The following is a 144179-nucleotide window of genomic DNA, read 5'->3' as shown; positions in this document are numbered from 1 at the left end:
ATCTTGCACACTAGTACTGTCTGAGCAAAAGAATCTGCATTAAAATGAACTTAATGTCCCAACAAAACCTCTTCCCGACCATAGAGGAACTGTGTGTTAGGAATTTCCATTTCCTTCTTCCAATCTATATTTGTTGATTGCTTTCTTAGACTCAAGCTTTCTTAGGATAGACAACTCCAATATTGGGATTACTTTTACCAGAATATATATGTAGATATTGTAATGCCAATGGCTTGTGCAGTATGTGCTGCGAGCAATGTTATAATTTATTGTAAGTATTAAAAATAAACTCTAAATTCACTACAATGACACAAAGATAATAATAATAGTCAATATAAAGATTTCACAATATAAAGCAAATTTGCATATATTAGGGCAGATAGAAATTTTTTAAATTGCATAAAATTTATATGATCAATATACATATTAAAAGTATGAAAACCATCTGAAGCAATGATGACAACAAGAGCCGATACTCGCTAAAAATATTGCAGAATCTGAACTGTAAAGGTAGTTTTCCTGCGTGCATAAAGAGCTTTAACATGTCAAAAACCTCTTGCAATTTAAGTACCAAAAGCTCACAAAAATGGAAATGCTCTGACCATGACATTGTGCGATTGATACTGGCCAACAAAACAACATGTTCTGACTTGTCAGATAAAGGTGACATACAAGCAAGCAATATGCTTATAAATACTGACACAAACATTTGAGCAGAACTGGACAACCAGAAAAATAAGTCCTGGCTAAAATCAGGAGCAAACCCATGATGCAATAACTGGAACTGAGAGCAGGCATGTTGCACTTCATCGCGTAAATTAGAAAAAACATAACTCTGAAAAATAAATATGGAATTAGCCAAGACATAAAGCCTGCAACTGATTGTGAAAGTGTATTCACTTGGTGCACTCCAAATCTATCCAATTGTTGATGTCCTCCATAAGGGCGAGATTCTCCATGTTGAAAAAGAGTTGAGCGAAAAGATTTTCAATCGTGTAGCCCCTGTTCGTGGAGAGCTCTAGAAGAAGTTGAGTTGACGGGCTGTCAGCGTGCTTCAACTTGTCAATGTCCCTTGGTGACAAGTTCGCCAACCCTGCGAAAGAGTTCGGAGCCACTAACTAAAACTTCTTGTTAATTGATGTGAATTGAAAAGATGAATGCCTTACAATTGCATGTACATGAAATGCAGCTGCAGTTGGAATATGATTAGGTAATTGGTGAAAATGTTTCCAAGTGCTACAATAAAAAAGGCTGATCTAATTCGGTTTGGAGTGCAACGCATTTAGACTTGCATCTTCTAGAAGCTAATAACGTGTTTGATCAAGGCTGCCAAATGGAAATTGTCTGATGCTAGAGACGGCATAAGCTAAAAGGCAAAGCTAAACTGTTTTTATTGAATTTTCTCCACCCACTTGAATTTTTATGCCAAGAAAACAATTTTTATGCTGAACGAATAGCAGACGTAAAATACATGAAATGTAATAATTGCAGCTAAAGATTCTAAATAACTAAATTAAATTGATATTTCTATAGTTCAAAAATAGAAATTAAAACATGAAATTGTTTAAACCATTTCAACTATGAGTGATAATTATTCAAACAGTTAATTTATTCATTCAAATAAAAGCAAACAGAATTTTAATACACTTTGGTTTGACTAAGAATAGCAGATAGCAGAATTTTTAACACGGGAGAATGTGTATAGCATTACTAAATATCCCACTAAAAGTCAAGGAATGTTGAACCAAAGCCAATTAAAGAGTTATTGAACACCAATACTGTGTCAATAGCCCAAAATTATATTAGCTCAGTGTTCAAAGCGTACTCAAAGTTGTCACATATCATTAAATACTGATACTTTTATGAAATATTTAACAGCATGTAATAGATAGCTCGAAAGGATTGCAGAAAGTTTTTCAACGCAACAGATGCACCAGAGCCTCTTCTATCAACACAGTAAATCAACACAAAAGGCCAACAATGTATCAGTAAAGATAAAACTTGGATTTTAGGCTTGGATATTAATAGTATCTATTTATATAAAATCTCAGTTTTTGTCATTTTTCCAGTTATAGCACAAAAGTTTTAGCAACAAAAAATGCGCTCCGCACTGGATTTGAACTCACCACCCCCAGTTGTGAGGGCGGGTGAGCTAAACCAGTAGACCATGCAGTCACATTGGTATAAAGTAGAATAGCGTAGTATAAATAGTAGAGTAGTATAAATAGAATATTACATCTGCCAATCTTTAATGCCGAGTTGTTAAAATACTCGCGCTTCATCTAGAAAGATTCTCTTAAAGATCATGATGCAATCCTTTTTCTAACGCTGGTCAAGTTTAATAACAGCTCTTATTATTAACTAACTTATGTTACTCGAACTCATTAGGCAAAAATTCTTAGCCAACTAAAATAAATTTTCAAGCCAAAACCTTTATATTACCCATGCTACGCCAAGCATCCAGCTACCCATTAATAAATCGAAAGTTGCAAACAATTCAGAGAAGATAACTAGAAGATTTAATATTATAAATAAAAGTGCATTGTTGTAGGTTTTCATAAACAAAGCCTAGTAATACAGATAATTGACTATAGGTATATCGGCATGTTAATATATGTTTAATAGACATAGGAGACTGCAATATAACAATATAAAACATGGAAATTCCTTAGGTTATTTTTATGAATTAACTTACTGCCTAATAGTGTGGCAACCCTCCCTTAGACCTTGAGTCGTACACCCTCCCATCATATTTATTTCTATAGTTCAAGCTTTTTTCTTATGTGTGATATAAAGTGATTGACAAACGTTTGGGGACACACGAAGTTTTTGGTACAATTGACAGTCATTTTTGCATGGCGTGTAAGTCATCTAATCTCATTCTGATATTATCGTAATTAATATTAATATAAATTGAAGCCCAAGGTGTCTAGATTAATATCATCACATTGCATGATGATCAGATAATATGATGGGATTAGTGACAGGGATTAGTGACAGGCATTGTTATCTAGTAATTACTATATAGTACTAACCAGATTAGGTTACAATTAAAATGGCCATAGTATAAGTTTAAAGACATATACGGAGATTCTGTAAAGTACATGGGAAGGTTTATAGTGTCAACAATCACTGACTGGATTTTGAAAGTTGTCAAACACTGCCGTGAACTTTAAAAGAGAGAGCGCAAACTTGGGGTTTACCATGAGCGTTTTTACAAGCAATGTGAGCAAGTATGTAGACATAATGAAGAAGAAGTTGAGAAGGGCCCAGGACCTTTTTGCAGATGGAGGCCGGCGGTTCTTTCAAGATGACAATGCGCCCTGCTACCGTGCAAACTTGGTGAAAGATTGATACCGTGTAAAGGGAGTGGAGTGCCTCGACCGGCCAGCCCAAAGTCCTAACCTCAACCCAATCGAAAACTTATGACAGCTTATCAATGAGCAACTAGTGAGTGATAAACCAAACAAGAAAACATCTCTAATTGATGGTATCATTAAGGCGTGGAACCACACAGTCACCAATCACTAATTACAGCCCAATAGCTCTTCTCAGACCCACCAATCTATATAAAAGGGTTATTTGTTCAAGTATTCAAATAAAACTCCAACAAAACCGTGCTATATCGTATGTTGGGGTAGACCTCACACAAACCTTGCTATATCGTATGTTGGGGTAGACCTCACGCAAACCTTGCTATCTCGTATGTTGGGGTATACCTCACACAAACCTTGCTACCTCGTATGTTGGGGTAGACCTCACACAAACCTTGCTATATCGTATGTTGGGGTAGACCTCACACAAACCTTGCTATCTCGTATGTTGGGGTATACCTCACACAAACCTTGCTATCTCGTATGTTGGGGTCGAACCTCACACCAATTTGGGTGTAACTTTTGTGAGGATTACCTTATGACAAAAACGATGGTGCTGTTTAGAATCTGCAGAAAATCCTGCATTCAGTAATATATAGTTCGTCTTGCCTTAAATTAAAATCAGACATGAAACTTGCATGACAACTTTGAAATACCAGTTTATTCTAGAGCGTCTTCAGACCTTGTCCATCACTGAATACTAAAATTTTTGGGTGCTGAATTAGAGTATTGATGTTTGTATATTAACAATTGAATATTAGCTGTCATTGACACTAACCTTCAAGTGATAGCGGCTTGCTATAAACCATAAACTTGCTATAAACTATAATTTAGTCAATAGCAAAGTAGTGTATACAAAACATTTAGGTATTTTAACCTTTCTTTGACGAAATGCTTGCATTTTCTCAGAGTATGGTGAGTTAAAAATATTGAGATTGTTCTTGATGTTTGTACCGTATGTATTTTTTACATCGTAATCAAATTATCATAATTTTATACGTATATGTAACTTTCTACCTGTCAGCATACTCTTCACAAACAGCCAATCTATTAATTTTGAGCTGACATACATTTATATATTCAGTATTTAGCACCTTTGTAGCTATGTACATTCCTTTACCTGACGGTAATTTCTAAAGAACTTACCTTCAATTACATCTAATCGCAGTCCGAATACTCGACATACAAAGTTACTGTAACCTGTTATCTTATTCATTTTATGAGTCGAAACTATCGAACCGGAGCAGATATATTATAAAAACACATTGCATTTTGTTTAATTCATTTCACAGTACCAAAATAATGTTAAATCTTTTAATTAATTAAATATAGCATTAACTTGTGGACTAACTACACCATGGAAACATAAGACCATAATGCAATCAACTCTTACCACACCAAACCAGTAGATCATAAAGGTGTTAGCCTGTAATCCTACTAGGAAACCTCATTGTTACATAATACTAACAACTTGTACCGCTACTAATACAATAATATTAATACTAATAATAACAAATAATACTAATACAATAGAAACACAGCTACCACTACTGACCACTATGAATGCATGACGACACAAGCGTGCTGCCACTGCTGCCGCATCACACTAGTAGTTGCAGAAGACACTTACGAGCAAGGCCGATCCAGTTGCGCTCGAGAGGACTATATTCGTCCAACTGTTCTATTATTCTGCTAGGGAGGCTGCTAGCAGGCTGATCGAGCAACGCAGACCTTCTATCGTCTCTACCAGGTAAGACGTCGTATCTACCATCTGATACATAGTTGGTAACAGCAGCAATTCTCTCGAGGCTGCCAAAAGATCACACAATTATTTGTGTTCAAACTGCAAGCATGAGGAAACCTTAGCGTTGTACCCCGGGAAGCCATGGTGTCAATCTTAATACTGTCAATAGAATTGAACACATACAAATTCAAATATTTAAACAAATAATGAAGCAGTATGTCTCACTTGCATGTACAGTAAAACCTTGACAAAATGTTATCCATTTTGCGAGTTTCTTGGAATGTCAAAACTAACAATTGTTGAAGTAAATAGTTAGTTAAAGTATGTTTAGCCAGTGATGTCTGTCAGCGATGTCTGTAGAGGTTAAGATCGTAAGCTCGAGTACAAGCGAGTCCGAATTTTGGGTCGGACCAGAATGTCCATTATTTACTATGAGCAGGGTCGGGTTGAGCTTCTCCCTAATTAATTTTTTGAAATACATAATTGTTCATTATGTATTGTATAATGAAATAATGCATAGATATAAAACAAAAGGAATACTTGTCATAAAATAAATAATTCAATGAAAACAAGGGAGACGCTGCTATAAGTTAATTGTCCTACGACCAAACAAGAGCGAAGCGATTGGTTGGGAGATTTATGATAAATGCACATGTGCACACAAATCCCGAAAATTATTCATCAACAATGAGACGAACCCTTGTATCAAAATTTCATCAACAAATTTAACCATCGTTTTGTAGAGTCGTTAAAGTATAATAACGATACAAATCACATACAAAACGATTTAAACATGTTACCAAGTCTTTGTAAACCGTCGGCATTATCTTAAAACTTGCCCATCTGATCGGATTATACACAAATAGACAGATTTATTTGGACGAAAATCGTTATTAAAACTTGCAAAGACTCACTTTTATCAAAGTTAAGACCCGAAATTGAAACGGCGAGCGACAGGGAATAGAACGATTAAGTCAAACGCATTTTACGAAAAAAAACGTGCACATTTCACCAGTCTATAGAATTGTCGAACTGCCGAAGGTTTCTGTAATTAACGTAGGAGTACGGAAATCGTTTCATTTTTGCCGATTTCAAAGTATCTGACATTTTAGACACATTTGAGTACTTTGGTATTCTAACTGATGTCCAACGCAGCGTAAGTAAAGGAAATGACAATGATATTTTTTTCTAACGATTCTTATGAGATTACGATATTTAATTATAAGTTTGGATATTCTTCTTGATACTTCTTGATATTGTTAGCTATGATGTTTTGAAATGTAAACAAAATTGTGCATTGGTTTTCTATTATTACTGTATTACTAAGTTTGGATATTCCTTTTGATACTTCTTGATATTGTTAGCTATGACGTTTTGAAATGTAAACAGAATAGTGCATTGGTTTTATATTATTACTATATTAATAATATTGGTTATTCTAATAATATCAGTGCATTTTACTTCTAATATTGGCCAATATTGCATTTCTCCTATTGCAGGGGGAGAGATATAAACGTATAATCTTTTCCTTTCATTATTGCTGTTTGTTGTATATAATCGCTATGTTTCCATGATGCGCAGTGCTTCGGAGTGGCGCCCTCTCCGAATCATGGAAACGGCGGCTTCGCACTGAAATCACTGCGCACTGATCAGTGCGAAGCCAGTGCAAAATCGCAGCGAGGAAACAGCTGCTGCGCAGTGGCTGCGCATAGCTCTCATGCCGTGGAGACGGATTCTTCGAGGGCCGTGAACTAGTACAAATGTTATTCCGCTAATCTTGTTTTTTTTTATTCTTCCGATCTTCTTTCACCTATATTTAATTATGGTCTGCACCCACGAGGATGATGAGGTGATTACTTTCCTAGACTTTGTTATCGATGCCAACACTTTTCGAAAAATAGGTGGCAAGTTCTAAATTAACGTTTAAATAATATATTACTTAAAAAATACTTATTAAAAATATATTATTTTATAAAAAATTGTGTTAAGGTTTGTAAAACCTTGTGAATGTGTATTGTAAATAAAAGTATAATGATGACAGAAGCATAAAAAGACCATTTCTGACGTTCGGTATCCATGATCGATTCAATTTCTCCATCAGGCGATTTGATTAATACAATTTCTCTTCTCTGCTAATTTGCTGAAAACCACTACGCAGCATGGAAACATACAATCCCCTCGACTTCGGAGGGGACTGCTTCGCAGTACTGCGCACCATGGAAACATAGTGAATAACACCCATACCCAGTACATTACAGCTACCATTGCAGTTATCCTATTGCGCTGCAGTGCCATTTGACTGCTAATATTGCATTTCTCAACCATCAGTACCCTTTCTTTTTTCCAATATCACTTTGGTCGTGGGCTGTATGACAGTGGAATTTCTAGTTAATTACCTGTTTCATCAAAAGAAATTCTTTGCTGGTTCTAATGGAATTAATTTTTGCCAAGAAAATTTGGCTGACATACACTCGGTATTTTTGCTGTAAAAGCTAGATTGTTTGTCTTAAGAGCTTCAACTAATAATTCTTTGAAACTAAAAGAAAATTTTGCACAAGAATCAATGTATTGTATGTAAGAATCAATGTAAGAATCAATGTACAGAAGCCTTGTCTAATACTTTTTAGTTTTGTAAAATCGACTAACAAACGCTGTTGTTTTTTCAGATTTACTAAAATGCAGATCCCATCCTCTAATATGGAAATACCATTACCAAAAATATCCAAGGTTCAATGTTGAAAGATTTTACTAGCGTGAGCTACAAAACTACATTTAGGTCGCTGTTTTCGACGAATTTTCCCTTTTATTTGTCCTAAACCAGAAATTAAAAAATTTGTAGACCGCTATATTGTGTTGCGAATTTAGAGTAAAAAGGAATTAAAATGTAAGGAAAAAAAATTTCATTGTATAAATGCATCTATTAATGATTGATGCTCGGGCTTTTATACCTGCAGATCAGGGTAGGGATGGAATTTTAGACTTGATATTACTTTTACTCTAAAGGTGCACTGAAAAAACATTTGACAAATTTACAAATTGATTCAGAATTAAATTTAAAAATAATTCAAAAGACAGATGGTGTTTAGCAATATTAACAACAAAAATGTAAACTTTAAAAATCATAACTCATTTATATATAGTGTTTTAATGTTTGATATTCTTCACATTTTAAGCTTTAATTATCACATCGAAACTCTCCACTTAAATCATTATTTCTTTATATATTTTTGTTTTTATATTTAATTTTTCTTATATTTTAACTTTCTTTATTACCATGCTCAATCTCTCTGCTCTCCGCTGTCACTTGTTTCAGGCTCTCTCTTTTTCACATCACTGAACTCCTTCAGAGAACTTTTAAAAAATTGACCCAAAAGATATTTGTTCATGCATTTCTCGAAAGAAATTTCATTTACTTGAAAGAAAAGCATTCTCTTCGCACTGGTGATTATTGGAATCTATGATTTCAAAACAAAAAACTGGAAAATATGAAGCGTTGAATAATATTAAGCAAAGAAAACAGAACCAAATTAAGGGAATGCATGGATATGTGCTGATTTACAAAACTGGAGTGAAACTTGAGACACCATTCTTTCAAAATTACATCAGATGTTGAGTTAAATCTTCTATATATAAATTTCGGTGTTGATTTGTTTGTTAGTTTGTCTGTGTGTCCAGTTATAGCAACAATGTTTTAGGAATCAAAAGTCCACTGAGCACTAGATTCGAACTACTGTAGATTAGGTTATCCACTGCGCTGAAGATTTGTCTCCAGTTTTGCAGACAGGCATTTATCCAATACACTGTCCGACTGGCTATACTATGGAATAAATTGTGCCCATACTCATCACACATGCCAATATTTTACAGTTTTACGCTACAGTTTCAGCTAGCATTATGCTAGAATTGCTTGCTAAAAGAAAAACTCTTTAACTCTTTAGCTACCATAAGCCGATGTATCGGCTTTCGCGGAAATAAAATAGAAGTACGGACCGTAAGCCGATGTATTGACTTATAAATAGGGTTTCACTTTTCTTTTAATTACAAAGCCTATGCATTATCTAAACCAATCAAATTTTGTCTCCAACGAAATAACCTTGTTGCCAATCACATGCAACTAATCGAAAATTTTTTTGCTAAGCAATTCCATTTCGAATTATTTTTCAAAACGGGAAAACCAGATTGCTATCGTCATGGCAATAATAAACTCACCGTGTTCTTTCAATGCAAAGGAAGCGTCAGATATTTTGCGAGAGTGGGATTCACTAAACAATTTTATAATTATCTTGTAGAGAATTTTGTTCTGAATAAGATGCACTTTACAGTAAAACAATATCTGCATTAATTCCTGAGAAATTGCATAAATACTAGTGGTATATAAATTTTTCGAAAATCTGTTTGAATTAATTAGATCAGAATAAAAAATTTAGCGCCGTAGTGAAAGAGTTAAACTCACGCGGGCAGCAAGACTATTGTAATCAGTATAGAGCTGTAGAAGGCACTGCAGCTGGTACAGTATGAATTACACAGAAATAAACGCAGTACACAGAAATAAACAGAGTACACAAAATAAACACAGTGCATTTATTTAAAAGTTAGAATGGTAGAAGTTGTATATGTTGATTAAAAGTAAATTTTCTTTGCAAAAACTTCTTTTATTACTCATGCAACGCCGGGCATTCAGCTAGTCGTTACTAAAATTACACTTTTCACGTTAAGGCGATCATCAGTTGAGGTTTGACTGTACATAATTAAGGCACCAGCACAAAAATAATGTATGCACCAGCAAAACCCACTACACTGCTAGCCATTCATCTTCTAACTGTTTTGGACTAATTAGAAAGATTAAATAGCTGCTTCTACTGTATGACAAACAAAAAAACCTTCAACAAAATTATTATACACAACTGGCACAAATATGAGTACTCACAGCAAGCTAAACTATCTTAGCGCAAGCTATTTTTCCACACTTGAGTACAGCTACAACAGAATGGGTGACACAATAGGTCTTCTAAGAAGAAATGGACGCCAAGCTGAGCATAGACAAAATGCATGGTGGACTCACCTTTGGCCAGAGCAAGAGCGAATACAATTGCCTAACATGTCAATGATATGGAACGATCCGTGGTTACAACGTTCCTCCAGAGGACAGGGAGGTCCGAATAGCGGTCGACTACTAGACATGCTTGGCGCACTGTGGAACTTTGTAACTAGATCTTTCAACTTGGCTGCAAATCCTCTATGGCTTGTTCCAGTAGGTCTAATGCTAAGAAATACATGAAACTGAAAGTCCATAAGTTACATGGCATTTTGCAGCTATGAAAAAGGAATTCTTGTTGCCTGTTCATAGAAGTGATACCAATAAAAACTAGCTTGCCATTTACAAGCCAGATATTGTGCATAAATGCTGCAACTGCAACAAATTACAAATGCAGAGTTCAGATGAAATACATTTGTAGAATCTTAAAATAGAATTGTCATTTAGTGGTAACATGCAATTTCATGTTCCATTTTACAATTTGGTGCGGATATAACTAGTTATAGGCTTTCATTAACTTTTACAAACAAATAAATGAATCCGATTCTTAAAAATACATTATAAGCTGAAACGGCCACACTATGCTTTAAAAGGAAAATGTTTTAGGTGAGGAATGAGTTACAAGTAAAAGAGAATGTTGTTATAGGAGAAACACACAGCTAGAGGAAGAACATGTCGTTAGGAAAGAAACACCCTATTAGGGAAAGAACGGGTCGATAGGAGAGAAACACAAAGTTACGGGGGTAGCATGCTGTTAGGAAAGAAACACATTGTTAAGTTAGTAAGGGGGGTCCTACCAGACAAAGTTGTCGTCAGAAAAGTCACTTTTAAAATCACTGTCGTCACTTTTAGAATCACTGTCGTCATTTTTAAAATCACTGTCGTCACTTTTAAAATCACTGTCACCTTTATAAGTTGGTAACCAAAACAACCTCTTTCTTCACATTCGTTATTTTAATACAAATATCCATTCTGGTGGCACTGGGTTGCGTTAAAAACCTGAAACTTGCTCAGTTTGAACTTCTGCTAACCAAAAGCATGGCTAAACCAGCGATCTTCACAAACTTATTAGTGATGTTTGGGAGTGTTGCTGATTACTCCGCGAAGAGTGACAGCCGTCTTGGGTTTTTAGGGCTACATTTCTTGTACTGAAAATAGACCGAGATTGTCTTTCATAATCACTGTCAGTCACAGACTTGGAAATGGATTTGCTGTCAATGTCGTGGCATTTCATTGCTGGTTACTTTAATTATATGGCAGTCTATAAATGCTGGGCCAGATGCTTCAAACACAAACTAGTAAAGTTTCGGTTGAACGTGTTGAATTATGGACAAATAATAAGTTAGTAAATTTTTTGTTGGTTCTAACAAAAATCACGAAATGATTGAAACACACAGAATTATTCTGCGCTGCTAGAATCGTGCTAGCGAGCACGATTACAGGAGCTTTTGCAATTAGTATAGTCCAAGAGACGTATAATGACACACAATAAAAGTATAAGTGCAATTCAACATAGTACACACGATGCAACTGCTTAGATTGCGTTATTGTATGTATTTATTGTTTGGACGCTATAGCTACAAATTGTTTATTTTTTAATTGTATTTCCTTTTTAGCAGCAAAAGTTTTGTGGTAGAAAATGTTGCCATCTTTAGCGCAATCAAGTCATGTGCATCGTATTTACTATGGTGAATTTTCGTAATATTTTTCTTGCGTGTGGCATTATGTTCTCGGACTACATATATCTTAAAATTTGCTAAAGTCATGCTCGCTAACCAACAATAGCGCAATTTAAACAGTTAGATCGTGTGTTCTATGTTGAATTGCTTTCGTACTTTTATTGTGTCGCGATACATGTCTTGGACTATACAAATTGCTAAAGCTGCTAGAGTCATGCTCGCTAATAATTTGTTTAATCTGTAAAAGCATTAAAAGCGTTTCGCCGACGAACTCGGTGGGCATGCACAGCTCAAATAATTCTGTGAATTTCGACCGGTTAATTCTGCGTTTTTCGTGATTTCGGCCAGAACTCAGAACCAACGAAAAATTCGTTATGTGTAGCCGTACCTTCAGTAATCCTACTTACACAATCATCGTCACCTACATTGATAAATGGTCGTCTCGTCTGTCACTTTTTAAATATCCCTGTCGTCGGGTCGTCAGAATCGTCACAAAACATGGGAGGACCCCCAGTAAGGCACGGATGAGAGAGGAACATGTTGTTAGGGGAGAGAAATGCTGATCAAGAAGAAACTCGAAGTCAGAGGTAGACGTAAAGGCATTAGGATAAGACCACATTGTAGTGAAGGAACACATTAGGAAATGCAAACACTGTTAATAGAAGAACCCGCTAGGAGAAGAACACATTGGTTACGCGAGGAGCATGATATTATTTGAGAAACAACCGATTACACGAGGAACACTTTGTTAGAGAAGGAACACACTGTCAAATGACAAACACATTGTTAGGAGAAAAAAACACTGATGAAGAAGAGCCCACCGTTAAGGGAAGAAAGCATCATTAAAGGTTGACTTACAACAAAATTTACATTACAGTTAGTTGGTATTAAAAGATTCACCATGTCTTACTCTGTTGTGTTGTAAGTGCCAAATATGTGGAAATGTGATTACAAGCTCTTAAAAGCTCAAAAACGAAAAGCCGCCGTAGATTGGAATCTCTTCATTTCGATGACGTAACCACGAAATTTGGTTATCGTCTTGTCACGTATGTTCTCACGTGAATTGAAAGGCCAATACAAAGCTCAATATAAAACTTATCATAGTACTAGTTTATGACAAACACTTCGGATTTTACCGAAGACCCCGTATCAAATACAGATGCTTGCTACTTTACAGTTTTGTTTCAGCCTGGTCTAATCGGCAAGTCGTAATCTGATCATGTGACCCAATACTTCGCAAATAATTTCTGCAGCACTTTTCGATTATCACAAGTGACCAACATGCTCGTCATGATTATCAGACAATGATATGTACTTCTTCCAGCTAAGGCTAAAAAATTAAATGAATTTTTAGGGTAAGTTATAAGATATCACAGCTAAAAGTGACAGCATTACGATGACGATAAAATAGACGCGTAAGAACAATAGACAGTTTTATTGAATGCCTGAAGTATATTTGTGAAAATCTTTCGACGAATAAGGTTGCAAGAAAGTGTAAACAGAAACCATCTCTCAAAACTACATCACATTTGAGCCGTTTCGGAAGGGGAATCCAAAGTACGGCGGTCTCGTGTGGCTGCAATTTTCTGTTCGTCTTTGAGCTTTTAAAAGCTTGTAATCACCTTTCCACATATTTTGCACCTACAACACAACAGAGTAAGACATGGTGAATCTTTTCATATCAAATAACTGTAATGTGAATTTTGTTGCAAGTCAACCTTTAAGGAAAGAACATATTGTTAGAGGAGGGACACGCTGCTAAATGAAGAACATGTTAGGGGCCAGATTAGGAAGGAACAGATTGTTAGATGAGGCGCATGATGTTAGGGGGAAAACACATAACCAGAATGAGAGCAGACATAACATATAACGCAGTCTAACTCATGTACCTGTAAACGAAGAAACACAAGCTTTTATCTTTAACAGCAGCTGGTTGCTGAGAACGCCAGCCAAAGCGAGTGTTGCTCGTGCGATATACTTGGACATTGTGATCGAATATGTCATATATTCCGCAGCCGGAGTGATAGTCAACATTGGAAGAGACGGCATAAGATGAAAGATAATTGAGGAATGCCGTGAGAAGGAGAAAGTTCAACCCGGTGTTGTACCAAAGCATGAGCTGTGGGTTGCTGTCCGGACAGCGATTAGAAATGGGATTGTAGGCAGCAAGAGGAAGCACCCAGGCATGGTCTCCGACATGATTGGACGCCTCGTTACCTGTAACAATATTGCTAGATAGACTTCTACACGTTTTTAATCCATGTCTTCAAGAAACTGTAGAAGCAAGCTTCAAACACTTGAACTAAATGTACAGATTACCAAGTCAAAATGTCTTGATGAATAGCGATACACAGTTCATCTTTTAAAAATTTACCAGCATAATGGGCAAGATTGCTGTTCACTGTGCTATCCATTATTGCCACAAAAGCTTGGCTTGACTTTGTAAAAGCCAAGCTAATCTGTCAAAAGCAAAAACTAGTTCTAAGGACATCGCTAAGGATTATTGTTACAACATGGTAAAAAATGATGAATTTCTATATGTGAATTTTATATGGTCAGCAGATTACTTTCTTGCAACTGCACAATACAATGTATGCTGTATCCTCCAATAAAACTATCAGTAGTTGAAAAATATTGAAACAAATTAAATTTTCTATATATAACAAGCAAGCGAAAGATATTCCAAATCTTTCAAAAAAACTTCATAATCCTACAAAAGGATAATCAAGCCATTTTTTATACAAAATTATCAAACTACACCAATTTATTGCTTTAAGAATGTTTGGAGGACGACTAAAACAATATTTACACATTATGAGCACTAAAAATGGTAAATATAATATAGAGAAAACTTTAATGTATATATATAGTAACTTGAAATTATTATGTGAAGCTGAAATAAACAAGTAAACTGGTTGAGTAAAAACTGCTGAGAGAACCTGGCTATATCTCAGTAGTAAGTTTTGATTCAATAACGTGTATTTGTACCGATATATGTCGGAAGAATAATGTGGAGCTCCCTTAGTATGTCAAAGATTTTATCGGCATTCCCACCAGACATGATACTTGTCCAGACTGCCCGAGATGCCCTGCCTCTATCACCAGGATTTTGTCGATGCTCAACTAGTCTGCTGATGCAGTCGACAAGCCTGTGTGGGTGAATTATGGAAGTGTAAAGGACAGTTGGACAGCCGCGGCCAATTGCGGTGCTATAGGATAGCCCTGTTGAAAAGAAAACATGCTGATATTAGTCAAAATAGATATTGTTAGGAGAGGAAGAACGAAATACAGTACGAAAAAATAGACTCCAGCAAAGATTATAGAAAAACAAATATGTTAAGCTTTCCCAGAATTCATGACAAATTTAATGTGCCATCAAACAGGAACCAATCACAAAAGCCTGCCTCTGTGGATTAAAAAGGCTCAGTTCTTTAATGTCTAATTTGGAAGGTTAGTTATGACCAAAGATTTTGCAGTTGCCAAATTAGCGATGCAGATGATGAACCAAAGAATGATCTTAGGCATGCCAAACTACTAACCAGGAATATAGGCAAGGCCAGTGTTTTTTAGATAGCGTAAAGCACCGTCTTCTAACATTTGAAATGGTGATGGTGTCGTGACACTCTCAAATTCCACTGATTGTTGCAACATTTTTCGAAAATCGTCTATTCCTACGACATCCAAATTTCTTAGCTTTTGAGAGAGCATAACGCCAGCATGAGGATTATTGTCCTGAGCAGCATTTTCGGAGATCAGATGAAGTTCTCTGAAAAGTGCATCACTTATTTCTCTAATGTCTGAACAAATGACAAATGGAAAACCATTCTCGCCGTGAATCAACATGGCACTGTAGGTGTCTAGCTTATGATTGACGAGTTGGGCGACTTCTTGTGGTTTACAAGCAGGTGTATTGATGAGAACTAGCAGAACCCTTCCACCAAAAGATGAAGACTGGTCAGTTGTCAAGTTGTAGTCCCAGCCAGAATGAGCTTTTATATCACAGAGTGTTCGAGACAGGCATTCTTCAAGAAGTGTGGTCTGCAAAGCTTTAATATCAGTGATGACAATGTTTATCGAGTACCTGCAAAAAATGATAGGAGAGCACCAAGTAACAGAATTGTTAGCGGAAGGACCAGTGAGAGAAAGAACCTCCAAATGCATTTTGTTTGCATTAAGAGCTTCAGGAGTTGAAGACATACGTTTTAGGCTCTGTATACTAACAGGGCCATCGTACAAGTCATTGGGCAACCGTTCAATGCTCCTGCGGCTACTCGAATCTCTAACTGTTTTTTCCCAAATTCGCTCTAGGGTTTCATGCATTTCAAAGCTGCAAACATCACGGCAGTCTTCAGAAGTCGGTTCCATGAAGTTTCCGCCGCTCTCTGAAATGGTTGCATGCAGATGATATTCTTTGATGGAATTTCCAAATGTCCTCGTTTGTGGGAGACGAGAAATACCAAATATCTGACTTTGTATATGTTCCGTGAGTTCATTGCTAAAGTCATTTACATGGTGAAAAATAAGTCGGCATCGACCCAGTTTATCTATGGACTTTGACTGAATACTACATCGACATTTTTTGATAATGTCAATTCCAGCCTTGACATCATTTTCATTGACTTTTGGAGGCTCTGGATTAGATAAATGCCCAGGAGAAAGAATATTTAAAACTGGGCCAGACTTAGGCAGATCAGATAGGAGAAGACTAGGTTGTATAGTGACTCCTGAATCGAGAGGATCTCTGTATTCCAGGATATCTTGCTTGCTTGTATAGGGTCTCTTCACAGTAATGGTGATAGACTGGTTGCCAGCCTCAATGAGCTTTCTTTTAAACCATGTTGTTGTCTGCCAAAAAACCAAAAGCGGATAAAAATGCTTTGCGAGTGACAAGAACTGACTGTGTAATACAGTTAAACAGTTAGTCTAGCTAAACGAACCAAATGCTGCCCCGTAATTAATCTGTGAAATTGTAACTAGCTCGCTGACTAATTATGAGCAGACAATGCAGTATCTGCTCAGAGATTTTCCTCACACGTCAAAAATTCAATGTAGAAGCAAAAATTCTTATGAGCCCACATACAATTTCGTTTGTTCACTTTACAGTGCAGCAACTTAGCTAAACAGCTTCGGGTAGTTATATGTAGCACTACAACATAAATTGTCTAAAACTATGTAAAAAAATGACTAAACTATATGTAACAAATTAAATAGAGAAATAATCAATAAATAGAGGTCTTTATCGGTACCTTTCCTTCACCTTAAAAACAGGCAAGTTGACGATTAGCCATGACAGACAGAAAATAGGTGAGTAGAGGTGCCGAATACATGCATATATATACAAGGTCTGATCCAAAAGTTCCCGGAATGGAGTTGTATACACTTGCATATTTGCACGATAGGAAAACCCATTGCAGCGTTTGCAGGGAAACACCTCCGGAGTGTTGTCACAAAATTTCGAGTTGCTATCACAACGCGTTCTGCCGTGAGCCGACGATATGTCAAGGTCTGTCAAATGCTTTTGTTGTTTTTTTTAACAAATTTATCGTCATGTCTAATCAATCGGAACAGCAAATTTGCATTTTTGTGTGAAATTAGAGAAAACAAGTACTCAGACAGTTGAAATGTTAAATATTGCTTTTGGAGATGCTGCTCTAAAGAAAAACACAAGCTTTTGAGTGGTACAAACGTTTTCGTGAAGGTAGAGACAGCACTGAAAATGATGAACTTGTTCGTCGATCAACAGTGTGAGGTCACTAGTCATGACAGATCGTCGTTTAATCATTAGAGATTTCTGGAGAGACAGGACTTGGTTTTGGAACTGTTCAAAGAGTTTTAACTGATGATTTAAACATGAGAAGAGTAGCAGCAAAGTTCGTGCCACGTTTGCTAACTGATGACCAAAAGGAGCTCAGGATGCACGCTTGCAACGATTTTAAGGAAGCTTCAAAACATGATAAAAATTCTTTTTCGACGATAATAACTGGAGATGAGTCTTGGGTGTATGGTTATGACCCAGAGACTAAATTCCAAAGTAGCCAGTGGAAGTCTCCGGGCTCCCCAACACCAAAAAAGGCGAAGATGTCTCGGTCAGGTGTAAAGACCATGCTGATTGCGTTTTTTGATATTCATGGATTAGAACACCATGAGTACTTACCACAGGGTACTATTGTGAATCAGCATGTTTATATTGATATTTTGAGACGTCTTAGGCAAAGAGTTAGACGAATAAGACCTGAACTGTGGCGAACAGGTTCATGGATGCTGCACCATGATAACGCATCCGCCCACACTGCGTTCTCTGTGAAGCAGTATTGCGCTAAAAACAACATGGCCGTTCTACCACATCCTCCATATTCACCAGATCTAGCTCCCTGTGACTTCTGGCTATTTCCTAAGTTAAAACTTACTATGAAAGGAACCAGATTTGACAGTATAGAGTCGATTCAATGTGCAACTACGAGAGAGCTAAACAGCATCGATGCCGAGGGCTTTCAGCTCTGCATGGCATCATGGCAGAAGAGGTGGGACAAGTGTATCGGTAGCCAAGGGGAGTACTTTGAAGGGAACTAACTATATAGGTAAATTGAAGCAACGCGTTTTGAGTTATAGCTCCATTCCTGGAACTTTTGGATCAGACCTCGTATAAATATGAAACGAGTCTTGCTTAGACTCTAAATAACTTCAAATTAAGTTAATTCGAAGTTATTTAGATTTTTCGCTTTTATATCGAATAATTTTACATTTTATCTTTACTTATCATGGCCAAGTCTTTTTAATCAACCAAGGCTTCTTTTAATTCCTTTTACTTTTTCTCATGATAAGTACTAGACAGCTTTGGAGGTTTTTAATGAATTGATCTAAAGACGCTTGTTCATTATTTTTCTCTTCCTTGTTTTCTAGTTCTACAAAAAGCAATGCCTTGTCTTTGTTTACCAATACTATCACACTCAAACACCAGTCTTCTTGAGATCTCTGATTTTAAAACTAGCATAGAAAAGTATGAAATTATTGTTTAATATTATCTTAAGGCAGAAGAAGAACTGATTAGATAAGAATTGATTTAAAGTATTCCGAAAAACTTTACATAGAGTATGTTGTTTATGTTTTTGCATATCGAGAAAAATATTTGCTCAAATCTTTTAAAAAAATTGGTAGGCTGCTCTGATCATAAAAAGCAGTTTGATTACAGTCCCAATCTTTGTGAACAATATAGCATAATCATAAAATGAGAAGCTCCGTCTCAGGTTGCACTACGAGTAATTCACACAATAATCAATAAATGCCATGTACAACCCATAATACTTAACCTTGACATCTTTTCTCACTTACCCCTTCCTTGCAGAAGAACGGCAAGGCAGTATTATTGACCCTGAGCACCCAGTCACCGACCTGAAGTGTGTTAGTTTGGGGAGCATACGCATATGGGTAGTCACGAGTGTGCATTATCTGTATTAGTAATATCCATTCCTTCTAAAAAGTTAGAGATGAAAAGTTAATCAATAAAATGCTAGATAGCTTTATCTATACTTACAGCACATCAACTTTGTCATTATCTTACCGTTTCTAGGAGTGAAATACAATGCATTTATAGCCAAAATAATTGGAGTATTTGTTTCGCATGCCAGAAGTAAGCAGCTCCCAACTACAGTGCACATATTTGTTAAAAGAATCTGGTCTTTTATGTGAATTGAAGAAAATAAAGCAAAGCTTCCTGTGAGATCAACATCAACCAACGCATATCCTTTTTCTCACCTTAGGGTTCTGGAGTGTCTCCTTCTTTTTAAACTTGACCTGTGTGATGTCGATATGAGAGGCATTGTGGTAGGTTATCTTTAGTTCGTTTGACCAAATGATCTGATTGGGTTTCTCAACTGCTAGCTCAGGCAAGGTGGTGCCAGATCCTAACAAAGACATGTGTATATATACATATGAGCTCATGTGATACCTCCAGCATATATGCATATGAGCTCATGTGATACCTCCAGTATATATACATATGAGCTCATGTGATCCCTCCAGTATATATACATATGAGCTCATGTGATACCTCCAGCATATATACATATGAACTCATGTGATACCTCCAGCATATATACATATGATAAATATGTATTAAATAAATTATTATTTAATACAGTGTGCCCAGAAATTACGATGCCTCAGTTATAAGATTTTTTTGCTTCACTTTATGAAACTCGATACTAGGACAAATTTATTTTCCGCCATACAATATTAACAAACAATTCCTCTCGAGATAAAAATTTGGCAGTCGTACTGATTACGACAAAATTGCCGATAAGCTATTCGCTGAAACCCCTCCCACAATGCCTTAAAGTGATATATGATGCTCGCTATCTCGGTTCAGCGTTATTCATTGTAAGTTATAGGGAAAACGAATTAAAAAAAGGCAAATGATAAAATTTTAGCCTAGGAAAAAGTTGAATTTTAGTTGTAGTACATACCAAAAATTAGCTTTAAGTATGCGTTTAGTAAGCTTAGTTCATTTAAAGGTTGACTTGCAAGAAAATTCACATTACAGTTATTTGGTATCAAAAGATTCACCCTGTCTTACTCTGCTGTGTTGTAGGTGCAAAATATGTGGGAATGTGATTACAAGCTCTTAAAAGCGAACAGTTAATCGCAGCCATCACGAGAACGCCGTAGATTGGACTCACAAAATTTCGACTTACGACATTTTCTACTTCATAAAACAACTTCTGGAACGAACTAATTTCATAGGTAAAGGCTTTACTATACATGTATACATATACATGCTGTTAAACCTCTGATTGACCGCTACTATAAGAGAAGGGTTTAAAAATAGAGCACCTCCCTCTATTTGTACGCCACCTCTATTTGACCGCCACTTTGACTAACTTTGATCTTTATGAACTCATAATATCAGGTGATCAGTAAAAAATTGTCCACAAGATCGTATTAATAATGAATTGTTTACATTAATAACGATAAATTATCTCGTTGTCCAACTCCAAAGCTTTTCGTCTTGCTTTCATTAAAACTTTGAAAGCAACACCATAGAAATAATCAATAACGGTCTCAGGCTAACAATAGTTCCTTGTTTAACACGGTCTTGATACTTCGAAGTAGCCTACATATATAAAAAAAATGGTTTAACTTTAAGATGGTAGATGAACATTGAAAGCAATGCCTTAGAAATAATTACCAACTGTCTCAGGCTAATAGTAGTTCCTTGTTTAACGCCATCTTAATACTTTGAAGAACATGCATATAAAAACGGCTTTCAAGTTTTGTGCCAAAGGTTACATTTAGCATGCAAACTTTCACGCGTTTCATTTGTGCTAAATGCAGCGCGTAAAAGTTTTGTTCTGAAAAAAAATTGTTGGGATCTAATATCCGTTAGTTCAGCAGTGCAGAAGAAAAGTTGAGGCTAGAAGGCATTATAAAGGTAATGAACAACCAGAAGATGTTCGTTCCATCGAAAGCAACAATCAGAACGCAGCTATCCGAGCAAACAATGGAAATACTTTGGTTTAACACGTTATTTTTTGTTTCTGCATGTAATACATGTATGGTTAGTTCATGTCACTTGCTCATGAATATATATCTGTAGCATTTAGTAAATTATCATTGTATAACTTATAAATTTGCAAACTTATAGCATATTATTTGATAGCATCATTGCAGTAATCCGATCATACAATATTGATTGATGCTTGTAACTCCTCTTCTATTGCACGTAAAAAACTAGTTTTGGATGCAAACTGTAGCAAACATATCAATGAGTGCAATAAGCTTTTATGCAACATTGCTAAATATAAAATAAAAATATGTCTTCAAATTTACAATGAAATAAAAATTGAAAGTGTCAGCAAATTGCAAAAAAGGACACAGGCTATAATATCATCGCATGTCAATTGCAAACAATAGATATCAACTGGCAGAGATATTTCTCGGTTTCTCAATGCATATTCATTAAGAGATCTTTGACAAGTTGGAGGTAAGTTAGCAGATTTTTTGCATCCAAAAAATTTGATATCGCTCCACCAAAAAAAAGAGAGCAAAGATATGTGACATTCGCTTCACCCTTATTAGGGCTACGTTTATCTTCCGAAAATTCTGACGAGCCATTTGAAAAATACACCGCCAGCTTCTATTTGAATGCTACCTCCAATTGACTGCAACTATAGAGGAAGGGTTTAAATGGTGTTCAATTAAAAGTTTTACGGTATATATAGATATATACATATTTTACTATGTACATACATGTATATAGTGAAACCTCTACTTATGAAATTTGTTTGTTCCAGAAATTGTTTTGTCTTGTAAAAAACTTTTGAGCCAAAACGTTTATATATGTATACCAAAAAAAGTGATATGGGCCCTTTCTAGGATAATGGCCAAAGCTTTCCTAAAAACTAAGCGATACTACATGGTAAGTGCAAACATAAATAACATTTTTTTACCAGAGAAGAAGCTCAAATCGAGACTAGAACCGCTATCGGATATTAGCCGAGGTCCAAGGGTGGTAGGAGACGACTGAGATGGCATCTGTAGGTCGGCGCCACCTCGTTCAACGACCAATAGCCACTGTTGTAACAAGGATGCTTCTTGACTTGAGCAGTATGTCTTCAGGTCCTTTGTCACTCCATTTATTGACTTTAATTCGTCACCACGTTTTAGGTCGCTAATCCCATTGAACACATCTGATATCTCATACTATAACATTATTTGCAAAAGATAAGCAATGATGAAAAGTTACACAATAGACAGTAGTGCTCAGAATGGCATGAGGTATAAAAATGTAGCCACTCACCGTGCCATCAGGCAAAATGTCAAATGAAAATCCAAATCTTCCTTGGTCATTCCTCGTGAGTGTCACTTCATATCTATACCAAGCCATCTTTGACCAACTTCATCTATTATTAAAAAAGTTTCATTAATAACTTGCAATAATCCAATTACCATACCCATGAGAAAGACTATTTTTCCCACAGCTCATCTGTGTGTCACACAAATAGTTGTCTCACAAAACAACAAAAAACTTTTGCTTTGATTTTTGTGTTGTGACTATATGTCTAAAATGAAGAAAAACAAGATATATATCTACTTTAGTAAAAGCGATGTCTGTATGTCCATCCCCTAAACAGCCAAGATACTAGTATTTATAATAGAGGTACCTCTATACGGCGTTTTCTCTCCCAAGTGCAGCAAGAGAAAAAACGATATTTTACGGCTAGCAATGAGACTGTTATTCAAATAGAATTTGAGGACTTGCACCGACTTGACGCTTTGTGGTCTGTAGAAATTCTTACAAAATTTCTTGATGCTTTGACCGACCTGACAAAGCAAAAGCTCTACATGAAATCTTTTTGTTAAGTGGATTCTATGTAAAAAGAGGTTTACAGTATAGGAGCATCTACTGTATTTGCTTAGGTAACTCAAGATACTTGCACACATCATCTAATGGTGAAAAACTGATGACGTAATCAATTAATGCCATTGCACTAGTCTCATCATTTATGCAGGTGAAACTGAATGTACCATTTTATTTTGCGATTCCAGAGCAGAAATTGTTTATTTCAAATGTAAAATAACGTCTCCTAATAATATAACACTGTTCATTTGGACATCGCACATAAATTGAAGAACAATGTAATAAACGTGGCAAATGTTGAGATAAAGTAGTCAGTAATATATGCTATATTACTTTTTATGGCGTTCTGAGAATTACAAAAAATATTATATTCTTATAAATTTTCGAAAATTTCAAAACTTAATTAGCATACTAAATTTGACACCTTTAGTATATGCCTGAATGTCATGAATACGACCATGACATCTGAGTAGGCAGCACAAATCACATGCTAAATACAAATATTTAGGAGAGAAACTATAAGACATACAAACTATATTTTACAATCAAATAAAAACTACCTAATCTCACGGCTTAAATCTTTTGCATCAGATGACTGCGTCCAAGATTTAACGCTATTTTTTTCACATACAGTATAGGCATACCTGCCAACTCTCACGCATTGGGCGTGAGACTCACGCAATCACCCCAAAGAAAAAATGAAAATGCGTTAGAAATGCATGAGATTTTTGCCCCAATTTCCACAATTTTATATATACTATCATTGATACATCAATTGCCCCTAAACCAAATCTCACGCATTGCCCCACTCTTGGGTTGGCAGGCCTGAGTATAGGCATTCGAAGATACTAGGAGTGATATATTGTATTTAGTTCAAAATGGTGTAAAATATTGAAACTTTGTGTATGATTAGTACCACTTAGTTTTTATCGTTCATTTTATACGCCGAATGTGACAAAACATAGCATTTTATAGAGCACTAGAGCCGTGATGTCTTAGATACAAGATGAGATTATTTAAAACTTCAACGGAAAATGTAGCATTTCAATAGGTGTTGTAGCTTATATAAATAAACATAGTTTCATAGTTACCCGCTATACTGATGTTTTAACATTACAATACTTTTCTAAACTTAGCAAATGTCAGTATAGGAGTAACCTAAAGTTTGTTTATCTAAATCTAAAAATCTAAATAGTTCCTGTGCGCATTTTGTGACCTTGAGCCAAATGTACAACGATATAGTCTACTCGTATCCAGAGCACTGTTACTTCAGTGATTTCGAAACGTAAATCAGGGACATCTTTGACTAGCACTCAACGTAGCTTTTAGAGCCGTTTTCTAGAGCTTTCGCATAAGATTTTTGATAGAGTTACCCCGATACCGTATGTATATCAACTAACGCGCCTTGTTAGATTTGTATGTTATGATCTTTGACATAAGAAAATCGGTTGTACAATATATATTTGTTTGTTTGAACTCAAATTGAGCTTTCATACAATTTATACGACTGGATCCAACTTTTCTGATCATATATGATGCAATAATAGGTAATGGCGCGATAATCGGCACGGAAGTACAGGTTTGTTGGATACAGTACATGTATGTACTTCTTTTATGGACCGTATCGCGAGGTGCGTATCGCAATTTTTTAGAATACCTCGTTAAAGCTCATAGACGTAGAAATATTTTTTAACCTGAATATCATATTTTAGTGATATCATTTGCGTAGTCTATGATAAATACACAGTATGGCAACAACACATTCACGTGGAAGGGTTGTATTCTTAGTAGATGTACATTTGCTTCCGGTATTTCTCGTTTGCTAGAACTCCTATGGAGTTCTTGTAGTAGGCCTAATCAAAATGAATTTTTGCTATTTATCGTCTGAGATGAAATGTATTGTTTTCTCTCGAAAATGCTGTAACAATGTATCTATAGTTCTATTAAAAAGTATCGACTGGCTAGTTGGCAGTCACTTGAAACTTAAATACGAGCTACGCTAGGTTTTTGTTTATGACTGTCAAAATTTGTACTACTTTTTCATTGTTTTATCGAAGAATGAATGTTAGCGGTTAAAGAGTGTGTGTGCAGAATCTCAAAAACCTGCCGACGATCTCAAAAAGAGGCCTGCGATTAACCTTGACCTGAGAGGACGTGATTTTAAGAGCTCTTCTCAGATTTTGAAAATTTTCGGCTTTTTGTATTATTATTCCATTTTATTACATATCTTTTACCCCTTTTATCCTTATTTATAATCACTAACACAACATATTGTTTATTGGTTTACGATTGGGCAGTTTGGCCACTTCAGGCTCTGCTTTGAGCCTTTGGCTAATACATAGTTGGAAGACACTGAGTGGGACAATTTTTGTTTCATTTTTAAAGTCCTGATTTTTTTTTTTTTTTTAATTTTGATCTTAAACTCAGTGATAATGGCTGGTGGTAGCAATAGTAGAAGAGCAGGTTCTGAAAGCAGTAACAGAAAGACCAGTAAAAGTCTGACATCAAATGCTATGAAATGTGAGAGCTGTGTTAAGCCAGTATCAGATGAGGATAGTTGCATTGAGTGTGAAGATTGCCTCAAATGGTTTCATGGTAGCTGTGTTGGTATCATAGATCCTAAGCTGTTTGACTTGTTTTCGGCTCTGCCGGGTGCTCATTGGTCATGCTCAGTATGTGACAAGGCAGGCTCGAGATTGCTGAAGTTGGAAAGAAAAGTGGATGAAATTCCAAATGAAATAAAAAAACTGAACTCTAGTTTAGAGGAAATTCAAACCATGTTCACGAATACAGTGACACGTAAACTTGATTCAATGGAAGTTTCGTATGCTAATGTAGTTAAAGGACTTGAGTCGAACTCAACAGCAATCAATGTGACAGCTCAAAAAGTCACTAAACTAAGTGAAATTGAAGCTCAAGACATGAGAGATAAAAATCTCATAATTTTTGGTATCAGAGAATTTAAGACCAAGGAGGAAACAGTTGAGGAATTGCAAAATCTTCTCAAAGACTGTCATCTATCAAAATGCATAGATCAGAAAAACATGTACCGACTCGGTAGACCTAAGGTAACTTCGGGCGCTGATCAGAGTCAACACGAAAATAGTAAGCCTAGGCCTATTAAAATAAGCACTACCTCCAAGGAGGAAAAATGGGAGATAGTCAGGAGGATAAATGGTCTTAAAAAGGGGGGTGTTTTTGCTAAGCTTGACATGACCAAGGAGGAAAGGGCCGAGGATTTTCAATTATACAAGACATTGATGAAGACTCGAGAAGAAAATCCCGAAAACACATACAAGATAGTAAAAAAGAAAATTGTGCAAACCAACATCTAAATTTGGTGCTGGCAAATGCTAGATCCATTAAGGGCAAGTTAAACGAACTGCATATCCTTTCTTATCAATTTAATATACTTTGTCTCACGGAGACGCACATTGATAGTACATTTACAAATGATGAAATTATATTCTCATCAAACAAAACAATTTATAGAAAGGATAGAAGTATACATGGGGGTGGAGTTTTGATTGCGGTTGAGCCCTCATTGCCTCACCAATATTTCAGTATTGATTTCGAGATTTTCCCAGTGGAAGCCGTTTGTGTCCAAGTAGAACTGGACTCACATAATAATTCTAGATTAATTATACTTTGCGTATATATTCCACCTATCATGGTAAAAGACTCGATCGTTCCTTTGAGTGATTTGTTAGATTTTATATTCAGGAAGTTTGCTGGTGACTTTGTGATGATAGTTGGAGATTTTAATTTTCCAGATGTAGATTGGGAGCATATGGCCGTTAGGCCCGGTTCAAATCAAAGAGAGGTACACAAATGTTTTTTAAACTTAGTTTTGTTTTATGGGCTCCACCAATTGGTGACACAGCCGACTCACGTTAGAGGGAATATCTTGGACCTTGTTCTTACTAATAATGAGAAGCTGGTTGACAATCTGAATATTGTTGAGCCTGGCCTGAGTGACCATTTCATGGTGGAGTTACAGCTCCAGTCAGTCCAAAGCCATCTTGCTAACTCAAAAAAGTTTTTAAATTTGTACAAAAAGGCTAATACCCCAGCTGTCATGAAACATCTGGATAATACACTGGTGAAAGTAAAAGATCTAATTAGGGATAATGCAAATATAAATGTGATTTGGAACTGTTTTCAGAGTGATTTACAGATGGCAATTGAAAGGTTTGTTCCCAAATACCAGATCAAAAATTCGAAACCAAATGAGCCTATGTGGTTTAATAAAGAGGCCAAAACAGCTGTTACGCAACAAAAAAAGATGTATAATAAAGCTAAAAGATCGGGCTTGCCAAAGGACCTTGAAGAGTACAAGATACTCAGACGAACAAACAAAAAGGTTTTCAGAAAAATGGAACATGAGCATTATATTAGAACTCTTTTTGAACCGCTAAGCAAGGGGGACAGTAAGCCTTTTTATTCTTTTTACCGAAGAAAGTGTGGCCGGAGTGGTGGTAGCGGTACGTCAGCTTTTAAGGACAAGTCTTGCTCAGAGACAGCTGAGATTTTTAACACATTTTTCCAAAGCGTATTTTCAAAAACAGACCACAGGCCTACTTTTTATAGTGATGGGGTAGCAAAAAGTCAGATAGTCGTTTCTAAAGATGGTGTCATAGTAATGTTGAATGGTCTTAAAGATGGCAAAGCTCCGGGGCCAGATGGCTTGACAAAAAACGATCTTAGTATTGATATAAATAATACCGCTGAAATTTTAACACTAATTTTTCAATACTCTTTGGATACTGGAGTTTTGCCAGACATCTGGAAAACTGCAAATATTGTACCAATTTTTAAAAAAGGGAACAAAGAGCTCCCTGGAAATTTTAGACCGGTGTCTTTGACATGTATATCATGCAAACTTTTAGAGCATATTATTCTTAGCAATATAAGCCCAATACTTGAAGAGTTTTTAAGCCCTGACCAACATGGGTTCAGGAGAGGACTCTCCTGTGCTACTCAGCTTGTTTCTACAACAAATGAAATAATGGCGGCTGTTGATAATGAAACATCAGTACATGCAGCAGTCTTGGATTTTTCCAAGGCTTTTGATAAAGTCTCCCATGGTCTGTTAATTGACAAATTGCTTCGTACTACAATTGACAAGTCAATAATCAAATGGATAGAAAATTTTTTGTTTGATCGATTTCAGAGAGTGGTTATCCAAGGAAGTAACTCAAGCTTTTTGGCAGTTACATCCGGAGTCCCCCAGGGTTCTGTTTTGGGCCCCTCACTGTTTTTAGTTTATGTTAATGATATTGGAAGTTCTCTTCAACATTCTTCTATAAGCCTTTTTGCTGATGATGCTCTCTTATACTGTCCAATTACAACGCCTAGTGATACGCTTTTATTTCAGCAAGATCTTTTATCTCTTGAGCGATGGGCTAACACATGGAAAATGGAGTTTAATGTTAAAAAATGCCAGGTAGTTTTGTTTGGCTGGAAGCCACCAATCAACCAAGTTAATTTATCGTATACCCTTTATGGCGTACACTTGGAGATTGTGGAATCTTTTAAATACTTGGGAGTGAATGTCTCTAATGACTTTAAATGGGACATACACATAGATGACATTACCTCTAGAGCATATCAAAGGTTAGGGATGTTGAGGAGAGTATTACACGGAGCACCCAGAAACGTCAAAAAAATTGCATATCTTAGTCTGTGCAGGCCCGTTTTGGAATTCGCTTGTGAGGTATGGGATCCATACCTCATAAAACATGAAACACAACTGGAAAATGTCCAGAGGCGCGCTGTGCGTTTTATTGCGGATCTTAAAGGGGTGGAAAGCGTAACTATGGCCAGAGACAAATTAGGGTTGGAATTGCTTAAGAACAGACGGAAGTCGGCTCGAATGGTTTTACTTATAAAAATTCTCTCCAGCGGTGTGCATGAGTCTTTAGTCAATAATTTTAACAATATACACAATGACACACACTCACATCATACCAGATCGGTATCCAATGACGTACCTAGGGCTGTTCCAGCCAGCAAAACATTTTATCATAACAGTTTTTTACCGAGAACTTCTCGCGACCTACGAGGAAATTTTTAACGCACTTTTTATAGTCACGTTTTTACTTCGAATATTACTTGACTTTTATTGAAAACATTTGAACTAAATCTAGATATGTACATGATGGCCCTTTTTTCCTCGGGGATCGAGGTCTTAGGGTTCGATTGACCAAGACCAAGACCAAAAATTGCCGTTTTCGTTATGGTTACGTATTCAGATTTTTATAAATAAATCTGTAATTACCATCTCGGGAACACCCCTTTAATCACATGTGACACTGTAAAATACCTTGGTGTGTACCTTTCAAAAGACAACAAGTGGAATACACATATTGAATATATTTGTATGAAAGCATCACGCATCCTTGGATTGTTAAAAAATACTATTAGTGATGCCCCAGTCGCAGTGAAATTGATTGCTTATAAGCAGCTGTGTCGACCTGTTCTTGAATACGCAGCCGAGGTCTGGGACCCTCATACAGCCACGCATTCCGACATGCTGGAACGCATACAAAATAAAGCTGTGAGGTTCATTAAAAATATTAAAGGCAGAGAGGTGTCCGTCTCAGAAGAAAAATTCATGTGTGGCTTAAAGTCCTTAAAACACAAAAGACAGCAACAGAGATTGTCTTTGTACATTAATATCCTATCAAACAAAGATACGTTTCCATCCATCCATGACACACTGACCGAAATGAACGCATCTACTCACTACATGACCACACGTTCTAACAATCTTAACGCCCTCTCCTGTGACTCTGGTCAGTTTTTGCAGGGATTCATCCTCAGGACATCTCGGGAGATCCGCACTGGGGAGATTGTAGCGGACTAACAAAAAAAAAGACCTAGCGATCGGAGGGTCCCTTTCTTGCTTCTCATGAGGCTCTAGGGACTAAACATAATCCAGATCCAAAAACTGTTCCAAACAGTTTGTAGTGGCGCATATTTTTAATTAATTGCCAGCTCCGTGGAACTCCCTTCTCTGAAAACGGATATGTGTTCTTTTTGACTAGGCACTTGCAAATGGGCTCTGAATACGGTTTATCATGAATGAGTCACAGCTTTGGTGCGTGACTGTAAATCCTGCCAAGAAATGGGCTGGTTGACTGCTATCGCCGTTTGGTCAGGTTTTACTGTAAGCGGAGAACAAGAAGATCTAATACATAAATTCAAATACCATCACATGTAATCCAAAAATTGAGTGAACAACTAGCACATAAACAGTCACACTTACAAATGTAGGAAAATATAAATAATAAATATGTATGTAGGCTACACAGTCATGCAAAGGTTGAGAAGTGATACCACAATTATGGAGTTTTTCTAAATTTGTGGATAATTTAAATGTAGTTACATATCTGTTCTTGTCTCTTTGCTTATTCTCTCTCCACAACACTAGAATGTGGATATTCTTATTGGTGAGTATTAAATATGTTCACTCACCATATAATCCACAAGGGAAAAGCCGCGTCTGCAGCTCGTCACATGCTTATATAGTTCCGTAGTCATCCATATGGTTGACTCCTATAGGTCCACGTACTTGCGGTGCGACCTCTCAATACCGGACTGGCATACGTAACCTAAGTTCCTGCAATACGAGCGGGCACAAGGCAGACACACGCATATACAACATGCCCTTTCTTTTCAAATTGGTTAAACAGTCGTCACGCCAAACACAACCAACAAGCACAAACCCTGAACACGTTTCAGGAAGATATGTTGCCAATAAAAGGAACGTACCTTTTATTTACGAATTTTCTTTTTGGATGTATTAGAACTCTTCCTTACACATGAACCGGTTTTCCTGGTTTAAGAAGTTTCACCGAGGCTATCGGCGTCCATCAGGTCTTCATTGGTGACCTCACAAAAACTCATTACCTAAAATCCGGTACTCATGGTTCAGGAGTTAGCCTTGTCCAGTCTCAGCGACATCCATGGACACCGCCTCTTCTCTACCGCTGCCTTCATCAGCCTCTTCCTCATCAGAGCCTCTCTCATCTACAAACTCAGCCTCGCCAGAGCTCGGCTCCTTAGGCAGTACCTCCGTAGGCAAAGCCTCCTTACTCCTTACTCTGAACTCATGTTCAGTTCACACTCACTGGCAGTCTCAGGCTGGGCCTGCTCCTACTGCGTCTGAATCTCACGAGTCTCAACCTCATCGACCCAGGATCTTTGCGAACTGGTGTTCGATTCATTGGTCTTGTTGACCCCACTGACATTGCCACCAATGCCACTCTCCTCAACCACTGTGCTACCTGGCGCGTCACGGTTTTTGCCCGTGTTGCCACTTGCAAATACCTTATTGCCCTTGGTGCATCCACCACTCTTACCAACCTTAGAGTTAGTAGCGGCGCCTGACACCTTCCAGGTGAGCTTTTTCAAGCTATCCAGAGCCTCAGACATTTGGGGATCAGCATCAAGCTGGCAAACCAGATCATCCTCCTTGAAGCTTGGCAAGAGTCCTGTGGTAGGCAGCCAGGGCCTCCTTTCTCCCTTTGGTGTTGTCAGATTTCCTGGCATCAACCTCCTCCTTTGAAAGAAAGTCGAACTAGATATTAGCCAAGAATGACTGGACCTTGTCGACCACAAGTCGCCTAGCTACCTTTCCCCCTGCTGCGGCCGCGTAGCTAATGCTACGGGTGGGCTTAGGAGCCATCTCCTCAGAGCTAGTACTGGCTCTACTCTCCTCCAATAACTTCCTTCTTTTCCTGGTGAAAGAGGCTCCTCCTGCCGTGTACTTGGACATCAGGTGCTTTACTTCCCCACAGTAGCTGCGCACGGATTCCTGGCATTCCTTCGCCTAATGACCCTTTTTACTACACTTCCTGCAATAGTTGCTAGGGCAATCTATTGCATAGTGGTCCTTCTTACATCCACAGAACCAGCAGAACAGCTTGCCCTCCTTTCCACAGACCTGTCTGGTCTTCCCTCTAGGCTTCTGCGCAGCCTCCTTGCCGGCTTGGCCGGTAGTCTTAACAGGGTGTCCATCCGCTCCTTTCCTATCGCCAGGCTGCTTCTTGTCGGCAGACCGATCCCCGTCTCCGGGTCCTCTTCCACCAGAGGCAACAGACATTAGTACTTATAGATCAGTAAAGTATCTGAAACCATAGTAATAAACAGACGTGAGTGTTAGTAAACATAGTCGGGATTATGACTGCATCTTACTCGTCTACCACTCCTCGTAACCACAACACCATCACCAACATTCTGACTGGTTGAGCCAGCTATAGTGTTATCCTCCCTCATTTCTGGGGGAGGCGTCACATTTCTGCTTTGTCCTACCAACTCTTTAACTAAAGTTGGTAGGTCTTCCATATCATCACTCTCTAGACTCTCCCCTTCACGGTGAGATACAAAGAGGTGTTTCTTATTTCTACGGATCTCACTTTGTCTGACCCGCACCCAATAACTATCTGAAGAGTTATCCTCTTTCAGTACAACACCTTTCGCCCCTGGGTCTGTAGGTGCCCTAACAAAGACCGTCTGACCTGGGCTAAGTTTACTTATCAAATTAACTCTATATTTCTTATCCCATCTACGTTTTAAATTTTTCATACGAGAATTCTCTGATTCATCAAACTGGCCATAATCGATGTCACTGTCATATGGTATACCTAATTTAGACCTTACTGCCCTACCAAACATAAGCTCACTAGGAGTGAAACCAGATGGCAATGGGGTAGTACGATAAGCCATTAATGCTGCATATTTGTCAGCAGTTTTTCCCATAGACTAACCATTTTTACAGCGCTTTCTGCCATACCATTAAAACAAGGGTATCTAGGACTGCTAGTGACTAAAGTAAACCCTTGATTCTCAGCAAACTTACTAAATTCTTTGCTATCAAAGCATCTTCCATTATCTGACCTATGTTAGGTATGCCAAACGGAAAAAATAATTATCTCATAACAGTAATTATTGCTCCAGGTGTTTGTGAGGGCACGGGTAACGCCTCTATCCACTTAGAGTAATAGTCAACTGCCACTATGAACATACTGTTGTCTAGAACAAACAGGTCTGAACCGATAACCTTCCATGGTCTGGAAGGTAACGTTGACTCATGCATAGGCTGATGTTTTATTTGCGAATGCATAATACAAACATTACATTTACTAGTAAAGTCTTCAATATCAAAAATCAAAATATCAAAAATCAAATATCAAAAATTAAACGCCATAATTGACGCACAACCCGAACACTACACAAGTGTTAAAAGCACCACTAAATTTCACTGAGCACTACTACACCGTAAACACTAAATTTCACGGAGCACCACTACACCGTAAACACCAAATTTCACTGAGCACCACAACACTATAAACACTGAATCACTGAAAGCACAAAAACCACTCACAAAACACCCCGAGGTATAGCACCTACAAAACACTGAACACTACAAAGTACCACAGCACAAACACAAATCACTTTTAACAAGCACGCAGCAGCAATCTTGCCGACTGCGCCATGTTAAATATGTTGACTCACCGAATAATCCACAAGGGAAAAGCCGCATCTGCAGTTCGTCACATGCTTATATAGTTCCGTAGTCATCTACATGGTTGACTCTTATTATAATAGGTCCACGTACTTGCGGTGCGACCTCTCAATACCGGACTGGCATACGTAACCTAAGTTCCTGCAATACGAGCGGGCAAGAGGCAGACACACGCATATACAACAGTGAGCACTGTGCCCTAATTCTATATTATTCCTTTATCCTTCTACTTTTCTTGAAACTACCTTGCAAAGTGTGTCAGTCATATTAGCTGGCCAGTTACAGGAAAGCTGAATTAGGTTAATTCATCACATAAGTATGAGAATGTTAGATATATAGATTGAAATGAATGTTGGCAAGAGCAAATTATAGCAGACTTGTGTTAACAAAAAATGATGAAAGCCAAGATCAACCTCACATTGCTTCTCATTAAAGCTGACATGATTGGGATAAATCTTTACTTATGTAGTATCTTGTCATTTGCTTGAATACTACCAGCATTAGGTCTAGGTTCATTGTTCACATGTTCATTTCAGCAAAATTCTAGGTTGGTCTGCAGTAACAAAAACAGTCAATAAGCTTTTACCTTTAAAAGTATGGAGTTGGTCACATTGTTTTGACATGGGAGTTGCTTGTAAAGCCAAAACGCTTTTGTCAGGGCATGTAAATTCTGTTTACATTGGCAAGTGGTAGTACATGTAAATTGTTAGTAACATTTTTGATATTGGTTTAATCTGTAGTTGCAATAACATATAACACATTAATGACACGGTATTATCATGGGAAACAGAGACATTCTTTGGTCGCAACTTCTATCCAAAAGAAACAAAATGCCCAATATTCAAAGAATGCATGCTTTCGAAATTCAAAAGTTTAATGAATGAACGAATTAATGCAAGAACAGCCAGTTGTTTAAAAGAAGTAAATAACTTGAATAACATGTGCTTTTATTTGTAGCATTGCATGTCCATTGTAGACTAGTGTCAGGTGAATGTCAAAAACTGCTTGAATAAATGTCTATATGCTTTGTGTAATTGCATGGATAGACATGTCGGTTACTACTGTAGACTAGTCATGTAAATTTCCAGTTTTAGAGGTGTCACTAGCTGCTTCTAATAAGTTTGTTTTTCACTTTCTCCTGTTGATGAATTGCTAATTATTCCGGCATTTAATGTACTCCGTTTTCTTCTTTAGCTACTAAATACTTGGCATCTGATAAAGTAGCTAATTAACTTTTCAAAAATCTGCATTCAACCATTAAATTTCATTTGAGTAAGTTTTGTTACTGATGATTTTCCTGCAGTATTCCTAATTAAGTGAAAGGTGTAAAGAAGGAAGAATAGAAGTTCATAATTTAGACTAGTTAAAAGGCTTTTAAACATCTAAATCAAGAACATTATAGTAGTAGGGAGATCAGACTCGGCCCACAGCTGAGTCAAAAATCAGTATTCATCAAGTTGGAATGTCAACTATCTCACACATGTTTACATAGGTACACGCATAAAGAGAAAGTTTAAAAATTCTGTAGGTGAGGCAGAACCGCTTGTGCGATAAGCATATGCACCACTTTTCATGCTCAGCCTTGCTTCATCCACAGCATTGGGTACAATTTCTTTTTGTGTGTTATAATCTTATAAGCGAAGGTGGTTGGTAGTTAGTTTTAACAGGTTATTGTTAAACTTGGCCTAAAATATGCCAATGAATTTTGGTAAGTTGGTTTATATAATATTTAACAATTTGTAAGGCAAAATCATCACAGTGGTTTTCTTCATTACTCTAAAGCTTCTTCAGTACTTTGTTTAAACGCAAACAATATCAAAAGGTTCTCTCAAAGCAGGTTCTCTCAAAGCAGATTCTCTCAAATCTTGTAGTCGATCAGAATGATAAGGTTTTGCACAGACCATGCAGCTTGTAAAGATAAGATAAGGCCATCATCATGAGGTTTGTCTGATGGAATGTTTACATAGATCATATGATGTTATCAGCACCTGGTTCCTATTCTTAGATTTGATTTATGTCTTACCATAAGTAAAATCTAAGAATGCTGGCAAATGTAATCTTAGAAGTAAATAGAAATTTAACTTGCTATGACGTTGTGTCATAAACTAATTAAAAGAACCTTAAAGCACATAAATTACATAATTTTTTTATTATATATTTCAATAGGCCCTACATCAGAGTCTTGGCTTTCGAACGATTTTATATTCAATACACAAAGAATAATAGAACTATGAAAAATGGTGTCAAAGGTGTCGTGCAAAAAAAAACACTTGGCTCAGGTCTCAAAAGGTGATGTCACAATTATTATTTAACCTTAGGTAGTTGATCCCTTTCGCTGCCATTGAGGCTGCGCTTTTCTGTGACAATTGATGCTGTTAAACCCAGAGAGCGCTAATAATAAACTAGGATTCTAGATAATCAACAATGCCCGGGATCGTGCTAACGCCCGACCAATACAAACACATGTTCTGGGTTAATTAATTATGCTTCAATAAATGTACTGTCGTTGATAAAGGTAATGAAATCACATCGATTAAATTGTCACCTGCGGTTGCGTGGCCCTAGGACTATATGTCAATCGTACTTTTGCAAGATGCAATTTGCAATGCTTGAAACTAATTAGCCTCAGTCGCGACCCTCAACATCACAATAAAATGAGAGGGCTAGTGCATAATATCATCGGGAAAACATAGTATGGTGTTTGGAATCTGAGTTATTTATCATAGAAATATTCTGTACATGGAGAACTAATAACACTGATTCCTTTGTCATCTTCATTGGTTCTCTGGAGTTGTCCTATCTTCCCCTGACACTAGTGTCATTATTGTAGTTGATAAATATAAGCGGTAGGCAATAAAATAGGCAGTAAGAGCACACAACACCGCATATAAAAATTGTGACATCACAATTTCCGAGCCTATGCCAGTAAACATTGCTGCGGTAGAGCTCTGGGGAAATCCTATAAACACCAATCAATGTCTGTTTCATCATGGCAAACAATAGCTCATTCAAAGTCAAGACTCTGATGTATTGAAATATACAATAAAAAAATTATGTAATTTATGTGCTTTAACCCTTTGAACCCTGGCCTTTTTGTCAATGCGTGTCAGTAACCCTGGGCAATCTGTCCAACGATCCGAAGTTTTTAAACTTCTATTAAATATATCTAAACAGGCTCACAATACAATGATATTTGGTAAAACACGAATAAAAAAGTTGGGCAACCCAAAGCAAATTTCATCAAACAGAAAAAAACAGTACTTCACCATTATTCGGGCTAAAACTATAAAAGTTCGTACGATTTTACAAAACTCGTAAAAACATTTACGGTAGCATCATATCCATTAAGCACTTGTTCATCATCATTTAATGACTCGAAATATACTGGAAAATTATAGTTAGTACCATAAAATTCTTTATTTGCATCACAATCATTTATGACCTACCGGCAAACGAGTCGTATCAATTTTTTCGCAATACCGTTCTAATAAAATTTATTATTAAAACAAAGGAAGTGGGTAAAGATATTTAAAAACTGTTACAAATGGAAGTGAAATTTCTGGTCTAACATCTTGTGCAAGAATTAATTTGATTGGTTTACGCTGTTACTTGGAAACAGCTTTTGTAAACAAAGCTATGTGAATACCGGAAAACCAGCCATCAGGGATTCTGACGCACCCTACGCAAGGCCGGACAACCGGCTGTCAGGGTTCAAAGGGTTAATCTAAAGAGGAAAAAATTCTCTCATGTAGCTGAATACAGCCCATGTTTTCCTTTCAGCTCAGTCACAAGAATACTTCAAAGCAGAAACATCGTGCACGGACTCGTCTCTCTAAAAGGCATTTCTTCGGCTATCATGTCTGACCCACTCTCTTTGGGCAGTGATGATGAAACAGATGTGCTTGCAGTCGGTGAAGCAGGAGCTGTCCAGGGAAGGGTTAGCTCCCCTACTAGCGATGAGTTTGATGACCTAGAAAAAGAGTTGCAAGCTGAAATGAATTCCTCTTCAACTGATCTTGATGAAAACGAGGTTATCTCCTTTTGCTATATTCTGTTATGCTTATTTTCTTACACCTCGAAATGCTCATTGTTGCCTACTTATCTGCGTATGCAGGTTAAGATGTTAAATACTGTAGTGCGCTAATCGGGTTGCCGCTGTCACAACCTCTGTGAAAGATTTACTTTTAGATTTTATTCCATCGATTGATATTGTGCTATTTATCTTTCTTTTGTTTTTTTAAAGCAGAATGTGCATTTAAAGACAAATTGTTGAAATTTGCGGCATCAAAATCGAAAATTGGACTTTTTCAAGATTCTACTGCATACTTGATCGGTAATACAGCTTCAGCTAATTCCTTTCTCTTCTGTTGTTAGCTAGAAACAATATCTTGTCTAGTTTCTAATTTAAAGCCAAATAATTAGTTCATGCTTGTGTATTATCTCCCTAATCATTACTCTGATAGCTCTATGTAACTTCTTAGCCCACTTAAAAGAGTGCAAGCTTACTTTGTTGTAAGTATGAGAACAGTGAGTTAAGATGGAAGGATGTTTTGAATACCAGGTTTCTGAGGAATTTAAGCAAGCTACAGAGGAAGATGGCGATAAAGCGAATGTCTCTCGTCAAGGGAGCAACATATCGGACTATGCAGAGATTTTAGCTAAGATAGAAGAAGAGATGGGATCGGAGCCGAAAGATCTGGATATTGTGGTTGATAATCCTGAAAAGGTGGTGAAAGCTATGGAGTCATATATAGCATTTTCTGTCAGAACCAAGGTAAGCACCCAACATGTCTCGCTTCACCAGCATCCTATTCATCCATCGATGTAGTTAGATTTCTACTGCATTTTACTGAAGCTTGTCGATGGTAAGTAAACTAGTTGCGGTCAAGCCACGATACAGAAAGTTAACACGTTCCGATTATTGCTTCATATGTCGAAACAGTCGTATATTGAAGCAATTATATTTACAAGAGTAAATATAATTGTTTCAACAGTGTTTATAAAAGTTCTCAAACACTGAGAAATGCTACAACTAATTATATATACCAAGAATTTTACTTGATAATACAGACATGTGAACGGAGTGTAGGTTTAACATTGCATAGGATTGTTGGTAGAGTGAGTGATAGAGATGGTCGGTGTAACTTACTTTAATTCACCTGACTTGATTATATGTTATTTTTGCATTTTACTTGTATTTGCTACCAGCTTTTTTAATTTTACTTACAAGACTCTATGTTTAAGGAATTTTGGATACTTGGAAAATTTTGGTGTTGAAAACTTCCTCAGTTTTACATTTTGTCAAATTTACATGCAGAGATGATTTTAAGTCGACGTTTAACTGCACTAGTATACATTCATACATGATTTTCACTTATAAATTGCTTATATGTTCATTAGCAGTGTCTATTGATATTCAAGTCAATATACTCCTACCTATAATCTAGAAACTTGTTTGACTCCACTGAGAACAAATGTTAATTGATTTATCAATATTCATGTCATGAGTAGATGCTAGCCTTGCATCAGCTTTTTCGGTCTCTAAGAATACTTGCCATCGTGACAAATTGGTGAATATAAACTTTACATCAGCATTACATGAAATCTGAAAAGCACATCATGTAGTTAGTAGTATACTGGACATGTAATTGGTCTATTTCTGGTCAGGTCGGTGCTATTTGGATAATAAAGTTTAGCCTAGGTTTCTAACCAGGTTTGGTCTAATTTCTTACTCAGGTGTAGGCCTTACATATATATTCATAATTAGTTCTGGTTTACATTTCTAATGAAGTTTACAAGACTGTTGATTTAGCTCTATATTACACATTTCTTTACCTGTTGTCTGCAGACGACTTGTAGCGACTTTGAAAATCCAGAGTACAGTGTGAAAAGGAGATACAACGACTTTCTGTGGCTGCGACAGCAGCTTGAGGAGAAAAATCCAGCTCTCATCATTCCTGTAAGCGTTGTCATATAATCTGTCAGTTGGTAGTCTTTTACCAGTAGGAGTTATGTACTCTTCCATCTGTCAGTTGATAGTCTCTTACCAGTAAGAGCTATGTACTCCTGTCAGTTGGTAGTCTCTTAACAGTCGGCCATATGTTGCTGATATGTTAGTCCAAGTGCATCTGAAGGCTGATAGGTTTGCTGCTCATCATGGCTGTTCGCTACTTCACATCACATCTTGTGTGGTCCCCTCACATTGCTGTTTTTTCTTATTATGCCTGGCATAGCCAGAGGAAAGGAAATCAATATGAATTCGACAGTAGTTTGAGCTAATAATAGTGAGCTGGTAGCCTACGAACATCTTAGATTAATACATAGAATCCCCAAATCTAAGCTTTGCTAAACCTTCCGGCTCCAAGGGCTACCGAAGATCATTCGTAACAATCATCTTAGCTGCAAGAACTTGTAGCATGTTCCTTACCATTGGAAATATAAATAAGCTAACCAGTTTAGACAGTTGTTTCCAGGTATAGACTTGATGAACCAACTATTTTAATTATAGGCTGTACTTGTTATGACATACAGCGTGTAAACTAAGCCTAGTCTAAAATATGTGCAAAGTGAAGTGCTGCCACTAGTTTATGGTTTCTTATTATCCCTGCCAGTACTGGCCTCCATTAACCATGGTAAGGGAACAATAACTGTACATCTTTAAAATTTTACGTCGTTAATTATATGAGGATGTAGAGGCTAGGTATAGTTGTTGTATGTTCTAAAATGGCAAAGAAATATTTTAAACACCTCGGTTAAAAGAGGTAGAAGCATCCGTACTACAAACTGAAACCAAACACTCAGAAGTCTCAACTACCGAGATGTCGATCTGTACCCAATGCTATGTATACATATAGGTCATCGGGACCCAGTTGATTACAGGAAGCACTGTGTCCGTGTCTATGCTTCTTACTGTAGAGCGTAGAGGTATATCTGTTTAGTTGAGAAAGCTTGATAATGGTGATGTAATCGATTGCTAAAACAGCAGGTAGTTCAGCAACAGAAACAGTAGGTGTTTGTTAGCTGTGTCATCCTCAGCTTGCTGTAATGCGACATAGACTATAATAGTACCTTGGTGAAGGGCTACCAACAGTCCAAGGTGATGGCGCACGTGTCGAAATTATATTCACGTGAGGGAAGTCGCTCTTTTTATTAAAATAATGAACCTGTTGCGTTAGTGAATCTATATCAAAGAATTCTTTCCTCCTCGTAATTCATCTGAGTGGGAGGAGTTTGTTTGTTACAGCCACTTCCTGAAAAGCACAATCTGACCATAGACAGGTTTGACAAGGAGTTCATTAAATTCAGGCAGGTCTCCCTACACAGGTTTATGGGACGGTTGGCAAACCACCCCATCGTCTCCGCCGACAGAATACTACGGTCATTCCTTACCTTAGAGACTGAGGTGAGATATTCAATGCAATGCTTTTTTTCCTGACTGCATGTTTTTATAGCAGATATATATATATCTTATTTTTGTCATATCTGTGGGTCAGCTCTAGTATCCGTTATTGCGCTCACAGGCTATTCAAGATGAAAGATATACATTCCAAATAGCCTTATACGCCGTTATAGGCATGAACAATATATGCTATGAGAAATTACCACTAACATTCGAGTAAATCCGGGCTTTTGATTGGTTAACTAAGCCGAAATGGTTGAGCGCTTGACCATCGACTCGTCAGTTAGAAATTTAATTATTGATTATTTTACAGGAATTCCAGGCTTTTAAGAAAAAAGGTTCGGGTTTGCTCTCACGAGTAACAAGGTCACTGAGTGCGATGGGAGGGAGCTACATGCTCAAGAACCGCGGGGAGGAGTACACAAGCCTCCTAGAGTATGCTCAGAAATTTGGAGATAAAATTGGAGCCTTTGAGAGAATATCAACTAGACTGGTAGCTGAGCAGAACGGTATGTATTACTAGCCAGCTTTTACCTGTTTGATCATGTGGTTTGACATTGTTAGCCAGGTGTCAGCTTAAAGGTTGACTTGCAACAAAATTCACATTACAGTTATTTGGTATCAAAATATTCACCATGTCTTTCTCTGTTGTGTTGTAGGTGCAAAATATGTGGAAATGTGATTACAAGCTCTTAAAAGCTAAAAAACGAACAATTAATCGCAGCCACGCGAGACCGCCGTAGTTTGGATTCTTTTTCCAAAACGGCTCAAATGTGACGTAGTTGTAGGAGATGGCTTCTGTTTACACTTTCATGCAACCTTATTCGTGAAAATATTTTCACGAATATACTTCACGCATTCAATAAAACCATGTCTATTGTTCTTACGCGTCAATTTTATCGTCATTGTAATGCTGTCACTTTCAGCACTGATATCCTATAACCTACCATAAAAATTTGTTCAATTTTTTGAACTTAGCTCAAAGGATTACATATCATTGTCTGATAAACATAACGAGCCTGTTGGTCACCTGTGATAATCGAAAAATGCTGCAGAAATTAATCACGAAGTATGGGTCACATGATCAGATTACGACTAGACGATTAGACCAAACCGAAACAAAACTGTAAAGTAACAAGTATCTATATTTGATACGGGGTCTTCAGTAAAACCCGAAATGTTTGTCATAAACTAGTGTTACGAAACGTTTTACATCGAGCCTTTTATTGGCCTTTCAATTCAAGTGAGAACATCACGTGTCAAGACAATAACCAACTGTAATGACTACGTTAGAGAAATAAACTGATTCCAATCTACGGTGGCTTTTCGTTTTTTAGCTTTTAAGAGCTTGTAATCACATTTCCACATATTTGGCACCTACAACACAACAGAGTAAGACATGATGAATCTTTTGATACCAAATAACTGTAATGTGAATTTGTTGCAAGTCAACCTTTAAGACTTTTCTTTATTTCTAAGAGAGTGTTACATGAAAGATTATAACTGGTGCTATGTATAATCTATTAACTAATTTTGATGGGAAAGCAAAGCCTTTCCATGAAAAGCTATCGTTGGTTAGAGATCTTAGAGTATGTGCGTGCTTGTGTTTCATGGGACTCGGAATTGAATAACTCGCTTGCAAGTTCGCTTTGATGGGCTACCAGGCTGTGATCAGTTACCCAAGTCACTAGTTTTCTTCTGATGAGCTAGAACAGTTAGGTTATTTATTCCACGTTTTGCTCATGGAGGGTTTTTTAATACGGTAGACGCTCCTATAACGTAGATAAATTATGCAAAGTTTTTGCTTCGTACTACGTAAAAAAACTCCATATAGCGTAAAGTGTGAAGTAGGGGCAACTTCTCAAATTTGAATTGAATGGTAACATATATCGTCACATTTTTGAGAAAAAATGATGTACGTATAGCGTTATATCTATTATATGTACAACTTTCACGACATTCTAGTTTGCCGTGATGGATCGTCAGATGTGTCGACATAACAGAGAATAGGTAGCTGTGCAATTGTACTTGAAAGCGATAGATTGGTGCAGGTTTACAGTGTCAATCTACTAATCTGAATGTCAAAAGTTGGGAAAATTGGCGCAAGTTATCTTTTATCCTAACCTTGTCCCCCCAGGATACAGTTAGACGACGACGAACAGGTCGGACGCCTCTCTTTTTTATAGTAAAATATATTTCATTTTGCTTTATTGTAGGCATATAAATTATTAATTGTTAGTTTTACTTTCCAGAATAGACTTTGCTGTCTAGAACAAATGAACAATTTATTGTAAATGGGCGTCGAATATGTGCATTCCCCATCAACTTGTTGTGAAATTATCGCAATCATTGTCAAAAGTTAAGTCTAGTTTTTCTCTTTTTGCATGGCCAAAGGGATGAGTTTGGAAAGATCTTGGAACGGATTAGATAGTTTACATGTATTTTACTGTTCTTATAAAGTAAAATCCCTGTAATGTAAATGTTCCTGGAATGGATTATTTACGTTGTAGGAGCGTCTACTGTAGTGAGAAATTAGCTTGCATAAGCGTGTCTAGAATGACTTTAAAAATCTGATATCAGATCTGATGATTAGACCTGACGATTAAACCTGACGATTAGACCTGACGATTAGACTTGACGATTAGACCTGACGATTAGACCTGACGATTAGAGCTGACGATTAGAGCTGACGATTAGACCTGACGATTAGACCTGACGATTAGATTTGGCGATTAGATTTGGCGATTAGATTTGACGATTAGATTTGACGATTGAAGGATGAAAGCTTTACTCAAGCTAAAAACTTATGTTGGCAAACAATTTTGAATGAGTACAATGATTTGATTAAAGTAAACTATTTCTATTTTAATCAAAGTTTAAAAATTAAACAATTAGAATTTATTTGTATTTCACCGGGGCGCTCTCACGGACGCCCTCGGACTCTGTGCTCTTATGGCCTATTTTACTTTATTTTTTGTCTCTCTGCCATTTTTCTTTTCTTGCCCTACTTCTAGCAGAATTTGCTGTATTGTTTTGAATATGGCACAGTTCATGCTTTAAACATCTCAATGTTACCTTATATGTGTATTTGTCAGAGATCTTGGCATGCAGTGACCGCTGTCCTATCATGTTTATTTCAATTATTGGGAAGCAACACTATTGAATTCTCTCATGAACTTTACACAGATTAGATTATTTGAAAACTGTATAGCAAATTACTCCAAGTATAGCAAGTATTCCAAATTATGACTAAATGGTGAGCTGCAACATACAGAATGTGCACTCACCATTTAGTCGTAGCACTAGTTTATGACAAACACTTCGGGTTTTACCGAAGACCCCCGTATCAAATATAGATGCTCGCTACTTTACAGTTTTGTTTCGGTTTGGTCTAATTGGCAAGTCGTAATCTGATCATGTGACCCAATACTTCACAAATAATTTGTGCAGCACTTTTTGATTATCACAAATGACCAACAGGCTCGTCATGATTATCAGACAATGATATGTACTCCTTCAAGCTAAGGCTAAAAAATTAAACGAATTTTTACGGCAAGTTATAAGATATCACAGCTAAAAGTGACAGCATTAAGATGACGATAAAACAGACGCGTAAGAACATTTGAGCCCTTTTGGAAAGAGACTCCAAACTACGGCAGTCTTTGTGGCTGCGATTAACTGTTCGTTTTTGAGCTTTTAAGAGCTTGTAATCACATTTTCACATATTTGGCACCTACAACACAACAGAGTAAGACATGGTGAATCTTTTCATATCAAATAACTGTAATGTGAATTTTGTTGCAAGTAAACCTTTAAACATAACAGCTGATCACAGGGGACAAGGAATGTTGATTATGTATTACTGAGGTAGTTTTGCGAGACAATGCATATACCGTAAAACCTATATTTGAATGCCACTATATTCCTGCCATCTCTGTTTTCTCGCCGCTATAGAAAAATGGCTGACAAATAGAGCGTCATGGCGTTCAAAGAGGTTTTATAGTAGTTTTATATAAATGAGAGAGAAAAAACTATTTGGCATCTCTTATTTAGTAGTTTTTTATGAAATTGCCGAAGTCTTTATGGCTTTTAATTTGGTAGTAAGTCAAATGTGTATACGTCATAGTCTTTTGATGTCTTTATGGCAGACTATCTATCTGCTCTCTCGGGCTATGCACCAGCCTTTGAGAGCTGGGCAGGTGTAGAGACGGACTTGGCAGCTAACCTGCAAATCATGTCGAAGTTGATGAAGTCTATGCATGATGACAGCAAAGAAATGGTAGGTTATAGTTATTACTAGATGAATGCCCTGGCAATAAAAGTCTTTGCTCATAAAATTTATTTTTATTTAACATATAACATCAGTTACCATTATAACTTTCAAATTTCATGTCACGAGAAAAGTGTTTTGTGCAGTTCAAATAAATTGAGAGGAAAAATAAAACAATTGTAAAGGTTTTCAAACTTTGTCAAACATTTGTAATTTTCAAAATTATATCATGAGAAAAATGTTTTGTGCAAGTCAAATAAATTAAACAAAATAAAACAACTATATAAGTGTTTAAATATAAATGTGAAATAGCTAAATAGGTAATAATAGCTAACTTTAGCTAATAAGTAATAGCTAAAGTAAGTCTATTTTGCTATGAAAACAATAAAATATGATTTGGTAATGATAAACTTAATATGAACTGAGAAAAACAAAATAAAAGTCCCGAATATGTTGAATTAATAGTAACAATTCGTGCATGGAAGTGTGTGTGTGCGTATTTGTGTGTGTAAAAAAGGTTACTGTTCCAGCAGAAGCTATCCATCAAAACTTTGAATACGACGATACTGGTACCTTTGTATACTGGTAAAAATGGGATATCTGACCGTCTTTGTCTGGTACATTCTCTGACCGAACGGAGAGAGAATATAGAGGTTATTCCTACATGAGATAATACATAATTATGTCCATGTGAAAAGTATTAGCCTTTACCGATTTAGCAAAAGAACTTTGGGAAAACCGGAAATAGAAGTGTAACGGCACATTTAAAAATTACAAATTAAAAAAATAGGTAATCGTAGCAAAAAAAATTTTTTTAAACAATTTCAAAAAATAATAAATGCAAAAGGTAATATTAGTTGATAATCAAAAATGCACATTTAGCGTGTGCATTTGGTATATGATAAACGCAATAAAATGCTGAAGACTGTATAGCTCAGTGGTTAAATGCGTGGATTGAAACTTATGGTTGCAATCTCCATGAGTTCAAATCCAGCATGAAACACATATTTCATTCATAAATTTTAATATCTATTAATAGCTGAACAAATGGAAGTACGAACACAGACACAAACTGAGATTTATATACCTATATATCGATTCACAGCAGGTTTAGATTGTCTCAATTGTGGTTATAAGAAGTGATGCTTATCACTTTTCCGACCATTTTTAGCTAACACAATGATTCAACCTTCAACCTTACATCACACTGGCAATCATTGCACAAGTCTTGTTGGAAATATTTGATGGTTGATGTTGGATGTTTGTGGTCAAGCTATTACTTTTAGTTTCAATTTGTTTAAATTTTGTTTGTCATTCTCATCAAGAAGGAAAGTTGGTATGTGAACATGTTTTCAAGGGGGACAATTCCGTATCTGCTTTAAATATATTAACATAGCAGCATGTGGTTTGTCCTACACTACACTCATTTTGCCCACAAGTACCTGACATTTCATCCAACTAGTCAATATTGCAGGTAGACGAAATGACCCTGAAAACTATTCTTCCTGCCAAAGAGTATGTGCTATTTGCTGAATCGATGAAGGTAGGTGAGATCAACCTTAGAGTTTGGCATATAATCAGTCTGTATGCAGCAAACATGATTTCAAAACATGCGAGACACTATTTGACTGCCTCTGCTTTTCAAACATTCATACAATGATCATTGAAAATGATTGTGTAAAGATTATCTCAGCTGATCGTAATGTCAAATTGTTTTTTGGAATATGAAAAAATATCAAATCTTATTCTGCCTTGACGTTGTGTTAATATTAAAATATCTCTAAGGGACTAGAAGATAGTTCTATTTAATTGTGATAAAATCACTGCCCCCATGCAGTGCTTTAAAATAACCTACCCGCGTGTATTTAGGAGCAGTGACTTTGTGTGCGTATCATCAAGGAGTGGGGTAACCCTATACTGTTGCAGGCAGCATTGGTGAGAAGAGATGCTCTGCAACATGAGTTAGAGCTTATCAATGAAGAGCTTGTCAAATCCTCTGAGGATAAGCAGCAGGTGAGCCAGTTTGAAATGTGCTATAGATTACCTTTCTATGGCCCAGTTGCATTAGAAATCCTAGAGTTGTCAGACTAAGAGTCACGGTAGGTCATAAAGTTGTTAGAGTAAGGGTCATGGGAAGTCATGGAGTTGTCAGACTAAAGATCACGGGGGGGGGGGTCATAGAGTTGTCAGACTAAAGATCACGGGAGGTCATAGAGTTGTCAGGCTAAAGATCACGGGAGGTCATAGAAGTGTCAGGCTAAAGATCACGGGAGGTCATGGAGTTGTCAGGCTAAGGGTCATGGTAAGTCATGGAGTTGTCAGGCTAAGGGTCACTGTAGGTCATGGAGTTGTCAGACTAAGGTTCACTGTAGGTCATGGAGTTGTCAGACTAAGGTTCACGGTAGGTCATAGAGTTGTCAGAATGTTTAAACAGTTAACAGAGCTGCCGACTACAACATGAATTGTGTGAAAAAGTTCTAAGCATCTAGTATTATGTGCAGTGTATTAAATATTGATCCCCGAGGTTAAATCCAAGTGATACCTGTGATTGTCTGACTCGTCACAGATGGAGAATGCTGTGCCTGGTGCTGGTGGTTTCCTCAGTAGGAGCAGCACGGAGGAGTCTCTGAAAGGAAAGTTGGAGAAGTTATCTGGCAGAGTTGATGAAGTAGGTGTGCACCTTGGTGTGCACTTTTAAATACCTCTCACTCGTCTTTTCAACACCGGATTAATAAACTGTCTTTTCGCATCAATTATCTTTCATTCACCTTGCTTTATGACAGTTGGTTGATGTTAGTTTTAGCATGATTCTAGTTCTTTGACATGCACTGTCTATTAGAATTTCATTTTCCTCTATTTCATTTGACAGAATTTTTTACAATATAGTTTTCTTCTCCTGCACTGATATACTTCTCTCTCAGCACTAAAGGTCACGGTTAGGTGGGTCAGCGGTGTAGTCACTGATACTCACCAGGAGTCAGCAAGGTGATTGATGTGTTTGTAGCTAGACAAGCTGAGCATGTATGGCCATGTTTCTTTCACATTGCTTCATATGAAATTTATATTTTTAAATCATTCTCCATCTCCAAGGGTTTCTTTCAAATTTTAAACAGTAGTTGTCCTCATCATTGCAAAATTAGCCAATAAGATGCTAATGATGCAACATGCTCGACCTATCAATGGTGTCACTGGTTCCATGTTGATGCGAAATAACCTCTGTAACCTCTTCTCCTCTCCCATAACGATCTGTCGTCGAATGTTTAATCTATATCATTGGAAAATCATTTCACTTCATGTAGCTCTGCTAATTTATGTCGTCTGCTGTGTTTAGCTGGAGGCGGCCAGGAATTCTTGTAAGACTCGACTAGAAGAGAGAAATCTGGAGTTGAAGACTGACTTGGAGAGATGGCACATTAATAAGAAGGCGGACATGAAAGAGTTGATTGGTGGAATGGCTGATCGTAACATAGAGGTCTATGACAAGGTGGGAGCATCGTTATATTACTTATTGTGGTGCTGTTGTGGGTGTCTGCGACGTTTGCGGTATTGTCAGATCTGATGCATGTGTGCCATAGTTGACCTCTGCAATGCCACCATGAAAAAAGCTTCTAACAGAAGTTTTTGCAATTAAATTCCCTTGTAATTAGAACTGCAAAAGTAAACTGAAGAATGACAAATGAAGAAAAATGAAGAAACAATATATGTTTCTTCATTGGATAGGCATAGCCAATTATAATCTCTCTAAATATTGTGAGGCGTACATACTATCATTTATTAATCTCTTGGATAGGTATTAATATAACTGCCACCTCTGCTCTAACTCATACTCCTGTCAGTTAGTCTCTAACCAATAGGAGTTATGTATTCCTGTCAATTAATCGGTAGGAGTTATGTACTCTTTATTTTGCCAGTTAGGCTATTTCAGTTTGCACTTAACTTCATTAACCAAGTTTGTTATGACTCCATCTCTTCTAAACACGATGTTGACCTGAGAGGTAACATACCAATAACATACCAATAACCAATATTATACTTCATAGCTCAAAGAACTTACAAAACAAATTTTCAAATACGGAGTCTCGTATAAATGTATTCGTGATCAGCCATAACTGAACAATCGAGGTATAATTGCTTGGTACATTATTTTTCACTTACCAGAGGTTTACCACACGAATAACTCTATCAATAGAGGTGACTTCTTATCAATAAAGGTAACGTAGAGTCATGAACTATCATAATTGAGCTCTGGTAAGAAGCACAAAGTGCTGGTTGTTAGATTGACAACTATATTGACTCGTTCGAAATAAAAATTTGATTTTTTATCTCAAAATCGTGTTGCAGTCAACTAGTGGAGCTGGTGTATGATACAATCATGGGATAGTATATGTTAGCTGGTATACGAACATGTTATCATGTGAGAGTATTTGTTAGCTGGTATATAAACATGTTATCATGGGATAGTATATGTTAGCTGGTATACAAACATGTTATCATGTGAGAGTATTTGTTAGCTGGTATATAAACATGTTATCATGCGAGAGTATTTGTTAGCTGGTGTATGAGCATGTTATCATGTGGGAGTATTTGTTAGCTGGTATATAAACATGTTATCATGTGAGAGTATTTGTTAACTGATATATGTACATGTTATCGTGTAATAGCACTTGTTAGCTGGTATATGAACATGTTATCATGTGAGAGTATTTGTTAGCTGGTATATGAACATGTTATCATGCGAGAGTATTTGTTAGCTGATATATGTACATGTTATCGTGTGAGAGTATTTGTTAGCTGATATATGTACATGTTATCTTGTGATAGTATTTGTTAGCTGGTATATAAACATGTTATTACATGACAGCTTCTGTTTGGTCTTTACAGCAAATAGCTGCTTTGGAAGGAACTTTAGCCGATTTGAAGAAAACGATAACGGGGTGATGCGCACTCTCCACGCTTGATGAACCAGACAATGATGCTCCAAGGCTATGCCTGCCTATACACAGACACTGATGCTACTAAGCTGATGACACTGTCTCAACTTGTAGGCAGACTCGGCTGTTCTCATAATAGTCAGCCATGCTGGGAGATTCGTAGTTGTCTGCTTTTACATTAAAAAAGTGCCGTGAGTGTCCATGCATGCAATATATTCAGGTGCTCTTTCCAAGTTGTCTTCTTTTACCTGTAATTTTGCATATTTATTCTGAATGAGGCTGATGTTATTTCTTTTTTAGATAGTCCTTTTGGGTTGTCTTAAGATGAGGTGTTATTCTGTAGCAATATGTCATTGATGTCTAGTCTACAGTCAGTTTCCTTGTTTAGATGAGTAGTTTAGCTAAAAGTGGTGATTGGCAGATAGCTCATAGCATGCGACAACTCCTATCTTTGAGGCTAGTCATTTCTAAGACATCCGTATCATTCCAGTTTGAGCTCGTACATTCTACTGATTGGCTATAATGCGCTGTGCATGCCTATTGGTTTGAGGTTTTAATATTTACTCTCATGTGCTTATATTATTGTATCAATATGATGAAGTCTTGAAATGATGTCATGCGTAACATTGTTGTGCTCTTTTTCAATGTTGGTTAATTTTTTTGGTAGAAGATTCTTAACCCAATTATCTAATATTATCAAAAGTCGTCAGTACATATATTGTTTGAGAATATATAAGATTATAATATAATATATCGATACCTCGTCTATTTATGTTCAGTTACGTGAGACTTACAACTCTCTGTCTAGACTTTGCTTCTAAGAAATATTTGTCTATTACCAAATTTTTAGTTTAAAACCACTCGTTGCCGATGAAAGTTGGCAATTCATGCTATGATTGGCCAACTTATCAAGTGTATAAAGTCTAAATCTAAAAGTTAATGATTTATATGTAAAAAAGTATGGTTTCAAAGGACACAAACCTCATAGCATAGCTTGAGTCATGCTATAGGACATATGCCATCATCCATTGTTTTCTGAAAGTTGGTGCAACTATAGCTTTTTTCAAGTCTGCTCTAGTTATGGTCGTTTGTACTAGTTCTGGCAGTGAGTGTAAATTTTGTTTTGTTCTGTCCTTCAGAGGTATCCAAAGCTAAAACCAAAGTGCGCATTTCTATTGAAAATGTACTAAAGTGAGTACAGAAGGCTCAACGCATGCATAGAGCAATTAAACTCAATCAATGACCTTTTGAAAACTAAAGCCACTAGTAATGTCTGGTTAAAATAACATAGACATTGTAGCGTGAGAATGCTAGTACACACAACTGCGCAATGGCTGGCAGCTGGCGTGCCATGGTGGGTGCGAAACAATCCCAATCCCCTGCATCTGTACATCATCCCTGAAGAACAGTCAAAGAGCCAAGCGTAACTGACTATTATCATAAACCAAATCTGCCATTTCAAACCGCTTCATCTTTCCACTTCCCTTTCACCTCTCAGATTAACACTTGAGGCTTCATCCATCATTTTTGCTTCTTTCTGGTGTCCATATACCTGCACTCACAACTTTGTTGCCATTTCTGCTATTTTTTCTTCTCCAAGAGAGTGAGTGCCCAGTTACCTGTTGACATGTGTCGGTGGTGAAAAGCTGTTGACTACAGCATATTACAACTTTTCGTTCTTTGATTTGATTTTCTAGCGCTGTATTGTCAACAAGTTCTCGAAGAAATTGGATGTATTCTATGGCGAGCCTCAGAGTGTCAACCTAAAACATCAGTTCATAAAAATAGTTATATATGATCAGGTGAGGGCGGGTGGGCAAATGCTGACCATAATACAGCTAATAGTAGAAGACATCAGTTCATAGATGAATTGTAGTAAAAATGTTAGAGTCAAAGTAGATCGGTTAATATACTAGCAAAAATAGTTTATTCGCTCAAAATAGAATTTCGCTCAAATTCGCTCAAAACCCAAAATAGCAACAGAAAATAGTACAGGTGATATGATATGACACTTGCAGTGATAATACTTCTTTCTTATTCAAATAAAATAGTTTGTAGTAAAATTACATATCATATATTAAAGTTTAACCTAGCAGCCTTAAGCAACCATACTAGTTCATTTAGGATCAAAGGCAGGTTTTTCACCTCCACATCGCAGCTCTGGTATGCACATTAGAGAACTCCGTAAAGAACACAAGACAGTTATACAAGAGCATCCATACTGCGGGTACTACAGATCTACAAATTTAGTCTTTAGAAAAACTACAATGGACTCTGTCAGAACTAGTTCATCAATTAGTGCTCCATGCTTTGATAACTGAATGACAAAACAAACTGTGTTCGCAACATCTGTACAACCTCGAATGCTTTGAGCCGCTCTTGAACCTGTTGATTGGAATGCTGTTTTGTGAATGCTGGGAGAGATCAAAGTGTGGAGCCGTTGGGTGATATTATTATGCACCAAGATCTCCTCTCGCTTCACACCTGCCTGACCTTTCAACACTTGTGATCTTCAGGATTTGGCGATGCAGTTTTCACTGTACTTTGATTTAACAACAAGCGAGCTAGTAAACTCACCAACATGCCTATCGCATATTTCCAATTTAAATTCTTTTTGAAAGAGGCTTGCCACCCGCTGATGGGATCGGTAGCTCACCTTAGAAAGCTTTTTCTCATAAGGTAAAGTAGGGACATGTGTTCTGAGGCCATCAAATGCTTCGTTTATGGACTGCATCCTGAGGCGTTCTCTGTTGTTCGCTGCATTTCTCTGTACATGGGCAGTGGCCTTCCTCGCTGTGTTAGTAACAAAATAATCTCAAGTATTTAATCCAGACAAACAAGATTGGAAAAATATGAACTTGGACAATAAAACTTGTACCTACTCTATTAAGTTTGGTTAATTCTTTTATTGCCTATGAATAAACTTTTATAACAAGTTCCAGGGACACTCGCTATCATTATCACCATCGCTACTATCACCATCGCTATGCTATTATCACCATCGTTATACTCCAGCAAATTTGTGACCTTCCATCAGTTTTCTGATGTTTTCATTAATTTGTTTCAGTATCAAACAGAACTTTAAAATATTCAAGTTTTGTACAATTTTATCAAATGCATTAAATGTTGTTTAGTGTTGTTAAACTACTTCGTTTTTGTTAAATAACACAAAGTGTATCACAAATGTTTTTAATGGTGAGCTTACACAAAATTATAGTATGTTTTGGCAAAAAATATCGGTTTATTTTTATTATTTGCTAGCGTTCTCAATGTCGAGGTGATCTGAAGACCAGGATATTTTAAGTTTAAAATCAACAAAACTTACGAACACTCAGAAAAAATTTCCGTGCAAAATGACATCAATAGTTGCTATCGTTGCGATAGTTTATATCGGCTATTGTGTTCAAGTTGCAGCACTACACGTCTTTATTCTATCGGTCTTTTTGCAACTATAAACGTCATAATCACACTCTCAGTTGATCTGAGCATTTTAATCGCTATCAAAATTTGTCGATTTAATCTTGAAACATCGTTGCATTCAGAGCATCTCAAACTTATAAAACAATCGCAAATGATAAGAAGGTACCGCTACTTTCTGATAAAATCAACTAAAATTGCGTGTAAGTTTATTTTTAACCCCTTACCTCTTTTGGTATGGTGAAAAAAGTGGTGAGAGGTTTGCTCAAAGCCCTGCATGTTACACTAGCTAACAGATGGATCAGAGTGAGACCATCTATTCTATCTTAAGATGAGTCGCCTGCCTTTTCTCAATTGATTCTTTATCTATTTATGACTTACTCCTTACATTATCTCTTTCTGATAGATTTTTGTGTCGAGTATCATTGAGTATTGTTTCAGTCTCTCTATGATGCATTAGTGTGCAGTCAGCTGGCATTAGTTTATTATTAGCGTATAAATGTTTCATCAGAGACATCCTTATTGATAAGATTAGCTAAAGAGCACTTAGGCATTAGGCCCTTAGGGACGCGTGCGACCAGCTAGTGTTACACCTTTTGGGATGTGTGCGGATTCGCTAGTGTTAGGCCCTTAGGGACGCGTGCGACCAGCTAGTGTTACACCTTTCGGGATGTGTGCGGATTCGCTAGTGTTAGGCCCTTAGGGACGCGTGCGACCAGCTAGTGTTACACCTTTTGGGATGTGTGCCGATTCGCTAGTGTTAGGCCCTTAGGGACGCGTGCGACCAGCTAGTGTTACACCTTTCGGGATGTGTGCGGATTCGCTAGTGTTAGGCCCTTAGGGACGCGTGTGACCAGCTAGTGTTACACCTTTTGGGATGTGTGCGGATTCGCTAGTGTTAGGCCCTTAGGGACGCGTGCGACCAGCTAGTGTTACACCTTTTGGGATGTGTGCGGATTCGCTAGTGTTAGGCCCTTAGGGACGCGTGCGACCAGCTAGTGTTACACCTTTCGGGACATGTGCGATTCGCAAGTGTTAGGCCCTTAGGGACGCGTGCGACCAGCTAGTGTTACACCTTTCAGGATGTGTGCGGATTCGCTAGTGTTAGGCCCTTAGGGACGCGTGCGGCCAGCAAGTGTTATACCTTTCGGGACGTGTGCGATTCGCTAGTGTTAGGCCCTTGGGGATGCAAGTGAACCGCTATCATTAGTGGTTTGATAACCAATTTGTTTCACCCAAGAAGCTACTGACAATATTTTATGTAAATCATTTTTGAATTTACTCTGAAAACATTAGTGAATCTCATAAATGTTACAAAATTGTCGGTTTGCTAACATTTTTAAAATTTACAGACTCAATGTGTAGTGAATTAAAAAATATTTTACTAGCATTTTTAAAGCTGTGACATGATTAGTTTCTTTGTGAATGCCTGTATTTCTCCGCCTCTATATCAATGCCGGTATGAATGCCGGTATGAATGTTGGTATGAATGCTGATATGCTGAAAGCGTGAATGTTGGTATGAGTGCTAGGATAAATGCTGGTATGAATGTTGGTATGGTTTATAGTTTGATTTTTTGTATGTATGTTGATATGAATGCTGATATGAATTCTGCAATTTATTTTGGTATGGATGCTGGTGTGGATGCTGGTATGGATGCTGGTATGGATGCTGGTATGGGCATGAAAAACGTTTAAAAATACTAAAATTGGAAAATAACCTAAAGTAGTACATCGTTATTGCTATCTCTGATGGGAAATGATGTTTTAATGAGTATAGAAGTCAGTGGGAAGTAGGACGACTCCCTGTGTGATTGTTGGTGACTTCCCAAGAATTATTTTTTATACCTTTGATAAGAAAGAGAGCACCTGTCTGAACTGCCTTCAAACCTCCTGAGGCATCATAGAACCAAAGAATAACACAGTTGTGTACGTGTGAATACTGCCTATTATTGGCCATTTCTGTCTCTCTGCCATTTTAATGTCCTTATAGGCAGTGCTTGACCACAATAATTGTAGCTATGACTCAGTAACACCATATGAAACTTGCGCTAGCTAGACCGCTGCCATTCCATTGACCTTTCATTGCTATCATCCTTAAACTTTAAGAATGCAAAGTGATGACAGCATTTAATAAATGAACATTTTAGATAAAAAGTATAGGATTTTCTTGGGAGTTGTCTATTGAAATTTTGACTTTTATTTGCATCATTTTTTTACTTTATAAATAATCTCGATAAGATGAAACAATTTTTTCAAAAGTTCTGCAGTTTTAAACTAACGATTAGTATTTGCTCCTATCACAAGTAGAGCTTGTTAAAGCAGTAAAGATTTTTGATAAGGTAATAAAATTCAAGAAGGACAATGAAGGATCACTTTGCGGTTTTAAAAGCATTACTTATTGTTCAACACCAAAAATTAGCATAAATGATCTGAAGGTAAAAAGATATATTATTGTCCAATCAAATGTTAGGTCTTCAACCCAATTTTTCTGCAGTGAAATATTATGATATTAAAATTAGACTGACATAGCAGATGAAATTTGTCTTCTGTTTACCACTTAACATAGCATTATAGGGCATACTTATAGCATTTATGGAATTTTCATTTCTAACCATTAAAAGTATATTAGTATCATCAGCGATACGTCATTTTTAGAGAGATCAGAGCCCATTTATATAGGCCGCACTCAAACCACAAGTAAATTCCCAAAGACCACTTTGTTTTATTGCCTAGATTGTCTTTATTCATAAGAAATACATAAGAGCAAGATAGATAGGGTTTGTGAATGTTTCTAAAATAGGCGATCCTCTGCTATCAAGGGAAAGTTGATCAGTTTGTTGGTACAACGCTTGTGGTCCAAGTTTCTAGAATGTTCAGTGAATGCTGGGAACACAGAAAACTACAATGAAAGGTTACAGAGTAAAATAATGCATGCCAGTGTTCAGTGTATAATTGGGAGTAACGGAGAAAAATAACTTTGAACAAATAATTAGCGAAATATTTAACATACCTATTGACTTGGTAACTGTACCCATAACCCTGTGACAAACTCATCAAATACTGTTAGAAGAAATGCTTGAGTGGCGGCAGCTCTTGCTTCACTGACCATGCTGCTAATTAGCAAAATCTTATAAGTTGCAATAACTAATATATTTTAAATGAGCCGTGTGAATAACATAGTGTCATTTTTATTGTAATTTGATATGCCTTATCTTGTTTCCTGTTGTAATAACACAGTTTCTCCTCATTTTCACAATTTATTTTCGGCTACTGGGCTAGGCCTTCCGTGCAAATACAAATGAGAATAGCATGCGATAGTCAATAAAACTGTGATAGGGCCTAAAGTGAAGTTCATTTCTCACATGGAGTGGTTCATTGGCAGTGGGCCTGTTTGGGGGTAAGCTAGATGGCAACTCATGACAGGTGCATTCTAAAAAGGCTTTTTCTCACATGGCTCAAGGGCTCCCAATGATAACGAAGATATTTTTATTTTTAAAAAGTTATATAGTTTGGCACAAACGTTGACAAGAACAAACAAACAAACAAATGAACATACATTCATGGATGCATATACATTGCTCTCCATCTAAAATAAGATATCAAGCCAGCGATATGATTCTCTCAGAATCTAGTCATGTTTGTTGCAGCATGCTATTATTATGGGATAGCCATTCACTGTGAAGCCTGATTTTCACACATCACTGGCAAGGTTCATACAAGCGCGAACTTTTACTGAAACCTTGTAACGGAATTGTTTCAGCCAAAATGATGAACTCGATTAGGCTTCATGATGATCAAGCAATGTTAAGTTTCCCAAATTTATTATTGGGTGAGACTTGATATAATTGGGTAGTTGTACACTTTTGTTGTCTTCCGATTGGCAAAAGCTCCATCTACGCAATTGGTCAATTATTTGTAGAGAAAGTAAAGATGTGCAGGCTCGCACGGAATATACCTTGTGTTAGCATTGGCTGAATCGGTAAGACAGACAAAGCAGTCTGAGAAATGTTGGTAAGGTGAGACCATTCAGACAAAACTAATGTCTTGTTTCTTCCTAGGTTTTGTAGAAGATTCATGTTCGTGGGAACTGGACAAAAGTCGACAGACATCAGGCGTTACCATTTATCAGAAGGTGTAAGTGTTAACGTGATATAAACTCACTAGGAAGCGCCTACGCGCCGTGTCGTAGCTTAAAAAATGCAAGCTAAAAGAATGGCATTGCAAGGACGACTGTTTATATTATGAAATATTGTTAGATTCATAAACAAAAATACCAACCAAGGACAAAAACTGGAATGAACAGCTTATAAAATTTTGTGAAGTTATCCATGCTTTACTAGCAAAACTGTTTTCTGAATTGTCACCTTTGAAACTGATAGCTAGAACAATGACTCACAAGCACAGTATATGATTGGCTGTTTACTTTTGTTTACTTCTAGCTATTTGAATGTTGGGGTTGCATGAGTAATAAAAAAGTTTTTGAGCAAAAAGTCTATTTTTAATCAACATATGTATTCGTTTAAGATATAAAACAGCTTATGAATATTGGCAGGTAGTTGCTATTGAATTCTTTATGTAATGAATTTGAGTAACTTAAACCATAACTGCCACGAACAACTTTTATCGTATTTACTAGGTAAATCAGACACGCTGATTCCGATTTTGTAATCAAAATAAAGATTAGGCCACTAACTTTCAGAGTAATGAAGGATTTTTATAGCGTTTTAATATCGGTCTCGAAAACAACACGATCAGCATAACAAGCTCCGCCCATAAATACGTGACGTAACCTAGCTTTTTAGGAACAGAAGTTATGTAGGGATGTTTAGACCGATTTAGAATAATAGAGATGGGTGTTTTAAAATCCATTAATATCTAAATTCAGCCTTAAAAATAATCTCAGTCTTTTCTGAAAGGTAGATAAGCTATTTAGCATTGCACATTTAAAAAGCGCAATAACAACGCTAGCTCGTGATAAAACCGCGCTTTTTGAGCTCATTTTTCTTGGCGTCCAGCCCATTTAAATGTCATGTAACAAGCTGCGAGCAATTTTAAATAGTTTATATCCCTTTCATCAAAAACTGAAATTATTTTACAGGCTGGATTTAGATAATAATGGGTTTTAAGACACCCATCTCTATTATTCTAAATTGGACTAAACATTCCTAACTTCCGTTTCTGAAAAAGCTAGGTTTCGTCACATATTTATGGGCGGAGCTTGTAATGCCGATTGTGTTGTTTTCGAAACGGATATTGAAACGCTTTAAAAAAGCCTAAATGACTTTGAAGGTTAGTGGACTAACCTTTATTTTGAGTACAAAATCGGAATCAACGTGTCTGATTTACCTCGTAAATACGATAAAAGTTGTTCGTGACAGTTATGGTTTAAGCTAGTAATTTAAGCTAGTCTAAATATTTGCTATAATAAGAACCGTATGATTGTACTTAAAATATATAATTGTATAATTATAATTGTGCTTAAAATCGTTACATTATTATATTTTTATAATCTCACACAATCATTATCTTCAAGTGCACTAGTAGTAACCAACAGTATTTTTGCAAGCACTTTAAGCTTACATATTTTAACCGGTGTAATAAGTATGTGTACCATTATTCTACAGTATGGCAAGTAGACCGCGTGGTGCAATGGATAGGTACTCCTGGCTGCAGAATCCATGTTGAGAGTTTAATTCCAGTACGAAGCAGTCTTTTCATTGCTAAAACTTTAACATTATAGCAGGACATATGAATGACAGACATTCACAATTATATGTATAGAAGAAGAAAAGTCTAATAACTGGCTTTATTACTGTTGCTACTGGCACTGTCCTTTCTTCAAAATCTAAGATAATTAATTCATGGTGACTGACTGCACTCCGAACTCCTATATAATTCTTTATAAAATAGATTTCACAATCCAATATTTTTAAAACGACTGCTAGTTTTTTCATTGTCAATACGTTACAGGAGGGTGCAACATCTGTATTCCAAGTACAGTGGAACCCCGCCATACAACATCAATTGGTTACAGTGTTGGCATTGTAAGGGGAAAATGTGAAAGGCATATAGAAGCCCATAGTAATTATCTAATGCAAACACACCCTGATAAAAAGTTTTAAAATTTTATATACATACTGTACATATTAAAAATGAATAATGAAATACTATATTAGCCTTAGTAACTATAGTTACCTACAGTAACTTTAGTGTATTTAGTGGTGATGATCCGCAATAAAATGTAGCATTACAATCTACAGTACATACCGTATGGAACTCTTACCTTCAAAACAAACGTATAACATAAATCATAAACTTAAATGAATTTAGCTTACTAAACACACTTAAAGCTAAGTAGCTTACTAAACACACTTAAAGTTTTAGTATTTATTTTACTAAACTATAAACTTTACTTTTGTCATCGTCTTAATCTTTATTATCTGTTTCCGGTTTCGTTTTCACTATAACTTATAACGAATAATGCTGAACTGAGAGAGAGAGCAAGCTTTGCATCTCTTTTAGGCGTTGTGGGCGAGATTCCAGTGAATAGCATATTGGCTTCTTCGGTATTCCAACATATTCAGCACACCGACTGCCAAATTTAAATTTTGAGAAACATTTTTGTAGATGTCGTATGGCAAAAAAAATGCCGCACAGAGGAGAAGAAAAAACATTGTGTTTCACATAGAAATGAGAAAAAACAGTAAAACAGGGACACCGTAACCCAAGGGTGAACTGCACATCATCAGTTCAAGTGTAACTTATGAATAAAATAAACTCAAAAATCATAACTAAAAATAGCTTTATTGTATTACAGCATTTCAAATGTAGGCAGCACATAATGCATTACTTTGTAACCTTTCTAGGCATCTTTTGAAGATAAACATCAGTTTTCAAGGTGCTCACTCAACCACCAAGAGCAAATAATAGATGTTACAAGCCTTCTGAAATTATTTAAAAATACCAATATGGCAGCGCTGACTGGTCTAGGGGCCAAAATCGTATGAGACAGCCAAGCAATAGTTAGCCTAAATAATATTGAATCTATTTTTTTTATTTGTAGGAAAACTTGAAAAGATCACTTATATACAAAGATGTAGCTTATAGTTTTTTTATTGCCTCTGCAAACTGAATAGTTAGACGAGATTACGTTAAATGATTTATAGTGATTCTCATACCAAGCCTATAGGCTTCATGCAAAAACCTCGGAACACCATCGTGTACTAGAGTGCAACACTATAAATAAGTAAATTGCCGAGATCTTATCAATCGTTTAAACAATCTACTCGCCACTGGCAGCAGACTCATCTCTATTAAGTTTTTGTGGTGTGAACAGACATGACATGAGCACTCGATCTCTTGAAAAGCAATCAATTATCAATCATTGGAAAAGTCATTGTTGAATTTATTGTCATGCGGCTGTACCAGTCCATCACACTCTGCCCTGCTTCGCTAGCTCTGCCCTCGATTTTGGCATTGCTAGCACCATAGCCCACCATAGACTATTACATAATGAATTTATTGATAATAGTAGATAGTAATTCTACAATGGGAAAAAAGATATATTTTAGCAATAAAAAATACTGGAGATTAGCAGAGTCACACAACAAATGTCGAACCCAACTCTTTCGTGTGCACCAAACAAGAAAAATCAATTCCTAGTTTGTTTACTAATTCTCTGCTGAGCTCTGGTTAGCTCCGCTCAATGAAAGCTGACCGTTTGATTAAAAAACTTTTGTAACTAATGTATGAACATTTGGTGTAAGTACAAAATTAAATCGTTGCATTTAAACAAAAAAATTACTTGCAAATAAATTAAAATAAGAAATAGCATTTTGAAGTCATGAAATTGAGTTGGTGTCTAAAATGTTTCTAAATGCTAAGGTAAGAATACAAACATGCCGGCACTTAGGAACTATCAGAAGGCAAGACTGTTTAGTTGAAATATTTAAAGTTTGAAGGATGCTGCAAGTGCCTTTGTTCCTTCATAAGTATGACTTGGTACTTCAGTTTTAGCTAAAGTTCACACTAGTAGAAAAGTTTTTGCTATTTAATATTCTATCGGTGCGGCTGAATAATGGTTTTAATGGTGGAAGATTAATATTACTGAATAAAATATTTTATTCCTCATATTGCAATGAACAATTTTTTTCTCATCATGAAAAACTGACAGGGATGTGAGATATCTATTGACAGAAGGCCACTGACTATCAAACACAGCTTATCTGAAGGGTCTCGAGGTGTCACATCATATTACTACCAACATTAGAATTATGTATATTCACTTTTAATTGTCAGAGTTCAACGAGTCCCAAGATTCACTCCTGCTAAAGTTAGGGAGGCCTGAAAAGGCCTCTAGTAGTGAAATAAAAAAACGAACAGTAAAATTATAACAAAAGAAATATAAGTAAAGATAATTTCAAAATGGAGTACCGCTGCTGAGTTTCTCACCTACAAGTCTAACTTATCGAATGATGTAAATATTTTTGATTATATTACTTTAGTCAAAGATATTTATAGAAAAGCCAAATCTTGACATTAGATGGACTATTTCAAATCATACAAAAACAGACAAGGTGAAACTGTTACTACTTACGCCTCTATTACAAACATGTAAATGATACCAAAGTGGTACGTGCATTAACCTTTGAAGTCAGATCTACAGAATGCTACAATAGTAGCTTGAAACATTTTAAGGCAGACCAAACATGTTTTAAAAGGCAAAAAAGAAGCGGAATAAAGCCTTTGCAAGAGAAGCTGAAGAAACAACTCCTCATTTATCGTGTTGAGCAGACGAGGAATTCAACTGATGAGTTCATTCATTGGCTAATTGTTCAATCTATTGATATCAGATATCAAACTGTAATAATAAGAGTTGTGCTACAATAATTGCTGAGCAGGCCATTTTGAAACAAATAATTTTAATTATAATCTGTTAATAATTTTTGCTATAATAAAAGCCATGTCCGTCTGTTTGTCTGTTCGTCTATCCGTCTGTCCGAGGCCACGCTAAGAGCGTTAGGAAAAATGCTCAGCACAGGATTGAACCTGGATATTCAGATGTCCAACTGAGCCCGTCATTAGCTGCACCACCTGATCACCTTGCTGACCCACGGAAGAATTATGCATATAATTACACATGCATGTGTAATTATATGCATACTTATTACACCTAACAATCATTCATGGTGCACAAGACTGCCAACATACTAATATTAATAATAATATAGGAATAATCGGTTAATAATGATAATAGTAATAATTATGATAATAATTTGTTAATAATAATAGTCTGTTAATAATAATCCGCTAACAATAAACATAATCATGTTAATAATATTTATAGTTGTTCACTAAGTGTGACCAACCAATCCATGAATAGCGTAAGAAGACACCTGATTGAAAATCTTGGCTCATTTTTTATGACCAGCAATTATGTGGGCCTGACAGCCCACATAATTATTTGTTCTAATTCAAGGATTGTGTGACCGATCCCTTGTTAAGCTACTCATCCCTTATGATTCTATTATCTGCATAAGAGCAGGGTGTGTGGCCAGCCTTTAATCTTTACTCCAAATGAAATTTCTGCCAACTGACAATCCACAAAATATCTTAGAGGTCAGTTTGGAAACATTTTTTTTGGCACCTTCAGTGGAATGCTGGAGGCGAAAGAACCAAAAGAGCAGTTAGCCATGTAGACAGAGTTCTATCATAAGTCAAAAAATACTGTGGTTTGTTAAAAAGCTCATCACTGGAATCGCTGAAACACAAGGCTAAAAGAACAATTGTTAACTATGTCCCTATGAAATACCAGGCAAAAACAGGTATGCAGGGAATGAAAGAATGTTATTTCAAAGACCACCTGATGCATTGAATTATGGGACAAACCTTTATCCAGTTTAGACTAATGGATTCTTCGCTATAGTTGACTTCGCTGTTGCTTACCCTGCTGCTCGTTACAAAGGTCATCAATAGTCAAAGCAACCAATCATAAAACATTTTATGGTTAAATGCCAGACCAAAAGGCAAGCAAGTCTGAGACACATTTGATGCACGATATGGCGCAAAATACTTATGTCTATTTTAACTTGACTTATTCCTTGCTTTGAGTGTAGTTGCCTTTGTATGCTCCTCACAAACGTTTAACACTGTCATATATTGTTTGTCTAAGAGCTTGTGGTTACACACTGTTGTTGTAGTCAGTTCAGTTGTTGTGAGGGGTGGAGAGAGATTGAGTTGTGAGGAGTGGAGATAGATTTGAGTCTTGAGGGGTGGAGAGATTGAGTTGTGAGGGGTGGAGAGAAATGAGTTGTGAGGGGTGGAGAGATATTCCATTGGCCAATTCATGACACATTCAGCTGCTCACATAACTGTTCTGTGATTTAGTTGCGCAGCTTAGATTATCAAGCTCATTGCTTGGATAAAAACGCTGTCAGTGGTGGAAAAATATATATATTGCTTTATTGGCAATAATTTTGTTTTAAACAGAAATGTTTTTCAAATTATTTCATACAAGAATCATAAAATGAAAAACAGAAAAAGGGCAACAATTAGCCACTAAAATCAAATGAATGGTTTGACAATTAGCATTTAAAATACTTAAAGGTTGACTTGCAACAAAATTCACATTACAGTTATTTGATATCAAAAGATTCATCATGTCTTACTCTGTTGTGTTGTAGGTTCAAAATATGTGGGAATGTGATTACAAGCTCTTAAAAGCTAAAAAACAAACAGTTAATCGCACCCACACGAGACCGCCGTAGTTTGGATTCTCTTTCCAAAACGGCTCCAAAGTTACGTAGTTGTGGTCGATGGTTTCTGTTTACACTTTCATGCAACCTTATTCATCGAAATATTTTCACAAATATACTTCACGCATTCAATAAAACCATGTCTATTGTTCTTACGCGTCTGTTTTATCGTCATTGTAATGCTGTCACTTTTAGCCGTGATATCTTATAACTTACCGTAACAATTTGTTTAATTTTTTAGCCTTAGCTTGAAGGAGTACATATCATTGTCTGATAATCATGATGAAACTGTTGGTCACTTGTGATAATCGACAAGTGCTGCAGAAATTATTTGTGAAGTATTGGGTCACATGATCAGATTACGACTTGCCAATTAGACCAAACCGAAACAAAACTGTAAAGTAGCGAGCATCTATATTTGATACAGGGTCTTCGGTAAAACCCGAAGTGTTTGTCATAAACTAGCGCTACGATAAGTTTTATATTGAGCTTTTTATTGACCTTTCAATTCACGTGAGAACATCACGTGACAAGACGATAACCAAATTTCATGGCTACGTCAGAGAAATAAACAGATTCCAATCTACAGCGGCTTTTCGTTTTTGAGCTTTTAAGAGCTTGTAGTCACATTTCCACATATTTGGCACCTACAACACATTAGAGTAAGACATGGTGAATCTTTTGATACCAAATAACTGTAATTTGAATTTTGTTGCAAGGCAACCTTTAAAGAAATACAAGAAAAGAATATAAAAAGACAGAGAGATAAAGGCAAATGAAGAACAGGTTGCAGAAAAGGCTGTAGAAGAAAAGATTGGCAGCTTATGAAGCGAGCGATCAGCAGCTGTTGCATCTTCATGTCAGCAAAGACATGAAAGCTACTTTCAGTACAAGGATACAAATTAAAGTTCAACACATGTAAACATTCTGTATGAAAACAAAACAGAATATTATATTCAACATAGAGAAAACGAATTTTTAATTATTTCTGTAAACAAAAATAATTTTCTTGAAAGACGCACGATAAACTTTTGCAAATCTTAATACTTCTAGCAAATGGAACAGCATGATAGCTAAAATAATGGCATGAATGAGGTCTGATTATTAAACAGGTCAATTGCCAATAGCCTGAGTTCGTCTCACACTTCTTGCCATTCACTAAAACCATAATTTTCATTAGGCGGGTTCATGCTAGTGTTGGCTAAACTAACTTGCACCAATAACCACAAACAGAAACATTAGTTATATGTAGCCAATATTTCCGTTTGTGGATATTGTTTACACATGTATATAGAAAACTGGTGATATCAAAGGTTTATAAGCTATAGGAAGAATAACTCATATATATATATATATATATATATATATATATATATATATATATATATATATATATATATATATATATATATGTAAGTATTTAATAATTTTTCCTATAGCATATAAATATAGTTTTTGTTCTAGGATAGATCTGACTGAGATAGAGTGCCATACATGCAGCAGAGAGGGAATAAATCTTAATAATGATAATAATGAAATAAAATTAAATTTTAAACAAAAAAAGAAACCTTTGGTATGACCAATTTTGTGTTCCATACTTTCTCAATTTTGCGACTTTGCAATCCTGTGATAATTTTCTTATCGGCTAATTTTCTATTGGCGATGCTTGAATAGCTACATTAGATATGTTTAGAGGGTATGCCTGTTTGATAACACAATACATCATATGTTTAGAGGGTATGCCTGTTTGATAACACAATACATCATATGTTTAGAGGGTATGCCTATTTGATAACACAATACATCATATGTTTAGAGGGTATGCCTGTTTGATAACACAATACATCATATGTTTAGAGGGTATGCCTGTTTGCTAACACAATACATCATATGTTTAGAGGGCTTGCCTATTTGATAACGCAATACATCATATGTTTAGAGGGCATGCCTGTTTGATAACACAATACATCATATGTTTAGAGGGCATGCCTATTTGATAACACAATACATCATATGTTTAGAGGGCATGCCTATTTGATAACACAATACATCATATGTTTAGAGGGTATGCCTATTTGATAGCACACAATACATCATATGTTTAGAGGGCTTGCCTATTTGATAGCACACAATACATCATATGTTTAGAGGGCTTGCCTATTTGATAACACAATACATCATATGTTTAGAGGGCTTGCTTGTTTGATAGCACACAATACATCATATGTTTCTTGGCAGGTTGAGTAACGTTGTGCATCAAAAACAGTTTAATAGAAGTTACCTTTTAGCTAAAGCAGCGATCACATGACAAGCACTCCTATACTTGTTTAAGGCGATGACCAACTAACCTTGCAAGCGAGCATTTCGCTCTATCTACTCTGTTGATAGCTATCAGGCACACAAATGCATTGATTATTTCTATTAGTTACTAGCATATTACAAAAATATAGCATTTATACTTTTGTTTTCAAAGCAAAACAGAGCTTGTTTTGTATGAGAATTTGAAACTGTGGGCTCGGCCTGATATGATTGGTTGTCACAAACAAGTGTCCACAAAGTAAACAGATTCCAACTTCGTTTTACCAATTTTTCAGCACAAGCCTAATAAGCTTGTTCAAAATTCTTCAGATTACATGCACCCTTCATGCAGTAGCACTGGTGTAGAGTTTCTATATTTTGAAGTTTTGGTCAAAATGTAGTTCATGATATGAAACTCGCTCACGCCAGAGAACCACACGCGAAACACAGAAACATTGCGCTGACCAGTGTTATGTCACATTTGATCGGCATGTCTGCTCGAGCTGTCAGAATTGAGAGCTCAGAGGAGAGCTCGCTGATGGTAGCAGTCAGTATAATTAAACACCCGTTAGACAGCAACCAATCACTATAGCAGACTCGCTGCTGTGGTTTGTCGCGGTTTACACTTTGTGTTCATCAATCAAGCTATAAATGAACAAACAGACATGAGAACTCGGTATTCGAGTACCACAGCCAGGCAGCAGCATAATCGTTTTATCATTTGTGAAACAATTAAGTATTTGCCAAAACGCTTTCTCGCCTACTTGAAGAGCAAGGAAAGAGTGTTCTGTTGAGGTGCTCTCCCAGCTGACTCAGCAAAGGTATTCTCATTATATGCTGGAAAGGTATTTATTCAGTCAAGAGACACCCTTCTAGTATTACAATAGTTGAGGTAGAGAAGAGTCCTTCTTGTTATTAATACAAGTAGACTGCTAGGTTACAAGCGTGATGATTGTCTATCGCTGACTCCAACCACGGGTCATCTTGAGTAAGTAAATATTGCTTTTTATTAAACTTACAATTTAAAAGTTATCAGCTTTGCGAGTTTGAAATTTAATAGAATGTTCATAGAATCTTCAAAATTATAAATTGAAAGTGTAATTTCAAGTCGCAATAAGAACCAATTTTTAAGGAGTAAAAATAAAGCGACTTCAGTTTATATCAGAAAAAAATTTGTAAATTAAGATGGAACAAAAAAAGCAGTGTTAAGTGCCGCTCAACTCTGCTGCCATATTTTAGTACAATCCTAGTATGCTGCTGATGCGAAGCTATATCGAAATATTTTCCTTCATCTTCATATAAAATACTGAACCTCAGTAGCTGTAGTTAGTTGCAGAAAGATTTTTCTACCCAATGTCTATCAAGAAAACCTGATCCTCGAGTGGTTGTAGCCTTTTAATAAGTTGTATAGGACAAACAGAAGAAATCTAGAAGTGTGTGTTGATGTAATCCATTCTGCTGTTCAATGAGTGATTATGGCTAGCAATGAATTGAGGAGTACAACTTTGTATTCATAACAAGAGTAGTGTAACAACTATTTATGACAGTTCTTCATTTTGCGTAAATATGTTTATTATTATTATGATTATGCGCTGGAAAAAAATATCCTCAACTTCATCTTACTTAAGATGTTCGACACCATAAGAGTTAAAAAGGGTCTAGTGGGATCTTCTAGAATGTTATAATAAAATGGTTTTGCACGGTTTGATTCAAGCATTTGAAGGTAGTCACTGGAGAGGTCTTCAGCTATATAGCTGCCTATAGCTGCATGTAAACCACTGGAGAGGTCTTCAGGCTATAGCTGCATGTAAACCAGTTAATAATGTATTGATGATTTTAGCCAAATTTTGTTCAAATTTGTGATTGAAAAATAACTCTTGTCGTTAATCTAGTTTTTCTTTGTTTTTGTTTATAACGGCAGCAATTAATTTTGACCAATTTGGATGTTAATGATGTACAGCTGTTTTAAAATAGTTTGATAAGACAACAGTAATAAAACTAATATATATATATATGTATGTATATTGTATATTATATTTACTATATAATATATATTATATAATAATACTAAAACAATAATAAGTTCGTTACAAACAAGCAATACACCCATCATCAAATGATAGTTGTTGCTATCAAACAACAAACCGTTTACAAGATAGAAGTTGTTACTACGGATTTGTCAAAAATTGAAACTTCTAAATATTTGCTTAATTTTTAAAGTTTGGCCAGATTTCAGCGTTATACAGTTTTTCGAAGTCTACACAAGAACCGTGCAAAAGCAACAATTCATACTAACTGCCATGTTTCATAAAAAATTATCATATCTTTAATACCACACATTAACCTTTGGTAGATTGTACTTTATAAATTGAAGAACCCAGTACTGAAAGTTTCTTTTACAATCTAAAAAGATAAGGTTATGAATTTGAGCACTGTCTTCTAACTTCCACAAAATCTTTTTATGATAAAAGTAGACAAGTTCATAAAACTCTGATAACATAAAAAATTGTTGAAAGAATAAAAAACTGTTGAAAAAAGGCATTTAAACATTAACATAACTGTATTAACTTGGTGTCTATATTGTAATTGTATAATTCAACTTGTATTTCCTAACCTTCATGTACCCAAATAAGGTATGGTGACATGACTAGCTGTAGGTCTACCAAGTTAATAGCCAACACATGTCTTTTCATTATGCCTTTACAACATTTTATTTGCTGAGATAAACAAAAAACACAAATTCTCATCGATTCCGTGTACTGTTTCTCAACAACCACACTTAGCTCAGACCCTACAGTCATGAAAAAGTCTAAACACCTAATTAACGGGCATCATCTGTCATCCCGCCTCGCTAAATTGTTAGTAAAAGTAATTGCTGCTACAAATTTGCCCACTAATGTGTCTAATGGTGGACTATATTGGGTGTAATAGATGTACTGCGAGGAGGAAAAATTGCGACAAGCTCATGAATTGCTCTAGCAGCTCTTGTAGGAAATGACTTGTTGTTATGGAAAAGGAGCAATTTATGATTCACTGTTTTTATAATATAAACATCCTGACATTTTTCACTTTGTCCGATTTTGACTTACACGGGATTTGAAATGAAAACTTATTAGCTATTATTAGACTCGTGGCATATCTATGACTATTTGGTTCTCACATAGAGCGCTGTAGTATTTCTATGTATAAAATATGCATAGAGGTCCCATAATACATGTAGCAGAGTTTAGGTAAGACCTATCTGTCTACCTCCTCTTTTGTTTGGTAAGTTCACAGACTAATTCGAAACAAGAATAGAAATAGCTGTTCATTTTTAGCCCGCATAACCGCTCCCACTATATACATCGGGGTTGACTGCAGCTCCCTCCCCTTCATATACATCGTGGCTCACTGCGGCACTCTTCTATTGTATATCACTAGTGTTACATGCGACGAAGTTTTGTCATGTTTTTTATCTTCGTAGCATGTAAATGGTTCAAAACGTCGAATCTTTAAATCTTCAAAGCGGTTCAAACCTCCGTTTCAAGGGGGGTATTGTTGAAAACATAGCAACAATGAAGTACTGCGTATCATGTAAACATTGATATTCGTATTACTTCACAAATCTTTGCGTTCGGAGGTTGGATTTTCATTAGTGAAGTCCTTACATCATCTCTGTTTTTAATGCACGCGTTTTAAAAATATTATCTTCAAAATAAAAAATATTAACTCCCAAATTTAAAGAAAAATTTCTTACACGCTTTGACGTTGATGTTTGACCTTGGACGCATTTTAAGAGTGCCAGCCGTGATATAAATTATACACCCCGTTGTAGATAAAAGCGCAACAGACTAATATAGAAAACGCAGAGTTGTACGACAATTTCTTCATAGCACGTAAACTCATCAGCTACGAATAATTGGGAGTTGTGCACCTACTCCTGCGTATCATGTAAATTTGTCCTCCTCATTCCTACGATCAAAACCACAGCTTAGAAGCTCAAAAACTCGTAGCATGTAACACTAATGTATCAAAGCATTTAAATTAGAAAAAAATAAGGCTTCAGGCATTTTGAAGTAGAGGAAGATGCCATAAAAAATCCACAAAGTATATGAAAGAAAACATCATTAAACGGAGTTAACTGCCTGAGCCATCTTACAGCATTTATCATCTTCCAACTGTATGAAATTATAATGCATAACTAAACAGTTTTACACTAACAATTCATGAATAGAATTAGACATACCAGTATCAGCTCCTAACGTCTAAACAAAGCTGATGTAGATATAATATTCCTAAAGAGCTTTTGACCAATAAACAATCGATACATTACCATTTTACAATTACTTTAAATTCATCGTGTAGATTGAATCCACTTGGAAAGCCAATACTCAGACCTAGCTGTGTCTATTTTAGATGCCAAAGAGACCGAACAGTGAAGATGGCGACAACCATTCTGACTCCAGCAGCGGAGAGTCGCCACCAGTTCACGAGTTCTTGCAGCAGCCCAAGGTAGAGACGAGTTGCACCGCCACCCGTCCGCAAATACCATGCACGCAGGATATTGCGGTAGGCAGCACAAAGGAACGGGATCGTACACATTCTGTAAACACAGCATTCTTTGAGCTACGCACACTCATTCCGACGGAGCCGCCGAACAGAAAGTTGAGTAAAATAGAAACATTACGACTAGCTGCTAGTTATATTTCTCACTTACACACAGTGCTCATGGCGGGAGTAGATGTACTAGACCAGCCGTGTATCAGACATCCAGCTCTACACCTTTACGGCATCTCCAGCTCATGTCCAACAAGGACATGCACATTCTGTCTCAGCGCTCCTAAACAGACTTACTCGAGCTGTCGACAGGCAGCGCCCAAGCACAAGCGCCAGAAGTTGTAGACACGATACCTGCAACATTTTAACATTTATTTCTTCCAAATGGTAATCACTCATTGCTCAATTCTCTAATAAATTCAAGTTAGCAACTGTTATGTTACTATAACCCTTTATTCACATAATATACACACTGTGAAAATCTCAATCTACCCTCATGTGCCGTGATACAAACTCTCTCTTATTAATAAAATGAAAGAAAGTAAAAAATAAATATATTTTGTATCCTACGGCTTACTTGTAGACAATTAAACTCCAACCATTAATAGACATCGTCTGAATGGAGTTGTACGGACATGCATGGTGTTGCTTGTGATTTTAATATCAGCCTGAAGAATGATGGTTTTATAGCTTTTATTTTATTCATACCAAGGATGTTTCACGGTTATCACACAAAATTCAGATAGATAATACCATAGATATATATATAGAGATATATATATCTATGGATAATACCAATACCTGAGCATTCAACATTTAATTTGTGTTTCTTGAACAGGAGCTTGTCACTGCGAGATCATCCTGCAGGCCGATTTTAAATCAATTTACAGCCATGAAGTGCAAAAATCTAAAAATTGCAACAAATTTATAAACTGCTTGCTCAGCTGCTGTGGTAGATGGCACATTACAGAATGGAAGTCTCCAACAAGGAACTATTTATGGTCCACTGTTGCTATGATATGAAAATCATCTGATTTTTTACTTTATTAATAGAATTTGAACTTACACAGGAATAGACATTAAAATTCTTAAACTCTTACTAAACACATATCATATCTATGACTATTTAGTTGTCACATAAAGCACTGCTGCATTTCCCTCTTTAAATATGCAGAGTTAACACAATACACATGGCGGAGTGTTGGTATGATCTATCGCTCTATATACTCCTCTTTTTGCTAGGTTCACAGAATAATTCTTTTAGAGCTTTTTAATCTGAATGAAGCAAGTTATGTTGATGTCCGTTATATTATAAATGCTATATAAAAGTAATCAAGCATACGTTCCCCAATCGTTAACACAAATATAAAATGCTAATAAGCACCAGAATTTCTATATATATATATATTATATATAGATATTATATATATAATATATATATAATATATATTATATATATATATAATATATATTATATATATATTATATATATAACATATCTATATATAATATATATATAATATATATTATATATATATTATATATATATATAATATATATTATATATATATATAATATATATTATATATATATTATATATAGATATTATATATATAATATATATATAATATATATTATATATGTTATATATATAACATGGAGCTTGGACTCTTTTGTATTACTTGAACTCATAACCTTAAATCCTCATGAACTACTGTACAGTACATCAAACTTTTGTAAGTTATATTTGGTTAATAAAGAATATCCAGTTAATATGTTTTCAGTAGTCATGTCAATTTAGCTGCAAGTAAAATGAAAAAACGTACACAGAAAAATTGATAAATATAATAGCAACAGGAAGACTTGAAGTTTCCACGTTCTTCTTATCCGCATATCGAGGTTCTTAGTAAGAAAAACTGAGATTAGATTATAATATCAGCCATGAAAGAATGGTGATTGTGATAAAAAAGTGAAGCCATTTATAAGAATGTTTCAATCTGGAAGTGGAGACCTTCGTGTTGTGATTAGATGGAGATAAGATAGAACCAGTGATCTAAGTCAGCGCCCGTTCTGATGCAAGTTTTATTGTGACCTCAGAGTGCAGATTTTATCTCTTATATGCCTTTGATTGTGGATTTATTAATCAATCCGTAATCTGCATTGATGAGAAACTCTCCAACAACTGCAGACTTGTTCTCCACACACATTTTATAAACATCAAATGAGACAGTCTGTCGACACTTTTTATTAGTTAACATGATAATTATATTTTACAAGTAAAAGGTCAAGGCTGAATTCATCATTCATTTTTGTTTGTCTAGCTGTCATTAAATATTTTCAAATATCAAATTGAATTACAACACCTGTTTGAAGAGATTAGAAATTCTCTTTTATGTTTTCATGACCTCATCGAATGTTTGATGACCCTCATGACTTCAACTAAACCTCATCTATTCTCAAGAAATATGTAAGCAGGATGTTTAGAAGTCATGAAAGTTTGTTTCTTTTATAATTTTTACTTCCTGGGAAAGTTATTACTATTTGATGCCACAAAGGCAGGTTCACACTATATCGCCGTATCTCGGCATTGATGCCACAATGCTTTGGTGATCGTCGATGATAACCATGTTCACACTATCACAAACTAATTCCGTTTGCATCAGGAAACACTCCGTGACGTAATGTTCCCATTTCTCTTTTTAAATTTTCGTGAAGAAACCTCTTTGTTTTCTCGTCCTGGAATTAAATACTAGTCCCGCAGCGACTATCATAAATGGATATGAATAAATGCAGCTATCCGCGACCACGAATTACCATCACTGAAATTGCTCACATCTAAAAGGCGGTCGTCAATGCTTGACGAAATATCAGGAAAGTCTGACTGCTGCAAACTTTTCCGATGTGTCCGCGTTGCTTCGTCGATGTCATAGGTTCACATAATCGACGATGAACGCCGTAAGGAAACCGCTGACAAAGGGCGATATATTGTGAACCAGCTTTAAACCATAACTGCCACGAACAACTTTTATCGTATTTACTAGGTAAATCAGACATGCTGATTCCGATTTTGTAATCAAAATAAAGATTAGGCCACTAACTTTCAAAGTAATAAAGGATTTTTTATAGCGTTTTAATATCGGTCTCGAAAACAACACGATCTGGCATAACAAGCTCCTCCCATAAATACTTGACGTAACCTAGCTTTTTAGGAACAGAAGTTACGTAGAGGTGTTTAGACCGATTTAGAATAATAGAGATGGGTGTTTTAAAATCTGTTAATATCTAAATCCAGCTTTAAAAATAATAACAGTCTTTTCTGAAAGGTAGATAAGCTATGTAGCATTGCATATTTAAAAAGCGCGATAACAACGCTAGCTCGTGATGAAACCGCGCTTTTTGAGCTCATTTTTCTCGGCGTCCAGCCCATTTAAACGTCATGTAACAAGCTGCGAGCAATTTGAAATAGTTTATATCCCTTTCATAAAAAACTGAAATTATTTTACAGGCTGGATTTAGATAATAATGGGTTTTAAGACACCCATCTCTATTATTCTAAATCGGACTAAACTTTCCTAACTTCCGTTTCTGAAAAAGCTAGGTTTCGTCACATATTTATGGGCGGAACTTGTAATGCCGGTTGTGTTGTTTTCGAAACGGATATTGAAACGCTTTAAAAAAGCCTAAATGACTTTGAAGGTTAGTGGACTAATCTTTATTTTGAGTACAAAATCGGAATCAGCGTGTCTGATTTACCTAGTAAATACAATAAAAGTTGTTCGTGACAGTTATGGTTTAAGATGCTAGTGTCAGGCCTCTGCTACAAAAGAATGAAGTTTTGTGCAAGATATGGCAGCGGCTGACTTCAGAGTTGTCGTCGCATGATCTGTTTCAAATAACTTGCAGACTGCCTCGGCCTAGACAACAATGCTTAGTTTATTGTATTGTCAAAATTTATTAAAAAAAGAAACTGACTGATTTATTATGTTTACTTTTTAATAGGAATAGTAACTCCCACTGATTAGTGTAGAGCCATATTAGGGAGATCTGTCCACAAATTTCTACCAACAACAAAGCGCTACTCACCAAAGTTATATGATATTCACTAATGCCAATCAATATCTATTAAATACAAGTATTTATTCTTTTAAAACATGGTGATATCGAGCAATTTTTCATGACAAAAATTTGATCGACATCAGTGATGATAAATAAAAATTAAATCAATACGATTGTTGCAATAGAATTGGAAAGATCAATCCTGTCAAGGAAATATTGTTGGTAAAGGAGAGTCGGCCTTGAAATGTCGACCTGATTGCGTCAAAAAGGGTCATATTGTTGCAAAACTATAAATATAGTCACTAATTTGTAACGTGTGGGAAGATATTTTTAGTAATAAAATTCTTCAATAAACAATAAATGGTCATATTGTTACAAAACTATAAATATACTCACTAATTTGCAACATGTGGGAAGATATTTTTTAGTAATAATTTTTCTTCAATAAACAATAAAACTAAAAACAATATAAGAATGAATTAAAAACATACAAATCATCTAATATTTAATCTATATTGATGACCTTGGCAGGGCTCTGACATGGTTGCTACAGTTATTACTTTGATGTTCATCAATGTACAGAAAAGAAGTCACAAATTGGGTTAAAAGTAGTCGATCTTGCGAAATGTCCGGGGACAGACAAATATCATGACTTTAAATTATATAAAGATGGATCTTTTCAAAGATCAATCAAATTTTGTTCACAGACAACTGGTGAGTCATCTGACATTATGGCAGATGCCAATGGCCTTATGCAGGCCAGTAGGCTAGATGAGAGACATCATGCAGCAGTTCCTATTCAAAGTAAAACCTGCCTTCTAAAGTAGCTGCATACATCAAGGATACAAAATGAATGCTTTTTCCAGAAGTGTTTCACAATTCATAGGAAATCTCTAGTTTGCAAACGACTCTAGTCTGAGACCTTAGTTCAGTTCTTTTCCAAATTTTGTGGCTGTTTGTCAGAGAAACCCCAAAAAGTTTCAATGTTCTTAGGCTAGTTATATTCAAGATCCTTTGAGCTGTTTCGCAACCTAATCAGTGTGTACCATACTGTGCCAACTACAAGTCACGTGAAAATCAAGCGGAAATCATCCGAATGAATCAAGCATGGGTCACAATACTTGGTAGCAAAACCACAGAGATCTTGTTATTCGAATACAGTAAATCACAATGTTTTCTGCTGCTCATCTCCATGCCATTGAGCAAAACTTCCTTTCAGTTGCCATACTAATTTTATCTGCAGGATAGTAACAGCTGTTAACTGTTAACAGCTGTTAGCTGTGAAGCTCATAGAAGCATTTTAGAAAGTCGGTGGAGCAACTTGCAAAGCTCATCCCTTATTCGCTCTTTATTTCAGCCTAAAATCCTAAGCCACCTGCTGCCAACTGCTGCCACATTGATAAGTGCAGGCTGCCTTATACATGTAGCATGTTCCAGAGGGTGGCAATCCCTGAAGTAGCCATCAGCAAAGCATTTACATAGTTTGAGAAAAATACTTTGTTTTAAAAATTTATACAAAAATAATGACTTTGATGTAAATACGGTGTGAATAAATGACAGCGTAAAAAACAGGTGTTGAGATAATAAAATTTACTGCCATGTTTGATAGTGATGTTGAATCTGCTAATAATATGTTATAAAACCATAGAGGTATTCAAATATATGTATACATAGCCTGATATGTAATGTTACATAGAGCTCTCCAGTTTAGCTATCCAATAACAGAAAACCGCACTTGAGACTAATTGCACCAAAACTTGGACAGTCATGCACGTTTTTAGTTTTACACTAAGAAAAGTAAAAAAAAAACAATGATAGACTTTTTCATCTGACAGATTTTTGACAGCAATTGATTTGTCATCTATCAACTTTGCAAATTGATCGAGCATATTTTAAAACTATCAGAGTAAACTAAACTTATCATTTGAAAATGTTACTAAGAATTCAAGATGGCCGCTCATAGAAAATTTATTTTTGCGATGCATTTAGCTTTAATTGGCTAATTGTAGTATATTTTAAAAAGCTGTTTTAACAAGATTTGCTATGAAAATACCTGGTTTTGTTCTTAATAACTCCGGAACTACAAAAACTAAAATGAACTGCTGTTCATTTTAGTAGACTAAGAGTTGCGAGTAGAATCTGCAGACGCTAAGGCTAATAGAGACAAGCTTTAGTTACGGGTATTTGTTTATATTATAAAATATAGTTTTAATGGTCTGTATTTGCTTCTCAGCTGTCAGATCATTTTGAAAAGAGTAGGTCTACTTGTGATTACAAATATATTAAAATTTGACAACTGAAAACTTATTCTTCATCACAATAATGTATAATAATTTGAATTCACTTTTTGCTATGTAATGTATTTGGGTAGTTAGGAGGAAAACAGGAGGGGAGGAGAAATACAATAATACAACAGGCTAAACACAGCTTGGTATTGTTATAACATTTAGCCACTATACAGTAGTACAACGGTCTCACTACAGCATGGTATTGTTATAACATTCAGCCACTATACAGTAGTGCAACAGTCTCACTACAGCTTGATATTGTTATAACATTCAGCCACTACACAGTATTACAACAGTCTCACTACAGCTTGGTATTGTTATAACATTCAGTCACTATACAGTAGTACAACAATCTCCCTACAGCTTGGTATTGTTATAACATTCAGTCACTATACAGTAGTACAACAATCTCCCTACAGCTTGGTATTGTTATAACATTCAGTCACTATACAGTAGTACAACAATCTCACCACATTGCTATAGAAAAACGGTGCCAAGCCAATTTTTATACTGTTGCTAGCACTCAAAGGATTCAGCAAAGCTTTGTATTTTTCACTCTGAAGAAACAGGAACTATGACTAGGAGGTTTTTTCAGCTCCTACTGTTTGTTGTATTGTATAAATTAAAAAAATTTTAGGTGAAGGAAAATCTCTTTTTTTATTTGGTTTCCCCTCAATTTACACACGACTTATAAGATTACACAGCATTTGTACTAGAAGTAATGTTTCCAACTTCGATGCATTAGTAGATAAAAATCTAATCTGTGAACAGTTGTCACCAGCTAATTTTGGCACTAGAAGCCTGAAAATATGAAACCAGATGCGGAGACTGTAGAACTCATCAACGATAACAACAATGAAAAAATTGACTAGAATAATAATTCTATCGTACATGATCCATATGTATTTGCAAAATGTCCTGACACGATGAATCATTTGGCAGCATTAGCTGTGTAGTTTGCACTTGCAGCCGCAGCAATAAAAATGTTACACAACATATCGTTGATGGCATCTCATCGCACTGAATTCACACCGCCTTTCTGTTATTAGAATTCTAGCTGCTCCTGGGCTTGAGGCACCCGTACCAACTGCCTCCCTCCAGTTCTTTGGCTATAAATCACAATAAAAGTTGGTTAAAGCGTTGAATCAAGGTAACATTATAAGGAAGCACATCATATATCCCGTAAGCAGCTTTTGTGAACTTGAGTGAACTTGTAAACAACGAATCTGTTATATTTGTACAAAGATTATTAGTAAATTTTATACGATGCCTGCAGGCAGTTTGAACGATATTTCAACAGCATTAGGTAAAATAAACAATATTGCCACATTTTATTACAACTAGTAGGCCTACCCTGGCAGTCTCATGCAATCTGAGAGATCATCAGGTGTAATAACTATGGCCACAATTATTCCTAGATGTGGAAAAGTTATAACAGTAGTAACAATATTACTGTTTGTTATCTAGATGGCAGTAATATTGTAAATAAGAGTAATAAACACGTTTTATAGAAAACAATTTAAGCTACAATAAAGTGTCTACAGTTCTTATCCCAGCATGCAACAGGCTTAGGAGTTCCCATAATTATGAGGTCTAAGAAGTTGAATGAAATAGTCAACAAGCAGCTCAATAGCAAAATGCCTCAAACTAAAAGATACGAGAGGACAACTCTGATGTAGGGACATAAAGGCCAATGGAAAGACCAGAGGCTGTTGATCCATTTATGCTAAAACAGCCAAATCAAACCAACTTGCTAAAAAATTTATCTGCATTGACTTTTCTCTCCTTACTTTATGCGACAAAGAAGAAAGTGCAGAGGTCCGCGTCGAGAATCACAAAGCTGATTCGAGTGCTACATAAAAACTTTGATGTTCAGCAAAAGGAGACAAATTTCCTGGTTTAAGCAAAGATTAAACCAAAGCTTAACAATACTTTGCCAAAAAGGGAGCACAGTAGCAAACTAATAGTATAAATATAAAAATGTGGCAAGGAGTCAAAGAGCCACTTGTAAGTCACTAAGAAAGGGAGAGGGGACAACTGCAAGGACAATAAAATATGCGGGATAATTCATGAATTGGCAACTTTATAAATTGATGATCAGAATCAGATATTGATATTTGTAATACCGAAATGAATTTATACGTATCTACATTCATTTCCTATGTATGTAACTACATGTATGTACAGTCGTGGCCAAAAGTATTAACACCCCCCAACATTTTTTCATATTAATTTAGTTATTGCGCTGTTACAAGGCCCCTGACCTACATAAATCATATAATCTATGTATTAAAATAATCTTCAGAAAACTCTCCATCTCTTTAAAGCATGTTACAAAAGAATAGTTATTCATAGATGGGTATGACTGTGTGTTATGTATGTACACATAACTTATGTATGTTCTGTACTTATGTTATGTACGTACACATACACAGTTTCTCATTCTACATTTTGTAGTTTCTCAAACAATTGATAGCCATATTTTAATCATTAAATTTCACAGAACAAGTAGCTGTGTACATGGGAGGATTTTTACAAGAGTTATTAGTTAGAAAAACAAAGGCTTTTATTAAAACACAAATTGCCAGTAATCAAATTAGCCAATAGGATGCCTGCACTGGTAGAGTTAGCCAATAGGATGCCTGCACTAGTAGAGTTAACCAATAGGATGCCTGCACTAGTAGAGTTAACCAATAGGATGCCTGTACTGATAGAGTTAGCTAATAGGATGCCTGCACTGGTAAAGTATGCCAACAGGATTCACGCAAAAGGTGACTTAGCAATTACTTTACAGTGGAACAGTAGGAAAGGAAGATATTACAGTGAGAGCCTATTAATACATGTAGATGTGTATTGCACTTCCCAATAGATCTGAGATCCAACGGATTATCGGTTGTTAGTTGTATGTGAATAGTATGTTTATTTGATATATATGCATATACCGATATATCGTGAATCTAAAATGAAATTAAATGAAGAGTAAATAATAATAAAAGAGGCAATAGCAAGTTTGATAGCAAGTGAAAGTAGCATAAAAGATGTATAAAAACTCGCAATAATATGTAGCAGATAAAACATTGCTAACAAATTATGATTTGATATGAATGAGTATATAACAGATATAACGCAGAAATGCGCATATACTTGAAAAAGACAGCTGAAAACAAAGCATTAACTATATGAATAATAACAAATAAAAAAAGGCACTCCATATAATAATGATATTAAAGTAAAAAGTATTACCTTGTTACATCCTCTCAGGAAATGCAATAAGAATTGTCCTGGTTGTGATATAACGTGATAAGTATTCTTGATTGTGCTTTCTGATGACTTTAGTTTACTTTAGGAATATTGACGAATATGATAAGTGTAAAACACAAGTTACCAGCTTGAGGTGCACAAGATAAATGCCTCAGGTGGTCCAAAAAATAGAAAAGTGTTGCTGCCAATTGCTAATGAATCATACTTCCGATTATAAACCAAATACACAAATGTTGAAATAGTATTGAAAAACACATAAAATGAGGACAAGGCTTGGTGAAATCACAACCCTGTGGTTAAAATTGACTTGTTTGCTGTCTCTTGAGGACAGCTGATAGACTTGGACAGTGAGTAAAGATGTACACATTACTACGTGTATAGCAAAATAAATTGCTGAATCTAACACTCCCACCTAAAATTTTAGGATGAAATTTTATTGGTAGCTTTGACTAATACAACAATTTTGCTAACTGGTCTTACCAGATGCTGTGGTTTAGTATTAGGATAGCTTTTTGACCCAATCAATAGTTTTACAGCTCTTACCTCACCATCATGAGATCGTTCTATATCTACGACCCGCGCGAGTGACCAGTCACCTCGGAGTCCCTCATCTTTGAGTACGTGAACCACGTCACCAACCAACACTTCGTCTTGCTTGTGGGTCCATTTTTGCCTGGTTTGCAAGGTATGAATATATTCATTGCGCCACCTTCGCCAGAACTCATTAGCTAGCTGCTGGACAACTCTCCAATGTTTTTTAGAATAAATGTCTGCCTTCTCAAACACACCAGGGGGTGGCAAGGTAAGTTGTGATTTCATCGTAAGAAGCATGTTTGGTGTGAGTGGTGTCTGTTCTTCTGTGACGACACCAAGAGGTCGACTATTCATTACTGCCATCACTTCATATAGAAGGGTCCGCAGTTGAGGGGTGCTCAGTCTCCCACCATGCTTTTCACCCATTCCTTTTAGAATGTTTCTTGCTGATCTGATAAGTCTCTCCCAAACACCACCCATGTTGCTGGAATGGGGAGGATTAAATGTAAACTTGATATCCGGATAGTGATGGGTAATACGTCCTTGCATATTTCTAGCTAGGTCATTGAAAGCTCCTACAAAATTTGTTCCTTGGTCACACCGAATAGTGGATACAGCTCCACGAATGGCTATGAGATTTCTCAGAGCATTTATAAAGCTGTCTGAGGTCATGTCCTCTAACAGTTCTATATGAACAGCTCTAGAAGACAAGCATGTGATGATTAGCCCATATGTTTTCCTTTCCTTGCGTCCATCCTTGACTCTAAATGGGCCAAAGCAATCAAGGCCACAATGAGTAAATGGAGCAGTTTCGTCTAACCTTTCTGAAGGAAGAGTAGCCATCTGAGGAATTTTCGGCGTACCTCGTATTTTTTGCAAATGACGCAACTTTTCACATGCTTGTACACCTGAGATCTAGCATTTACTATCCAGAACCCATGAGTTTGGATGCTTGCTAGAGTAGGTCCACACCCTTGGTGAGCAGCTAACTGGTGATAATGGCTAATGATAAGTTTGGCTATGTGACTAGCCTTCGGAATAATGGTAGGATGCTTTTCATGAAAGCTAAGGGTTGAACTCTCTTGGAGTCTCCCACCAATCCTAAGGAGTCCATTTTCGTCTACGAATGGTGCGAGTTTCATAAGGCTGCTAGATTTTTTAACTGATTTGTATTTGTTTAGATCAGCGATTTCATCAGAGAAGTAATCATGTTGTATTATCCTAAGGATGGCATGCTTTGCTGTTTCGTAGTTGGGCTCTGCTTCCTTATAGATCACTTTTCGTATTAAGGCTATTGCCTTGATTGCACTGTTCCATTTTGAAAATCGTTCCAAGTACTTATCAAATACTACTACTTTGGCAGTTGTCATTAGGGAAATGGAGGCCTTCTTAACTTCATCGTCATTAGGACTAATGGACAGCTGAGGTTGTGAGGGTATATCAATTGGTTCAGTCCACAAAAACTTTGGACCTGAAAACCATTCTGAGTGTGTGAGATCAATGATGCTAGCACCACATGATGCCATATCAGCTGGATTCTGGTTAGTTGGCACATATGCCCAATTTTTTGGTTTAGAAAGTGTGCGTATCGTTTCGACTCTGTTAGCAACAAATGTTTGAAACCGCTCCTTTGTATTGCAGATGTATCCTAGTACTACTGTGGAATCAGAATAAAAATAAGTTGTGATGTTTGGAAGCTCTAGCTCCTTGACGTACTTGTTTACCGCTTGTACAGCACTACAAGCTGCTTGCAGTTCGAGCCTTGGTATTGTGATTTGCTTGATGGGGGCTACCTTAGCTTTGCTGGCTAGTAGGGCTACATGAACCTTGCGGTTTGTATTAACTAATCGCAAATATGTACAGTGACCATAACCGGTAGTACTAGCATCGGTAAACGTATGTAATTGAGCACTTTCAATTTGATTGAAAGCTCTGGGTGACACACATCGAGGTACTTGAACATTGTGTACATTGGAGAGGTCTGACTTCCATTTGGCCCAGCAATTTAGCAGTGATGATTCTAAAGGGGTATCCCAATTATAGTTCTGCTTGCAGGTTTCCTGCAGAATAATTCTCCCTTTGAGTGTGAAGGGGGATATCAGACCTAAAGGGTCAAAGACGGATGCGACTGAGGACAAAACTCCTCTTCGGGTGTTGGGTTTTGAGGGTGGTTCATGCTTGAAAGTGAATATATCTTGGTTAGTATCCCACAGTACACCAAGAGACCTTTCTTGTGGAAGAGGTTCTGAGGTAAGCGCTAGACTAGCCAATACGCTAGTGCACTCACTTTTTGGAATGGCAGCTAGTACGGCTCTACTGTTTGAAGCTATCTTGTGTAACCTCAGTTTCCCTGTCTGACACAGAGCCTGAGATTCTTTGATCAGGTTTACGGCCTCAGATTCGTTTCTGACACTGGCAAGGCCATCATCAACATAAAAGTTATGGTGTATAAAGTGGTGCGATTGTGTGTTGTGGGGAATTGCGTCTCTGAAATTGTCAGCCAAAAATCGTAGCCCATAAGTGGCACATGCAGGAGAGGACCTGGCTCCAAATAAATGTACAGTCATTTTGTATGACTGAAGCTGACCTTCTGCGTTGTACCAAATGAATCGTAAATAATCTTGGTGATTTTCCGATACTTTGAACTGGTGAAACATCCTCTCGATGTCTCCCATGATTGCTATTGGTCTCAGTCTAAACCTTAGCAGAATTCCTTGTAGATCGTTCATATGTTCTGGCCCTTGAAGAAGAAAGTCATTCAGGCTCACTCCTCCCACCTTGGCAGCACAGTCAAAAACTACTCTAATTCGATCCGGTTTTCTAGGGTGGTACACCCCAAAGTGTGGAATGTACCATGAGTGGTCAGTAGTTTCTTCAGTTGCAGGAATAGCTTCTCCCTTGTTTATTATATCTCTCATAAACTCACGGTACTGTTCCTTATAATGCGAGTCTTTCTGGAATTTCTTTTCTAGCAGCCTAAACCTATGTATGGCAGCTGATTTTGTATTTAGTGCATATGGTTTTGATTTGAATGGCAAGGGCATGGTTACCCTGCCCTTTTTTAGAGTAGTTTGTGTTTTTAGTATGTGAAGAAATTGTTTATCATCTACAGAGAGGCTTGGTGTGTCTTCATGTGCACCATGAAATTCTTGGTTGAATATATTTATGAGTTTGTGCAGTTCTTTGTTTGATTTGGTTGTGCACTGAAATGTCACAAAATCATGTTTGGCTGGTTGGTCAACAATTGTTGCTAGTGTGGTATGTGGAGCACTGCCACCCATAACATTCCAGCCTATGGCAGTTTTGATGGCAAATGGTTCATCATCATGATCAGTGTCGATAACTTGCTGAGGTTTGAAGGCTTTGGTAAAATTGTTGCCTATGAGTAGGCCGACAGGTACATCTTTGTGATTGTTAGGTAATTCATTAGCTACTTGTATGAGATGTGGCCAACGGCTCAGTACAGTTTTTGTAGGTATTTGTCGTCTGTCAATAGGTATTTTGTGATGTGAATAGCTAGGGGGTAATTCATAGCAAACTTTGTGATTGTAGGCTCTGACTGTCAAACCATACACTAGATGAGTATGGACTTTCTTTTTGTCAGATATCATTGTTGTAATATCTATTTCTGTGTGGGTATAGTCTGGTTGTATCTTGTGTATCGTATCTACAGTGATATAAGTTGTGTCGGACATTGAGTCAACAAGAGCATATACTAAAGCTTCCTTTAGAGGGTTTTTTTTACTCGAGACCCAAACAGGTAGTATCCACGAAAGTGAGTTCAAGTCCATGTTTAAACATGTATTCAAACATGATTTTTCTAGTCATTGAGAATTGTTTTTTGTTTTTAAAGGTTCTGCAGCTTTTGGCTGCAAGGAGCTGTTGGTTATAGGCTTAGATTGCTCCAGATTCGAGCTATTGCCAAAACCAGATTTTACTTGTTGTTTGACGGATGAAGTTCGCATATTGTGTAAGGCTGTTGGGTGTTTACCTTGACATACTTTACATAAAGCTGGTACTTCACACTGCCTGTAGCTGTGGGCATCAGTCAAGCAAGAGAAACATAGCTGTTTGTCCCTCATGAAGGTTTGTTGTTCGTTAAAGGAGAGTCGACCAAATTTCCCACACTCTGCGGTGGAGTGGTTTTTCATGTTGCAATAGACGCACTCCTTAGTACTGATTTCACCTTTGATATCTTGTGTTGGTCCATTATGCTGGGTAGCATATGTTTTCTTCAGGCTTCTGCTTTGCTTGCTAGTATCATTTGTGTAGGCCTTGCCTGCGTATATGTCGGCGTACATAGGATTACATGACATCTCAAGTTCTGTACTCAAAAACTTGCACAGTGCTTCAAAACTTGGGCTTTGGTTGTATTTCTTTTGATATTTAGTAGCCTTTCGCACCCATTGCCGAGTTATGAATTCAGGCAGCTTAGCCAAGATTTGTTTATGAACCTCATAGTTGTCAAGAAATGAAAGCTTGTCTATACAGACTTTTGCAGTCTTGCACAACAGAAGGAAGTCTATGAACTTCTGCAGTCCATCATGGTCTCTAGGTTTGATGGCAGACCACTGTTCAAGTTTGCTTCTAAAACCTTGAGCAATTGTAAATGGGTCACCAAATCTGGCGTCTGAGACTGCTCTGGCTTCAACATAAGCGGTCTCACTTTGTAGGAGAAAATACTCGTTTACAGCTTCTAAAGCTTTTCCTCTAAGATATTTACCCATGTAATCTAACTTTTCGGAGTCGGAAAGTGGTTTTTTACCTATCAGGTTATCAAAGCTGAGCGTCCAACGAGGATAGTCTACTGAATTTCCATCAAACACCTTTGGCTCTGATAGCGGTAGTTGATATGTCATAACTACAGTCTTAACAGGTTCTGCTGAGATATGCTGCTCTGAGCTTGTATTTTGCTGTAAGGCAATAGCTACCGGAGTTGTGTTCACCTTGCAATGCGAAGCTGTAGGAGGGCTAGTCGTCCGTTCTTGATTGAAGGTGTGTGCGCTGGGCATAATTGTCTCAGGTTCAAGATCATCATCCTCAGATTCAGAGTCTAATGTATGTGGGACTTGATTGGCAACATGGTTTGTTGCTTTCTCTTTGCACGGCTTTGTAGTTGCAGGTGGCTTGCTGGGTGCAAAAGGAGACGCAAGGTTCAAAGTATTTGGTGGTGCATCGAGTACTTGGTGGCCATTACCAGTTAGCATGAGACCAGATCCTTCGCATTCTTCTTCAGCTAATGCTTGACTGTATATGACAGCCTTTCGTTTTTCAGCCTCAATTTGACTCTCGATTTCAATTGCCTTTTTGGCATTTTCTAATTTTGTAAGTTGTTCTTGAATTGCTTGTGTTTTGCTGTTAGCATGTAGCTGCATTTCTAATTCGACTAGTCTTGCATTTGCTTCAGCTTGTTTTTGTCTTAAGATTGATGAAGTTGTTGAACAAGAAGTGCTGCATGAATACTGTGAGCCAATCGCTGAATTCCTTGATTTGCGTGATAATGCTCTTGAGGTTTTTGGCCTAACTACTTTGCTGCTTACTATCTGGCTTATTTGATTACACAACTCGTCATTATCATGTGTTAGCTTGTCAACCTTTTGTGTGACAGCTTTGCATGGCTCGCCATTCAAAACTCTAAATTCGTTATAGAGCTTATGCACATGTCTCTTACTGGCTTCAAGATCCTTATTTATAGCTTCATACCTAGCAAAGGAGGTGTCTTCTTGGTTTATTTCATTGTGGAGTGTGGCATTTATCTGAGCTTGCACTTTTATATCATTTAGCAGTTGTCGCTTTATTGTTTCACCTTTCACCCTAGCTGATCTTCTAGGTTGGTTTGAAAGTGACAAGGTGTCATATTGGGTACTAATTTTACGAGTGGGCTGGTTGTGAAGTGAAGGAGTTTTATGAATGGAAATTAGATCGATACGCTCTGAATTTGCAAGGTGTGGATCGATTGACTCAGGCACGAGATTGGAGTCAAGCGGCGTTACGTCAGGTATGATCTCATCGGCACCAGCAACTGCGACGGCTGCACGAACAAGCAGCCCTTCATGCGGTGAGGCAGAGCTAGTAGCCATATTCATTTTAATAGTTTGGCTTATTTATCCAAAGAGCAATTATCGCAGCTCCAATAGACCAGCAGCTAATTGTTATACCCAAAATAGTGTAGTTAGCTACTCTACATTTATATATGACGGTCAATATTTGGCAAACATAAAACTTATGGTTGTGATTTCACCCGTGCCGAGACTAACAATATACCGCTGACAAATAACAAAAAAGAAACAAAAAAAATACAAGCCGTATAACTAAATAATAAAACGATGAAGGCTATGCTCATGGTTATGTAAAATTAATTGCTGGCATTATACACCGACTTCTTGTAGACTTACTTCTCTTCAGCAGGTTGACTTGCCTGGTGGAGATATTACACTCATGGCTCATCTGTGTATCAGTAGTAGTTCAGGCGTAATATCCACTCCATTCTATTCTTGTATTCTTAGGTGACAAGATTCACTGTATTGCACTTCCCAATAGATCTGAGATCCAACGGATTATCGGTTGTTAGTTGTATGTGAATAGTATGTTTATTTGATATATATGCATATACCGATATATCGTGAATCTAAAATGAAATTAAATGAAGAGTAAATAATAATAAAAGAGGCAATAGCAAGTTTGATAGCAAGTGAAAGTAGCATAAAAGATGTATAAAAACTCGCAATAATATGTAGCAGATAAAACATTGCTAACAAATTATGATTTGATATGAATGAGTATATAACAGATATAACGCAGAAATGCGCATATACTTGAAAAAGACAGCTGAAAACAAAGCATTAACTATATGAATAATAACAAATAAAAAAAGGCACTCCATATAATAATGATATTAAAGTAAAAAGTATTACCTTGTTACATCCTCTCAGGAAATGCAATAAGAATTGTCCTGGTTGTGATATAACGTGATAAGTATTCTTGATTGTGCTTTCTGATGACTTTAGTTTACTTTAGGAATATTGACGAATATGATAAGTGTAAAACACAAGTTACCAGCTTGAGGTGCACAAGATAAATGCCTCAGGTGGTCCAAAAAATAGAAAAGTGTTGCTGCCAATTGCTAATGAATCATACTTCCGATTATAAACCAAATACACAAATGTTGAAATAGTATTGAAAAACACATAAAATGAGGACAAGGCTTGGTGAAATCACAACCCTGTGGTTAAAATTGACTTGTTTGCTGTCTCTTGAGGACAGCTGATAGACTTGGACAGTGAGTAAAGATGTACACATTACTACGTGTATAGCAAAATAAATTGCTGAATCTAACAAGATGATTTCTCATTTATTGAGCACATAGAAACCCTTTTCATTACTGTGAAGGCACTCATTTATTTGCCTGGCAGTTAGGCACAATTTAGACTTCTCAATGACTAATGGATTTGTTTTTTATCAAGATACTAGGTGAATGCTCGGCATTGCACGGGTAATAGAAAATGTTTTTGCATAAAAAATTTATTTTTAATCAACATATACAACGTTTATCATTCTAACTTTTAAATAAAGGTATCTGTTTGTTTTCATGTGTATCCGGCCAATGCATAATTCAAATATTCAAAAGCTCGAGGCAAAGCTACAACAGATTGTTGAAAAACATTTTTCACTTATTATGCTATGCATTCGTTCAAGATTTAAAACACTTTACAAACAGGGGCAGGTAATGTAGTTGCCATTGGCTATGTTCTTCTATCCAATGAATTTGAGTAACTCAAGCTAGTAACTTAAGCTAGTAACTTAAGCTAGTAACTTAAGCTAGTAACTTAAGCTAGTAACTTAAGCTAGTAACTTAAGCTAGTAACTTAAGCTAGTAACTTAAGCTAATATGTTAAACTAAACTATAATAAGAGCTGCGTCTATCCTTTTGTCTGGGAGTTAAGAAAACAGATTGCATCTTACAAGAATTGAACTCATGAAGATATAGCGCTGCACCCAACTACTTTCTCAACTCTCCACACACACGCGCCTACACACACGCATATATACTAGATGAATGCCTGGCATTGCCCGAGTGATAAAAAAAGTTTACAGAAAATTTATTCTTATTTAACATATAACAACAGTTATCATTCTAAGTTTCAAACTTGATACCGGGAGAAAAATGTTTTGTGCATTGAAGATAGAGGATGTATTGCTACCAAAGACGCTTTGGCCCTATGCCATACTTCAGGCTCAGCACATCAGAAACAGAAATTACTAACGACGAACCAACTCAACAAGGTATGAACTGTTGACATATATTAAGCCAGATGTAAAGAAAATACATCTAAACTGTATTTTCTACAGCAAAGGTCACAAACAGAATGTTCTTGACAGAGGGCAAAGTGGTACTTACCTGGGTGTGGATGTGAGAAGCCATACATACCTCATCCTTACAGAAGAAAACACTATTACCAAAAGTCGAAATGTCACCATGCATAAACTTAACAATCTAAACAATGGCAGATGTGCCCAAAGAAGTATGCCACGAAAACTTGCCAGTGTTAACACAAAATCTGCAGGTACGCCCAAAAGAGGTTTGCCACAAGAACCGGCTAATACAAACTCCAACAGAGATGATGCGTCAGCTGATGCTGAAGACCGAACTAACAGAACATGGCTAAGAAGAGAATGACAAGAACCAACATATTTGTCTAACTATGTCCACAAGATCAAGTATACAGAATATGCATACAGAGCAATATACAATATCCCCCAACACTTATGAAGAATCCATGAACTCTAATGACAGAAATTAATGGCAAATGGCAAAAGGCAATGAATGGTGCAAGTGAGAATCTTGTAAGAAAACCTAACCTGGGAAGTGAAGCTATTACCCATTGACAGAAAAGAAACAAAAGGGTGCTGGGTGTACTCTTTAAAACAAGGCGACAGCAGTGGTCACACCAAGTTCAAGGCAGAATGTGTAGCAAAGGATACTCCCAAATGCCAAAGGTAGACTACGTTGAAAGATTCTCGCCCACCACAAAGTTCACCTTCATCAGAACCCACTACAGAAGGCCGCAAGTGAAGGACTACAACTCTACAGAATGGATGTAAAGAGGACATATCTCAACGCCCCTATCAACAGACAAATCTTCCTGCAACAACAATCTGGTTATGAAATAATGGAAAGTAGTGGTAGAAAACTCTCATGTCAACTTCAAAAGTTAATCTACGGACTCGAGCAAAGCAGCGAACTGGAATCAGACACTCACTGACTTTCTCTAGTCACAAGGATTCCCTCCAAAACCTGTTGAGGAATGTATGTACACCAAAAGTGCACAAGACAGTCAAATCATCATCATCTTCTGGGTAGATGACCTAATCATTGCAGCCAAAGACATTGATTCACTCAATCATACAAAAAATCTGCTCTATAACAAATTCCGGATAGATGACGGTAGAGAACTAAAATGGTTCCTAGGCATTAACTTCTCACACGACCATGACTGACAACACATGAGTCAATCATGATATGCAGAAGATGTTCTTAAAAGATTCGGGATGGACAGATGCAAGCCTGCTGCCACACCTGCTGAAAAAGGGCTAAAGCTGTCTCCAGCATCAGACAACACAGAAGCACATTACCAATACAGACAAGCAGTAGGGGCATTACTATGGCGCCTTACAGTGCCTCGCGTTGCGCGTTCACAACTCGAGTTGTACAACTCGAGATGCCGTGTTGTCCAACTCGAGTTGCCGAATTGTACAACTCGGCCTGGGTTTAATCATTAAAGAAAGCAAAGTGAGTAATTGGGGTGTCTCATTTACAGAAATTTAATAATAATAATTTAAATATGTATACATATTTAAATTATATATATTGGCGAGATTTGCGCATATTCATTTTTATAAATATAAAGAGACAAAAATAATTGTAGAATGTAAAAAGCAAACTAAAAAACAATCTATACAATCTATAATATGAGAGCCGAGCAGCGAAAAATTTTTCCCAAACAGGTTTACATACGTCAGTAAAATTTTGGCTCATGATTGGCTTTAGTAATTGAGTTTTAGTAATCAAGACCTTTACATTGAAAGTCAATAGTTATAATTAGAGAGGAACACAAAATTCCAAAATTTTATTCAAAATGGCTTAAATTATGGAGTTTTAAGTGAGTGCCTCTTACGTTTTAACAGCACTTTTTGAATGATAACATCAGTTTTGCTACGTTATTTAGAATTTTGCGTTCCTTTCTAATTATAACTATCGATTTCTAATGTAATGATGTAAGTTTTGGTTACTAAAACTATATTACTAAAGCCAATCGTGAGCCAAAATTTTACTGCCGTATGTAAACCTGTTTGGGAAAAAGAAATTCGCAGCCAGCCGGGCAACTTCTTTTTCAAATAAAAAAAGAGTCATCTCTCTAGAATCTGACAAGAAACTGAATGAACACCGAAAATGAACATAGAAATTATTTCAACGGCGTTTAATGATGCACCAAAAAAAATTCCACATATAGAAAATATTGCTAGAGAAAATAAAATGATGAAATGTTCTCAAGCCGAGTTGTTGAACTCGAGTTGCTGTTGAAAGAACTCGGCTTGGGTTTTGATGAACTCGCGTTGTGCAACTCGAGTTGTACAACTCGAGTTATATTTACAAACTCGAGTTGTACAACTCGAGTTGTGCAACTCGAGTTGTACAACTCGAGTTGCAAACTCGGCACAGTATAATTTTAATAATTCGCTATTAGTTCTAGTTTTACAGTACATACATAGTTTAATTTCTATTAGCTAACGGGTGCCTATTGATGTACCATTGTTAATATAACCAGATCTACGGTTTTTCTACCGTAATACCAATATATTGCACCTTACTTTTGAAAAGTCGCGTTGCGTGTTCACAACTCGAGTTGTGCATCTCAAGTTGTACAACTCGAGTTGTGAACGCGCAACGCGAGGCACTGTAAGGCGCCATACATTACTCTACCTATCTACCGCAACCAGATCCGACATCTCATGGACAATCTCAAGACTATCGCTATACTGAAAATGCTACATCTCAACACATCACAGCATTACAGCAACTATTTCAATATCTTCAAGGTTCCAAAGACTACGAGCTAACGTTCTCAGCAAGCAATGGATGCGCAATTGGATATAGTGACTCCGGCTGAACCAACAACCTGTGCAATCGACGATCAATGACTGGTTACATCTTCCATTAAGGATCTGGGTCAATTAGTTGGAGATTGAGGCTCCAATCAGCAATCGCGCTCTTTTCAATTGAAGTACGAGAATACAGGTCTCTTGCTCGTAGAATACAGGTCTCTTGCTGAGGCGACTAAGAAAATGATTCACCTCTAAGCCACGTGCAACTCACTCGGACTCATACAACCAGCCAAGACAACAATCTTCTCGGACAATCAGGGCGTTATTTCATTGACAGGCGCTGGACATAAACAACATCAGAGAAACAAGCATAATGATGTCAGATTTCACTTCTTACGCGAATGCGATGATGTTACAAACAGCTCTTTTATGAATACTTTTTACGAAATGGAAGAAATATTTTATCAACCTGCAGAGCTAGCGCATGCGTGATAAGCACAAATAGTAGCTTTAAAATAGTAATACAAATTTCGTCGTAATTGTTGAAACCGATAGTTAGTTGCCAATCATACAAATTCATGTATAAACTAAAGGATTTTACAAAGGTCTGTCAAAGAGTGAGTTCTGACAGCCTTTGTAGGGACTGGTATGCTAGGGTTAACAATAGAAGGCAAGCTTTCACATCAAACCTTAATTCTGTAGCATTCTTCTGCGGGCCAGAATGAAAAGAATAACAGGCCGCATCTGGCCAGCAAGCCGTAGTTTGCCCACCTCTGCTGTAACTCTTCAAGACCCTCTGGACCTCGACATCCTGGAAACCAGCAATTTCGATATCGAGTAACTCTCCAGAGTTATCTCCCACAGCCCTTTTCAGGGCCGCCACTCCTTTCATAGGGTTTGTTTGATAGCACATCCTTGATTTTTAATTTTACTACAAGCCATTATGAAACCTTGTTCAGCAAGAAGGGCAGGCCAAATCATAAGCACTCACTTTACTTCTATTATAATTCTGCTTCGGTTTACAAGTACTTGCTGAGTCATTGTTAGCGGCCTATCAGTCTCCCAGACGTATAGCCTGCTCTGCTCGATATCACCTTAGATAACACAGCACAATAGGGCGGACAAGCATTCTTTTCCTGTCTAGTACAAACGCTCAGACTGGGTACTCATCGAGGGGGTTCCACAACCCCACATTATCAACCATCACATTATCTGCTAGTTATATCTAACATACCAACTGCAAACATGGTGTCAATAGTTAAGTGTTACTTTCTTTGGTATGAATACATGTTAATTAGCAAATGAATACTTTGATTGCCCTATTTTAGATATCAAAAGTAGGCCTATGAGTTTTGGCAAGTCTAACCAGCTTACAAGATGACACCCTTGATGCAAATGTAGTTAAATATGTTTGGGTTGAACACATTAGACATTGCCAATCTTAACTGTTGATTCCGTATAAAATCTTCCAACGCACATTGTGTGATTGTAAACCTGCCCAAAGACCACCATCTTTGACATCACTATCACGTGTATGTTTGATGCTACGTTATAAGACAGCCCAGAGTGACAGGGCATTCCAGAGTGATTAATTACATAAGGCTTGCACTATACACCTCATAGTAATATTTATATTTTGTCATGAAATCTGTCTAGTAGTTTGTGGTTGTTACCCTTGATGGAGAGAGGCAGAATGAAGGGGTCTAAAAGTAGAAGAATGAGCGCTGCTGCAGCATCATCCATGTTGGTATTATCACATCCCTCAACTGTACATACAACATTATGACCTCCATCAACTCCATTCAGAATATGTACACATTAGCCATATTTCTTAAACTCAGCCATTATTCTACATTTCAGTAAATAAAAAACATTATGTAAAATTTTGTATACGTGTTGTGACTGGTAACAAAACAAAAGTGTACATTTTTAACTATTTACATTTTAATCATGCGTCTTGCGTCATATTTTTAAGCAGACACCCAAAAATTGATTGTTTGATGGATGGAATAGCGGTAATTGGTAATGACAGCTTCCACAAACAATTTACAGAAAACGGATGTTTATGAGCCCATTTGGCAAGATCGCAGTCAATCGGTAAAAAGCCAGTAAGAGATGCATGGTGATCTTACACATAAATTAACTTACACAAAATTTCAGCTGATTTTATCAGGAAGTATCAGTATTTTTCTATCATTTGCAATCGTTTTTGATGTTTGAGGTGATTTGCTTGCCAGGATGTTTTAATATTGAAATCGACAAAACTTGCTCGCAGTTAAAACACTCGGATCAAGTGAATGTGTGATTATGTCTATAGTTACAGAGAGATTGACATAATAGAGGCGTGTAACGCTGCGACTTGAACTAAAATTGCCAAAATCAACTATCTCAACGATAACAGCTAGTAACATCATTCCGCTTGTATTTTTCTTTTGAATGTTTTAACTGCGATCGAGTTTTGTCAATTTTAGTGTTGTAACATACTGGCAGCCAGATCACGTTAAACATCAAAAACAATCGCAAATGATAGAAAAATACTGATACTTTTTGATAAATGTATTGAAATTCTGTGTAAGTCCATATTTAACTATATATTAGAAAACAAGCTTTACATGGTATCTAGCAGTGAGTGCTGGCCTAGAGAAAGCTGTTCTCCCAGTATCCCTTTCCCAGTATCCCAGTTCTACAGTAATCCCTTGCTATTTCTCATTTCACTTTTGGCAGTTTCAATGCTTTGCCGGTAAAAAAACCAAAACTTAATGAAAATGAAGAGAAATAAAATACATAAATCTGTCTCATACTCTGGTCCAGTGAGGTCCTTCCGCCAGCATCATTGTGATAGCAGTCATCGCTGTTTCCTTGTTATATTTTGGAGAAGTGTAAAAGTGCTTGTGACACCCTTAAATACGCACGACTCTCAAAAGTGTCTGATAAACATAGGAAAAAGATTAGAATTAGTGACTTTATTGGATATGAAATTATTAGTTTCTATTTCGTAGAGACTCATGAGTCATCCCTGTTCTGACTCCTATGAATGTCATCACTGTTCTGACTCCTATGAATAAATACATGATGATCACCCAAATAAAAAGAAATGCGTTGACAGTGGAAGGAAGCGCCAATCCATAGATAAAAACTGCCCAAAACACAGAGAGCTCCTTCATCGGCAAAAACTGAGATGAGAAAAAATGTTACACTCCATCAGCTACTATGGTTAATAAGTCTACATGTAAGTCTAAGGCTAATAAGTCTAACAACAAGCTAAAGATGATGCAGATTGACATAAATGGTTGTCCTTGCCCTCACTATTAGCTCTAGACAAGTACGTCACTCAAAACAAAGTAAATCTAGTATTCATTTCAGAAACAAAAACAATGTAGATTTCAAATGATTACTTTAAAAACTACAGTGATCAGTTAAAACCAAACAACAAGAGCCCCTCTAGACCAGGCAGTGTTTTAATGTTAGTACACAACACTATAAGCTCTGACAGACTACACAGTTTAGAACAACAAGATTCAAAAATACTTTTCATCGTCATCAACATACGTAAATGGTATTCGATTCGTTCTTGGGTTCAACCTGAAAATACAACAAAACTTGATACTGTTCTCAAACAAATTAGTAGAGCCAGGCCCGGGATGCCTAATCTCAAGTGCACAGAACTATCTATACTCAGTGATTTCAATGCAAGGCACCTGGCTTGGACTGACTGCAAAACCAATACACGTGGCCGGCAGCTTTTTAACTACTGTAATAACCAAAACTTTGAAGTGATAGACAAACAAAAAGATTTCACCTTCCTCTGATATAATGGTGGAAGTGTTGTAGACCTTATCATAATAACCCAAAATACAGCTACCATAATAAGCAACTAGTACACAGATGACTCCACAGAACTTTTCTCTTTCTCAGGAGCACCGACAAGAGGTTACATTCCGGCGTGGACATTGTTTACAACACAGAAGATGAAAACAGAAAAAAAAATGTCATACTCTTGGAACAGATGTGAGTGTATTTTAAATATACTACACAATTAGAGATACTTTCAGCAGAGACAACCCGAGGGATTATAGCCGAAACAAATCCTACAATGATATGGAACAAAATTCTTACCAATCTTACTCATTGCAAAGAATCAATTGTCCCAAAAATTAAGCTATCAAGACACTGCAAACCTTACTTGGCGAAAGAACTAAGACAAGCAAAGGCAAAGTTCAAATACATGTTTTTTGAAAATGGTGATACGCTTGAATAGTTTGAACAAAGATTCAGAAAAGCACTAAAAAATGCAAAATAAATTTCTGGAAACAAAAGCTTTGTTTTGAGAGTTTTGAAAGAAATTCAAGCAAACCTTTTATAACAGTACTAATGCTAAGGTCTACGTACCACTAGCAAGATTCTAACCACCGATTCAAGTAAACAGAACTCTTCTATTTAATTTAGAAGAATTTGATTTAAATTAAATTTTAATACATATAAATTGAATTTAAATACCCACAGATTTAATTCTAATTGGTATTATTGATACCAACCGCAGCTAAATTAATAGAAATGCAAATAACTTTTAACCCAAATGCTGGTGAGCCCGGTATCAAGAGATATTAAAAATTAATCACAAAAAAATGGGAAACAAAAGGTATTTTGAGAAGCTTTAGAAATTCTCCTCACATTTGATTAGCTTTAGAGTTATCCTAGTACAGCCAAAGCTCAACTAAACATTCATATTGTCCAGCATGCAATTTTTAAAATTAATGTTAAATATTTTACAAAATGCTCTTTCTAATGTTCTTTTTACTTGACAATTTTGTAAGTAGAATGAAGAAGCTGAAGATTAAAATAAAAATAGATCATAAGATGAAGAAACTATAAAAATATACACTTTACCTTGTCTGAATTAGAGAAAGTTATGCTGTGTATTTCTATTACTAACTTTATCTTTAAACCTACGCATTGCTGAGTTTAAATATATTTTGTTTTTTATGTATTCACAGAGAAGTAACAATAAAAACCTTTTTGTATTGACTATTCATTTGGCTTCTTACATCATGTAGTTTTTTACATATCGGTTTATACAATGCAATAATACATCTGCTTTAATGCTTTATGTAGTATGTAAATTGTGCCTGTAGTATTGATCATTAGGTGTTTGTGTTGTAGAACGAATTAAACAAAGTACTCCATATGCTTAATTAATGTCATAATTCTGAGATGTTTCAAGAGTGAAAACCTCCCGATCTGAGCTTGTTTATGGAGTTGCTTTCTCTCAAAAAAAATCTTCGGTGTCGTACAGTTGAAAACATTCTTGAGAGTTGTCTTTTCAGTTTGTAGAAACAAAATTTCATGACATCATCGCCACTTCCGCCATCTTAATACATGTACTTGTACTATCGTTTGCGTAATGGCAGTTTCGTTGCAATGTACTACAAGTGACTACTGACGTAAGCGTATTGCAAACGGCTTGTGTGGATTTGGAAGGCAAGGTATGCACTCAGTTAGAAAAATTTTAATTACTTTTTAATATGGTGGAGATAATAACTCGACCGGCCAAGAAGTTGTTTCGTCTTGAGAATGGTGTTTGTACATTTCTTGGTTAGCAGCATTACTAAAATATTGTGCTCATTTCAAATATAGCCTGGAAGGTGCTACATATTTATTAACGAATTTTGTTTGCGATTGATTAAAAAATGCACCATTGTCAGATATGCCAAATTTAGAAGCACAATTAATAAACTAATGGGCCTAACCTATTTAAAAATCTCGAATATTCAGCAGGTGAGTAAGTTGAGCATATCTGCTGTTTATTTGTGTTTGCTGTTCTTATGTAAATAAAAGTTTAATATGTACGAGAATGGCAATGAGACATGCTTGTTACCACGGACGCTCAAGTATTAAGCCTTATTACCATTTTGTTGATTAATCAAATCTGCTTGCTGGTTAGTAGGCTAATCATTAAGAATAAGTCTTTGCAGAACGTGCCTATTATATTTATACAGACACAGACAAATGTTTGCACATTTGTAGCGAACATTTTTTTACTCCCCTACTCCACTTTATCGAGATCTCATATGCATAATTAAGCATATCGAGCACTGAATAACATCACATAAACATTGCAAAGTTTATTTCCTGAATGAAAGATAACAATAGCAATCTTGTCTTGCGTCTAAACACTTTCACTTCATTATTACTTCTGATGACATGTCCAATGCAAAATAGCATGACAATGCAAAATCAAAATTTCTCTACTCAATATTAGCGTAACTTGAGATGTACGAGAGGCATATATATAAGCATCAGATTGCACCGCCTTAAATTTTTACATAACAGAAAGCAGGGATGCAAATATATACCGTAGTTACATGAACTGCCTTGGGTGGCCAAGATTGGATAACTCCGCTGAGCATCTCATATGAGATGAGAATTCGCTTTGGAGGGCTCCACAAGCGAGTCGCTAGCTGGATCGTCTCCGAGCATACCTGCCAACTCTCACGCATTGGGCGTGAGACTCACGCAAACACCCCAAAGAAAAAATGAAAATGCGTGAGATTTTTGCCCCAATTTCAAAAATTTTATATATGCTATCATTGATACATCAATTGCCCCAAAACCAAATCTCACGCATTGCCCCAATCGTGGGTTGGCAGGTCTGTCTCCGAGTGGGGCACACCTTGTGAAGAAATTGCCAGAATGCCCAGCTGATCTTTAGTTGAAGAGGTAGTTTTTGTTATTAACTTACAGCTGAAGATCTCCTTCCAATGAGCTAATTATTCAGCTACCAATGCTAAATTTTCAAGTTGTCGGTATGCCATGCACTTAACTTCCGTGGAAATATATAGCCTAAAGGTACAGCCACACAACGATTTTTTCGTTGATTCTGACCGAAATCACAAAATGAACGAAAAGCAGAATTATTCGGCCGAAATTCGCAGAATTATCTGAGCTGTGCATGCACACCGAAATCGTTGACAAAATGCTTTTTATTGGCTAAATAAATTATTAGTGAGCACGATTCTATCAGCTTTTGCAGCTTATATAGTCCGAGGCGCATAACATGACACGCAAGATAATACTAACATAATTTGCCTTAGTAAATACGATGGAACTGACTTGATTGCACTAAAGATGGCAACTCTTTTTACAACGAAACTTTTGCTGCTAAAAAAATTGTTATTACTAAAAAAACGATTTGTAGCCAGTGTCCAAATGATAAATAATCAACAATAGCGCGATCTAGGCAGTTGCATCGTATGTAGCCTACTATGTCGAATTGCGCTAGTACTTTTATTGTGTGTCGTAATACATGTCTTGGACTATATAAATTGTAAAAGCTGCTAAAATTGTAAAAATATTTGTTTAGCCAATTAAAAGCGTTTCGTCGGCGATTTCGGTGTGCATGCACAGCTCAGATATTTCTGTGAATTTCAACCGAATAATTCTGTGTTTTTCGTTCATTTCGTGATTTTGGTCAGAATCAACGAAAAAATCGTTACATGTGGCCATTCCTTAAGATTATGCACTCCTTTTTTGAACATTTGGGCAACACTTAACATAAATTTCACTTTTAAACTTGAATGAAAGGATGAAGCTTTAAACTAGTTTGTGGTTTGAGTAAAGAAATTGACATGTAACGATAAAAAAGTTTAATTATGCACTTCAGATTCACTGGTATAACCATAAATTCCTTCTCTAGAACACCTAATCAACACTCGGATGTAAATTTCACTGTCAGACTTGGCACAAGACATTAACAATTTCAAGCAACTTGAGAAAGTTTGTAATTGTACAATGTGTAACAAAATGTGGAAATAGCAATGGTAACCGACTTAATGCGCATGCACAAATCATTCCATAGTATACCAACCTGCAAAATGCTGCTTTTTGATTCCTTTCATTACTAATTGTATGCACAACTCTCACTTCTCATGTGAGAAGGACTCCTCATGTGAGATTTTACTTTTCGTATCGCTTGAGCCTGATGTTTGAGATGCTCCTAAGCAGTCCATATAAACACGGAAAGAGGCTCACTAATAAAAGCTGCATTAATGATCAAAGCTATTAAACATTCTAAACGTAACTATTTTCTACAAGCAAGGTCAAGCGATTGTATTTTGTAACAATTGATCATGTGAAGGCACAAATGTAAAAAGTCAATTTTATCAAAAATATCTGAAGCAGCATCCTTCAGATAACTAGGAATTATAGGTGGATTTTACAGTGGAGAAAACAGTAACAGAAGACAAGAACCTTAATATAGCCATGATGTTTGGTCTTACCAGTTACCAATAGTTGTCTAATAGTTCATCTTTTCGGTCTGGTAGGAGTGAGACTATATACTTTAAGACAGTTGTTGCACCATGCAGAAATAGCTCAAAAATCATCTTTTGTAATCTTTCCGTACAGCATTTCAAGTGTAAAGATGTAATTCACCATTAGTGGTAGCAGTGCATACACCAGCAGCTATACAGCCATTATAGGATTATGCGCTTAAGCTCATTGAGAAGTGAGCTGCAGTTTGTGTGGTAAATTAACCCCGGTATGCATAATACAAAGGAAAGCCAGTTGGCTTTCAGACTTTTCTAATAATCCCATTCATGGAGTTAAAAGCATGGTGTTGCGTCACTCGTCACAGCATTTGCTTCCTAATGCGCATCAATTGACATCACTCAATTTAGTACAGACTTGTTAATTTTCTAAAATTTTAAATAATGTCCTTCAATGCTGCATATGAGTTTTTACGAGGCAGTTCGAACAGCTCAGATGATGTTGATTCCTGGACGGAGATCGAGAGAGAGCAACCTACGGAGTCTAAAGTGGCTCCATCTAACAATGGTTTGTAAAAAAAGATGTAGTCGATTTTTTTGTCTGTGTCATTAACAATATACTTAACTGAGGTATGTTACGATTGACAGATAGTGGTGGTGCTGAAAGAGGAAGCATGGTGAAAACCACTACTAGTGTAGCAGGAGAGCAAGACCGACTGTCTAGTGAATCTCTAAGGCCAGCTGACAATAGTCTGGTCGGTAAGGAGGCGGTTGAGGAAGAACACTTGGATGCATTCTCTGAAAGTTCAGGCATTTCTAACAAGAGTAACACTGGCGCTGAGACCCCTGACGCGACTGAACATTATGCTCAAACACCAGATGCTATCCTCAAGGAGTTGGCTGAGGAGAATGCACCAGTCGTTGTTGGAAAGATGAATATGCTTAAATTAAGAGATGAGGCAATCATAGAAGACGGTATGCACTTTTACTTGATGGACTATTTGTAAAGTACTAAATACTGTGAAAGAACCATCTCATATCATTTTTTTACCATTTAGGACGTCTAAATCGAAGTAAAACATTCACCCATCAAAGCTTTGTTGCGCTTTTGTAGATGCATTGTTGCCTCCTCTAATTCCTCTGCTCCCTGGCGAAGAACTATGCAGAATCGGGCGTACTTTGACTGATGATGTCATAATGCTGACCACATTTCGACTTTTTGTCACATATTCCAAATCATTTGTCAACGTGATACTTGGCCTGATAGAGAGTGTGGAATGTACAGACATCACTGGTCTGCAGGTTTTCTGTAAGGATGGGACTGTACGAAGGTAAGGTGGAATGTTTCACTTGGTCATTGATAGTTTTGGCATGCATTGAACTGCTTGGATGGGAAAACTTCTTTATATTTTTGTCTGGGTTGACATGACAGCACAATTGCAAGCAGTCTTAGATTATGACTATTGGCTTCATAGTACGCTAGTACACTGTTATCTGGATTGTTGAGTACTCATACCGACTCTCTAGACTGATATTTATCTGTACGCCTGCATTATTGACATACCCAAATGTGCATTTTAAAAATTTACAGTGTGGCTCTACCAACTAGCGACCTCTCATTCAAGTGGCTTAAAGCGATTAAACAGGAAATGGCTCATGTTCAGTCGTTTACGGACTACTTCGCTGTCTCTTTCTACGTTACCTCCACAACAAAGAAAAATACACCATGGAACTTTCAGCAGCAGTGCCGCTTCAAACTTGGAGAAGAGTTGAGACGGCTTGGCTTTGACCTAAAAAGAAAATGGCGCATTACCAACATCAATGAGAAGTTTGAGTGAGTTCTTAAACGTTTGTTTTTTGTGTCACATAAAAAGAGGGGAGCTGCATGAGGCTGAATTTTTAGTATGCTGCCAAAAAAGGATTGTGTTGCTGTCGATTGTCTCCTTTAGTTGTCCCTTTTAGTTGTCCCTTTGTCGATGGTAACTATTAATTAGCAAGATTTAGACTGCAACTTAGATCTGTGTTCTCCACCAAAAATACAGGCTATATGAATGTGTAGCAATAGTCAGATGGCTTGTTGTAGAGATGGCTTGTTGTAGAGATGGCTTGTTGTAGAGATGGCTTGTTGTAGAGATGGCTTGTTGTAGAGATGGCTTGTTGTAGAGATGGCTTGTTGTAGAGATGGCTTGTTGTAGAGATGGCTCGGTGTAGAGATGGCTCGGTGTAGAGATGGCTCGGTGTAGAGATGGCTCGGTGTAGAGATGGCTCGGTGTAGAGATGGCTCGGTGTAGAGATGGCTCGGTGTAGAGATGGCTCGGTGTAGAGATGGCTCGGTGTAGAGATGGCTCGGTGTAGAGATGGCTCGGTGTAGAGATGGCTCGGTGTAGAGATGGCTCGGTGTAGAGATGGCTCGGTGTAGAGATGGCTCGGTGTAGAGATGGCTCGGTGTAGAGATGGCTCGGTGTAGAGATGTCTCGGTGTAGAGATGTCTCGGTGTAGAGATGTCTCGGTGTAGAGATGTCTCGGTGTAGAGATGTCTCGGTGTAGAGATGTCTCGGTGTAGAGATGTCTCGGTGTAGAGATGGCTCGGTGTAGAGATGGCTCGGTGTAGAGATGGCTCGGTGTAGAGATGGCTCGGTGTAGAGATGGCTCGGTGTAGAGATGGCTCGGTGGAGAGATGGCTCGGTGGAGAGATGGCTCGGTGTAGAGATGGCTCGGTGTAGAGATGGCTCGGTGTAGAGATGGCTCGGTGTAGAGATGGCTCGGTGTAGAGATGGCTCGGTGTAGAGATGGCTCGGTGTAGGCAGTGTGTTTTGATTCCTTGCAATTGTCTAAATTGGCCTGACTATCGCAAGGAGATTGGTAGACGTTGAACAAAGACTTCAGGGGCACGGGGGTTGGGGCAAGGTGAAGGGGTAAAGACATGATTTAGTATCTTTGCTTTTACAAGTATGTTCATTCTATACATTTTCTCTGCATTGGCAGGCGAAAATAGTGTTTGCTAGCCTGTGATATAAAGCCTTACACTTGTGAGAGTAGATTGCAGTAACGTAATCAAGCCATTCATCCCCAGTCTCACTGTCTCTCTGTTCTATTGCTTCCTCGTGACTGTCAAAGCTGCCATCTGACTGCAAAGAGTAATAACATTCTTATCGGCTTCTTATCCGCATTATCCTAGTCCAAAATCCAACTAGTTCAAACCAGTTTTATCATAAACAATTTGGTTTAAAAGTCTGCCAGGCGCATAATTTTATGCTTGCGCAATGCATGTATAGGTTGTTGTTCTCATAGATGGTGTAGTTTTTCACTTTATTCCTGGAAGTTTTCAGCTTATTGTTGGGATCTGTAAACCATCATGAAGTATTTGTTGGACCTACAATTGTTTGACTTGACCTTCGATTAGTATTATACATGTAGATGGCCACATGAACTTTCCATGTCTTCCTAGGTACTGCGCAAGCTATCCCAGAGAAAATGTTGTTCCAAAATCATTCGGCGATGAAGCTCTAGAACGAGCTGGGGTATTTCGTTCAAGGCAGAGGTTTCCAAGTGCAGTTTGGAGGCACAAAGAAAGTGGAGCCGTGCTGCTGCGCTCTAGTCAGCCGTGCGTGGGAGTTTTCTGTCAGCGGAGCAAAGATGATGAAGATTTGGTTCAGGTATTAACCTGTTGTTTTACATGTATTTATCATTCTTGTAGTGTATTCATGTACTCATTACATTAGTGTACAGTACATAGCGTATATGTCATTACTGTAGTGTACAGTTCATAATGTACTCATCATTACTGTGGTGTACCAGTACATAGGGTACTCATCATTACTGTGGTGTACAGTACATAGTGTACTCATCATTACTGTAGTGTACAGTTCATAGTTTACTCATCATTACTGTGGTGTACAGTATATCAGTGTACTTTCACAAGCAATGGATGTTCTGTCCTGTCTGTGTAGCAATAGATTTCTATCCCATGCTTATGAAGGTGCACAATCACAGTCCTCTCACTATCACAGTGCAAACACCCCAAATGCACACTGAATTTAGAATACGCAAATTCTTTCTAATTATGAAATTATCCTATCGCTTGCTACCTTATGTCTTCCCCTAAAGAATTATTTGCCTAACTAGATTATTTTAAATCACTATGCATGAGCATAAATAACTAATAATGTTTGAAAGGCAGACTCAGTTTTACTTCGGTGATGGTTTTCGTTTTAGATGAATATTTTCAGATGATTGAAATTTTTTCTGCCAAATCATTTGTGTATATGGTATGGTCTGGGTGGCACATAGTGGCGGTATCATAGCGAAAACCCAATGGATGTTGATATTCACACAACCTTGTTTGAGACTGTGGTCATACTTCATACCTCATGTGGTCATACTTTAGGATATGTGGTTTCTTCAATAAAATGACTAGGTATTGCTTCACTCTATCCATACATACAAACAACATTTGTATCTTTTTTGCTACGGGTTCAAAATGCTGTTGCAGTATCTTCGGCAATTTATAAACAGAGTAGTAAAGTAAAAGCAGTATGCGTTGAGTTCTGCTCGTGAATGTTCTAAAATATCATCAACGCAAAACTTAAGCTCATCTGGAAAACAAAACAAAACGTTCATGAAATCAGTTGTAAAACTGTTTCTTTGAAGCATGCTCCCAAAACCAGCTGTCGATTGCGTCATTAGTTATTTTCCCTTTGTCGACGCCAACAATTAGTAAAAGTGTTTTGTGCAGTCGTTGATTTTAGCTGATTATGCAAAAATGTTTTAGTTTAAACTTATAGATAGAATGGATTTTCTTCAACAAATTTTTATTCCATCTGCAGGTCTAAAATGGTATGAAAACCATAATTAGGCAGACATTAATTTTAAGAGATGCTAACATTTTTTCTTGAAGGCTATAAAACCAATTAAATTTATATGCTATTCAAAATCTAGAATAACCATTTTATCTAGAATAACCATTATTCTAATTACATTTGAATAACTGCATCTCAGGCCTTTTGTTGACAAAACTGCTTCTAGAATTTGTTTGAATACGTTTTTGATTTTAAAATTTGGTTGGATACCTGTTATACTATACTAGTTATACCTGTGATGCATTCCGTAAATCACTGTTTGAACTGAAGATAAATACCGCTGTGTAAGCATTACACAATTTGACCATAGCCTGTTTTGGTATTCTGATCATCTACTCGCAGATCTTCTAGAGACTGAAGCTGCTTGCTGCACCCAAACTTCTACAGGAAATATACTGCAAAATTTATATGAATGTTCTTTGCTTATGTAAACTCGTGCGCCATGCAAGGTTGTTTCAGATTCTTGACATTTTACATGAATCAGATAGCCTATAGCAAACAATGCTAACAGCTTATTGTAAGAATCTTGATATCAATCTTTATATACAATCAACGTTAGCATTTTGTGTATCCAGCTACCATCATTCTCAGCAAATTCAAAAAGGCCATGTCCGCTACCTTTTTTCAGATATATGGAAGCTAGCTGGACAAAGTAAATAGGCAGCTGAAGGGTGACGTCATGGGCATTTCTTTCACTAGTTGGAAAATATTTTGAGAATCTTGAAGCATTGATTTTGAGAATTTGAGAAGTATGAAAGCATTGATTTAAAACACTCTATAGCTTATGATCTTATGATATTCGGAGTTGTGTATGATTTAAACTGTGATCAGTACTGCAAGTGGAAAAACTGCTTCTAAAAAATATGCAGCCCCAAAGATCCTTTTCATTCTTTGTATCAACTATTTGCCACAAAAAATCTATTGATTGAATTCTAAGTTTTTTTTCTCAGGCAATTATAGAATCTTGTGACGAATGTGAAGGGATGCTCATCGTCGATGCCAGGCCTTACACGAACGCTATAGGCAACAGAGCTAAGGGAGGTGGCTGGGAGTTCCCTGACTATTACAGCAAATGTGAGGTAGAGTTCATGAACATGCCCAATATTCATGCCGTCCGCACAAGCTTCACGGCAGTGAGAACTCTCGTGTCAACACCCGGTGATCCTGCTAGGTGAGCCATCGTTCAAGTACTCACACTTTGTTTCTTCAGTTTACAGTTAACTGGTACACGCTACTGTTTTACAAGATGGTGTTCATCACTTCTCTAGCTTGATCTTTAACCACAGTATTTTATTTGGGTAAACACAGATATCAATGTCCTTCATATTATAGTTGGTATTCGAGGCTGAATACTACTAACTGGATTCAAAATCTGTCAACTCTGCTCATGGCCGGTAGCCGTGTGGCCAGCTCTCTAGCGAGCAGACCGGTGCTCGTGCACTGTTCAGATGGCTGGGACCGAACTCCTCAAATATGCGCCCTAGCTCAGATCCTCCTTGACCCATACTATAGAACATTCAAGGTTAGACATACAGCCAACCATCACGTTTCTCATTGCCATTTTCCGTATGACCTCTGCAAGCTGTGCTATATTGATTTTCTATTGAAAGGCTATTGACTTCCCATTCGCGCAATGTGTTGTCGGCATAACATCATTGCTCCACAATGGATTGCCTGCACAGCATGCCATTGCCGTCAGTCCAAAGGTTTCAGTTTGACATGCGTGGTTAGTTATGGGATGGTTAGCCCAGTTTGGTCAATCCTTTTACCATTCTTCATGTTAATGACATGCCTTGCTATTCAACAGGGTTTTCAAGTGCTCATCATAAAGGAATGGCTAGAGTTTGGACACAAGTTTGCAGAAAGGTGTGGCAATGGTCCAGGCGAGCTTGATAGCAATGAATTCAGCCCAATATTTCTCCAATGGCTTGATGCTGTCTACCAGCTGACGAGACAGTTTCCTACAGCATTTGAGTTTAATGAATTATGTTTGGTGAGTTGTACAAAAAACTATAAATAAATGGGTATCATAATCAGCTGGAGTAAACGTTGGCTGACACAGTTCTGTTCAACCCTCAGGTCCGCCTCGTCCACCACACATATTCACGCATGTTTGGCACATTCCTGTTTAACAATGAAAAGGAGAGGCAAGCAGAGAAAATGCACCAGGAGACAACCAGTGTCTGGTCTGTGCTCGAGGCTATGAAATCTGAGCTCATTAATAGACTCTACACGCCTGGGTTATACAAGGTGCTCGATCCTAGCTCACACCCTAGGGACCTTCAACTCTGGGCAACTGTGTACTCCCCGGCCCCTAGTCAAATGAGCTCACCCCAGGAGGAAGTACATAGCCTTCAACGCAGCCAAAGCTACAGTGATATTTCTGTGTCAACTGGTAAGGCTTACCTCAATTTCAGTGGTCTTTCTCTTTTATTCCTTATGTTTGTGTCGGCGGCAAAGAAATGAGCAAACAAACTACCAAAGTTAGTTGATTCTTTGAAAAATGCGCGGTGTTTTGATTAGTTGATTTTAACATCATTAGCTTAGTCATTGGTAGATTATTGAGTAGCAACGTGTAATCATTACAATCTATTCATCCGTGATGTCTGAATATTGGTTTTGTGTTTTACAGAATCAAATCTGCATATTACAAGTGCAAGTCGAAGACTCAGTGATACCGATCTCACATCCAGTATTAATCTCGACGAGTGTGCCTCGAATCCAGCAGGCATCGCAATACCGTCCCAACCTCTACCAAGCGTCAGCAATGAGCTCATCGCCCACAGTTTCAGCTCAAGCCCAATTGTCAAACTTTCTCTCGACCAGAGAAGTAGGAACAACAGCAGTGCTTCTATGCGAGAATGGATGCAGCCAAAGAGCCAGAAGCCTAGCATTGTTTTGGTGAGGTTTGGTGACTTTTAATAACAGCGCAGTGAGTGCAGAGATTTTTTCAAGTTGGGCTGGTTTCCATTACCTGAAAGTCCTATCTGTCGTGCATTGCATCTATGTGCTGAGTTGGATGTATCCAGACATGGATTTGTCAGTACGCAGGTTCAATAATGATTTCTCAATGTAATCTTATGGTTTAAGACTTTTCAATTGTCATGAATAGTCATGCTTCGCTTGAAGGGTTATTTATTCATTATCACATTCTGTGTGCGAAGGCATTTTTAAAATTCCTCTTTTGGTAATTCAATAGTATGTGAATAGCCAGTGAATCTAAGTATTTCCTTTAGCCTAAGGCTCCTGCTGCCTTATACTGTACATGCAGTTGTGACAAGCCCCTACTCCGGCTTAAAATAGCCTTAAATGATCTATTCTAAAAAGATGCAAAGTTATTTTCCATTTTTTAGAACTCGGGTATTGAATCCTAAAAGGATACCATCACCTGTATATACATCACTTGTACATGTAGGTTGTTATAGGCAGCAATTTGCTTGATGAAACCCTTTTGCACAAGTCTCTTTTAACTGTCTGTCCCGCTGTCTCCTGTAGTTACAGTAAAACGCTGTGCGCTTCCACTGTCTGCATCACTCGTGTCTTGTAGTGTGGATCACATGTTCTACATATATGTCCTTAATTGTCTACCTATTGTGTATCGTATATAAATGGAACAGCTCGATGACCGCTTGCTGGAATTTTGAATAAATAAATAAAATAGAGAAACTGGTAGAAAATACAATGTGTAGCATTCACGTTTAGCTACTTTTGTTTGCATTTATTACGTCACTTTGTCTTACTCCATAAAATAGTACCTTTTGTTAATAGAATTATATTCTTCTTGATATCTTGCGTATATTTTATCTCGTGTCAAAATGTCTCATCAAATATGTCAAGGCATGTTTGTCCATTTGTTTTCGGTTTTTGCCGAGGTTATCATGACATCCATTTGGCCCAGTTTATGACAATTTCAATAATATCACATACTTATGCCTAAATTGAGCAAGTTGATATAGCAGCAACAAATACATTAATAAAGTTAAATCCTTAATTCACTAGCTACTAACCTTTGTGTATATCATTTTCATGTGCCTTTATGTTGATACGGAATATTAAAAAATGTCCAAACCATGAATATAAAAAACTTGGTTGATTTTCCACCAGGTGTAACAGGTTGCTCTAATTGTAAAGACCTTTGCAGATACAGATCTTTGCAGTTTAGCGACTTGGAGAAAATGACAAATGTTGTGCTTTATTCATTCAGGACTCGAGTCATTATGCCAAATATTTGGCGATGGATGGGCTGACCAAGGAAACGGATGCTATGCAGCTGAGGATGAATGAGATTGCTGACAAATATGAAAGAGAAATTGAGAAGTTAAAAAAACAAATTGTTATGCTAAGAGGCTCCACTGCAAATGGTCACGTGACAAATGGTTCACTAGATATGGAGGTTAGTAGATTTTTTTTAGTCTGTCACAACTTTAGCATAAGGAAACGAGCAGTTCATATTTGGCTCAATAATGGATTTGTGCAAATGCTGCTTTTTGCTTTTAGCTCCATCACAATGGTAACACACATAGCCCAGTTGGTAGTAGCGGATCCGACCAATCGGATGAGGGATGGGAGGATGTTTCTGTTCGAGAATCTACTGTCACTCTGTGGATACCAGACCATGCAGTCTCGCACTGCTGTGCCTGTCATTCCCCATTCAAAATGTACAGAAGGAAGCACCATTGCAGGTGTGTGTGCTACCGTGTTGCTCTATTCCATGCATGATCTGTTGGTCACAGATGGTTAGGATTAAATTTGTTGGTTGCAAAGCATATGCTCATGTATAAAAGCCTCTACCATCATGCGAAATCATCCGTATTGTTTTGTATTAGGATGTAATATCAATCGGTGTGTTTTATCACTGCTAACTGTTTAAAACATTGGTGGTGCAGCAACAATAAATTTTACTGCTTTTAATATATAAAATATAAACATAATTTCTCTTAATTATGGACAATAATTTATTTTGAATACGGATATGTTTAACCCAGCCTCAGGATTTCTAGCAATGTTACTGATTAGAGCATTAGGCAGTAATCAACTACATGTTATATCAACTCTTGTAGGCAATGTGGACTCGTCTTTTGTATTGCCTGTGCTGGACAGTTTATAGAAATTCCAGAACAGCAGTTGTATGAACCGGTGAGGGTATGCGTTACATGCTACCATCTGAAGATAAAAGCAAAGGAGGAAGACTGTCGCAGCGGCAAGGATACAACATGTACAGGCAATGACACTGTAGGAAGCGCAACTTCGAACAGCTTATCTCATGAATTGATAGACTCCATGAAAGAGCCTTTGACTCTGGATCCATATTTGACCAGTTCGCCTGTGGGAAGTCCTGCAAGAGGGCTGCCTAGGGATATTGCGAGTCGAGACAGAACGTGCGGACATGAGTCCAGGTCTGCATCCGGAGGCTCAGAAGACAAAAGTTTATTGATGGATGCTAGGGGCTAGTTAGACTGGCCTTGAGTTTCATGGCAGATCATTACGGAGCGTCATATCATGGCATTTTTGAATAGCTGTTCATACCCATACCTACATGAATTTTAGTATTTATAAAACATGATTCTATTACAAACCTTGAAGGATTTTAGTAAGATTTTATTAGATATTTTTTAGTTCAGACAGCTGGCATTCACCTCTGGAGCTCATTGAAACATGTTTATACATTTTAAATGTATTCTATACATATTTCACACGGATTTTAAAATGACAGATACAACAATATTTGATAGGTCTCATACCATACCCACATACATTGCAAGTCATTGCTTAACTTATTCTGAAAATCAGAGTTGTCCTATCATAAGGCCTTCATTTTATATCTGATTATTATCTGGACTCATAAAACCCTGGCTCATTAGACTATTCGCTCAAACAAAGTTGAGATGCCTAGAATAATTTCACGACACCTGGTGTTCAGTTCTCAATTCGCCGCATGGTACGAATAGTTGTTGATAATGGTTTGGGAATATTCTGGCTGGCATTTGCATATAGTTGTGGAGAGGCTTTGAGTAGTTCTGATATTGACACTAGCTGGTCAATAGGGTCCAAACCGATATCATCGAGCACATTCTTAAAGTAATCTAAAAATATCCAAGGAAATGCTCCCAGTTTTGATGGAACAGTATGACTTTGACAACATAAGATATTATGGAACAAATGTGTAAATGTTTTTTAATTGTAAGAGCCCACCCTAATCATCAGCTAATTAATGTATTGAAAACTGTTTGAATTGGTGGCAAGTGCCTGCTATTCTAATACATTTGGAATACAGATGCAGTGAGTGTGTGTGAAGGTAAGATATGGTGCTCACAAACATTACTAAAACATTATGCCTGGTTTTGAAAAGTTGCAAGACTTCCAATGAGTTGTCTGCTTAGCAAAACGTTAAGCTTCATGGATGTGCTAGATTTCTTTCATACAATTTTTCAATGTTTCTGTTACCATGAGTGTTATAGAAGTAAAATACAAAAAAATGTTATCTTGAACTTGGCACTGAAAAGTAAAAATAAGTCTCAATTTCAAAAGTTCACACAACTCTCCAAATCTTTCAAATAATGGTAAAAAAGATTCTTTGTGTATCATTCATATTCACTATGTTTCCATGATGCGCAGTGCTTCGGAGTTGCGCCCTCTCCGAATCATGGAAACGGCGTCTTCGCACTGAAATCACTGCGCACTGCTCAGTGCGAAGCCAGTGCAAATTCGCAGCAAGGAAACGGCAGTTGCGCAGTGGCTGCGCATAGCTCTCATGCCGTGGAAACAGATTCTTTGAACACCATAGACTAGTACAAAAGTTATCCTTATCTTTCTTTGTTTTTGCTATTCTTCCGATATTTTTTCACTCAAGAAGATCACTCCTATGAAGATGATGAAGTGATTACTTTCCTGGACTTTGTTATCGATACCAACACTTTTCGAAAAATAGGTGGCAAGCCCTAAAGTAACATTTCAATAATCTATTACTTATATAAATATTTATCAAAAATATATTATTTATTAAAAATTGTGTTAAGGTTTGTAAAACATTGTGAATGTGTATTGTAAATAAAAGTATAATTATGACAAAAGCATAAAAAGACCTTTTCTGACGTTCGGTACGCATGATCGATTCCATGGATCCATCCAGCGACTCGATTTATACAATTTCTCTTTTCTGGCTAATTTGCTGAAAACCACTGCGCAGCATGGAAACGTACCATCCCCTCGACTTCGGAGAGGGCTGCTTCACAGTACTGCGCACCATGGAAACATAGTGATAGTTGCAGCTTTGCTCAAACTCTTCTACATGGTACAGTAAGCCAACAAAATTGCCTGTTGGTAGCAGCGCTAGACATACCAATATCCACAATGAGCTGTTTGGTTGCATGAGGTGTTATTTCTGAAATTCGCAGTATTTCATCACAGTATGTGTGCATGGTAGCCCTGGAAACCGACTCCAGCCAAATGCTGTCCAAGTGCTCCACATCTTTCTCTGCAACGGGAGTTAACTATATCAATAGCAATTGCAGCGGTCAATAATATCTCAAGCTGACATAGCTTGAACTAACGTTATGTCAAATTCAAAGCAAACATTGACCCACCAAGTTTAGAATATGGAAGGCGACCATATTTGACAGCCAGCGTAATGGAAAGAGCTTCGGAGTTGTCCCCAGCATTCGTTTCCGTAGTGAATGGATCAAGGTACTGAGGAAGTGTCATGATGTATTGTCCAATCTGCAGAAATCAGTAAGTGCAGATACTATGTAAAACATGGTATTCCATATGCAAACCATGTGTTTTACATATGAAATACCATGTAGATCACTTGTTTTATATATATGAAATAGCATGGAGAACACGGCATTCCACAAGCAAAACACATTTCTTATATATGCGATACCATATGTAACATGACATTCCACATTTAAAACACATGTTTTACATACGGATAAAACTAGATTCAATACAAATGCAACTCGAACAATATATACATATAGATGGGTCTTATCGCAACTATCCCATGGACAGACCTGAGTGATGTATTCCTGAGGAGAAAGACTAAATGTTGGCAGGTCTGTTGTAAGAGCTCCACCAGCACTCTCAGACATCCAAACCTAAAAAAGATACACTCAGTAATATCAGCGCTGTGGTTTCTTGTATGGTTAGTGGTCATAGATGATTTCGGAAAAAATATTATTTGCTAGGTCACACCACGTTCAGAAAGCCCTACCTGTGATTGAGTGAGCAAGAGGTTGAGAAATCATTTTACACGATTTAAGAAGTTCACACAACAAACCAAACTTTAGTAAAATTTGCTTTAAAATGTGGTGGAACTGGTTTATAACAAACAGATCTCAATCCCTGGTATCCTCCTGCCGACATTCACTGCAGCACCACTACTCGTGAATGCTTTCATCACGTTATAGGCTACTACCCTTGGCACTCTATTCAACACAGCACCCCTACGAAGTCAGCAATTTACATGCAATACAATGCAACTGCTCAATTCAACATTTGAATGTAGGTGTCAGATTTCACTATCGTCCAATAGAGATAATTTTTAGATTGTTATTTGTATCAAAACCTATTGTAGATTTGCTTCCGTTGGTCTGCCCTTGATGACATGGCTCATTCAAATGCTGCCGAATGCACAGCAGCACAGAATAAACCCAAATTTTTAGCAATAAAAATACTAATTACAATAACAACAACGGCGGTTTTATTGATAGTAAAATCCATTTTTACGACTAAATTTTTGGGCTAAAGGAGGCGACACGATAACAATGTGTCGCTGATAGCATTCAGTTTGTTTTAGCTAACTGAGTAGACCAGCAATTATATAATAATAATTCACAATTGACATTGACCTGTGCTACTGGTTGCGCTTCTTGAAAAAAATTGATTGCCTGTCTCGAAACGTTTAGACTCGGTGCCGTCACATCTCTTTATGATACTTAAATCACCATATTTTCACCATTTTAACCGAGCTCAACCATCTCCACTACCCATTTCACAACGTTTAATGCAATCATAAATAACAGCCATTAGATGAAAACTAGTGCTATGGCATAGCGCTGTGAGAGTAAAGGGAACTGGCAATTTCCTTTACATTAGCTCAGTAGAAATTTTCACTGCGTAGAAAGCTTACAGTATTTCATGAAGCATTGAATAACAGACAAAGTTCCCAGTATGAAAAGATGTACGTGCAATAGAGTAAGCTAGAATTGCCGACGTCAACAAAAGCATAGGGTAGTTTACTAATACCAGTATGTTGTAAAGCATGCATTGAAACAACCCTATATGTATTCACGTGCGTAAGTAGAAAAATGCAGCACAAATATGTAGAAAAAGGTCATAGCTGGCAAGCCTAGCACAATTTGAAATGTAACATAAGGTGAACCCTAATTGTCATTACAAATTCAAAATGTGCAAAAATCCGCTACAGTCAAAACTTCTGACAATAAACACCAGCACATGCAGATAACTTGCAGAGAGATTATGAATCATATTCTCGTTTCACAGTATAAGCATGGGCATACAAACAATCGGATGCTGCTATTCTACGGAGAGAAACGCAACATCAACACTGCAGGCCTTCATATCAAACTGGTATTTAGACACTTTGTAAATGGCAAGCAGTAGCATGCAATTTATATGACATTTAAAATCGTGTGAGCTACAAGCTTCACACGGAGTAAAACTATTACCTCTGATTCTGACAAGCCATGCAGGTGCTTGTCAATTTGTGAGAAGACAGACTCAAAAGCGAGCTTATGAGCATGCTCAGAAAGTGAACGTAAGACTTTGAGAGACACTGGCAGAACGCTTTGCTTTTCTGAGGCGGTTTCTCTCAGTTGCTCAAGCAGCAGAATCTGCTCGGAAGAAAGTTGGTAGATGACTCGGATGTCTGACAGCGGGGTCGCTGCCTGCCTGTAAGCACAGCATCAGTCTAGCAACAATGAATCAGTTGAGAGCTTAAAGAAATGAGAAGAGCTTTTCACCTCGAGTCATGCAGCTCACAGTGTATTTGTATAACCACAAAAAAGATGCAGAAACCATTCCTTCAATATTTTATCAATTCTGTATTAAACAACGTGAGAAATTAGCTGAATTTTTTACTCTTGCTAAAGCTAATATACAGCCAAACCTAAGCATTCATACATCTCTTTGAGTAGAGTTTGTATGTTCACATATTTTTAAGTTTATTCAGTGGATGATTTTTATTTGATGTAGCCACATGGTGTGCAGAGTTCTCACAAGGTAGCCACATGGTGTACAAATTCCTCACAAGGTAGCCACGTGGTGTGCAAATTCCTCACAAGGTAGCCACATGGTGTGCAGATTCTTCACAAGGTGGTCACATGGTGTACAGATGCCTCACAAGGTAGCCACATGGTATAAAGATTCCTGACAATGTAGCCACATAGTGTATAGATTCTTCATAAGGTAGCCACCTGATGCACAGATTCCTCACAAGGTAGCCGCATGGTGTACGGATTCCTCAAAAAGTAGCCACATGATATAAAGATTCCTCACAAGGTAGCCACATGGTATACAAATTCCTCACAAGGTAGCCACTTGGTGTACAGATTCCTCATAAGGTACGTAGCCATATGGTATACAGATTCCTCGCAAGATAGCCACATGGTGTACAGATTCCTCACAAGGTAGCCACTTGGTGTACAGATTCCTCACAAGGTAGCCACATAGTGTACAGATTCCTCACAAGGTAGCCACATGGTATACAAATTCCTCACAAGGTAGCCACTTGGTGTACAGATTCCTCACAAGGTAGCCACATGGTATACAAATTCCTCACAAGGTAGCCACATGGTGTACAGATTCCTCACAAGGTAGCCACATGGTGTACAGATTCCTCACAAGGTAGCCACATGGTGTACAGATGCCTCACAAGGTAGCCACATGGTATAAAGATTCCTGACAATGTAGCCACATAGTGTATAGATTCTTCATAAGGTAGCCACCTGGTGCACAGATTCCTCACAAGGTAGCCGCATGGTGTACGGATTCCTCAAAAAGTAGCCACATGATATAAAGATTCCTCACAAGGTAGCCACATGGTATACAAATTCCTCACAAGGTAGCCACTTGGTGTACAGATTCCTCATAAGGTACGTAGCCATATGGTATACAGATTCCTCGCAAGATAGCCACATGGTGTACAGATTCCTCACAAGGTAGCCACTTGGTGTACAGATTCCTCACAAGGTAGCCACATAGTGTACAGATTCCTCACAAGGTAGCCACATAGTATACAAATTCCTCACAAGGTAGCCACTTGGTGTACAGATTCCTCACAAGGTAGCCACATGGTATACAAATTCCTCACAAGGTAGCCACATGGTGTACAGATTCCTCACAAGGTAGCCACATGGTGTACAGATTCCTCACAAGGTAGCCACATGGTGTACAGATTCCTCACAAGGTAGCCACTTGGTGTGCAGATTCCTCACAAGGTAGCCACATGGTATATAGATTCCTTACAAGGTGGCCACATAGTGTACAGATTCCTCACAAGGTAGCCACATGGTGTACAGATTCCTCACAAGGTAGCCACATGGTATATAAATTCCTCCCAAGGTAGCCACAGCAAATTAATATTCATTAGTTGATTTGGCAGCGGAAGTAATGACTCACCAGGAAGCAAACACCAACCTGCTGTTAGCAGGGCTAGACATTCGAACCACCACATATAATATAAATGCTATCATATAAACATGCATATATCTACACATACATCTTATGTATATGTAGATATATGTATATAATGATTTTCAATTTGACTTGTAACATGGTGGCCATTGTTGTAATAATACCATGCCAGAGCTTTGCTTGCAAGCTAAGATATTTTACTTAAGTTAAAAGAAAAGGCCTTCTTAAAAAAATATGCTTTAAATTTGGGTAGGATTTTGTACATAATCATAGTTAATTCAGTTTTTAATCTTATCTTACAATAATGGTAGTTTTTGATGTTCACCGCAACACTTGGATGTGAACAAACTAAGTACATGTAAAAAAATTTTAAGCCTGTTAATCAACGAACATTTTTAAAATTATTTTCATATTTGAACTGTGCTAACACTAGTTAAAAATCCTTCTGAAAATGAAAAAATGGTCCGATGTCGTGTTTCCATATCACAAGGCAAAAATGCTACACTAACAGCAATAATGATACATTTCAAGCTCAGCATAATACAAAAGCTAACTTGCTTTGCAAAAAGTGCTGTGTTTGCAAAGATTCCCATATAAGGCCATGAATTGCGAGAAAATACATCAGATTTACTCAGAAAGAGTTACATTTGTGAAACAGACAAAACATTTATTTAAATTCACATGTTAGAAGCAATAACCAAACTGCTTCTACCATCTTACAATGAACTTTAAAGTTTCATCAAAGCCGTATTGCTTGGTTTTGAAAACTTTGGTTTCAAAACCCCAGAAGCTATATATTATAAGACTATTCAAACATACGATTATATAGAATAATGCATAATTGAAAGCCATAATTGAGCAATAATTTTTCACTTACTATTTCTGAAGTTTCCTGAATTTCCTCACTAATATGCCCAAATTTACTGTTTTTGTAATATAACAGATATTTAAATTATGTAGTGCACGATGAAACCATCATTACTAGTATGAGAAGACAATCCCACAACACAAGTATGCAAACACAGCTTTCTCAGCCATGCATTCATCTTTATGTCTGTAAATTTCCAGTCTATAACAACAGCAGCAATGTATTCACTACTACCAAGAACTTTCCACTTTTTAAATACGGTCAAACCTCTATTTACTATCAGCTCAATATATCGATTTTTCCACAATGGAAGCGAAATGCGAATAAGATTTTTGACTCCACTAGTAGAAATTCCCAGTTTTTTTAAACAGCAGTGCGAGTGAAAATGAGCAGGCTGATGAATATGAATAAGAAAATGTAACAAATAAAAAAAATACAAAAAATGAGCCAAGTTTAAACTTTACACGATTTGAGTGGGGTTAAGTTATGCCACAAATCTATCTCTACCTCTGGCTGTACATACCATGGAGCCTACACCTCTGATTACATGTCTCTATATTATATTTACAACAAAAACCTCTTTTCATTTATTACATATTTATTAATTTAACATTCTCAATATAATTGGGCTTTTTGCACTTACTTTCTTTTGCAGTTTTTATATCACATTTTGATTTACGGTATATATTTAATTAATATTAAGTTTGTATCATGAGCTTTTGGACTGTCAAGAGAAATACCGAGCTTTCTCATGGTAATCTTCACACAAACAAATGACAATTAAAAATTGACAGGTGATTGAAAGACGCTAGGCCCTGAGACGGGTACAGGAAACTACAGCTCAAAAGGAAATGACTCACACTGAAAGTTTATCTGTAGTGAGCAGAATGTCGCCTACTACAGTCTCATCCAACTCTTCAATTTCAGCAATTATTTCTCCTGAAAGACCAGAGAGACATGTTCACTCGCGGCGTACGGGTTTCATCAGTTCAAAGTCCAAACAACGCTAAAACTGGATAGATAATGACTAACCTGAAATTTGAATAGTCTGTAGAGCATAAGAGAACATAGTCCAGCTGTCCAGGTCTGCCTGGCCCTCGGGTTGGCTTCTGAACTTCTCACCAAGGTTAACAAGGATCCTCTTTACCTATAGCAGCATGAGACTCAGTATAGCATACCTATAGCATATGTATATCTGTATACATATATACAGATATGAAAGTGGCTATACCAGTGACAGATATAAAGACAGTGAGAGTGGCTATACTAGTGGCAGTCATGAAGACAGTGAGAGTGGCTATGCTAGTGACAGTTATGAAGACAGTGAGAGTGGCTATGCTAGTGACAGTTATGAAGACAGTGAGAGTGGCTATGCTAGTGACAGTTATAAAGACAGTGAGAGTGGCTATGCTAGAGGCAGTCATGAAGACAGTGAGAGTGGCTATGGTAGTGACAGATATGAAGGCAGTGAGAGTGGCTATGCTAGTGGCAGTTATAAAGACAGTGAGAGTGGCTATGCTAGTGACAGTTATGAAGACAGTGAGAGTAGCTATGCCAGTGACAGATATAAAGACAGTGAGAGTGGCTATGCTAGTGACAGTTATGAAGGCAGTGAGAGTGGCTATGCTAGTGACAGTTATGAAGACAGTGAGAGTGGCTATGCTAGTGACAGTTATAAAGACAGTGAGAGTGGCTATGCTAGAGGCAGTCATGAAGACAGTGAGAGTGGCTATGGTAGTGACAGATATGAAGGCAGTGAGAGTGGCTATGCTAGTGACAGTTATAAAGACAGTGAGAGTGGCTATGCTAGAGGCAGTCATGAAGACAGTGAGAGTGGCTATGGTAGTGACAGATATGAAGGCAGTGAGAGTGGCTATGCTAGTGACAGTTATGAAGACAGTGAGAGTGGCTATGCTAGTGACAGTTATAAAGACAGTGAGAGTGGCTATGCTAGAGGCAGTCATGAAGACAGTGAGAGTGGCTATGGTAGTGACAGATATGAAGGCAGTGAGAGTGGCTATGCTAGTGACAGTTCTAAAGACAGTGAGAGTGGCTATACTAGTGGCAGTCATGAAGACAGTGAGAGTGGCTATGCTAGTGACAGTTATGAAGACAGTGAGAGTGGCTATGCTAGTGACAGTTATGAAGACAGTGAGAGTGGCTATGCTAGTGACAGTTATAAAGACAGTGAGAGTGGCTATGCTAGAGGCAGTCATGAAGACAGTGAGAGTGGCTATGCCAGTGACAGATATGAAGATAGTGAGAGTGGCTATGCTAGTGACAGATATAAAGACAGTGAGAGTGGCTATGCTAGTGCCAGATATGAAGACAGTGAGAGTGGCTATGCTAGTGACAGATATGAAGGCAGTGAGAGTGGCTATGCTAGTGACAGTTATAAAGATAGTGAGAGTGGCTATGCTAGCGACAGTTATAAAGACAGTGAGAGTGGCTATGGTCTTAAACAGAGTGATACAAAGAAGCAGTTGACAATGCTAGATGATTTGCTAAGATGTCAAAGCAGCACAAAGGGTAGTTGAAAGAGTCCAACAACTAAACAGTGATAATACAGAACAGTAATTAGTATATATTAGGTGATACCTCTGTAGCGTAGTTAGAGAAGAAACTGTTGTAGATATCAGCTATAGCTAAATATCCCACGCCGCCAGTAAGAAGGGAGCATCTGTCGATCACACCTCTGCTAACTTTAAATACTTGAGACACAGACGCTGAGAGTTTGCTGATGCTTGTATCTATGTACCGTCTGTCCTCCTTCAAGTCACACGTAAACATCATGTAAGACACGTAATGAAAAGTAACACGACTCCAAAAAGTCATTCCTAAAGATTTTTTGCGTCTCACATGAATCATAAAAAAATTCAGCCGCCGCTTCATGACAACAAGGAGGACACATCTCCATCACAACGTTTAAGCTGAAAATAATTCATACGATTGTGTTCGTATCTCTTCTTTCTTCCGCAGTCAGTCGAGGCAACTAAGACTGTCTATGATTGCGATTTATGTATGATAGTAGATCTCCAATCAACTTGATTACAAGTGGTTGTCTGTCATGAGTTTGTATTAATCTGCCTGCATTTTAAATTTCTTTTAGCTACATCTTTGTAACAGATTCAAGGCCTTTTTAGATTTTCTCTTGTGCTTGTATATATACATGTATATACTATCGAAAGTATGTTTGACCAATCATTAAGCGTACTCACATAATTATACAATTTGATTGGACAAACATACTTTCCTGTTACTGCGTAATACTAAAAATCCAACTTTTACAAATGCTGCTGGTGATAGAATAATGCAAGTGAAAGACATTTATTAGGCTTGCATAGTTGGAATGTGACCCAAAAGTTTTGACTTGTTGAAAACTGTTCAAAAAACTGACCAGCTGTCTTTAATACGTCAAGGCTGGAATACTTTGTGTCTTTCAAACTTTAACTTATGATGTGTGACCTATAAATGACCTTGCTCCTTTATTATATGCTGAACACACCAAACTGCAATTTGTTCTGCTTGTTAGCAGCGTAACCACTCCAGCTGCACATAAAAAAATAGTCGAAAAAATCTAGTACTACATGAAGAGTCTGAAAAAAATTAAAACTGCGTATACATGAGTTCTCCATACTGTATCAATTCCATCGTCATATCCAATGCTTCCACTAATGGAGACGGATGAAAACCTGAAATCTGGCAAGAGTTTACCATGGAGCTACTATAGAGGGCAAGGTAATGTCATCAAGCTATAGAATGAATGAAGTATGTTTAACGGTTGACTTGCAACAAAATTCATATTACAGTTATTTGATATCAACAGATTCACCATGTCTTACTCTGCTGTGTTGTAGGTGCAAAATATGTGGAAATGTGATTACAAGCTCTTAAAAGCTAAAAAATGAACAGTTAATCGCCGCCATCACGAGACAGCCGCAGATTAGAATCTCTTTCCAAAACGGCTCAAATAGGACGTAGTTGTACAAGATGGCTTCTGTTTACACTTTCATGCAACCTCACTCGTCGAAATATTTTCACAAATATACTTCATGCATTCAATAAAACCATGTCTATTGTTCTTACGCGTCTATTCTATCGTCATTGTAATGCTGTCACTTTTAGCACTGATATCTTATCTTACCATAAAAATTCGTTTAAATTTTCAACCTTAGCTCGAAGGAGTACATGTCATTGTCTGATAAACATGACGAGCCTTTTGGTCACCTGTGATAATCAAAAAATGCTGCAGAAATTATTTGCAAAGTATGGGTCGCATGATCAGATTACGACTAGACGATTAGACCAAGCCAAAACAAAACTGTAAAGTAGCGAGCATCTATATTGGATACGGGGTCTTCGGTAAAACCCGAAGTGTTTGTCATAAACTAGTGCTACGAGAAGTTTTATATTGAGCCTTTTATTGCCCTTTCAATTCACGTGAAAACATCATGTGACAAAACAATAACAAAATGTAATGACTACGTCAGAGAAATAAACTGATTCCAATCTACAGCAGCTTTTCGTTTTTGAGCTTTTAAGAGCTTGTAATCACATTTCCACATATTTTGCACTTGCAACACAACATAGTAAGACATGGTGAATCTTTTGACACCAAATAACTGTAATGTGAATTTTGTTGCAAGTCAACCTTTAAAGGATTAATCTCGTACCATCTCAACCTTGTCGAGTTCAGAAAGGATGCTCTGTGACTCGAGCTTGCTGTAGTCTCTGAAGAAGGGAAGGTATGGCTCATACACAACCCTGGCTAAAGGCATCACACAAGCAGAATAGTTCTCTTGTGACTGCAGTCTATCCAACAGGGCCATCTCTAGTGTCTGAGCGAATCTGTCTGTTACCTGCAGAGAGTATAACATCAAGATGCTACATTATGCAGGGCATACCTTAGATATGAATCAGTCTGCCACAGAAAGTGTTTCCTCAAAGCAAAGGTTTCACTTATTGCGGTGCAAGGAGGCCTTTTTAAATAAACAGTAAATAAATAAATTAAAGATCAAACAATTCATAAATGGACAGTAAATGTTAAACAAACCCTAAATGTATAAGTCGTTGAAAATATAGTTTATTAGGAATTGCCTTCTCTCTTTACTAATGACAATAGTGCTGAGCTTGTGGGACATTTGATTAGAAAGCGCAAGAATAATAGTTGTTTTCAAAACTGTGTTTTACAAAATACGTAACGGCATCATCTCATATTCCTTTTAATTCCAAAAGGTTATGTTGTATTCTCACAGATACTTGTATGTATTAGTATATATATACAAGTATATATATACTTGTATGTATTAGTATATATTAGAGGTGGAACGAGACAGGTTTTTTAAGCTCGAGACGAGACTCGAGACACTGTCTTGTAAAAATTCGAGACTCGAGACACGAGACAGTAAAATAATGAGCATTTGGTGATGATTTCACTACACAAGTACTAGCTACTTGGTATATATAAAATTAATCAAACTCTTTTTAAATTGAATTTTCACCTGGTGTAAACGATTTAAATACAACATTTTAATAGTGATATGCATGTAGTTTTTGTAAACAAAAGTGACACAAACAGCTCTAAAATACCGAAGTTATATATTCTAAGAATTTTGAGCTTGATTGATCATAATTATTATAAACATATTGCTTTGTACATGTATATTTTTACCATCTATTGAATAGTTCTTACTTTTAATGTAATGAAACCGATAGCCGTCGCTCTACAAAGAAATACCGCAACTAAAAGAACACACAATAACACTTTCATTCTTATCGTTTCATTAATGTTAAGTTTTGTTTGTGTATTAGCTGTAGTATGTGAATTATATTTAAATTGTATTCATGAAATTATATTAATTACTGTATACATGCACATGTATATTCTTATATTGAACTAACAAAACGTCATTGTTAACCGAACACGGACTATGGTCGACACGGCCTTTCGTTCGTTTCTTCGTGTCCGGGCAAGTTTTACCCGCGATTGTTAGTATATACGTAAAAGAGGCCCGAATTTTATGAAGGGCAGCTGGCGTTTAGACACGATACGATAAAATACAGGCATTTTACCCGCAAAAGACTTATTTATTAAATTGGATTATCCGACAAGTAATTAGATACGACCCGGTATCTGTTTTAAGGACACAGAACCGAACTAAAAAATAACAGGGCCGTTGTCTGGACTACATGATTAGACTCAGTGGCCAACATAATCAGTAGCAACAGGTAGTTACGGACCGGGTATAACTTTAAAGGCAGTTGCCCGCAATCCATTACAATATATGGAGTTGTTGCTACCGCAAGAAGCCATGTTTTAACAACCGTGCGCAGGCGCTTTAGTTCTATTTCCTGTCTCGAGTTTGGCAATAGTTAAGTCGAGACGAGACCGATACGAGACGAGACAGGTCGATACTCGAGACGTCTCGTGTCTCGTTCCACCTCTAGTATATATATACTTGTATATGTATACTTGTATGTATTAGTATATATATACTTGTCTATATATACTTGTATGTATTAGTATATATATACTTGTATATATATACTTGTATGTATTAGTATATATATACTTGTATGTATGAGTATACTGAACTGAGTGTACAATGAAACGGTAAAAAGATATCCCAATTATATATGTGGTATTTAGAGAGCTTGATAGCAAATAAGCTCTAACAGCCTTTAAAAAAGCCGCAGTTATATAAAAGCTCTAATACCAAATAAGGCACTTTTACATGCATAATGATGTTTGTGGAGTCCACTGTGCTGTCCTAACGACTAGGTTCAGATTTGAGAATTGTATGATAAAATTTACTAACTAATGTTAACTTTCGTACCTGCTTGAGTTGCATAACAAACTGTAGGCAATTATCCTGATTATCCACATGCTGGACTATACTAGAGCTTATCTCCTTCTCTAATGACTCCAGAGATACGGCCAACATTTGGCAGACAATCGATATAGGCTCATCAAATACACCAGCACACCATGACATCTGCAAGGTTTCCATTTAACAAATGCAGTCAACTGTGTATATGCCAAGTAAGGAATACCACTAGTTTGAAAAACGCCGCATAGCATAGTAGTGAACAATTGTTATGAAGAGAGCAGAGAAAACCTCTTCCAGAGAGTAGACAACTTCCATCAACAGTACACAGCTGCAGACTAGCAGGGTTGGTAATCACATTATAATGCAGAGTTATTCCATCCTGTTCAAAGATTGATCATATCTCAGTCTGCTTGTATCTCAAAGCAATATCCTTCTATTGGTCTATTACAACATCCTAGACAGCACGATAACAACAGTCTACTATAAGTATGATAGCTGAGATCCACGCTTTAAAACATATAACTATTTTGGTATTTAAACTTTTAAAATGTAAATTACATTGAATATGTTTACTGAATACTTTAATAAATATGATCCTACACGCTTCTATACAATATGAATTCTACTTGCTTCAATTCTTTGACGCTAACAATAAGCTTCCTATATCACAATCCCACAGAGATTTTGCTGAACCCATCTTATTTATATAACGGTATATATATCTCAGTGTTTGTTGATCGCCATTCAAATTTCCAGTTACAGCGATACAGTTACAGCGATACTGTTTAAGCAATGAAAAACCTGCTTAGCACTAGATTTGAACTCAAAACCTCCAGTTCTCCAGGCAGGCATACTACCTACTACACTATGCACCCATAGAGCATATTGCAGTGCATTGAAGCATTTAATTATTGCAAAGTGTATAAACTCATACAAAAGGCATGCAACACCTATCAAACGTGCACAACTCCTATGGAGAGTGTACAACTCCAATGAAAATCGATCTAACTCCTACTACTACATAGAGTGCTCAACAGTTATAAGGAGTGCACAACCTAGAGTAAGGTACCCATTCTTTTAATTGTTATAAACATTGCATAGGTTTTATCAAGCTCATTCAGCGCCAAAAGGGAACTCATAACTTTCACTTTTTAAAAAGTGTGTTAGTTTTCTAAAGATGGAACACATTTACAGGAGTACATAACTTTTATACAGAATGCACAATTTTTATCAAGAATGCATTACCTCTTTAGAGTACGTAATTTCAATAAGAGTATGTTATCCTTATAGAGTGAATAGCTCTGTTAAAGAGGGTGTAACTCCAATAGCAAGTACATGCTTTTATAAAATGTTGGCTTTTAATAGTGTGAACTTTATCACATGGAAAAGGTTTACCTTATAAAAGGCATAACTCTAATCGATAGTGCACAAATCCTATAGAGAGAGAGAGAGCAGTCCTACACCTTACAAGTAGTATAGGGTTATATATGATATCTAATATGTAATATATAATATGATGATAATAAACCAATTAAACAATGCTGAGCAATAAGGTCATGACCTTACCCACCTGAGAGTGGAATGTAGACATGACGGTATCATAGAAGAGTGCGAGAGACTGGGGCAGCGTCTTATCTGGCACTTGAGTGTGTTCGGCCCAGCTTTTACTCAGCAAAGACTTGTGAAAGTGCTCATAGTAGCGTTGCATCTGCTCAAATCGGTGTATCGATGTGAACATCTCAACATAATGCCGAGTTGACTCTGCAACAGAACGCCGACTAGTGAAATCTATCATTACAAACATGCCTCTTCTTATTTGTACAGGTGATTCCAAGCGCAGCGACGCAACATACAAGCCAATGCAACATGAACGAGTCAAACGTTTACCTTGTGAGCCGCTAGTCAGACCGGTGATTATGTTTGGACTAACAAGAGATTCTAGACGATTCTTGAGTGCCTCTAAATGCTGACATCTGTCATCGTAGTCAGGTACGCTGGCTAGTAGCCGCTGGAACCAAAAGAAACTAGAAACATTTGGTAAGACACTAACCGGACAAGAGCCCTACTAGTAGTGTTTCACAGTAATAATCCTGCATGTCTTGAAACTTACCGTAAAACCTCTAATTGAACGCCGTGGTGCTCTATTTTTCAATCCTTCCCTTATACACTAGTGGCGTTTTATTAGAGGTGATGTTCAAATAAAGATGACGGTCAAATAGAAGTTATACAGAACTTCCACTAATGATGATAAAAACCTTGTTGATATGAATATATAACTGGTTGGTAGGAGGTGGTGTTCAATTAGAGGTTTCACTGTATACCTCGTTCAAGAGCAACCGCTAATTATTCTAGCTAAGTAGAATTGTGAAGTAGCGCATAGTTGTTGCATGTTGGAGTTGTCATATATTGTCGTACATAAGAAATTAAGTCGTATATAAGAAAGAAATTACATATATCGTACAATGTAAGGAATTGCATATATCGTACAATGTAAGGAATTACATATATCGTACAATGCAAGGAATTACATATATTGTACAACATAAGGAATTACATATATCGTACAATGTAAGGAATTACATATATCGTACAATGTAAGGAATTACATATACCGTACAATGTAAGGAATTACATAAATCGTACAACGCAAGGAATTACATATATTGTACAATGTAAGGAATTACATATATTGTACAATGTAAGGAATTACATATATCGTACAACGCAAGGAATTACATACATTGTACAACGTAAGGAATTACATATATCGTACAATGTAAGGAATTACATATATCGTACAATGTAAGGAATTACATATATCGTACAACGTAAGGAATTACATATATCGTACAATGCAAGGAATTACATATATCGTACAACGTAAGGAATTACATATATCGTACAACGCAAGGAATTACATATATCGTACAACGTAAGGAACTACATATATCGTACAATGTAAGAAGTTACATATATCGTACAATGTAAGGAATTATAATTATAATAATGAAAATCTCGTGGTTAGCCTTAAAAATAACGCTTTCTTCTTGCTGCACTTGAGAAAGAAAACGACATATAGGACTCTCTCTATTATATCAACAAGTACCCTGGCAATCTAGTTAGTTATTAGAGATCGCTAAGTGTGTTGACAAGCACAAAAATGAAAAGAAAGCTGCTAAAGGTAAACTTATACCATTAAAATGATTGAAATGAAAATAATAGCAACATGAAGCTTCAATTTGATCTAATTTTTGTCTTTGCAGACCTGCCTAATTCAAAGATATAATAGTTTTGAATGAGATTCTTTCTTAGAACACTCCGATTCTAGCGGAGCGTTATAACGCGTAACACTGCAACTTGAACGCAATAGCCAATGTCTATAACGATAGAGATGGGCCACCTCGCCACTAGTGACGCCATGTCGGCACTTTTTATCTGAGCGTTTCAATCGTGATCCCGTTTTATCGACTTTAACCTTGAAACATCCAGGCAGTCAGACTTCAAACATCAAAAAAATTTGTTATTGTTGTTTATGTTTGAGGTGGTCTAACAAACAATAAAACAACACCGATACTTCTTGATAGAATCTACAAAAATTTTGTGTAAATTCATTTTGAATGCCTCATTACACAGTGGTAAGTGTGGTAAGTGCGGTAAGCTGATGGCTGCCTGCTGACCTTCACCTTCCATATATTTCATCATCAGCTCACCTGCTCCTCACCACTATTACAAGAATACTCAAAAGCTGCCCGCCCAGCATCTACCGATGACCTACCAGGCTTTGCTGCATGGCTATGAGCTTAGCGGTAAGAAGATCGGCGTCTCCTGATTGGATGACATCTTCGATCTCTGACGATAGGACTGTCCATTGGTCAGCTTGCTAAAAAGGGAGTTAGAGTAGGTGACTTTCTCACAAACCCCGTAGGTAACCAACTCTCATAACCATCGCACTCAGTTATAGGTAAAATAAAAAAACAAGCAGTATACGGTAAATATAACTCGCCTGCAACGCCTCGGCAGTCTGCTCCATGCGAGATTTGATGGTGTCCAATTGTAGCAGGGCTTGCATTGATTTCGAAGTATCTTGTTCTACCTATATTTACAGCACATGCTCTATTAATCAACTCATGACATAGAGAATAAAATAAGTCTTGTGCATGTTTGAAGCTATGGAATGTCAGAGGATTTGAAAAAAAACTTTGAGTAAACCCCACTTTTTCATTCAAGTGTGTATGGCTAAAAATATATAACAACAAATAAAATCTTAATTTAATGCAAGATAAGTGGTAAGTTTTAATAAAAATGCTAAACCAGCAAAATTATAGAAATGGCAATAGTTGGTCAAGGTGGGTTCTCAAGAAAGCTACATGTATGGCGTTGCAAATAACTGAAAGCATAGTGTTTATTGTGGAATATTGACGCACTTTGGAAAAAATAGGTTCTCAACTGCGCATCAAACACAAAATGTGACTACCAGTTCAACTGATTTGATAGTATAATTTAAAAAATCATCTGTTCATCAGATTGTTAGTAAAGCAGTAAGCATTATGTGGCTGATAGTCGCTCAGCTCTGTAGGCCAGAAAGTGCTAAGGATAACACGAATAATGAAACTACTTGGAAATAGAGTGTGTGTTTGATTAATTTCCCTGTGTAATACTTAGACTTGCGTTCAGCATGTTTTTCTTTTTCACATTTCCATTTAGCCAGGTCCAGACTTATAAGCTAATAAATATCTAATTGCCAGTTAGAAACTGAATTACTTCAATAGCGACACTGAATATTTGAAGATAAAAAACATTAACACCAGGAACGTCTGTAAAGGTTTGATGGGTATGTAAATAATCCACAAACGAGTTTGCAGCTCAACCGACCTTCTGAACATCTTGTTTGATGTGTTTCATCTGGTCCTGTAAGAGGGCTGCTTCTTGCTTTATAGTTTCCACATCCCGCAGGACTCGAGGCAAATTAGAAACCACTTCTCTGCTCGTCTCTTCTATCACGCTGTTCACTTCCTACAAGCAGCAACAGTTCCTAAATCTCCTCTTAACATCATATAGCCATAGCTGCAGGAGCACACAACTCATTAAACTGCATCATATAGCCATAGCTGCAGGAGCACGCAACTCATTAAACTGCGTCATATAGCCATAGCTGCAGGAGCACACAACTCATTAAACTGCATCATATAGCCATAGCTGCAGGAGCACGCAACTCATTAAACTGCATGATATAGCTATAGCTGCAGGAGCACACAACTTTTTAAACTGCGTCATATAGCCATAGCTGCAGGAGCACACAACTCATTAAACTGCATGATATAGCTATAGCTGCAGGAGCACACAACTCATTAAACTGCATCATATAACCATAGCTGCACAAGCACACAACTCATTAAACTGCGTCATATAGCCATAGCTGCAGGAGCACACAACTCATTAAACTGCATCATATAGCCATAGCTGCAGGAGCAGGCAACTCATTAAACTGCATGATATAGCCATAGTTGCAGGAGCACGCAACTAAGCATCAAGCAGTAAACAGTTGCAAGAGCGCATAACTCATTAGACTGCGTCATATGGTTGGAAGAGCTTTTAATTCGGCAATAAGCAACATATAGCTGCAGGAGAACACAACTCCTTAAACTGCATCATATAGCTGCAAGAGCACACATCTTGTCAGTAAGCATCAAATACAGTAGATACAAGAGCAGATAACTCGCTAGAGTGCATCATATATCTGCAAGAGCACATAAGTAAGTGGCATGCATCATATAGTTGCAGGAGCACAACTCAACAACAAAAATGGTATAGCTCTAAGAATACATAACTTACTAATCCTATACACGTAGTTAAATTGTTGTATAACAACCACTGTTACAAAAGAAATCAAGCATGTTATAGAAGTTACCTTTATAGGGCATACATACCTGTACGAGCAGCTGCAGTTTCATCACCAGTGTAGTGGCATATTGCTACAGAATATATCCAGAAAAAAGCATAAATAGCACTGTCTAATAACAATACGCTTGATTCATCCAAAAGTTGGATTGTGGTAACTTCTAAAAAGAATTTGTTGGGTTTTAGATAATTACATGATCTTTAAAAGGCAGTTACACAAAGCGCTACCATTAGCAGAATTAAACATAATTACTTACATCATTAGCTGCCCCTGTACCTTTGTTAGCACGAAAAGCAGCATTTATCCAATCTTTTGGCTCAAATGAATCATCCAGAAACTTTGAGTAATCCTACAAGTCATCCACAATAGCACAATTAATGCATTTGAACAAAACCTGCGGACAATAATTATGCTTGGCCAAAAAATACATAGCGGGTAAAAAAGTAAAACTAGCGATATGCGCAACAGATAGCCTCTAATGAGGATGAATGAAGAATGAAATATCACATGATTACCATTTAGTTCCTGCTGGAAACCCGATTGAACTAGCTTCATATGCTGCACCTACAATTGATAAACAAAGAACATAACAATAACTCAAATTACATTAGTAAATGTTAGATATATATAACATATAGATATATATAACATATAGATATATATAACATAACATAATGTTAGATATATCCATAATAAAAAATATTTTGTACTGTCAAAATGCAGAGGTTTTACAATAAGCAGAAATGTAGAACATTGAAGTTGTGGGATCAACCAATATTCAGGTGATAGTATCACTGAAGGTGTGTAATGAGGGCATCAAATCTAAGCAGTGGCGATGGATGCATATAAATATTTGGCTTGGTTTCACCATGCTATATGGTGCTTTTGTTAAAGGAATTGCTGTTAAGGACTGTACAGAACAATCTTTAAAACTTGTCAGATAAAAAAATAGAACAATTTTGAGGATGATAATGCATGAAAGAAATAATGAAATTAAAGTTTAATCCTTTCTTAGTATTCATCAGTTGTAGGCCTACTTGATATGGAATTGTACCTAACTAATGATCATTTCATATACATAGTTGAGAACATGGACATTGATATTTTGTGAGTTAAAATAAACAAGCTATTGAGTTAAGACCTATTTATTAGACTAATGTGTTCCTAGACACAAAATCTTTTTAGTATAGTCTAAAAGGTTTTGATGGATGCACTAAAATGGTGAAAGGATTGTGCTATTTTCGAACTTGCTATTTACTTTTTAGAAAGAACCGTTTGTTAATCACGAGTCATTAAAATATATAAAGTTAGATTTATTTTAAATTCAACAGTTAATCACCAACACTATAACAAAAAATTAGTTGAAAGATTTACACAGTACGAAGTGTTTTTAAAATAATTTCGTTACTTAGTTGTTAGCAGTGGAAAACCTCTTTAAATTTCCTGTTTTTATCATTCCAACGACCAATTGGTTACAGCTCTTAAGTGTAACGTAAGAGCTGCGCAATGACCGGCTTGTTTAAAATTTTGTTTTAACGCAAATTATTTTCATCAGAGCTTTACCTTTAAAAGACATGATAGTTGACGACTTTTACGTTTATTCTTTGTTTTATCATAAGAAATTTATAATAGTGGCCACATCTTGATTTTGTGATTTAAATATTTTTTATCTCCAAGAAGCATGTCAATTATGTTCAACAGATCATAGGTGTGAAGGATATTTGGACCTGAGATGGCTCCACAGACGTCATGCCTTGTACTCATTTTTTATGGCTGTCAGTGGGTGGTTAAGCCAACCTCTGACCTTTGTGGCGTGGTGAGTTCAATCCCAATTGGTCCAGAAATATGGCCGGATGTAACACACGCCAATAAAAATTAAAGAACCCACCATGTCACAACACCATACAACCAGATCAGCAGTTTTTTGTTCCTTATTAAATAGTTTACTGTTTGCCTTCATGCAATCAACATAACCAATATTTTGGTTTCAATCATATTTCATCACTCTATATTCAGCTTATTTCAACAATGTGCCTGACATTGGAGACAAAAGTTCAGTCAGCTACATAGGCATATTTCTATACTTTCTTGAATAATATTGTTACTATTTGGCTTCAATCATACATTCATTCATATGTTTTACTACTTGGCTCATTATACCATACAATTGCATTTAATTCTATCAAGGTTAGCTTGTACTTTTATCTTAGTATCGTCTATTACAGACTTCACGGCAGATGCTGGGGCTAGATACATATAGTAATAAAGTTGCACAACTAAAGCTTCACCAGTAGAAGCTCTTATTCTCTTCTAGTCAGCACAGTTGTTGTCGCTTTTTATAAGTAATGTTTTAAGAACTTCACAATAGATAAGAAAAGAGGTAAGAGGTATAAAATACCGCAAAGTAATAAAAACGTTAACACTGCAATTTTTACGAATTAAAGATGTATACAATACATGTGCCATGTTTTACAACTTGATAGATTTACAGTAAAATATATCTATAACTGAAATATATATGACTGCGTTACCGATTTTAATAGTTTATAGGAATTCAAAGTTCAGACAATAAATCCAAAATGCATCAGGCATTCGGATTGCGAAGTTTACGTTTAACGACCTTGACATTTACCGTGATTTTAAATTCTCGCAACCATAAAACGTACAAGATTTAGATTGCTGTTTCTCATTTTTATATCAAACCATCTCTGCGAATCAGAGAAACTCCTTGCGAGAGGACAGCGAAGGAATGGCCATGTGCTAACAACTTTGGATTGTCGAAGCTGACGAACCAAAAACGCAGACTTGCAGTTATTAAAACTGGATCTATGGAACGCATAACCACCACACAGAAATAAAAGGATACAGCATTGATTTGTAATGAAGTTCATTTCAAGCTATCGCTGGCGGACTTGCCGTTAATGTGTTAAATATTTACTGCTTATTATTTGTTATTTCAGTTGATGTTATTTCTTGACCGTCGTGCATTTTGTAGTTCATAATTGGGAGTTGTGGGCCTCCGTATCATAAGATAACTCCTATTACTGTTCGTTTTTCTTTTAATCAGTTCGTTCCCGGTTTCGGACAATAAAACACGTCTTCATGAAATATTTTAATTAACTTTAGTTTCAGCTGTAAACGTCAACTAAAGTTATAACAGATTGGCACAAAAACGAACAATAATAGGAGTTAGTTTATGATACAGAGGCACACAACTCCCAATTTTGAATTACAACAGTGAACTCTTGCCTAAAGCCCGTGTCAAGCACATCATACCAATGATATACAGCCTGGGGGGCTGTATATCATTGATCATACCTAATTGGACACTCGCAGTACAATTCTGGTGTGCTCGTTTAGGTGCTCGTTTTGATGTGCTCACCATATAAATAAGACTTCCAAGGTGAACTGTAAGCAGTACAGGTTTTTAGAACTGTTCAACTTCTGTAGATACTAAATAGTAGTTCTTGTTTGGGTAGCCTGGCTAATGTATAGAAAAAAGACGTGTGATGCAACCAGTGTAATTATTGATGTTAGGAATATGTGGTATTATTAGTGGACGCTTCAGATAATGTAGGAGGTTAATTGATGTGAAACAATCTATGAAATAGGTGACATGAAACTGTTTGTTGATAGAAAAGCCCAAAATGAGACAGACCAACTGTATGAATATACCAATACAATTGTGAAAAGATAACTCCAAACTACATGGTGCAACACTTTTTTTGACATTAATTTCAAACAATGCTTATGTTAACTTAAAAAAACTACAGAACCCTGAGAGTCCACATCTTGAGTAGGGAACTGACACCATGCTTTGGGTTCACATACTTATCTTCACAGGCTGCCTAACCGTATGATTGAAACTTGATATATGAATTTCCATGGAACTGTAATGTGGTGTTTCAACATCATCGATAATATTTTCAATTGTTCGTATGTCGATTCGATTATGATGAATTGAGGTTCCACCCAAGTCCTGGAGAATATATATATGATGGAGAAACATTTGGGCACTTACTTGTTCTCTACTGGGCAACTGATGGCAGTTTTCTGGTGCAGCATTGGTTGTAATAGTTGACCTTTCTTGTCTTGCTTTCTTTCGTCCTCTTCATGAGCAAGAATGCTTTCAAGGTGAGGCGAAGAGGACTCTAGCTTGAAGGGATGGCTAGTATAGTTGTTTGATGTTGTCGACAAATAGGCAGCTAGGTAGGTAGGATAATCCATCATCAAGCAGTAATGCATGATAAATTAGCAATGCAAGTTGCAGGTCGGTATTTTTCAGCATAGACTGTATCATTGGAACAGCTCTCTCGGCAGTGCCGTTGGCTTGCAAATGCTTTGGCAAACTAGTGATGTGTTTTAAACTTTTGCAGGTGATGATCTGTTAAAACTTTCAATGATTTGTTGAATGTTGAGAAACTCTACATACACCGTGACAGTCTGCGAGTGAGATAATTATTCGATCATCAAAAATGAGCACTTTGTCAATCCCAGTTATCTTTGAGCAATTCTTGAAGAAGATCATATCAGCAAGTCGTTGCAAGTCATATACATATGTTGGCAATAGCGTATTAACAAAGTGGTGAACTTTTGACAATAAAACTTTCATCCTTTTTTGGGACTCTATGAGTTTGCTAAGATTCTCATTGGAGATGAAGTAAATCATAGTACTCCTCAACGAGTACTATGTCTTCCACCATAAGAACGGCTATTGAACGAAAAAGCCCCCCCCCACCGACCACAATGTTTTGTTTCTCAGGACTCTGTTCCATATGGTACTGGAAGCGTAGCATGCGCATTTCAAATTGTTGAATGCAAGCAAGGCATTTTGCTGAGTTCTGCGTCACTATATGAAGCCACGAGCAGTTTGTGGTAGTTTTGGATACTAACAGTCACACCTGCAATTTAATCCCTGAATGGTTCACAAGCCGACACAATGGCAAGTTCAATGGTAGTGTTTTGCTGCACTGCGTCAGTGAGTGCTGGTGATGCAGCATAGAATGATCGAAGTGAGCCATCAGGTTGTACATGCAGTAAAGCAGCGTCGATTACATTTCTACATGCATCTGAACGAATGATAGTTTTGCACGTTGGGTTGTATATCGCCAGCTCTACAGACCAAAATAGCTCTTTTTTGATGTTGGTGAAGACTTTAGCTTGATGGTCCAACATACCATAAACAGATCTTTCAGAGCGAGTCCAGAAGCATGTCCTAAGATCACTCATATGCATAGGAACTTAGTAAGTTGGTTGGCCATGCCAAGGAAGCTCCTCACATCACTCACATGTTCTAGTGTCACGATGTCTCAAATCTCTTAGATGGCACTGGGGTTAAGTTTAACGCCGATGGAGCTTATGATGTGACCTATAAACTTGATGATATTACAAACGAGCTGACATTCAGACATTTTTAGCGACATATTTAATGACTTTAGGGGTTGATGGAATCTGATCAAATCTCGGGTTCGCGTCTGGTTTGGTAAACAGCTTACTGATGCCTAGCTTTGCCAGGCTTGACTCAACATGGGCCATCAGATAATTTCCCTCTTAACTTCTCTATTCAACTTAGCATAGTCTATGCAGATACAAACTCGTGAGTCCGGTTTCAGCATAACCCCCATCGGAGCGCACCAGTCACTCAACTTATTCACTTAACTGGAAAGATTCTATCGTCCTTAACCGTCATCTCTAACTACCTTTGATCGATTGAGTAATGGATGAAGCCCAGTACATGGCATGCTTATAGCGAAAAATTGACAACCCGACTGCAGCGTGATATCTAGCTCTTGCTTCATTTAGCCTAAAATCTAAAACAGTTTAAGAATTTCTCATATAAAAAGGTTAGCAATATTTACGTGGTCAACATCACAACTGACTTTTACCAGATCCAACTCAATGCATGTATTTATATTTTATTATCTTTATATTTTATATTTAATTCATTTCAGAGATCAAACAACTTTGGATAGTTACTTAACAAATACTGCAGGTTGTTACATTAGCAACATTGTTACATAGCATTAAATCAAATGTATTATATAAAATCGCTAAGCTTTAAAAGTTAAACTAGTGTATTTGTAAAAATTGAATGGATAAAGTAAATATCAATGAAGAGGTTTATGTAACTTTACCTTAGAAACATGCAAACTGAAGTGTAGGCTGAGTGGCTGGTAGGTTCGTAAGTAGTGATAGAGATCTTCTGTGGAACTTATTTTAACTTAAACAAGGTAAAGTCTTAACTAACTTATTTTAGACAAGTTTTATTACTTTAATATTTTCCGTATTCACTTAATTTTCAATAGTTACCCTCTTGGCTTTGACCAAAGTATGTTTCAAGTTACTCCATCACAACTAACCACAAAGCATAACATAACATGTCCTACTATCAGAATGATTACATATAAAAGATTTTAAAGTATTTGCAGCAATGAATTAGTTATTGTTAAATGAAAACAGCTATCCAAATATACAGAAACTTTGATTGACAGTTCCAGTCTAACATTAGCATTTGAAAGCCACAGGTTTAGGCAGTACTTGTATCTGTATGAGAAATTTGATAGTCTGGGAACTGTAAATTAAGCCTATACGTTCATCGATTACATATTGCTTCAAAGTGACAAATATTGTTATCATATTTGCCCTAACAGATTCCCAGCAGGGCTGTGCAACCAGAATGTCCCAACTAAAGCATGAACAAGTCAGTAATAAAGACATTTTGTTTGTTCAAGTCCTGATTTTGTTGCAACCAGTTAAATATTAATATCAATAAGGTTTTATCATCATTAGGGAAAGTACTGTAAAACCTCTATTTGACTGCCACCCTTATTTGAACACCGCCTCTAATAAAACGCCACTATAGGGAAAGGGTTGCAAAACAGATCTCCATGACATTCAAATAGAGGTTTTTGGTATATGCTTGATTCTGATTACAGATTTACCTGGCTCTTTCAGACTGGACGTGTTGCAAAGGCATTCTTTCAGGTTAATCTGACAGTTTCGGAAGTGGCAAATACTGAGAACTGGGTCGGTCACCTCTTCTCTACCATACTGCTCGACCCAAGCATGCATCGCTAAGATGCAAGTCATTGTCGATTTCCGACAGACAGCAAGCCAGATTACAGTAAAGTCAAATTGTATTTTTGATGGCAGTAATGGCAATTCACCTCAATGAATTTCAAAACTTGATTCACATCAAATCTTTAGAGCCTTGGTGTACCCATCCCCGCAGCTTGTCTAACTGACTCATCAGTGAACCAAGCTGATTTCAAATGGTTGACTGCTCCAAACTAACAGTCGACTTCATCAAATTATTCCTTCGTCTTACTAAAAATGGATGATTAAAGAATATAATTTTATGTCTTATATCTGATCTTCACAAGTAAGTAACCTCTAACCTTCATGTTTTATATCTGATCTTCACAAGTAAGTAACCTCTAACCTTCATGTCTTATATCTGATCTTCACAAGTAAGTAACCTCTAACCTTCATGTCGTATATCTGATCTTCACAAGTAAGTAACCTCTAACCTTTATGTCTTATATCTGATCTTCACAAGTAAGTAACCTCTAACCTTTAAGTCTTATATCTGATCTTCACAAGTAAGTAACCTCTAACCTTTATGTCTTATATCTGATCTTCACAAGTAAGTAACCTCTAACCTTCATGTCTTATATCTGATCTTCACAAGTAAGTAACCTCTAACCTTTAAGTAAGCTACTCTAGTAGCCTGTAAAATTTCTCAGAAGATTGTACGCTGGAAAGTGTTGGTTTTCTACTAAATAAACACAAAAGGCAATAATGCCAGTAAAGGCTAAAAATCGAATGATTAACGCGCACGCACACACCACACACTTCTATGCAAGAATTGTTATTATTAGTTCTACATATTCAAGATTTTTATTTTGTTTTCTCAGTTTGTATTAATTGTATGATTACCGAATTATCTTTTACTGTAATACTGTCATAGCAAAACAGACTTAATTTAGCTATTATTTGCTAATTATTTCACATTTACATCTAAAAATTTTTATAGTCGTTTTATTTTTTTAAATTTATTTGACCTGCACATAAAATTTTCCTCATGATATGAAGTTTAAAAGTTGTTTGACAAAGTTTGATAACCTTTACAGTTGTTTTTATTTTCTCTTAAATTATTTCAACTACACAAAACACTTTTCTCATGATATGTAGCTGGAAGGTTAAAATGGCAAATGTTTTATATATGTTAAATACAAATCCATTTTCTGCGCAGACTTTTTCATTACCTAGGCAACTCGGGTAGTACAGCTAGCATTAAAGTCATTGTAGGTACCTGTAGTTACATAGGTTAACATAATATTTTGGTACTATTGTTAATGGTGATGATTTTTACCAGGAGGTAATTGTATTAGATAATAACTATGTGTTTCTATACCACTCTATGTATGTCTATAGTCTACGATATTTCCACATGCCAACACTGAAACAAACTGAAATCATAAAATTGTATACCAAATAATTTTTTATTGTAATCGTAGCGAAATAGACTATATTTAGCCACTACTCTCTAATGAGTTCACATTTACATTTAAACACCTTTGCATTTATATTTTTCCTTCTAATTTATTTCAACGAAACACTGGTTTCAAGTTATGAAATTCTAAACTTACAGTTGTTTGAAAACCTTTACAGTTGTTTTATTTATTTTTAATTTAGTTGTTTTGCACAAAACCATTTTCTCATGATATAAAGTTTGAAAGTTACAGTTGTTTGACAAAGTTTGAAAACCTTTACAGTTGTTTTTATTTTCTCTCTTAATTTATTTCAATTACACAAAACACTTTTTTCGTGATATGTAGTTTGAAAGTTAGAATGGCAAATGGTGTTATATACAAATCAATTTTCTGTCCAAAGAAGTTTCCATTACCCAGGCAACGCCGGGTAGCACAGTTAGTAAGTAATATAATTGAGTCTTTTATAATTTTTATGAATTAGCACCATTTTTTAGGAAAAATTTTAAGTTAGCAAAATTTATTATAAAATATAAAATTGAAAACTACAACTTAAGATATTATCTAAAAATTGTCCCCCTTGATGTGAGCCGGCATATCTTAATAATATCATTATATATCATATAAAACTTTTGTTATGTAATAATGATAATATATAACAACATCTGTATATTGTTGGAGATAGTGGCTTAACTGAAATTCAACTTTAAGAGCATATCTTTAAATTGTTCCAAAATCAAACAAAAAAGACTGATCATAGACTCCATAGAGTGTATCCACTCATGGAGTAGGATAAACTAGGATGAAATTAATATGTGAAGCAAAATTAGACTGACTAGAGAACTGACTAGTAGAACAAAGGATTTCTGTACGGCTATTAAATAATTAATTGTAACGCTGTTTCACATCATTTTACTTGACAGCTGAGAGATTAACTCTAAAAAGCGTTTATGAATTTGGATTTGTCCTTCATAATTTGAATCATGAAAAGACAACTTCTTAATACACACAGTTTTTGATCATGACTGCGTCATTAATTTTTTTAGTACTTCAAAAGTTCTAAATGTCAAGCTAATAATGGGTGAGTATGCATCAATTAAATGAGAAACAAATAAAAGGTTGGCAGATAATTAACAACAGCATTTAAATAGGCCACCATTTACAGTCAACTAACATAACATCAACTTCAGCTAAATATTAACTATGTTAAATGTTAACTAAACAGGCATAGTTTTTAAAATATGAGATTATCTTAAGCGTTATTTCCTTTTTACTCTTGTTGGGAATAACATTAGTTAGGTCACTGCAGTGCAGAAACCTTGAGTAGTTCCAAACGTTGTATCACCAGCCCGTAGTTATTAATAGTCCGCTATTGCTAGATCAAGATGTGTGATGTTCTTTTTATTAGCCCCGTTTCAGCGAGACAGCGCTACAAATAAACATACATGTCATCCACTGTAAACAGTAGTTACTGGTATCACCCTGCTTCCTGTTTTAATTAGCAGAAAACTAATTGGGTCATAAAATTTTACAAATCTACATGTATAGGTTAGATAGAATAGAGTACACAGTTTTAAAGATGTTCATCCTTTACTATAATAAGTGTCGCATCCGTCCGAAGCGACTGGTGGATGTTGGAAAAACGATTTCATCGCACCGGATTTGAACTTCAACATACAGCTTTTCTGCCACGCAGACTACCATCTGCACCCCTCAAACACCTTGCTGCATACCTTGGAATAATTGTGCACATTGTGATTACGCCTGACAATCTCTCACAGCTGCACAAGACTCGAGGTACATGTAAGTTTGAAAGAACCTTAAAACAAAACAGAAAGCTTGTTTGTGCGCTCTATGCTTGTATACTAGGTGCGACTAGGCTTGACCAGTCTATGATCAAACCTAGTCGCACAAACATTCAAAAGACATGAAAAGCACCAGATTGGCAAGCTGGTATTTAATGCCGACAGTGCCTGAACAAACAAATGTGTATGGAGGAGGCAAACTACTGCTTAGGTAAGTGTAGCATATGTGTAGCGTGAAAGTTGGCAATTCTTATCATCATAAATATATGATCAAGAAGCTTAGATTCTATGACAATAAACTAAGGCTGGCCTACTGTATGTACATTTGATTCAAAATGAGTGCTTACTTTGACCAATGAATACCGTAGCTATTTCTGTCACTGATTGACGTAAAACTGTTTTCGCTATATGATTGGCTGCTCAAATAACCAATTGGATAATCCTAGGCCCTGGATATGTAATCGCCTTAACCAATCATCTGCGAGTTTTTACAGCAGTCGTTTTAGTTCGGTACATAATCGCTCGGCTACAGCCTTGGTGGTTATTCCGAATTAGTCACGCTCAAAGTACAGGTCTCATTAAAGGTTACGCGATCATGTCACTCTCGCCGATTCCTTATCAGGTACCAACCTTAAAATTCTCTATTGATATGCATGTTCATGTATAATTTTATGGTAAAGATACTGTAGCTTTTGTGATATTTTGCATTATTGAGCTTGTATAATTTTTTTTACAGACTCACGTTACAGCTATGGATGCTCTGCCTCTGTGTGACGAATTGAGGTTTTTTGATGACCCATATGATAAAAGTGATGAGGCACAGCAACTGCACTCTGCAGATTTGAGTAATTCTCTCACTGAACTGAAACCTGTACCAACAAGCCCTTATTCGCTGAATCAAGAATATACCCAGGCAATAACAGGCTCAAATGCACTTTTGTGTGGTCAAGGTATGTCCTTCTATGTGGCACAAACATGGCTAGTAGTCATTTGAAGTATGTTTGGTGTTTTTTACGCTCAGAAAATTGGCATCAACTCGTACTGTACACTGTTTTTAGTAGATATCCAAGACAATGAAGCTTGTGAGCGTACATATTACCCACCCTATGTCCCTGACCACCATGTTGCTGTACACCAGCAGCCGTGTCAGCCGCAGGCATACGTGGAGTCAAGGCCCAACTATGAAGGTGTGTAGAATAATAATGTAACAAATAGAACAACTGACTGTGTCATGGTTTTGCTAATGTCTAACACAATTTGATTATCATTGCAGATGCTGAGTATCTTGAGTCGATCGGTATTGAAGGATATATACGGGAGAACAATATATCATTTGATGAAAATGACACGTTCCGATCTCTACCTTCGTTTGCATCAATAGCAAGGAGAACACAACAAACCCAGGCACCAACCGAACAACCAGTTTCCAGTGTTGAGATGGTTGATGACAGTTCCAACTCGCCTCCCGCATCGCCTGCGAGCTCCAGCTCGGATGACTCATCAACTATGGAGAGTCCTCCCACTAGAAGTAAGTCGTTTCATCGTGTTTCTGTGATGATAAACGCAAACTTAGCAAATCTCCTTATTCTTGAAATTTTGGGTCTAAAATTTTTGTTATAATGTAGGGTATTGTTTTAGGAGGACGCTCGAAAGGAAAACTTTGGGAGTTTGTCTTAAATCTTCTCCTTGATAAAGAGACCAACCCTGATATTATCAAGTGGGAAGACCGCAAAAATGGTGTATTCCGCATAGTTCGCTCGGAAGAAGTGGCTAAGTTATGGGGAAAGCGAAAGTCCAACCCTACCATGACCTATGAGAAGATGTCCAGAGCTATGAGGTAATTATCAGTGGTTAACATGCTGTGACATAAAGCAAATATTTTTTTATAAATTGTACATCATAATGGTTTGTTGTCACTCCAGATACACACGCAAAATGGGATTTCTTGCTGAATTGCCAAGTGGTCATAACTACCCTCGGCAGTTGACATTTATGATGGGCCACAACGCCACAGGCTGGCAATCCGAATAGGTTCGCAATTTGTACGTGTGTCATTTTCGTCCGCTATAACTGCACTGATAGCGCTATGCAGCCACTAATCTCCACAACTGTTTCTCTACACCCGTTGGAAAATTTTGCCAGTTTCAGCACTTAGCTTTAGTTATCCCCGTCTGGCGTCTGCTACCTTAAAATTTGTGATTTTCAACTTCCAGCCTTCCACAACTAACAGTTTCTTGCGACTTGATGCCACGAGATGCCATCAATAATTCAGGTGATTCACCATGACTGACTTGACAATTGTTTGTCCATTCACAGGTACTACTACCGCAAATCCATCCTTGAACGAATTGATGGCCGCCGCTTGGTTTACAAGTTCGGAGCTACTTCGCGAGGATGGCAGTTGTAGACAAGGTCGATGACAGCGCACTGGATTGATGAGCATATTCATTTTTGGAATTATCTTTTCTAATCCGTGTGATCCTCGATCATTTCTATGATCTTTACCGATCTTTTTGTTAAAAAGATTACCATGTAGCCTCTATGAGGCAGCAATTATAATCATGAATGTTGCTTGTGCAGCCATTTTATCTAACCACACATCTTATATCGTATCTATAATATTACTAGCCCTGATAATCAATACACTGGTGTCAAGCCTGACATTTACAAAATATAATTCGAGTGAAACATGATGGTGGTCTATTGTTTGCGGAGTGTTGCAATAGATAATAAGAGATGATGCAAACCCTCCCATAAATGAGGTCATGCTCGCCTATTGAAAGTGATGGCCCTTGCTCAACTTATGCCGTAGTCCTTACTGCTAGCCGTTTGACAGACATTTCACTAGCTCTGAGTAATACCTCTAGCATACTTCCTACGAATGAGAAGGGTGTACTGCACACCCATCGAACTGCCTCGACAGATTATTTGTCATTCAA

At 36.9% G+C, this 144179-nt stretch overlaps 10 protein-coding genes across 13 annotated transcripts; 5 read left to right on the top strand and 5 right to left on the bottom strand.

Annotated features, from left to right (window-relative positions):
* Positions 1 to 245: 245 nt before the first annotated feature.
* Positions 246 to 24399, bottom strand: LOC137401001 (uncharacterized). Of its 3 annotated transcripts, none has more exons than XM_068087345.1 (11): positions 24280 to 24399; positions 22628 to 22730; positions 22278 to 22530; positions 19585 to 19733; positions 19162 to 19302; positions 15372 to 16677; positions 14821 to 15054; positions 13722 to 14049; positions 10181 to 10381; positions 5005 to 5183; positions 246 to 1093 (listed from the first exon to the last, which is right to left on the bottom strand). In XM_068087345.1, the coding sequence occupies exons 2-11, from the start codon at positions 22712 to 22714 to the stop codon at positions 897 to 899; spliced, it is 3075 nt and encodes a 1024-aa protein (XP_067943446.1). In that variant the 5' UTR covers positions 22715 to 22730; positions 24280 to 24399; the 3' UTR covers positions 246 to 896. The 3 variants fall into 3 exon arrangements, with proteins under 3 accessions (XP_067943446.1, XP_067943454.1, XP_067943450.1); XM_068087353.1 differs by having other exon boundaries at positions 10181 to 10375; XM_068087349.1 differs by having other exon boundaries at positions 19162 to 19299.
* A 921-nt stretch (positions 24400 to 25320) lies between these two features.
* Positions 25321 to 26541, top strand: LOC137406269 (uncharacterized). Its single transcript, XM_068092813.1, has one exon. The coding sequence runs from the start codon at positions 25621 to 25623 to the stop codon at positions 26521 to 26523; it is 903 nt and encodes a 300-aa protein (XP_067948914.1). The 5' UTR covers positions 25321 to 25620; the 3' UTR covers positions 26524 to 26541.
* A 9098-nt stretch (positions 26542 to 35639) lies between these two features.
* LOC137400867 (sorting nexin-30-like) lies at positions 35640 to 51087 on the top strand. The gene is made up of 12 exons (XM_068087213.1): positions 35640 to 35660; positions 37500 to 37749; positions 38281 to 38493; positions 39568 to 39678; positions 40963 to 41121; positions 41432 to 41627; positions 45267 to 45401; positions 46867 to 46931; positions 47315 to 47401; positions 47955 to 48056; positions 48720 to 48872; positions 50270 to 51087. The coding sequence occupies exons 1-12, from the start codon at positions 35656 to 35658 to the stop codon at positions 50324 to 50326; spliced, it is 1533 nt and encodes a 510-aa protein (XP_067943314.1). The 5' UTR covers positions 35640 to 35655; the 3' UTR covers positions 50327 to 51087.
* A 236-nt stretch (positions 51088 to 51323) lies between these two features.
* LOC137410568 (pancreas transcription factor 1 subunit alpha-like) lies at positions 51324 to 55695 on the bottom strand. Its single transcript, XM_068096008.1, has 5 exons — positions 55584 to 55695; positions 52976 to 53112; positions 51851 to 52082; positions 51641 to 51717; positions 51324 to 51470 (listed from the first exon to the last, which is right to left on the bottom strand). The coding sequence occupies exons 1-5, from the start codon at positions 55693 to 55695 to the stop codon at positions 51324 to 51326; spliced, it is 705 nt and encodes a 234-aa protein (XP_067952109.1).
* A 15490-nt stretch (positions 55696 to 71185) lies between these two features.
* Positions 71186 to 71671, top strand: LOC137410557 (basic helix-loop-helix transcription factor scleraxis-like). The gene has a single exon (XM_068095997.1). The coding sequence runs from the start codon at positions 71186 to 71188 to the stop codon at positions 71669 to 71671; it is 486 nt and encodes a 161-aa protein (XP_067952098.1).
* A 6985-nt stretch (positions 71672 to 78656) lies between these two features.
* LOC137410546 (uncharacterized) lies at positions 78657 to 82137 on the bottom strand. Its single transcript, XM_068095986.1, has 2 exons — positions 81475 to 82137; positions 78657 to 78779 (listed from the first exon to the last, which is right to left on the bottom strand). The coding sequence occupies exons 1-2, from the start codon at positions 82135 to 82137 to the stop codon at positions 78657 to 78659; spliced, it is 786 nt and encodes a 261-aa protein (XP_067952087.1).
* A 143-nt stretch (positions 82138 to 82280) lies between these two features.
* On the bottom strand, positions 82281 to 85256 carry LOC137410538 (uncharacterized). The gene has a single exon (XM_068095974.1). It carries the CDS (start codon positions 85254 to 85256, stop codon positions 82281 to 82283), a length of 2976 nt encoding a protein of 991 aa, XP_067952075.1.
* Positions 85257 to 97935: 12679 nt separating this feature from the next.
* On the top strand, positions 97936 to 111384 carry LOC137395819 (myotubularin-related protein 2-like). The gene is made up of 13 exons (XM_068082258.1): positions 97936 to 98051; positions 101481 to 101807; positions 101947 to 102163; positions 102424 to 102666; positions 104281 to 104488; positions 106642 to 106862; positions 107024 to 107213; positions 107499 to 107684; positions 107771 to 108086; positions 108324 to 108592; positions 109896 to 110084; positions 110189 to 110373; positions 110752 to 111384. Exons 2-13 carry the CDS (start codon positions 101507 to 101509, stop codon positions 111140 to 111142), a joined length of 2916 nt encoding a protein of 971 aa, XP_067938359.1. The 5' UTR covers positions 97936 to 98051; positions 101481 to 101506; the 3' UTR covers positions 111143 to 111384.
* Positions 111385 to 111556: 172 nt separating this feature from the next.
* Positions 111557 to 133548, bottom strand: LOC137395835 (conserved oligomeric Golgi complex subunit 7-like). The gene is made up of 19 exons (XM_068082259.1): positions 133475 to 133548; positions 131459 to 131507; positions 131200 to 131292; positions 130972 to 131016; positions 129917 to 130057; positions 129048 to 129137; positions 128820 to 128924; positions 126932 to 127052; positions 126615 to 126805; positions 125051 to 125209; positions 122888 to 123073; positions 120813 to 120983; positions 119247 to 119361; positions 119075 to 119153; positions 115381 to 115603; positions 113704 to 113787; positions 113275 to 113407; positions 113031 to 113165; positions 111557 to 111774 (listed from the first exon to the last, which is right to left on the bottom strand). Exons 2-19 carry the CDS (start codon positions 131459 to 131461, stop codon positions 111608 to 111610), a joined length of 2241 nt encoding a protein of 746 aa, XP_067938360.1. The 5' UTR covers positions 131462 to 131507; positions 133475 to 133548; the 3' UTR covers positions 111557 to 111607.
* An 8188-nt stretch (positions 133549 to 141736) lies between these two features.
* Positions 141737 to 143933, top strand: LOC137399722 (retroviral integration site protein Fli-1 homolog). 2 transcript variants are annotated; one of them, XM_068085942.1, is made up of 6 exons: positions 141737 to 141862; positions 141977 to 142190; positions 142302 to 142427; positions 142514 to 142768; positions 142879 to 143077; positions 143557 to 143933. In XM_068085942.1, exons 1-6 carry the CDS (start codon positions 141836 to 141838, stop codon positions 143645 to 143647), a joined length of 912 nt encoding a protein of 303 aa, XP_067942043.1. In that variant the 5' UTR covers positions 141737 to 141835; the 3' UTR covers positions 143648 to 143933. The 2 variants fall into 2 exon arrangements, with proteins under 2 accessions (XP_067942043.1, XP_067942036.1); XM_068085935.1 differs by having other exon boundaries at positions 141738 to 141862; positions 142299 to 142427.
* The last annotated feature ends 246 nt before the right edge of the window (positions 143934 to 144179 follow it).

The sequence above is a fragment of the Watersipora subatra genome, chromosome 1 (assembly GCF_963576615.1).
Source record: "Watersipora subatra chromosome 1, tzWatSuba1.1, whole genome shotgun sequence".
NCBI lineage: Eukaryota > Metazoa > Bryozoa > Gymnolaemata > Cheilostomatida > Watersiporidae > Watersipora > Watersipora subatra.
Note: the sequence above shows the minus strand (reverse complement) of the source record. Positions and strands in the feature narration are given on the sequence as shown.

What these genes read in the sequence shown, in the direction of transcription:
- LOC137410568 (XM_068096008.1), bottom strand. Translation starts at nt 55,695, where the DNA reads ATGGCCAATAATAGGCAGTATTCACACGTACACAACTGTGTTATTCTT. An exon ending in ATGAGAAAAAGCTTTCTAAG is followed by an intron (nt 52,083 to 52,975) that starts GTGAGCTACCGA and finishes CTGATGTTTTAG; the next exon opens with GTTGACACTCTGAGGCTCGC. An exon ending in TATATGGACACCAGAAAGAA is followed by an intron (nt 51,718 to 51,850) that starts GCAAAAATGATG and finishes ACTGTTCTTCAG; the next exon opens with GGATGATGTACAGATGCAGG.
- LOC137410538 (XM_068095974.1), bottom strand. Translation starts at nt 85,256, where the DNA reads ATGGACTTGAACTCACTTTCGTGGATACTACCTGTTTGGGTCTCGAGT.
- LOC137395835 (XM_068082259.1), bottom strand. An exon ending in TCAAACAAGATGTTCAGAAG is followed by an intron (nt 129,138 to 129,916) that starts GTCGGTTGAGCT and finishes CTGTAAATATAG; the next exon opens with GTAGAACAAGATACTTCGAA. An exon ending in TTGTTATGCAACTCAAGCAG is followed by an intron (nt 123,074 to 125,050) that starts GTACGAAAGTTA and finishes TACTCTCTGCAG; the next exon opens with GTAACAGACAGATTCGCTCA.
- LOC137401001 (XM_068087345.1), bottom strand. Translation starts at nt 22,714, where the DNA reads ATGGCTTGGTATAGATATGAAGTGACACTCACGAGGAATGACCAAGGA. An exon ending in CGTTCTTCTGCAAGGAAGGG is followed by an intron (nt 16,678 to 19,161) that starts GTAAGTGAGAAA and finishes GTTTTTTGGCAG; the next exon opens with ACAACAACATGGTTTAAAAG. An exon ending in TTGTGTTTCTTCGTTTACAG is followed by an intron (nt 10,382 to 13,721) that starts GTACATGAGTTA and finishes TGTATTTCTTAG; the next exon opens with CATTAGACCTACTGGAACAA.
- LOC137399722 (XM_068085935.1), top strand. Translation starts at nt 141,836, where the DNA reads ATGTCACTCTCGCCGATTCCTTATCAG. An exon ending in TGCACTTTTGTGTGGTCAAG is followed by an intron (nt 142,191 to 142,298) that starts GTATGTCCTTCT and finishes CACTGTTTTTAG; the next exon opens with TAGATATCCAAGACAATGAA. An exon ending in AAGATGTCCAGAGCTATGAG is followed by an intron (nt 143,078 to 143,556) that starts GTAATTATCAGT and finishes GTCCATTCACAG; the next exon opens with GTACTACTACCGCAAATCCA.
- LOC137406269 (XM_068092813.1), top strand. Translation starts at nt 25,621, where the DNA reads ATGGCTGGTGGTAGCAATAGTAGAAGAGCAGGTTCTGAAAGCAGTAAC.
- LOC137395819 (XM_068082258.1), top strand. Translation starts at nt 101,507, where the DNA reads ATGGTGAAAACCACTACTAGTGTAGCAGGAGAGCAAGACCGACTGTCT. An exon ending in CATACTATAGAACATTCAAG is followed by an intron (nt 107,214 to 107,498) that starts GTTAGACATACA and finishes GCTATTCAACAG; the next exon opens with GGTTTTCAAGTGCTCATCAT. An exon ending in AGAAGCCTAGCATTGTTTTG is followed by an intron (nt 108,593 to 109,895) that starts GTGAGGTTTGGT and finishes TTATTCATTCAG; the next exon opens with GACTCGAGTCATTATGCCAA.
- LOC137410557 (XM_068095997.1), top strand. Translation starts at nt 71,186, where the DNA reads ATGCCAAAGAGACCGAACAGTGAAGATGGCGACAACCATTCTGACTCC.
- LOC137410546 (XM_068095986.1), bottom strand. Translation starts at nt 82,137, where the DNA reads ATGACCTCAGACAGCTTTATAAATGCTCTGAGAAATCTCATAGCCATT. An exon ending in AACGATCTCATGATGGTGAG is followed by an intron (nt 78,780 to 81,474) that starts GTAAGAGCTGTA and finishes TGTGATTTATAG; the next exon opens with CCAAAGAACTGGAGGGAGGC.
- LOC137400867 (XM_068087213.1), top strand. An exon ending in TGACAGCAAAGAAATGGTAG is followed by an intron (nt 45,402 to 46,866) that starts GTTATAGTTATT and finishes TATTGCAGGTAG; the next exon opens with ACGAAATGACCCTGAAAACT. An exon ending in TATCTGGCAGAGTTGATGAA is followed by an intron (nt 48,057 to 48,719) that starts GTAGGTGTGCAC and finishes TGCTGTGTTTAG; the next exon opens with CTGGAGGCGGCCAGGAATTC.